This window comes from Streptopelia decaocto (genome assembly GCF_964273445.1).
Source record: "Streptopelia decaocto genome assembly, chromosome: 2".
In the NCBI taxonomy this organism is placed as follows: domain Eukaryota; kingdom Metazoa; phylum Chordata; class Aves; order Columbiformes; family Columbidae; genus Streptopelia; species Streptopelia decaocto.
In genome coordinates, this window is record NC_138655.1 from 33,429,926 (window position 1) to 33,574,104 (window position 144,179).

The 144,179-nt window shown below is 38.8% G+C and overlaps 2 protein-coding genes across 6 annotated transcripts; one reads left to right on the forward strand and one right to left on the reverse strand.

Moving 5' to 3' along the window:
* Positions 1-790: 790 nt before the first annotated feature.
* GDAP1 (ganglioside induced differentiation associated protein 1) lies at positions 791-28,936 on the reverse strand. Of its 2 annotated transcripts, none has more exons than XM_082044518.1 (6): positions 28,850-28,936; positions 11,019-11,211; positions 9,638-9,811; positions 7,081-7,175; positions 6,525-6,639; positions 791-4,581 (listed from the first exon to the last, which is right to left on the reverse strand). In XM_082044518.1, the coding sequence occupies exons 2-6, from the start codon at positions 11,122-11,124 to the stop codon at positions 4,199-4,201; spliced, it is 873 nt and encodes a 290-aa protein (XP_081900644.1). In that variant the 5' UTR covers positions 11,125-11,211; positions 28,850-28,936; the 3' UTR covers positions 791-4,198. The 2 variants fall into 2 exon arrangements, with proteins under 2 accessions (XP_081900644.1, XP_081900645.1); XM_082044519.1 differs by lacking the exon at positions 28,850-28,936 and adding an exon at positions 11,423-11,627.
* Positions 28,937-30,388: 1,452 nt separating this feature from the next.
* Positions 30,389-114,598, forward strand: JPH1 (junctophilin 1). Of its 4 annotated transcripts, none has more exons than XM_082045356.1 (6): positions 30,389-30,909; positions 37,522-38,278; positions 83,446-83,564; positions 103,136-103,797; positions 111,951-112,046; positions 112,153-114,598. In XM_082045356.1, the coding sequence occupies exons 1-5, from the start codon at positions 30,531-30,533 to the stop codon at positions 112,029-112,031; spliced, it is 1,998 nt and encodes a 665-aa protein (XP_081901482.1). In that variant the 5' UTR covers positions 30,389-30,530; the 3' UTR covers positions 112,032-112,046; positions 112,153-114,598. The 4 variants fall into 4 exon arrangements, with proteins under 4 accessions (XP_081901482.1, XP_081901483.1, XP_081901481.1 ...); XM_082045357.1 differs by having other exon boundaries at positions 112,601-114,598; XM_082045355.1 differs by having other exon boundaries at positions 30,390-30,909; positions 112,212-114,598.
* Positions 114,599-144,179: the final 29,581 nt, after the last annotated feature.

Genomic DNA, 144,179 nt, shown 5'->3' on the forward strand with positions numbered 1-144,179 from the left:
TTTCTTTTTAAAGAAAGGAGAGGGGGGGGGAAAGCATATTTTGTTTGGGATTTTTCTACATGCTTTTGACTTCCTTAGCACATCTTATAAATTGCCTAAGCACAACCTTATGCCTCTTTAACATCAACTAAGCAGAGAGATAAACTTATTAAGAAGGCCTCAGTAAAGAATAATCTATCATAGGCCTCACTACAGAGCACAGTGTGCTCCAGTTAGCTAGAGCCACTACTTTTCACCTACTTTCCGCCTACTGCTATCTCTAATCCTCAACAATTAGACCATGCCAATCTGCTCTCTAAACTTTAGTAGCTCCTTGCTTTCATAAAACTAAGACTTAAGTAAAAAATGCCTTTAAAAATGTGATCAATGCTAACATCGAGGCCACCTCAAAGTTGGTTCATAGACCACAGTTGTCATAGTCTCATAGAATCATAGAACAGTTTGGGCTGGGAGGAACTTTAAAGATCATCTAGGTCCAGCCCCCCCGCCATGGGCAGGGACAGCTTCCAGTAGACCAGGTTGCTCAAAGCCTCAAGTACTGTTGCCTGTTCCTCTGCTTAACAAGCTCCACTGATGGCTGCTACCACGCAAGATTTAAAAAAACAACAAAAAAAAAGCTTATGGCCAGACTAACACGTGTCGGGGCACACTGTCAGGTCTCATTAAGGACAATGTCAGTGGGGACACAACTCACATTTATCGTGCACCTTACAGAAAGGAGTCCCAGCTTCTGCAGCTCAACAACCTAAGCCAAGAATCAGTCACACTCAGAAGGGAAGTGGGGATATTTTTGGTATGGACGAATTGTAAACAAAAACTGCTTGCCCTTCTTTAAATGGGCTTTTTACATTATTAAATGGCTTCTGTTAAGCCTCGTGCATACACAGTTCAGACAGACAACAAAAGAAAGCTATCACTCTAAGTGTTGTTTCCAGATACATGCAACACAATCCGCTGAACACTTTTTAAACTGAAGTATCAGAAGCGTCTCTTCTTGAATAGCATCCAACTCCTTAAAGCAATGCTGTGTGATCCTCAAACATGCTTTCTTTTACTTATGCAGAAGACATAAACCAGTCTAGAAAGTGGTCTTAGAATCAATGTTTATTGTGCAGGTCCCACATACAAAGATATGATATGGAATATATCTGATGTGTGATATGAGAACAAACAGTAACTGAGAACCAGAAAATTGCTTGTGTATGCAATCTAAATAGTGTACAGAGATACCCCAGTAAAGAAAATAAACGAGGCTGAAAAGAAACTTTACAAGCACCACACAAAAGCTGTCCCACATAAGGAGCCATACACAGCATATGTGCTTCTAAATCTCATCCTATTTTGAGGAATTTAATCATGGATAAGCCTTTTGCTGCCACATGTACAGAAATGCACAGAGAACTTCAAGGCAGTGAAACTATCCAATATTTGAACTAACAGACATTCATTAAACTAGACATCCAAACTTTTCCACAGTAAAAGTTTTATCCATGTTCATTCCTGCAGATAACTTTAAATGCTGTTCAGTAACATTCATTCTAGTGTGAAATATTATTTCAGCTTTGCCTCCTTATTTATCTAGTGTAGAAATGACACAAAAACACTAACAATATGTGCCAGAGAACCACTTGGTAGTAGACCAAGTAGTTGTTTCAAGAGCTCTTGAGAGATTGCTAGTCTGACGAGGATGCTCACATCCATCTTATGCCGAGATCACTTTGTGAAAACCAGGGTTTTTCCTGCACATTTCAGCAGCATGCCAAGGCAGAGCCCTGGAGGGCCACTGACATCTGGTGGTCATTTCAGTCCTTCCCAACCCTACCTGCAGCTCTGGGCAGGCAAGGAGCGGTGCAGAGATCATTGTGGTTTAGGGGGGAAGGAAAACTGCTCCATCACTAATTTGCCTAGATCACAGCACACAGAGCTGTTGGTGTGAACTAGACTGGCATGCCTCTGGAAATGTAAGTGTTCTTATCTAGACCTAACACATCACAAGCAAACGAGAAAGGAAAAAGTAAAATATAAATTAATCCTAAAGAAAGCTGAGTCATATATATTGAAATTTGCCATGACTTGGATGAGATTATATTTTACAGATGGCCAGTCAGAAATACGTGCCAGGGAAGTAGTGACAGGCCTTAGTCTGTTTTTATTAACTTAGTGGAATTTGTTGGTTACAAGTAAATGCAGATGAAACAAAATATACAAACAACAAACTCTGTTAAAGCTGCCAGCACATTCATAGTATCATTGGATTAAACTTACTCTAGAGATAATTAAGCTTTTCTAAACTGAGCACATTTAATTCAACAAATTTGTGAGAATAACTGGGTCATGAAATAGAATTATATGAAACTGTCTTTTTGACAAATAAAAAAAGCATTGTTTCCTAGGTAAGATGTTGCTTATTACTGAAAAGGAGCAATGAAATTTAGGTCTTCTTTTGCTAGACAACTAGCACAATATTAAATTATAAGCAGAAGTATTCAACAGTTTCATTTATTTTGACATCTGCTACACAGTGAGACTAGACTGCCAAGACAAAAACTGTCTCAGCTCTCTCCACCAAACTTGAGAGCGGATCTTCTTGCTGCTCAAAGCACTTGTGCAGAGATCACAGCCACCAGCACCGGACCCAAGACGTACTTAGGCATAATCACACTAATTGTTGATAGGCAAACATTTAAAGCTACATTTTTTTGTTGTTGCAGTTATCTACAGCTTGTAAACAAAATTCTGAGGCTTTCAGACATTCATCAAAAATACAAAAATTTTCAGCCCTTCCTAATTGCTTTCTCACTGCAAAATGATTCAAAGTCTACCTCCAGGTAAATGTGCATTTCTCATTGAAACAGAAGCTCAGTTCGAACCTAATAAAAAGCTCAGCATCTGCTTAGTAGGAAGTAATCAAAGTGTTTTTCTGTATCCTTCCTACAAGCTACATGAGTGCAGCTTTGCAAAAGATCTGCAGTACAAATGACCCAACTCCAAACTGACCGGTATTTTTCCACTTACCACCAATATGACACCTCTCCATAAGTAAACAGATTGCTAAATTACCGTTTCACCTTCAACCTAGGCTACCTAACCAGATTGAAAGCCAGTGAAGTATTTTAAATTACTTTTACAAAATGCATTGTTGTGCACTCATTTTCTCGTTGGCTGTGACGCATTGCGGGCAAACACTTCATAGAGGCACAGGCAATTGCTAAATTAGCCAAGCAGAGTGCAAAAAAATAACCAGTGCTCAGAGTGGAAACAAGAAAGGGTGCAGGGAACACTCGTATGGAGACAACTGGATCAAGCTACCCCAAGAGCAAAAGACAGAAGGAGTTGATAGAATGACAGCAGGAAATGTGCACCAAGATAGGTTTGGTTTGACTCAGCCAGGGCTTGCAGCTGAGCTGGGTACCTGGCTGGGCCAAAGGCCATCCAAAAGGCAAGTGGCAGGTTTTTCACTCCCATTTATATTATTTCAGAAGTCTAGCATCTGCTGACTGCTAACGCCTCTGGAGAATTTCACTCATGTGGCCCACAAATCACTGACGTTCATATCTGTTTCAGGACTCTTCCTGTACTACAACATGAACATATAGTGACAAAAGTGGATCCACAAGATCAGTTTTTAACACATTTCTAAAGGTCCAGCTGCAAATCAATAGACATTAATCAGTACAAAGACACTCACTCCTGTACATACCAGGCACAGAGCCTATGCTCCACTTAAATTCTGCTCTGAGCCTTTAAAGTAAGTGCTATTTTCAGTATCTCAACAATGCTGGTTTCTGCACAGTAACGCATTTCACCCACAGTGAAGAGCTGTCATATTGCCGCATATCTTTAAAACAAAACAAACAACAACAACAAAAAAGAAAAAACAAACAAACAAACAAACATACATTATAATTAGGTCAGCTACTAGGTAAAGGAGACAAAAACCACTTTAACAAAGCATCATCACAGCCCTTGTAGGTGCTCATCTGAAAAGAAAGTCTCTCCTTTGTTGTCCCCCTAACATACATTTTCCACAAATATCTCGGCATTGCCAATCCAGTTATGTAACAGCAGAAGAGGATTACTGTGTGACAATGTTCTAATTTACAGACATAACCTTTCTTCTACTTCTATGTTTTACTGGGGATGTTTCCTGGGGGGGTGGGTAGAGATGCCCTCCACTCACCATGAGGGACAGACAGGTCTAAAGATAATTTTGCCTGGTTCTAATCAATAACATCATGTTGGGAAACCTCTTCCGAAGACATACGAAAGCAAGGTAACCCAATCCCGCCAGCACGCTGACCAGCAGGGTCGTGCCAAGAACCCTGGGCGCCCTCTTCTTGGCCACGCGGAATGCCGTCGGCAGAACGGCTGAGATTAATATATTGTTGACGTGTCCTAAAACTTGGTAAAATGCTTTTCTCTTCAGGACACGCTCATAATAGGCTTCCAAGTTGGGTCGCTTTCCATTTCCCCAGTTTCTTCTTGCTAATCCCAGAAACTTCAGACGATGTAATGTGACAGCAAGTGATACATCTGCAAGACTGAAGAAATCACCACAGAGCCAAGGCTGATTTTCACCTTCTAAGCAGAGACAAAACAAAGAATTAGGAGCTAATGGTACAGAAGCACATGAAGAAGCCTCCATGGGCTAACATTTAGTTTAGTGCTATTTCAAAATGCTGTCTAATAAACACCACCAACACTTCAGCTATGACACGACTTTAATCAATGAACATTTTGTTAATCCCTGTCCATTCTTCACACTATATTTTAAAGTCTTAGGCTTAGCAGCCTGGCCTACATTTCTTAAGGAAAAAAGAGCCATGTAAACACTTACTTTCCTCAACTGCATTTCTCAGATCTGGAATAATTAAACAGAAGTGGAAAGGAGGAAGGCAGATTAACTTTTACTGAAAAGCTACTGAATTTATCATCTTGCCTGTGCCACTCAGCTCTACAGCATTCACTCAAGAACTACTAATCTGCTGAAGACTTTCAAGTCAAAAACAGATCAGATGACTGACCTGCACCAAACACACCAGCTCAGTGAGAAGACGGAGCTTGTCCACCTGTCCTTCTTTTGTGTCTGCTAGAACCCAAACCATGGTTTTTTTTACAATGGGAAGTTTGAGAAGTAATGGATATTCACACTGCCCACCACTAGTCAGGAGCACATGCAACTTGTTTGCCACCAGAGCGAAACAACTGCTTGGCACACTACTGGTGCCACCCCATTTTAACTACTTATTCAGATGTGGAAGAAAGGCCTCTGCGGAGAACAAGAGTATCCTGTGATGCTGAAAAGACGTGTGGGGATTCACCCAGTGCATGAAGTAAGATAGATGATGGAAAGGAAGACCAAGAAAGCTAACCTGTGTGAAAGAAAGATGCATGCAGTGGCAGCAGCAGTAAGTGAATGAGAAATATGAGCAGCAGAAACAAAAGCAGCTCAGAGGTTGACCAGGACCTGGAAAAGCGTTATATATAAACCTCAAATATGTGAATACCTCAGATAAAATTCCAAGAGACAGGTAACAGCCATTATGTTTTAGGAAATCCTGTGATCCTGGAGGTTTTCATAGGATCACCCATATTGTATCAGTTGACTCCTTGGAAAGGCTATTGAGCAGAGAAAGCAAGGGGGCTGCTAGAAATGGTGACAGACTTGTTCACTGAACAAAATCCTACCATCCTTTGTGAGTTAAAACATTTTCTGTGACTCTTTTGCTGTTCAGTCAGTAGAAAATTCAACCTAGATTTTCAATCACTGGTTCAAATCTCCTGTCTTGACAGTAACTGATAATTATTAGAACAGCTATTTATAGAGCGAAATGCAAAGAGTTATCGATCTGAGCAGATGCAGTTGATATTGACTGATGCTTCACACAGCTCCCAGTGAAGTCAGAGGAGGGATTCCTATTAGCACCACTGGGAGTTGCACCAGACTCCGAATAAACAGAACAGTAATTCCATTTAAACCAAAATTGACTTTCATTCGGGTGGACGGCAGGTAAACACCACTGCTTTCCAAGAGTGTGGGGGAGGAGGGGTGGGGAGGGGTGCTCTTTAGTAATTAGAGCACTTATCCAAATGGCTAATTCTGCATATACTGCAAATATCAGCACAGTATTCAAACAAGATTGTAATAAACCTGGGTTAAACATTAAGGTCATGATCATTATAGTGAGATGAGGCCTACAACCACAACATCAAGAATAACACTCTCTAGTTAAGGTTTTTCTTATTTTGTTGATAAAATACTGAAAAATTGTGCAGCTAATTATACTCACTATGCTGAAAATGTGATCAACACTCTCATAAAGTAGTGGGAACTCACTGACAGCAGCAGTAAACTAAACTAGTATTTAAAACAGTACTGATCCCTTCTGTGATGTTAGTTCTGTATATGTTGAAAACTGGATACTGGATACCTTAAAACCAGTCCTATAATGGTGCTGTCAACAAGTTTACTCAGTCTCCCCAAATATAAGAATCAACAGGATTTAGCAAGAAAAATTCCTTACCTGGCGTTTCCTCATTTCGCCGCTGCAATTCAGTCTCAACCTGATCCAAAACTTTTTCCAGTTCATCCAGTATTTTCTTTAGGTATTTTATATTATCATGATCCAGCAGTTTAGACTAAAGATATACATGGGTTAGTGTTTTAATCATTGTACGGAGTTCACACTTGTATCAGAGAAACCTTTACTTAGATACTACAGTGCTTATTCATAAAACGTGACTATTTTCTCCACATAATCAGCTTGATACCATTTGGATACTGGTGACAATTCAGATAACAGAAGAAAACCTTAGAGATACTAGAGATTGAGGTTCGCCTAACCCTGCAGGATGCTCAACATCCCAACACCAGCACTGATATATACTTACTAATAGTTCAGTGCACACTGGAAGTATGTAACTGATTTGGCGGACAGATCTGCTTCATGCCTTGTGGGGTTAAACCACTGCATGACATTACTGGCAATGACAGGTGAAATAAATGTATACATTGTGACAGAAAAAAATCTGACTCTAACAAGCTCATCGTAAAGGGGGGAATACAAGGAGTTTTCTTACTTTAAGGCGCTTCTGTTTTGCTATATAGGCATCTTGAAGGTCTGGATTCTCTTCCGCTAGTTTCTTCAACTCTGATTCTGTGTTACTTATTTGGCCTGGTTAAAAAAAAAATAAATAAAAGACATAAGATATCCAAATGTGCCCATAATGCAATCCACAGGAACTGATCAACAGCTTGTATACAAATATCACACCGAAAAAAAGTGATACTTCAATGAAACATCACCACCAAGTTGGGATTCAAAAACATCATGTTTTGGAAAACTTAACTGTTGCAGAAATTGACCCCACCATAAATTGACCTCACCACACCTTTCGCTCATCAGTTTGCAATGAATTCCATACAGTGGTGATCTGCCAGGCAAGAATGAAGAATTCTTGTTAATATTTTTCTCCTATTCAGATAAAACCATTTTGCTGCCAAAAAAAGCTACTAAATCCATTAAATTCTACTACAAATACCTTAGGTCTCAGGTGGTTTTTTACTCAGTTCCTGGGTTCCTAACACAGTTTTCATGCTGAGAAAGTGCAGATAAGCCCATACCGAGATTTTTCTGAAGGTCACATGCATAATTCCACAGCAAAAGCCTAAATACCACTGAATACGGAACCAAGGTGTTTTCGGTCAGCTAAAAAGTTCATTATGGAGTATACAGATATTCTAGAAAAACATTAATTATCTGACTTAAAGAAGGAATGATGTGTAAAATTTAAGATAATTTTACTAATTTTTACAATGTGTATAGCCTTTTTTCTCCTTAAAATAAGGCTTTGCTTGAAAATGCCATATTTACAGACCTAGAACACCAAATGATAGTGAATATGTTATCTTCTAAAAATAAATATTTCTAGTAATAAACTGAGAACAAAAGAATAATTATAGGGACTGAATCACCTCTCACTTGTACCTGATAATTAAGATTAGTTCCAATTAAGTCTTATAAATTAAACTGATGAAAAATGTTTGCTAGAGAATAATGAACTCGCTGGTTTATATATTCTTTCAACATGACATGACTGTGAAAGCCGTCTTTCAACATAGTATATGAAGAAACTGAAGGATGTAATCACACAACTAAAATCTTATATATGCAATTAATTACTTAATTAGATTTGGTATGCATAAACATAATACATAACTGGCTGGTGGCTTATCATATCTAGCACTTCGAAAAAGATCAGTTTTTCAAAGCTGAAAACTAAACCATCCTGGAGAAGTTTGAACAAGTAAAGGAATTATTTAGGAACACCCACAAGCTATTAAAAAAAAAAGCCTCAAATCAAGACAGCAGGCTATGCTTTATATATAGAAAGAAAATAGCCCAATTTAGACAATCAGTAATTTTAGCTCTATCAATATGAACATGTGTGTATAAACTGACAACAATTAATACCAACTAGAAGCTAGAGGGGAAGAGTATCTATGGTCAGCAGAACACAAGACGAGGTTGTAAAGTGAACCATAATGAAAGCACTTATGATTACCATGTGAAAACACAAAAACTATCAATAATGCCTACGAGTAAAGTACAATTGTTCAATAAACAGTTAGCATCCACATTTGGGAAAAAAAAAAAAAAAAAGAGAGCTATGAGAACTGAAAGATTATTTGCCAAGGATTTTTCTCAATATCACTGAATGTTTTTTAAACTAAGTATTTCTGCAAACTGGATTTGAAACAGGAGTTAATTTCAGGAGGTTCTGTGTTACAAAGGGCAACATAATCTACAGTTGTTTCCTCTGTCCTTAACGTACTTTTTCATAGGAAACTGGTATGTATATAAAAGTCCATCATGCACAATACCGATTCCGAGGAAGTCAAAAAACGTTTTACCATTGATTCTACCAGAACACTGTTTCATCTTTTATTGTAATTCTATATTGTTGTGTTATTTGCACCCAGGATTTTGGTTTAAATTGTGTTTTAACAATTTCCATTGGTCAGATGAGCCCAAGCTACTTACTTCTCCACACCTTTTTTTCTCCCTACCCGCAGCACCAAGTTGACACTAGCTCATTCTTCAGAGAAAAAGAGCCTGATGATTCTCTTATAATATATTAGACAAACAGACTCTGTTTCCTTGAGGCTAATCTGCATTTGCACTACTTTGAGAGGAAAGTAATTGCTTTAATTTAATAGGTAAACTTATTACAAGTTTACAATCACAAAAAATGGGTTTCCTTCAGTGTCATGGTTTGATGTGAGCAGTAATAGAGCTATTCCCTAGATATTGTTTTATAAGCATAAACAGCAAGGTCAGAAAATAAAATACTCTCAGCTGTCACAGCTGCCATTTTCTGTTATGCACAAGAAGCACATTTCCAATCACTGGGAAAAATAATTCCACAGACACCAAAAATGACACTTCTTTCCTATTTTCAAATCATAACAGACTACAAAATCAATAAAAAGCATATGCACAAATTATCAAGGACTGCAACTAAAACTAGAAATGTATGCTCAATATTTTCTGCTTGAGGTGACCTGAAGACACCAGATGAATGTAACGCAAGATCCAATTAACAGACAGGAATTCCGAGCTATACCAGTACATACTACGAATTCTGCTGGTAGCGTAGGCTGGAATCATGGAGTCCACTGTTAACTCGGGGTGCAGGATGCAGCCGTGCGTGTAGGCATCCATAGGCAAGGAGTCTAAAAGCTCTCTATAGTGTTGCACCCTTGGGTAATACATGCTCCCTTCTTCTGGCATTAATCTTGGTACTTCCTCTGCAATACAAAGTTAAAAATAAAGTTAAAAAAAAAAAGAACCATCTAATTGACTCAAAGCAGTTATTTCCAAAGTTACTTCAGTTACATCCAACCAGCACAGATGACACAGCCACAGCTAAGAAAGCTTCACTGGTTTCCACCGTAACTGAACAGTGTTATCACAGCTCATAGAAACATACATACATGTACTTAATTTTAAATGTTGCAATAATTCCAATTCCTACAAAGTAACCCACATAAAGACATATTTAAGGGGTCTTCAAGTCAGAAAACAGGACTCAGCATCTATTTTATACTTCTAGGAATATGTGACCATGGCACACAACCCTTTAGCCCTCTCACATTAGGGCACAACTGAGATTCCATTAAGGTGTTACTGCTGAAACATTACTACAGCTACAGTGCTGTAAAAATTACAGTACAGGAATCCGACTAAAAGCATGGTTAGAAGCATTCCAGCACACCTCTGAGTTTTACCCTGCCCTAGGTCTACCTAGGCCCCAACTCCCCATTTGATGAAAACACCAGCATTAAATACATATTATGTTCACCCAACAACAAAGTTTTCTTCATGCCTTAGAAATCGCAGTGCTAAACTCCTGAAACACAAAATGCATCTTCACACCTAAAAAAACCAACCCTGCATTTCTTCAAAAATTGAGGTAAAATTCAAGAGCCTGCATGTGACCCCGTCCAAGTTTTTTCTTCTTACTTTTTTACTTCTTCACTCCATTTTGGCTACAAAAGTAATTTGCTCATTCTACTTCCTTCTTCCGCCCAAGATTATTCTGGAATTAAGAATCTTTTTTGTTTGTTTCTTGTCTCACAGAGAAGCAGGACCTGGCCGATAACTGCAGCTGTGCAGTGTTCTGTTCCACACATTCTGTTTCATCTTGGAAGAGCGTCAGCACAGCGCCATGCTGTCATCACTGACTTGCCACCTACCTGAAGGGGTAAGGAGGGCAGCGGTGGGTTTGTGCTTAGGGGGGCTTGCAAAGGTGCAGGAAGGCCTTCTGTTCATTTTAAAGGAACGTGTTTTAAGCCCATACCATCAACTATTAGGAAAGCCCGTGTACTTGTGAGACTGTAAATGCTATTTGGTCATGAACGAACCAACACGTAGGGATGAAGAGCTGACTCCAACACTGCTGCAAGCTACTGGCACGTGGGGAAGGATTTCACAGTGAAAAACCTATGGGATTACCATCCACAAACGTTGCTTCAAGGTAATCGATGATCTGCGTCGCCTCACAAATGATGTTTTCCCCATGGATCAGGACAGGTACTTCTCCGGAGGAATTTAAGCGCATGAACCACGGTTCGTTGTGCTCACTCAGCGGCAGGTTTACATCGTGCTCTTCGCACTTCAGGGCTTTTTCGGCTATTGCCAACCGCACCTGCAACGATGTGATCGGGGTTACGCCGGTGAGCAGCACGCCCTGGACAGCTGTCCCCGCCCTGCGGAGCCAACCCGGCCCCGGCCCGGGTGCCGGCCCCGGCGCTCCGCTCCCGCCTGCCCAGCACCCACCGCCGGCATCGCCCCACCCTGCACCGCCGGCAGCCCGGGGGAGGCCATGGGGCCTGCAGGCTGCCCCGCGCCCCCCTCACCTTCTGCGAGGAGAAGGACTGAGTCCAGTGGTACAGCACCAGCGGCGCCATGCCCGCGGCACCGGGGGCCGGCCGGCGGCACGGAACGAACGGCGCGGAACGGCGCGGCGCTGCGGCGGGCGGGGCGGGAGGCCTGCGCGGGCACGCAGCGGCGGCCGTGCCCACCCCGCCCGTGGAAATTGAAAGAAGGGGGTGCCCGGGGGTGCAGAGGGCAGCTCCGTTTCCCCCGCGCTGTTCAGAGGACAGTACTTCCTAAGGGGAAACCGCCTGCAAAACCGCCTGCAGCATCCCTTTGGGAAGCGCAGGAAGATGGATGCGTAGGTAAAAAGGTCACATGGCAGGACTTCCCTTTTTTTTTTTTTCTTTATTTCCTTGAACAAATACCTCCACTATGAACGTCGATTACACCGGCATCGTGCTCTTAGGGGTTAAAAAAAAAAAAAAAAAAGCAGCTATAAATGTTATCAATCAAAAGACATCCTTAATTTGACCCAGTATAAATGGGGTATAAATACTCCATTGCCAAATGCACTTAACTTATATAAAGAATAAATAAAGATAAAGCTCTAAAATAATCTAAATTTCTTTTGCCTCCGGATGTGTTCTTTCAATCTCAAGAGACAAGGCTTCTCAATTATTTTTTTTCTAGACAAAATTAGAAAAAATGAACAATTTTGCAGAAGGTTTTTTTTTTTTTCCCCTATGTGAAGTAGGGCCCTGAAAAGCATCTGATAACAAACACTAGCTTCTATCATCAGAAAATACTTCCTTTGTTCTCACACTGGAGATAGTTTAGAAGATGCAATTGCTGATAGTACATGCCTTATTTATTAGACACTACCTGCTGCATCAGGGAGATGAGCAAACTAAAAACCATGGTGAGATTAGAGAGTCCAGAATATTGTTTTCTTCATCCTGACTGCGTGATCTGCAATAAAGGAGACTGCTCTGGATGAAACTGAATAACCCACTCCCACATGCATTTCTATATGCCAGATGAATCTCAGCATTAGTATCCTGAAAACCTGGACCCAGTATGTCCAAAGCTACATAACAATGCATTTGATTTTAAGGGAAATTTTGACTAATATTAAGCAAGGTACTGGATTTAAGTCCCCAAAAGAGACAAGGTGATGGACAAATCTTATAAATCAAAAAGGAATAAACAAAGAGCCAGCTTCCAGTCCTGCACTTTTCACACGAGTGGGCACACGGGCAGCCCTGTTCCTACCCAGAGACTACTCCCAGCTACAGTCACAAACAGAAATAATCTCTTCAGAAGGGCAGACACAATGTGAGGTTTCTCACAAATCCCAGCTGATAGTAGACAGTGTGTTACAGATAGTAAATCCTACATTTTGGGGAATTTAATTATTCAAAAAGTTAGAGAATGTGCTTAGAATTTATAATAAGAATACAGTCAATGGAATGAGATAAATACATTGTGACTAGACTTATTTCTCTCCAAGATACACATCTAAGGTAAGAGAGGTGGAATACTCTGTCATGCACTAGGGCTTTAACTCACTGATACACAGTTATTCTCACAGGTCTCTACCTGGGTTGCCGTACAGTTCCTCACAGCTAGATCTAAAAATGTCTCAAGGCAAAGAACTGAGAATTGGATACCTCAGGAATTATTCTTTTTAAATTTACACGCTCTAGAAACTCAGGTTTTGGAAGTTTTTTTTTCTTAATTTTACCTTTGAGGCAAAATGTTTGCATTTTGGCAGTTACCAAACAGACCACTGCTCCATTTTAACTCCTTTGTTCAACTAATTAATGTCAAACATGGACTTCTGAGTTTGAGTTATGTTTTGTTATCTGTTTCAAATGCCTAGAAAAGCAACAAAAGTTATCTCTCTTCTAATACATCAAAGGATCAGTGAGAACAGTGTTTCCTCGTTCAGACCTGTTCAATAACAGAGCAGCTGCCATCATACTCGGGTGTTTCTCCTCCCTTTAATCTCATTAACAGCACTGCTATGAGGTACCAGCAGTAAGTCCATGTTTACCGCCCAGCAGCAGCCCAGCTGTGGGAGGGAGCGCTTGTGGCTGCGCTCCCCCAGCCCGGCTGTTCTCCCGACTGACCACACGAGGCCTCCCTTATCCAAAAATACGATGCAAAGTACCTTCTCCCTCCAGAGATGCTGGAGAATAAACGATGCTGATTGCCTTTTTCTTCAGGACAAGCACCTACCGATCTGCCTGTGTTTGCTTCCAAGCCTCTCTACCTTCTCATACATGGAGAAAAGCAAGCAAAAGGGCCAGGTCATTAAAAAGCTCGCAGCATCCTGGTAAATCTTGTTCCACGTTTACACAAAGCTTTACACAACTGAAGGTCTCCATAAAGGTATCTTTTAATGTGTAAATGTCATGAATACAAAAGCAGCACAAGACACAAAGTCACACCACTGCAAATCTGACAGGCACCTTGGCACGATGTCATTGCAAGCAGACTGCTGGCACTATGTGATAAATCACTTTTCTTATCATACTGATATTCTTGCCCTGCTTCTCTGCATGGCCCCTCTTGGGCCTTTTTTAGCTCATTGTGTACATGTTTACAAAAATACACCTACATCTTTCTGCAAATTTTTTTAATGCACATATTTTTACATCATGGAAAGAAAATAACATTTACAGGTAATACTAATTGACTACCAGGAACAAAATAATCTTAATAAGCAGATGTATGAATTAGGTCAAAGATCTGGAAATCAGTGTTCTGGTAACCAGTTTTCTTCCTTACTTCACCACTCCATGATATTCTCAGGAAACCTTTAGGCCAGATATGTCATTAAAGTGACTGATGCAAGTAAAAATTACAATCTCTTATCATAGAAATTCTTTGTGCATATTGAAAACCCAGTTTGATTAGATTACAGTAGGAAAAAAATATAATCTTTTGCTTTTTTCTATGCAGCCAGAGCCATTATAGCTGAAAATCAGCTGGATTCTCTGTCTGCCTAATTAACAGATGCATTGGTTCATTCCAAGTGCAGAACTGGCCTGTCAGTGGTGCAAGAGTTAATACTGGCTGGGAAAGTAAGACGGGTTCTATTCTGGACCTTCTGTCACCAATAGTTATTGGCTAAATTCCAGATGCAGACGCTGCACTACTGGCAATGACATGGGTCAAAAAAACCACAGCATTGAATTCAGATACACAGGTGAGATTTAACATTGACACAAGAACTGTCTTTAATATGACTGATGAATTAGATATGCAGCCCTTCAGAAACAGTGACAGCAAAGTTACATCTTGACACTCACAGTTGTGCCCTAATATAACTGTGTATAAAACCATGGAAGGATGCCAGCCTAAGTAATTCTAAATAGCTGATGCATATTCTCTAGAAATATAGTTACTGAGTTACCATTTTACATGCAACAAAATCCACCTAAAAGAGTTACTATTGATTGCATACATTTCTAGTTCTTGAGATATAACAAAAATATGCATTGTTCTAATGCTATAAAAACTTCAACTGTTTGAATGATTGGAATAAACTTTCCTGAAATATCAGGCTTTTTAATCAAGCACAGAAATATATTTAAGATGTTTACATAATATATTTACATAAGGTGCAGAAAGGGCAATTTCCTAGCTATAAACCTTAAAATCTAGGTATTATCATTACAGCTTTATTCAGTCTATCCCTCCTCAAACTTTTACACAAACAGCATCTTCAAATTATAAAATCTAACGTATCAGCCAAATTCAAAAAAACTAAAACATGTTTTTATGTACTTGCTTTGTGTTTGTGTGTTATGTGTAATATGCTGGGTAAGGAACTTGATCATTACTGAGCTGTTAGGAACAATTCTGTATCATCACTTCACATGTTCATCTTCCCTCACATTAACTTAGATGCGTAACTCACAGGAGTAAAAATCCTATTAAAAAATTCTCCTGTGTTCTGTACCTCTGTGCTCAATATCCAGGTGTTGATTTTTCTATTGGTTTTAATCTAACAGTAATGACATTTTGTTGAGCAAAGACTGCCATCATGTTGCATGTTTGCAGGGCACTGTCTAGTGCATTGGGTTTTGCCTGCCCATTAAAATTCACATATTACCACAGCAGAAACAATAAACATAAAAACCAGTATCTTCCAGCTATTGCCTGTGGTCAAAAACAGAGCATGCGATTTTGAGCTAGTAAACCAGATTATTTAGATGCTGAAACAAAGTCCACCAAAGCTAGTGCGGTGATTTGTACTGACTTGTATATCAAATTGTACCACAACCACACCACAAAAAATAAATATTCAGGAACTGGGATGACAAGCAAGAACAGAAACCCTTGAGGAAAACCAAGGGGTTAATTACAGTTTTGTAAAACATTCTTTGAAGTCTCATGCAATATTTTCTTTGACTGAAAAATAATTTTAAAAGATCTTTCCTGAAAAATTAGAGAAATCAGATTCTTTTCATCCCTGAAACAAGCCCAAAGTTCAACCCTTTTCAAATATTTCTAAAAATCTTAGTTACGCTTTCTATTGAAAATGTTGTGAAAACTTGTATAAGTTAATCTGTAAATGAGTTTAAACTAAGCATTTGATCTTTTTTTCAGCCAACTGCTCACAAAAATAGTTTTAAAATACTTTAAAGTATATCATGTATTTCCAAACATTTTCATTGACAAGTAAAAAAAAATAGCTGCCACTAAGGAAGCGCCATTACTTTTAACAACAGTAATCATTAAGAGAACACAGAAACATAGTTCTCACTTAAATAAGCAGATTTTTATTTCTTCAGCCTTGATGTTTGTCATTTGCCGTTTGTGCAAGCTGAACTAAAAACCAGTAACAGGCAAAATGTTTCAATTAGCCTCCTTGCAATCCCCTTTCATGAGATAGTCAGACACCCATGTTAGATGGAAATATGAAGAAGTGCTTTCAAAAGCTTGGGTCACCCTCTGTTCCAGAGTAGTCTGTGCCAGCACCACAAGAGGGATGAGACTGTTCTGCCCTGTGCCATCCGTGAGCTACGCAGCACCACAGAAAATCACCAGGGCAGGCTGGGTAACCCAACTCGTGGTTGCTTGTGGAAGGGCAGGTGCCATAAGCACAGGTAGAATATTTTGTCTTACCAACATTTTTTTATTCCCAGTCTAAATCACAAATCACGCACCAGTACTGCAGTGTCTTTTCGTATTATCATGCAGCAGAAACAAAAAGTAAGCTAGTGGGCGATTATTATATGACATTTTACTGTATTTACTGAATTTTGAAAGCCAGAGAAATTTTCATTAAGTTTCATGTCTCACTACATCTGTATTAGCAAAGTGGAATTTTTATTCCTGATATTTCCCAGTGGAGGGCCCTCCATGTGCATGACTTCCAGTGCCAGCTCCCATTTCTGTGCTTGATGAAGGACATCTCAGAGCTGTCATTACACAACTTTCATCCTCTGCAGCCAGACGTCAGGATACTATTTTGTTAGGCCTTCAGACAGGTCTAAATTTTTTCACCTGTTTTTCTTCAAACTAACAAAACTGCTACCCCATATTTGATTGATAATTGTTCCTGGAGTTTTTGAGTCCCTTGGTAAGTGTTGATGAAAAAGCGTAAAAGAACTGGACTGTTAGTTGAGACCAATTAGTAAACCTCGAACTTGAGTCCTAATCCAAACTGATTACCCTTTAGTTTAAATTATTCCTTTAGTCTGTGGATGAATCTTATTTCTAAAACATCTCAGATTTTAGCAATTGGAATTTGTGTTTTAGGTGTACTGAATGGTCAACTCTCTTGCTTTGTAGACAAAGGTATTTTGTGGCACACAGGTATTTCCAGTGAAGTAAACTCAAACTCGTGTAGCAATAATTTAAGAAACTGGGATTTTCTGATAGTTAAAAATTATCTATGTCATGTAAAACCCTAAATTTTCAATGCTTGAAATCAAAGAACAGCAGAAGGTAAAAAAGCTGGACAAATTCATTATCAAATAGGACATGAACACAACATTCACCTTGCTTCTCTTGTAAGCAAGACCCTCATTTGTGAAAGTATAAATAGGACAAGATATGGTTTTGGGCAGCAACGGATCTGGGCACAGAATCATTGCCTGTGTTCTTTTGGCACTAACAGAAACTGGCATGATTTTTTCTCAACTGCATAACGTCACTCTTAAATCGGGAACAAATACCAGAGCTACTGCTCTGAAAACACACTTCCCTCATCACATTTAGCTGAATGAGATTTTCTTAAGAAAAATAGATGTAGTATATTAGTAGTGTCCACTGAAGGCAGTAATACTCAACATTTAGCATTTACTGAGTTATCTGACCAAAAAACAGGGGGAAAAAAAAAAAAAAAAACACCAAACCAAATAAGCTACACAGAGTAAGGGATGAATTTAAATCCTGCATGTGTAACTGATACAAATGAAAGTATGAAGTTGCCTCCGTTCCCTGTGCAAGTTCAGGGGAGAAGCAAGGGCAGCAGGCGATGGTATGTGTCTGAAATAACAAACCCTTTCCACTAACACCCCAGCTAATGCACCCACTGGGGACGCAAATCCAGAGGAGAGAAGCTGCAGAAGCTGAAGCGAGCTTTTCAAATTTCACACAGACACATAAACTCGGAGTGGGGGTGGAGGAAGACGCAATGTCTTCGCTTAATTCCTATAGCATCCTATCAAGTCCAGTGGCCAGAAGACAAAGGCAGAATTTGATTGTGTGTCACAGTCCTCAGAGCAAAACACAAACATTAAAAAAAATATAGAAGCTATATTAATAGAAGAGTCAATATGAATAGAGCTTAGGGACAAGGAAGTGAGAACATTCTTTTGGCCTGGAGGGGATAATCTATCTTTTCAAGATGAGGATATTAGCAGGGTTTTTTCCTGACCTTGAATAATTAAAATTCTCTCTCTAACATACTCAATAGGTCACTGCCACAGACTTCCAAGGCTATCTCACTTTATTTCAATATATTGCACGAAGTGAGAAATTACTGGAAAGAACTTTTTAATCTTAGTCTCTTTCTGACTTCACTTTATAATACATTTTAATTCCAGATTTGACAATGTGTATGACCTAAGACTGTTGAACAAAGAGCTATTTTCCAGTCCACCTTTCCTGCTTTATAAAAGCTTCATGCTTTAATGGTTCCAAGTCACTGGAAAACGTAATCAAGTTAACATGAAAACGGAGCCTAACAAGAACATGGCTCATATCTTGGAGCAGTGTTTTAATACTGTGATTAAGTTGTATTCCCCCTAAACTGCATCCTCTTTGAACTCCCTGGCCTGTGATCCCGTTTCCTCCCATTTTCTTGATCTTAGCTTCTTCACTGCTGGCAGAAGATCCCTCTGAACTGCAGATGCATTTGTAAATGTTTTATCAATGTCTGGTAACCAGCAGACCTAGTGGGTGCTACAAAAGTGATCTGGGTCTATCTCGGGGAAGAACTGCATGACCATATTTACTGCCGATGCTATTCTGGTGGCTGTATGACGTGCTTCTCCCCTCTGGCTGAGCAACACTTGCCTGTTCATCTTTCAACACTCACTTCAAGCATGACAGGATCGAATAAAACAGAATTTACTAGTAGCGAGCTTACTTGTGTATTGAAGACTTCCATTTTAATAACTGCATCATACGCAGACATATGCTTATTTCAATAATTGTATTAAACATTTTGCAGTCTAGGCAGATTAGAGACTTTGGTTATATTAAAAAAAAAAAAAATCAAACCATAAGAAGATACAGTACTACTATATAAAATAGTTCAAATTAGCATGGATGCACAAGCCTGTTTGTTCCCATTAATTAAATCTTAGGTTGGCAACAACACAGTAGCTCCAGCTCTGCACACCTCCAAACGTGGACAGCAGCTGTTTCTCCCCAAAACACGGAAAATAGGGGTGAAAAATACTGCATTTCTTGAAGCAATCACGCACACAGGATCACCTCTTCCAAAATCAGGCAAGTAGCTTAGGTACACAAACTGAAACTCACTCAATAGCCACCAGAATGAGCCAGGCATTTCCAGTGATCAGTTAAACTCAATCTAGCTGGTTTTAGCTGGGATACAGTTAATTTTCTTCACAGTAGCTACTATGGGGCTATGTTTTGGATTTGTGCTGGAAACAGTGTTGATATCACAGGGATGTTTTAGTTGCTGCTGAGCAGCGCTCACACAGAGCCAAGGCCTTTTCTGTTTCTCACACCACCCCACAAGTGAGTGGGCTGGGGGGGCATGAGAAGTTGGGAAGGGACACAGTTGGGACAGCTGACCCCCAGTGACCAAAGAGATATCCCATACCACGTGACATCATCTTCAGCAATAAAAGCTGGGGGAAAGAGAATGAAGGGGGCAATGTTTGGAGTGATGGCGTTTGTCTTCCCAAGTCACCCTTATGTGTGATGGAGTTCCGCTTTCCTGGAGATGGCTGAACACCTGCCCACCCATGGGAAGCAGTAAATTAATTCCTTGGTTTGGTTTGGTTGTGTGCACAGCTTTTGCTTTACCTATTATCTTTATCTCAACCCAGGAGTTTTCTCACTTCTACTTTTCTGAGTCTCTGGGGGGAAATGAGTGAGCAGCTGTATGGTGCTTAGTTGCTGGCTGGGGTTAAACCTTGACACTTGCACAAGATCTGTACTACACTTTGTAATAGAGATGAAAACGACACACAATTTTCACACTTCAATTAAAAAAAAATAGAAATATGCCACTGACACCACATGGCAGAGAAAAGATCACATTTTTTTTCTTCTCTTAAGCCTATACAAATAAATTTCCAGCACTAAAACCACAGATTCACACAGTTGCATAGTGCCCAGTTCATTCACTTTCTGGATACTGAAATTTCGTGTAGGAAAATCCTGATATAATGAATTTTCAAAAATGGCTGACATTTTAAAAGCATTTCACTGGCTGCTATTTTCCACATATGCTGAGCAATCAGCTGTCAAAAATCTAATCTCATTAAAAGTTTTGCTAATTAGACAAAAACTGCAGTCTCCAGCTTACACAAAACCAAAACCATACTCCTTTATACATTAAAACAAAACTGCAATGCTCTACTTCTAACTTTAGCATGCTGTATTACAGAACTGCAGACCTCTAGCTCCATTATGTTTTTTGTTTTCACGGCAGAACTTTATATAAGCAAAAATACCACATACTTAACCATGGGTGAATTAACAAAAATTTTGCTATGTTGTCATAGGAAACAAGTGAACTTCAAAATGAATTTTTAGTTCTCAAATCAACTGAAATAAACTTTGTACCTATCATATCCAAGTATCATGCAGATTAATGATAGTTCACAATTTTAAAATTAATGAACTAAGGTGATATCTCACATGAACTTCATAGCACAGCTCGTTGTAGGCATCCCTGCAAGATTTAATGATAAATACATGCCTGGCTAAATACAGTTGATTATTCTACAAGTCAATTACATTTATTATGCATTCAGACAAAATAGAACATTATATAATTGTTTTTTAAACACACTGTATTATTGGGAAGATAAACATTCTGTGATTAGAGCAGAGGTCATCATAGAAGGGGTATTTTTGTATTCTGTATGAAACTTAGATTACATTTCACAGTTACATGCTGAATACACATTATAGCTGGGTTATAAGAACTGAAATAATAGCTACTTTTTAACAGAAGACCTACTGCAACAAGATCATAAACTTCTACATAGAAGTATTTTGTTTACCATGAGAATTGCAGTTACTAAAGGATGATTCTTTGATAAAGAACATTAGGAAATCTGTTTTAGACTCCACACCTAGCATCATGTGTTTTCTACTAAAAAGAAAAAACTGTTACTTTTAACCAAAACTAAGGCTCAAAACCCTCCTGATCATAGCATTTGTCTCTAGGGAAAAAAAACAACAAACAAACAAAACCAAAACAAACAAAACAAAACAAAAAAACTATTGCAAATACTAATTTGCCCAATGTCCATCTCATACTTGCCAGAAGCACAGACATATATAACATGTTCACATGCAGAGCTACAACAACAAATTCATGGGACTTCACCAAAAGAAGAGCACAAAAACTGTACTGCACCTGCAGAATACACAGAGAACCATCCAAAATTCTGCTTGGGTGGTTATTTCTTCCAAAGAGCAGAATCTAATCTTTAAGCTGAAATGTCAGTAGACAAATAGAAACCTATTTTGCAACAATGCAATGTTACATTAAGCGTATTTGCTAAGAAAGCCAGTTTTCAAGATGCAAAATGAGATAATGCTGTAATCCATATGGTGAACAGGTTTCTTCATCATACAAAAATATCAGGACACTATGTTACCAGCATTTAAAAAAGCCAACAGGACAAAAGCAAACCAAGTGTAAATGAGGTCTCATAGCAGCTGGGAGTTTTAATTCATTGGTTAGGCTGATTATGATGCACTAACCCATGCTATATTTTTTTTCATGTAAAATTAAACATCAAAATATGTTTAGGTGTTCAACTTGCATGTTTGCTGTGGTGAGACAATTTTTTCCCATGGGAAAAATATTCCTGGATAAGCACAAGATTTTTCAATAGGGTGAATTTATCATCTCAGGCATAACAAGTATCTGTTTGTCTTATACTATTTTATCAAAAATCAGTTGGAGTAAGCCCTGTTACTCTCACCGAAATTTAAGCAGATTGAGGGAGTGGCTTTCTATTAAAGGTCTTTGCAGTGCAGCCTGCATAGCTCCATGGTTGTGTCCTCTAAAGCTCAATTCCTTTACTGAGGACTTTGTTAACAGAAACAAATCTCAAAAGAGACTACACTGTATCTAAAAATATCCATATTAGATTCATCTTCAAAGAGCAAAAATCTCAGCTTTTGCATCTCTAGTAGCATTTGCCTTCTTTTCTCCATCGTCATCTGAACAAAAGAAAAAAAAAAACACAAACAAAACCCACTAATGTTGTACCTATAACTCATATTTTAAATGACAATTATTTTCAATCCTTTTTCACAAATGGATTCACTCAGATAAACAGATTTTTACATGAAGCTAATTAACTATCCGAGGTATAAGAAGAACCAATGCCAGTTCATTGGTGAAATGCAACAGCTGTTATGTTCTGCTCCAGGACAGCATAACCAGAGTGCTAAGAGCCATCTTTTAAAATTTGAAATATTGTATCTAATTGCTATTTTAACATTAAGTTATCACCTTCAAAGCAAAAGAGGCATTTCAATTTTTATCAGAAAAAAACAAATTCACAAGACAGACCTCATGTTAAGAGAGAATTAGGTATGAATGCAGACAGCCATGCAGTCTCATCCCTATGTCTGATAGAATCAAGGCAGATCATAAGGAACTGCAATGTCCAGGGAGTAACTGGAGAGGTGCAACCCCTATGGAATTGGACATGGGTGCCTTCTCATGACCTGCACAGCTCTGGTGCTGCAGGTGATGAAAACCACAGAGCTGGGACTGTCTGTTTGATGAAGAAATTATCTTTAACAAAACCTTTGTGAAAGTCTGTAATCACTGGTGATGAAATAGCTAACTAATGAAGGAGGATTTCCAATTAACAGGTGGCCCAATGCATGGCAAAAGGCGTAGATCTCTGAGAAGATGTAAGTGGCTCTCAACAGAGGTATTGGGGAAAACAGCAGTATTGTGAGCAGTGAGTGAAGCTGCTGAACTTTTTTTCCTATGATATTAAAGCAACATGTATGAAAATTAACTCGTTAGCTAATTTACATGAAAATTACCAGAGGAATCAAGATATCAAAGGTATGACATTCTTACAATTTAAAACAAAGCAAATACACAAAATACACATCCAGGCAGGAGAGAGGCTTTACACATCACTAAGAAAACATGAAACGATCTCAGTTCTTATCTGACATGAGAGCTAATGCAAACTCTCCAAACAACAGGAAATGCCTCAGTCAGGCCACAAACCTCCTCAAGCACCTGGAAAATCTGTAGGACATGATGGTGCAGGACTCAAGAGCTTTGAGTACCGCTGCATGTTCTTCAAAGTGCAGAACGGGGTGAAGACAGGGGACTTCAACATCCAAGGGACCTGCTGGGCAGGTGCTACAGGGCAATTACAGTACCATGTCACAGGGAAAACTTTTTTACCCAGCATATGAGTGACTACATCAAATCTGGAATATTTTTTTCCTTTTAACCAATGGGAGTAAATTGACAGAGAATGCAAGACTGCAGGCAACTTGGGTGAGGGATTATAGGAAGACATTATTGGTAATTCCTAGGAAAAAGAGAATGGAATTAAAAATGAAAGATGTGAACTGTAAAGCTGCCAGCTTTTCTGGATGCTTTCAATTGCATTAGGGCAATCGTTTGTATAGATGCTCTACAAACAGAGCAAACGATTCAGCTTTAAGAGCAAAATAAAAATAAATCTTTCTGCTGGATTATTTTTAAGCTGGATTGGTTCCCTGATCCAAATCACAGCTCAGTGAAGAAACAGTTGTGCTGGCAGCACAGAGTGCTGGGGGCATGAGAGTATCTCAAGCCAGGGTCAGCCAAGACTGCCTTGTAAAAACCACAAACTGAGATTTGCTCTCTACTAGGTTTTGTTTTATTATGAACTGCAAAAAGAGCAATCCGTTTTCTTAAAGAAATAATGTGAAGGGCATAAAGACAAACTACCTTGATGCGAAGGGAAAATAAGATGAGTATCACAAGACGAACTTGACTAAATCGAGAGTTGTTCAATGAAACACTAGAAGGAAGTATACGCAAGTAGAAAGTAGGTCAAATTACTAAAGGAAGAATATTAGGGAAGAGTGCAAGCATGTAGGGGCAAAATCAGAAAGGCCAAATCACATAATGAGACCTGGTTAGGAAGGAACAGAAAAGGAAATGCGACAGCCCCATGGGAGGAAAACAGCAAAGGGAAGGGCTGTGCCAGTGCTCGGCAGCGAGGGAAAGCTTTCAGGTGCACCAAGATAAACCAAAACGTTAAATGCTTTCCCTGCTTCAGCCTTCACTAAAAGAGATACTATGTATTTTGACTTTAGCAAAGCTGCTTAGATTCGTTAAAAGTGATCCAGGCAAAGGTGTGGTAAGAGGGTGCACGTTGTTTACAGTTACTAAGTAATGGTACTAATGATTAAGTCCCAGCCTGAAGGATGTATCAAATACTAAGTCTGTATCAAATCCTTTAACATTCAATACATGCATTAAAAACTTTGATCTTGGAAGAGCTCAGCTATTGCATATGCAAATGTGTAAACCATTAGAGATCAGGGAGGAACTGCAACATGGGATTAAAATTCAAAATTAACTTGGGAAAGTAATCTTAAAGGGAAAAAAAAAGTGTGCAAGTGAATACCTGCTGAGTGAAAACTTCAGTAATGCGAAGTGGGAAGCAACTAGTTAAACACTGCTCTGTGAGAAAGGATTAGAACAACAGCAAATCACACACTGAAGACAGTTGTTACACATCATCTTGTTGTTACTGGAGTGGGAGGGCAGGAATCATCACACCATTGGTGCCTGGCACCAGTGTAAAAGAACAGTGTCATTTGGGAGTCACATGGAATTACACTACTTTAATATGGTACAATATTAGCTAAATAATGTGTTTCGGTTTTGAAATCAGACTTTAACAAATACCTAACATAAATGGAGAAAGTCCAGACAACAGCAACAGGGACAGTCATGAGGTCTAGGAGGAAATAATGAAAGATCCAGCCTGCACGGGCTAAAGGAAAGGGCTGAAGGAAGACATCACAAGCTGTCTTCGAACACTGATGAATTTGCTGGAAAGAGGAAAGCAATAAATCATTTCCGTCTTCCCTGAAGAAGCAAGACTTGAACTGCAGCAGTTGCAGGATTAAGATTAGCATTTAGGAAAAACTTGCTAGGGATAAATCTGATTTTGTGGATCTTTTCAACCTATATCATTTGGGAGGTCATTTAGTGTAATGATTATGATGTTACACTTTTCTGCACAGCAAGCATTAAAATGTTACACTTCACAGCAAGCATTAGAAAATTGAACACATCTGGAGTTAATTTTTTTAAAGTGGATTAAAGTATAGTGATGCACGAAGTTTTGTTCTGCAGACTTATTAAAAAAAAAAATCAAATCCACATCAAAACCACTACACATTAACTTGGCCCAGAAACAATATTTTATATTTCTTCCATAATTTCTGAGGTACTTATAATCATAACACTATTACTTACCATCATTATAAGATAACCTAATATCTTTATACATTTGAAAAAATATATAGCATTCTAATACATTGCACCTTACTTGTATGGAGAGTTTTTTTGTTGTTAAAATAACTTTAGAAACAAATAAGATCAAGATAAATGTTGTAATTTTTTTTTTTTAAAAAAAGGGAGGCATTTTTATTTAAAAGTCTCATTCAATTGCTTAGAACAAGGCTGAAAATAGAAGTCCGAGTACAGAACACACTCATCTTGTTTTCAAGTTAGAAAAGGATCTGTATTTTTGTTTTTATAAGCTTTATCAGCACTTTTGCAAATAAAATAATAACTGTATTCACTGTGTAAGCAAAATATCTCCGGAATTAAAAATACTATCCTACTGGCTAGGTCCCAGATTCAAGTGCAAGGTAAAACTCATACCTACCAATGCAGCTAAGAGAGTAGTTTCATAACACAACGTTTCTCAAATACCACAGCAATTCTTTTGCAAAAAATCCTTTAGAATAACTGTTCCAGTATTCCCAGTAAGTTATGTGAATTTACAGTACAGTAAGAAAAATTCATGTGCCTGTCCTGGAAGTCAGACAACATAATTTGCATTGAAGTTCTACAGAACTATGTTTATAAACATTAATTTAGAATCTAGACATAAAAATTGGCATAATTGTTGTGGCCATTCATATGGAGCCAGGAAAGACCTAGTTGGCTTTGAAATTTCTACACTGTGACTTTTGTACCACCTTTACTCCTCTGTTCCTGCCTCCCACGCAGCAGTCCTGTGTGGGAACTCATCCCATACAATGTGCTCAGCTCATGGACTTCATCAGTTAAGCATCCTGCTTCTGTTCTGCAAAGCACTTGAGAACATTCTTCAGAGCTTCGCTTTATTTGAGCACAGATATCTTGCAGATGTTTAATTTAAAGCTCATGTGTAGTCCCACTGAAGTAAATGGGATTACTAAAGTACTTAAAGTAATTCCCTGCTGAATCGGGCTTTTAAGGGTAAGAATAAATGTGCCTAATTTTTATTCATGTATCAGATATCTATAGACTAATGGTTTAAACTCAATAGTTTTGTATCTAGTTAATATTAAATCTCTGGAGTTTAACGCCTTCACCTGCTGCATTTACCATCCCTGCACCAAGGATCTTTTTAAATACAACCCTGCAGCACAGTTTCTGCATACACAGTGTCATCAGACCTGGTGCTGTGATGACTTACACAGAAACGGAGCTACTCAAGGTAAACTTACTCTCTTTGGCCAATATACAATAAAAATCACATTTTTTTGTAAATTATAAAAAAACTGCACCTGGACCTTGTATTTTCTGAGCATTACACATGTCAAAAACTACAGAAAATAACTTTTGTAGGGCAGATAAGAAAATTAGTGGAAGCAATTACATTTATCTTGGACAAAACAAGTAAACTAATTCATCTACCTATAAATGCATACTTTGCATCTATGGAGTCTTAAAACAATTTTTAACTTGATACTGAAAGGAAGTGTCCAATGAAACAAAATAACGTGGATCTAAAGTATTTAAACACATACATGCTACACATTTCATAGGATTATTACCTACAGTCTGGCCAGAAGCAAACACAAAGTCACATGAACTAAAGCTGAGGCTTGTCAATGCAAAATTTGTTTGAAAAAAAAAGAAAAATCTACAACCTCATCAGCAAGGAGGTACTTGTGACTTCTTGCATCATCAAGACTCTGGCTGAGTGATGCTAAGAGTTCTCTGCAAAGCACTTCTATCCTCATATCTATCAAAATTTATCCCCTGCTGAAAATATAATAAGAGAAGTCTGACAGTGATAAAGTTATCATCAAGTGCCAGCTTCGTTTAAACTGATTACTTCATTTAAATGAATACACCTGTAAATATAAACCACATGCAAGATTACCATTCATTGTAGTGTCACTCGCAGATCACTAAAAAAAAGACCCACTGACACACTTGTGATAAGAGAAAATGTACATCATTTCATTGTTCACTTCTGGCCCATCCAATCATGTTGGTTCACCTGATCTAATATTAAGCCTACAAAATTTAAGTCAAGCAGGTAAAACAAAGGACTAACAGGCAGATACTTATTTCATTAATGCAATGGTCCAATGTCTTCTAATGTACAGATATAAGAACTTAGGGCAGCCTCAACAAGTTACAGGTTCAGGATACGATAACAGAGCAGACCAACAGCTTCAGGGATAAACAATTTATCTCTAAGTAGCATTACAGTAACACACATACATCAGTAGTGCAATTACCCAAGCCATTACAACAGCAAATCCAGTTATTCAATCATACAACTATTCAGGTGGAAACGACAGCAAATCCAGTAATTCATCAATACTGAGCCAAATGTGATACCTGGGCACGCAGGGACTTGCACAATCACAGTTACTGGCAGGAACCTGGGCATTTCTGCTTCTTCAGAGGAGCAGCTCAGACCTGTGGAGGGGCTGGAGGAATCCCACACTCCCTCATCAGACCCACCTCTTCCATTGCTGAGTTGCAGAAGCACTGCCTGGACTTGCTAACCAGTCATCCCATCCCACCTCTGCTCCCATCCCTGCTGGTTCTGCCCCTGGTGTGCACAGGGCACAAAGTATTGTGTGAGGCAATGCTGGCCTTACACCTCCACTGTGCCCACAGCACCCAGAAACACTGTGTGAGGCAACACTTGCCCCACAACAGATAAAACTGTTGCTCAGCAACTCCAGTTCCACCATGACAATGCATGTACTACATAAAAATCTGCTTGTAGAAAAATGCACAATTATAAACAAGGGATTTGTATACCGGTATCAGCTATAAGCATGCTGACTTCCAACAAGTAGTTCCCCATGCCTACATAAACCATTTAGCTCTTCTGAAATTCTGTTAACACGTGACAGGGCTTTATCTTGCATAAGAGGATAGAAAGGAGAGATTGATAGAGTGAAATCACTAAAATCCTCAAAGCACACATATGATCACTGCTATTGTTTCCAATCCTTTTCTTGAATAAGAAATGCAAAGTATGTAGGGCGTAAAAGCTGATGAGCTTAAGAAATACTCATAAGATACTAAACTGAACCTTCTTCTTCAATCCTACCTACTGCAACCTTTCCAGATTTCTCCTCCAGTCTTTGTAACAGCTTTGTACAAAACCTCATGTAGCAATGAAGGTCTCATTCCCTAACTTGAGCACAATATATAGCCTTGTCTAAGATGCATGGAAGTCTTCATGATGTCTATGCTACAGCAACAACATTCTTACCTGGTTTTCCACGCTCCAAAATGATGGAACAAAATCCCCAGGGCACAAAGGGGCACTGAAAGCTTCCCTATCTTCTCATGCACAAAGTGTTTGATCTTGTCTTTCACTCTTTGCATGTGTGTCTCCAAGGATGCGCATAGAGTCTTTTACCCATGCATTTTCAAGCAGAACAAGAAACCTCAAAGCCCCTTGTTGGAACAGAAACAAGTTTCTAGCACGCCTGGATGAGAGGAGACAACAGGGGCATGTTTCAGTTATAGTGCTCAACTCAATTTGGGAAAGAGCAGAGATACTTCAGCACTGAATTGTGCAAGCATGGCATAAAAATGTCCACAGAACAGCATCCTGTGAAGCACAAAGCTTGGAAATTTACCCAAGTTAAATGGTTATGTTTAATAAGTGCAGTAATTTCATTTACGTTTAAGTCAAAACTACTTATAACTGGGCTGAATTCAGCATAAATTTCTGAAGCTTGACTGTTTCAACTTCTGATGGTTGTGTTCAAATCTTTCATTTGCAATTAAGCTTCTGCTTTTCCTCACTGCTACTAACATAACCATTGCTATTTCCCTACTTTTCAAAATCATCTGTGTCAACATAGTACCACTCCCCATGATTAGTAAGTATGATTCAAGTTTTTAACAAAAACCCAATTGAAGAGCAACATTTCCTTTCAGATTTTCTTCCAGTCCTGGTCTATAACTGCAAAAGAACAAAAAGTCAAAGGGTTCGGAAAAGATGCCCTGTGACAACAGCTTTCAGTCCCTTCTCCCCTATTTTGTCTGCTATTTCTGAGCTTCCACGTTTCTCCTGTCATTTGCCCTTATATTTTTATCTGATTATCAAATATCTGGCAAAGGAGTACTTGGCAGGATTTAGCGCTACAACAAGAGCTTCCTTAAGAAGTTCAAAGAAGCAGCGCTGTCTTTGAAAGGCCTTGATACAACGCTCTTTGTGCACCCTTTTTCTCAGCCCATGGAACTGCTGATCTGCCCCTTCGGGCAGGTGGGCTCCATATGTGGTTTGAAACAGGGGCAAAGCACAACTCGGATGTGTTGTACAGCACGGTCCTAGAGCTTAGAGAAAGTAAAACTAAAAAATAAAAGTCACAGGGACCACTTGGAAGCCTTTCTCCTTTTGCCTACTTGTTGCAGGCGCTGGCAGGTGCAGCAGCAACCCGCCCGGGAGCCCAAGGGACAGGCAGCGCTGAGGGAGCTCAGGGCAAGGCGGTGCAGCCGCCGCACGCCGCGGGTGCCCCGGCCTTCCCTGCCCTGGGACACGCGCGTCCCGAGCACGGGGGGGCTCCTTTCCCCGGGAGGGGAGGGCACACGGAGACCCCGCCGCGAAGGGCACCCGCTCGTTCCCAGGGGCCAAGCCCACCCGTGCACGGGAGCGGCGGCAGCGGGCACGGCCCCCAGCCGGCCCGCGGGGCGCGCACCTGCTCCGCGGCGGCGGCTCCGGCCGGGGGCGGTCCCGGTCGGGGGGCGGGCAGGGAGGAGCGGGGGGCGGGCGCCGCTTGCCGCCGCCGCGGGGCTGCGGCTGGGCTGGGCGCGGGCGGGCGGCGGAGCGCTCGCAGTCGCGGGGAGCGCCGGGGCGGTCGGGCGGCGGGAAGGCAGGACAGGCAGGAAAGGGAAGGCGGGCGGGAGGCGGCGGCGGCGCCGCGCTCGCCCCGCTGCCCTGGATGACGGGCGGCCGGTTCGACTTCGACGATGGCGGCACTTACTGCGGCGGCTGGGAGGACGGGAAAGCCCACGGGCACGGCATCTGCACCGGGCCCAAGGGGCAGGGCGAGTACGCGGGCTCCTGGTCCCACGGCTTCGAGGTGGCGGGCGGCTACACCTGGCCCAGCGGCAACACCTACCTGGGCTACTGGGCGCAGGGCAAGCGCCACGGGCTGGGCGTGGAGACGAAGGGCAGGTGGATGTACCGCGGCGAGTGGTCCCACGGCTTCAAGGGGCGCTACGGCGTGCGGCAGAGCCTCAGCACGCCGGCCCGCTACGAGGGCACCTGGAGCAACGGGCTGCAGGACGGATACGGCGTCGAGACCTACGGGGACGGAGGTGGGCGCCGGCGGGGGGCGCCCCGCGCGCGGCGGCGCCGGGGGGGGCGGGAGGGGAGGGGGCGCGCCTGCGTGGGCGCGCGCGCCGCGGGGAGGGCCCCTCCCCCCATCCCCGTGCCCAACCGCTGCCCTCACACCGGGCCCGCGGCCCCTTTCCTCGCCCGTGTCTGTGCTCTGGTCCCGGCCGGGAGCGAGCTCCTCAGCGCTCGGCCTCGCTGCCCCGCAGGCCCCGCGGGCGGCTGGGGAAGCGCCACAGGTGCCCCGCGCCCGCCCCGCCCTGCTCCGTGAGGAGCCGCCCGGCCCAGCTGAGCGGCCGCGGCGGGACGCGGGCTGGGCTCCGGAGCGGGCTGCGCTGCCGGGCTCGTCGTTTTCTCCCGGGCAGCTGGTGGAAATCCGCATTACGACTGCCTGCGGACAGCTTTCCTTTCTCCCTCCTGAGGCGGCTGCCGGGCTCCCTGCCCGCGATAACGATAACCGGGGCCGGCAGCGCCTGTCTCGGAGAGGCAGTAGGCGGGCGAGCCGCCACCTCGCTCCCTCCGCACTGCTCCGTGGCAAGAACTCAATAAGCGATCCCTTGTAAAGTAACAAGACTACCAGGGACCGCTTAACACACTCAGTACGCTCGGCTTGTAAACAGGACGCTGAAGGTAATGAAGTGGGCACACAGCTTCCGTAAAATCAATGAAACTTGGGTCCGCCCTCATGTCATAGCTCATATTTTATTAAAATCTGGGAGAGTTTTAAACACACTGCTCAAAGTACAAGCCGTGTTGTGAAATTACACAGGCCGCCTTTCACGTCCTTTGCTGCTAAAAACTAGTGTTTCTAGGGTTCAGCTCCTGGTAAGGGTGTGGAGAAGACTGAGCTGTCTGCACTCCTGTTTAAGTTAGGAGCAGTCAAGAAGCCAAGGTTCAAAAAGGTCTCTTAGGACTGAAGCTTATTTGAATGGGCAGTTACGATTATTGTACCTCTATCATTTCATTCTCTGCACGGCAAGTAACTCTGATATTTCTTTAATTCATCCTTTGCTGCTGTAATGTCATCAGCATCAGCGGAAGTGCCACCTGTGACTTCTGCGGAGTTGCTCTTCAGCTTGGTTTGCTCCATTGTAATGGGAAAAACTGGTCGCAGTTTTAGGACTAGAGAGTTGTTGGTTTTCTTTTTTGATGTTTTTTTTTACAGAAATGTTGCTCGCTTCAGCATTGAGCAACATGCCTAAGTAACGTGCAGGAAACAGAATAAACCAAAATCAGGGGCAATGTTCACATGATGCAACTAAGAATCATGCTTTTATGGGTTTCTTCAAGCAATTTTGGTAAGAAATTTGTGGTCATGTGGTCAAACTTTAAGAATCATGTCAGAGAATAGATATTTTTGAATTAAGTAGAAAAAGAGACCTTTACAAGTTGGGGTCCTTTTTTTTTTTTTCCCCATTTCTGAAATACAAAATGTAAGGAGTGAGGTGAGATTAATTTCCTTCAGAAAATGAAATATACTGTGTGGGTTTTTTTTTTTTACCTTGAACTCTTTTAATCCCCTTGTTTATACATATTTGTAGCTGACTGAAAATTGTTTCCTGGTATGGAAAGTTCTGATGGTGAAAGTCGAAATATACCTTTGGGAATTTAAAAAACCAAGAAGACGAAACATGAAAGAGATCAGAACTTTAGTTTCCTTTTCATCACACAATAGACTTTTCAGTTTTTATTATATTTGTTTTGGCTAGTAAATTAGAAGCTAAAGAATAGCTGAATTTGCAGTGGCCGTTTTTTTTTTTCTTTACAGAAAAATGAATTACCATTCCAGTACATCTTCTAGGAGTGATTTTCTTAAACTAAAGTTCCTTTTTTTCTTTAGGCTTCTTGCAGAATTTTGAATTCTCAATATAATATTGAGAGCTGGAGGTAAATTCTCTAAGTTTTTAGACTTAGACTCCACAGAAAATCCTTTGTCTGAAACTGAATGTGAAGTGCGCAGTTTACACTGTAATATTTTTTAGTCTTATTAATGGAAATCTGTTACCATGGCCCCAGTATTTTACATGTTTCAGTTCATACAAACAGTGGGTGTGAAGTCCCCTAGATTTTAATGGAAGTGCTCATGAATGAAGAAAAGTAGTACGTCATAGATGTTTGCAGATGTGTTTTTGTGCTCTGGGAACAATAACCCTATTTGTACACCAGCAGAATGTCTGAAATGTTCTTACTAGGAAACCAGATTTACATATGTGTTTAACATACTGTGAAATATTTGCAAGAAAGCTCTTCCTTTTTTATGACCTGAGAGTACTGGCATAGGGAAATAACTGTTTAGACCAGGGGTGTCAAACTTATTTTCACCGGGGGCTGTGTCAGCCTCGCATTTGCCTTCAAAGGGCCAAATGTAATTTTAGGACTGTATAAATGTTGGAGTAGTTACGTTTTATAGATTTATACATCTATATATATATATATTATTTATACAGGTATAGTTTATAAATTTATACAATTTATATTTTAAATTACATTTAGGCCATGCCAACTGCCACTTTGTTTTCAAACTTACTACAGTCCAGGCCTCCTTGCTGCTATTTTTTTCCTCTTTATGTTGTTTTAAAATGCATTGGTGATATTAGGAGATGTAGTTGAGGGAGGGAAAGGGAACATAAGCATTGACAGTGTTCCTCAGTGTTTCTGTACACAACACTTTGCCTGACATGAGTAATACATGTCATGCTGTGTTTAAATGCTTAAAATTGTCACTCAGTCAAATCTCTGAGGAAAACACTGAATTATAAACCATGATCCTCCATTCATTGCATCTGCTTATGCTGGGCCTTCAAGTGGCCTGTCAGGTTGTTTCCTCTTGCAATCTGTACTTCTGTGCCTCCTTTGAACTCCCTAGATTTTGTTCTGCGAGGCTACCTGAGCATTTTTTATGACAGGATTAAGGCCTATTTTGAAATTTCAGTCTGTGTAAATTCGTTAGCAGTTTGTGGTCCTGCCAACAACAGGAATAACAAGCGTCTTGCTGTAAGATTATGCATTGTCGTTCCACAGAGGTCGGTCAGCAGCAAATGCATCCTTAAGCAAAAGTCACCAGTAGCATGTATGGTTCTTGATTTCTGAGTAGTCTTCTTTCTGGGTGTATGCTTATCTAATGTTTGAGTCTAAAAGCAAGCAAAAATCTTCATATAACATCAAATTTGTTAAACCACAGAAGACATAAGTAAAGGATAAGAGCAAGTGGAGTAGTTACTGGGTCCTTGGCCTCTCAGCTTTCTCACACAGTGCAGTTTTAATTTTTAGCCACAAGTAGTCAATGACATTTACAGCTGTAAAATATATTGAGGGTTTTCTGGTGAGGGATGGTACAATGTAACTCTAAGGTGACAGGTTAGGAAATTATAACTTACAGCAACTTGCCAGTGGAAACAAAATTTAAAATATACTTTCTAATAGTTCTCAGGCTCAAAATACAAACATCTTTTCAGGGGAACCAGTTAAACACCAAATGGATGGTCAGTAGAGGTCAAGGCTGAATGTTTCTTCAGTTACAAAGGATACTAAGCCTAGCTTTTGAACAATGCTATTGTTTCGTGGTCAAATACAGTTTTAAACTAGTTTGGTAATTACCGCATTAATCAAAATTTTAACAGTTGACCCTTACTGGAACTGCTTTCAACTGTCAATTACAGTATAAGGTGAAAATGGGAAAAGGTGTGCCTGTTGATGTATTCATATTTATATATAGAAGATAGGTATATATTGCATATGTTTGTATCTTCATATACGGGAAAAAGTTTTTTATCATGTCATAAATGCTGTAGTATTTAATTATATTGCACTATTAACATACTTTATCATGCTCACTAAGGTTTTCTAAAATTTCTTCTGTTGAAGGAGATGATACAGTTGAAGTCTGGTAATGTCAATCAAATTGCTCTACAAGTCTCTTGTATCTGCATTTTGGAAACTGCCCTCTGTATGTCATTAAAATATTTTTCCTTTAAAATGTAAGTTGAAAAAAATCAAGGAAAATTAATCAGCTTTCTAGCACTAGTATTAGAAGCCTTTCCCTTAATGGATTTGTAATGACAGAAAAGATAGTCGTTACCTGCAAGACTGCACTAAATATCTTTGATACTTTCTAAGGACCAATTTGGTATGAATCTTCCATTTTCTCATTGGCTGTTTTCTCTTTAGAAGAAGCTGGCATTGATTTTATTTCCCCAGTAGAAAGAAAAATTGGACAAGTAAATAGCACATCAGTTGTCCTTGTTTTAATGCCCTTATGGGCAACAGTGACCACTTTCACCTCCCTCTACAAAGTAGTGAAAAATACATGTCCTAAATTAATTATTTTTGAGCTTTCCATGTTTATTAATTAAAACAATGTATTAGTATGAGAAAAGGCTGACCTTTTGTATTTTTATAAAATTCCACACTGAAATAACTTGATTCTACTTCAAATGTGACACTCAAATAGCAACATGGAGAGCCATAATTATGAGTTGCTGCTCTAATGTAATATTGTGGTATAATCAAAATAAGAATTAGATTTATTACTTTAAAATGAAATTAACTGGTGCAAAATATTAGATAGATTGTTGTATGTAGCAGTAAGTATATATAGCCAGATTCTTAGCTCCAGCATATCATTACAATACTAGGGGGATCCCATATATAATTATGGACAAAATGTAGTCATTTATGCTCATAAAATATTAATATATTTCTGGAAAATGTCTGTTTAATAAAGAAAAAAAATTACAGCATGGCTGTATTTTTACAGTATTTACAGAATGCGTCATACCAGTGCTTTGTGCTCATGTTTCTATTTGTTCTTCTCCATATGCTGAGTTTTTTAAAATAATCATGTTTCTAGCTTCAGCACCCTTACAACCAGTGCAGCAGTAGGTATCCAGGATACAGAGAATGAGAAAAGAAACCAAGAAAGTTGTTTGTTTGTGTCAGCAGCCATCTGTTAAAACAAGAACTTTCCACTTGGGAGAATTTTATACCAACACAAAACAGTTGTGTTGTGGAACTTATCTACTATTCTATAATGAAGAAAGCACACTTGGCAAATTTAGTTGCATGTTAACACTGAAATATAACTTAGCAGAAGAGGTTATACAGTTAAGCAGTAATTGATAGATAATTGACATGTACACGACCAAAATAGTATGCTTTTACAAAGGAGATCAAATCTCAAAGCAAATTAAGCTTTGAACTACCTCTAAAACTGCAGGTATTTCACAAATATTTTCACAAAAATTTAGTCAGTCATTGAATTTGACATTTGGTATTTAGTTCTCTGAAGAATGGATTTTTAATAGGTGCTCCAATTAAAGCAGATCACAATCAAAGGAAGATATTTTAAGAGATTGCTTATTCATCCTTCTGTAAGAATATTCAGACTCAGAACAGTCTTTAAAAAAAATAATAAAGCAGCAGCACTAGGTGGGTGAGAGACTTCATTTTGAGGAGCTTAAAGCAGTTTAATGGAAATTAAAGTGAAGCGATCTTAGAAAGCAAATTATCTTGTATTTGCCAGTTGTGGGGTTCCTGGCACCTTCCTTTGGAACATCTGGTACAAATGACTTTTGGAGGCCAGACTTTGGAGTATGTATCTCATCAAAATGAAAATGCCTTTTAAGAATACAAGAAAAAAGATTGCCTGCAGTAGTAATCTGATAATGCTGGTTTTTGTCTCAAACATGGCTTTACGTGGACTCTGTTACATGGATATCCATGATTTCTCATAGCAAATACCACATAGTTCTTCCTTATATTGCTGTTTAAAAAAATTTACAAAAATAGTTATGATTGCAAAAATGAAATGTATTTATGACAGAATGGTGTGCAAAAATCTGTTTATTACTGCCTGGTCTTTCTTACATACTGCAGAACAAATGAAGGGCAAAAAAAGTGCTACAGGTTTTAAGTTTCTGATCTTTCTGTCACAACATAATACAGAATGCAGTGCCATGTTTTCAATGGTGGGGAAACCAAAAGTGCTGATATCAAGAATTCATAAAGAGTAAGATATACTAAGGTTTTGTTCTTTCATTCAAGCACATGCAAAAATTTCAAAATATTTAATTTTACAATAGAGGTTTATAACAGTGGATCCAAAGGCCCACCTGAAGACAAGACAATTTAGTGGATTGTCAAATATGTCCTGACAAGGAGAAGTCTGTAGTCACCTTAAACCCAGGATAACAGGACGTTTACTACTTACTCCTACTTGTTTTTTTTCTGTGAGCAGCTGGAGGAAAGAGCCATGAGTGTCCTGCTCCCTCCTCTTCCTCCATGCCTATGTCTCTCCCCAGCTGACTGCATATAACAGAGCTTTGCTTCTGCTGACCACCTTAAAAAAAAAATCTTGAGGGAGTCCTGCTTTAGAAATTTCTCTTGAAATTTTTTCCACAGACAGACCCATTCATAAAATGCTTATGATTATAACTACTGTGTCTTAGTTGCTAAAATAAGTTATGCTGTGATTTTTCTGCATTTCTTTTTACAAAAAAACAGAGCTGACAACATAGTATTGCCTGTAGCACACTGGATGTAGAGTACTATGTCTGCTACAGCTTCCTGAATTTAATTTCTCCCTGTTACTTTAAAAGGTACATACCAAGGGCAATGGACAGGAGGGATGCGACATGGATATGGCGTGCGTCAGAGTGTACCCTATGGCATGGCAACTGTGATCCGTTCACCACTCCGAACGTCTCTAGCTTCCCTTCGAAGTGAGCAGAGCAACGGCACTGTTCTGCATGACGTCACTTCAGACAGTCCGGCTGGAACAAGAGGAGGTTTTGTGCTCAATTTTCACAGTGATCCAGAAGCTATGGGCATTAAGAAAAAAGGAGGCTTATTCAGAAGAGGATCTCTTCTTGGTAGTATAAAACTTAGAAAATCTGAATCTAGGTCATCGATATCTAGCAAACGGAGCTCCGTCAGGAGTGATGCTACTATGAGCAGAATTAGTTCTAGTGATGCCAACTCTACAATTAGTTTTGGAGATGGTGACTGTGATTATTGCCCTATGGAAGACCATGTTGATGCCACCACTACAGAAGCCTATATGGGTGAATGGAAGAATGACAAGCGCAGTGGGTTTGGTATTAGTGAGCGTTCAAATGGTATGAAATATGAAGGAGAATGGCTAAATAACAGGAGGCACGGGTATGGATGTACCATGTTTCCAGATGGCACCAAAGAAGAGGGAAAATATAAAAATAATGTTTTGGTCCGTGGAATAAGAAAGCAACTTATACCAATACGAAACACAAAAACTAGAGAAAAGGTGGACAGAGCAATAGAGGGTGCACAGCGAGCAGCTGCCATGGCAAGAACCAAAGTGGAAATTGCAACTTCAAGGTATGTTATCACAAAATGTATTTGTTCGTCACTGCGTTTTCAGAAACAAAATTGTGTTACAATGTGCTTTTGCCCAAGAGCTGGTGCGTTATGCTCTAAAACTGTTGGGAAAATAAAACTAGAAAGGAAACAGAGAATGGTTTGAGGATGTGAGGTGGTGAAGACTGTCTTCCCCTAAGTATGGTCCAGTTATGCTTATTGTGTTGGTGAGGTTTTGGGTAGCATCTGAGCCTCACTGAAGTTGCCCATTTGACATTGAGCATGTCAAGATGCATCTGTTGTCTCAGAGATTGTGATATGAACAATGTGAGAACAATGGTCAAGGCTCTTGTGCTTAGACGCTGTTGATTCCGTTGCCAGGATGGTATCTGCCAAACCAGTTCTGTATGAAGATTCTTTTGTTCTGGAGCATGCTTTCCTGCAGTCTGAATTTGTCTAGATCTTCTGACCACCACTTCAAATAGTGGTGGTCATCTTGTCCCCATCCCCCTGCTAAGTGTTTGAGATGGGAAAAGCGTTACAGGTATTAGTAGTGGGGAAAGAATGTCATTTTCACCTGAAAACCAAGCGAAGTTGTATGAAATCAAGTTGTTACAAATTAAATCAGTATAGACAATTTTAATAGATTTTACTATTAAGTCTAAGTCTGAGAGCTCTTTAAAAATCTGTTTAATTTTTAATGCTTTCCAATAAGTTTCTGTGGCAGTTTTTCTGTTGTTGGGTTTAGTTTCCTCAGGCAGGCTTTTCTTAAAATATGTTGTGGACCGAAAAAAGAGCCCAGAAATGTGCATGAAATAAAATCTTCATGCTATTTTAGAAAGAGGATGTCACATTACACTTAGAGCTGAACAACTGATTCCTGATTTAGTGTGGTCAGTAGTGTGTGCACTCAGTGACTGTCCCTTTTCTGAGAGTCAAAGTATATAGAGAAGACTGAAAGCCATGGAAAAGCTAGAACACTTTATTAGCTCATAGCAAAAACTAGTTGAAACATAAACGTGAAGAAGTTAGCATACTGTTAAATAACCTTTCTGAGCAGTGGTCACCTAAGTAACTAGAGGGTAGCATATACTCAATTACATCTATAAATATATGTAAGGCATTATATGACAGCATACCACAATAGCAATGCAGAGCAGTAATAGCTAACTTTAAGAAATTACTGGATCCCATTCATGTTCTATCAGTACATAATAAGCCTAGTTCTGAAAAAAATGAGGTGATGGGGTGTGTGGATTGGGGAGTCACCACTTGGAGTTCATATAAAGCTATTAAAAAGCTGTTAGTCTGAGGCCATTAGTTTACAAGGCACAGTGTATACACTTCCTCTTTAAGAAGAGATTTGTTTCTGAAGTGTTCTGTTTGCTGTTCCTTCCCTTCAATTTTAGGTGGAGGACAGAGTTCAAATTACTTCTTTTGGAGCATTCCATGAAAACAATGTTTACTTCTTGAAAAGATGTTTTTGAAAGTGCAACAGCAGAAGGCATCAGTTGTAGTGCAGCTGTGACCATAGGCTATTCCTTTGGCTTTTCAGCTGAGAATCTCTCTGAAACAGCCCCATGAGTATCAGTGTGGGTAGGAAGATTGCAGATTCAGGTTTCCTCTCTTTTCATAGCCTTTGCGCTAGCTGTACTGGCACTGAGTCAAAGGCAAAGAGACCTGACACTTAGGCAACATCAGGCATAAAGATTATATTAACTTCACCTGTGAGTGTATATTGGACTCACCTAGTACAGATGACACAACCCTTCCCATCTCTCTAGTTTTCAGAATTGTCTTTAGTATGAAGCAGTGGGAGCAAGACCACGTAATTCTGTGAACTCGGGGACTGTCACGTATTGGCAGAGTCAGGACTGCTGACTGTCTAAGAGCCAGATCATCCAGAAGAGATTCTAATAGGGCATTGAGGAAAAAACCTCCACTTGGAACGGTTGCTAAATTCTAGGCTGACTGGGTTGGTACAGTTTCAGGATGAAAGAACTTGCTTCTACCCTACTGAAACTTGAGGACCAGTATTGGTTTGTGACTACTTTTTTAGCAAACTGTTATATTAATAATATATTAATCCTTCAGACAGTAGCAGTCCTGCAATGTTTTAGATTAATATGAGGGTGGTAGTTTTGTCTGTTTCCTAATGATCACTACTACACAAAAAAATCCAGGAGTGCTTTTTTTTTTTTCATTTCTCTAATGTGTAATACAAAGGTGGTTCTGCCCGTGTGGCATAACCTCACTACGCACTCGCCTGAAAAACCGTCTGTGTTTAAGACCTGGCAGATGACACCAGCAATGCATACTTACTGTAGATTTACATTCCAGCAGAGGAAGAACTCTCTAAATAGACCCTTTCTCACCCCCAAAACCATTTAATATTCATGTTTCTATTCCAAAGAGCTAGAAACCCTGACTCTCAGCCAGATACCTTCCTTTTCAACACAACCTTGAGCTGTATGCTGGCTTTCCTATATTATTTATGCTCAAAATGTTTGCCCAGCCAAATGAAACTAGACCATACTTCTCTTCATAGCTGCCTGCTGGTCATGGCAGATTTGGCTGGTAGTTTGACCTGTGACAGATGCCTACACAGTCATCGACAAGACCAACCACTGTTCTGCTTTATATCCCTGATGTCTTTGTATGTCTAAAAGTCCTCCTTAATAATCTGTGTAGTCTTGCTTTATCTATCACAGCAGCTTAGAGTACAAAGAAAAATCTAAAAGTTGTGTTAAACGTTGCTTCTCTGAGACTGAATTTACATTGGCTCTCCTGACTCAGCCTTTGGGATTTGAGGCATTTGTACTGAGGTGTTTTTGGTATAACAGCAGCATTTCTCAAGAGATATCAGGTCGCAAAATCGTGTGATGTAAAGAAAACTGCTGTATCGGGGAAACAGTTACCAGACTCTGCTACAAAGATCTATCCAAAAGAGATTATAAATTAACAGTGAATAAAAATGCTTTTAAAATTATGCTGCCACTTAAGAGTCTTGTATTTTAGTTTTACCAGCTATAATTAAGAGAAAATATTGCAGTGTAAGTGTTAAAATCCCAGAATTTGAGGAATTTCAGAAGTATGTTCAATATTTTTCCATTTTAAAATATTAAGAGGCTTTTAAAAATCATTATTATAGGCAGTAATTAGGTCAAATTCATCTTTAACTCATTTGTGCTAAAAGCAGTCAGGTTTTGTCTATATGCCTTTTTGGGGCTTGGTGTCTAAAAGGAAAACCTGCCTTCCATAAATTTTTAATAATTTATTTTTTATGCTATTTCAAGCACATGTGAAATGCTTCAAATGTTGGAAGATGTACATTTGGAAGAGCCCTTTGAAAGATGTTAAAAAGCCCTAAGTATCCATTCAACCAAGAGCCAAATAAAAACTTGTTCTGCGGATATCAAATAATATAATTGAGGATATCAAATCAAATAATAACAACTTTAGGGATTTTGAACTTCCTTTTCATGGTTGTCACGTGTCTTAGTGAAAGGAGATATCCCTCTACAGTTCAACACCAACTGGAATTATATTAGAGCACTTCTTTCCTAGTATGAAAATCACTTAAATTCTCATTAGAGGAGCTATTTAGTGTGTTATAATAACTTTGCCTTCATCAACACTTATGACAGTATAAACTGTAATGTTTTTGCAATTACCTTTCAGAGTTTGGACATGAACTTGCCTTCTATTACTCTGTATCACTGGGTGTTTTTAAATGTATCGGTCCTGCAAGTAAATATGTAGTACTGGAAGCAGAAGACATGAGGTTTGTTTACATACGACCCTTCATATACCTGATTGTTTCTAGAAAAGTTACTGTTATGGGTTCAGAATTCAGCTCTCAGAGCCAGGTGGCTTTTTTTGTTTTCCCCCCCTTTAGATTTTTTCTAGCTAATATTCAACTACAAATTCTTTGAATGTTGACTCTCTGAGGAAAAAAAAAAAAACAACTCTGCAGTGACAGAGAGGAACAAGATAACAGTGCAGTGAGAGTAAGAAATATGAGTCAGAAAGTAGTGTGTGGAGGAAAAAAGAGAAAGAAGTGAAAAGGAACATTTTTCCTTGTTGATATTTTCTTTACACTCCATTGATCTTTCTGGTCACAAGATAAGCAGGTTAAAGAATCATATCTTCTTTTTTATTCCCTTTTCCACAGAAGCTAAATACTTTTAATTACTCTGAAGTTGTGAGTGAGTTTTAAGTAAGGTGTACTGTTATAATATGCTGTGAGAACTTTTGACCACCTTGAAAGCAGTATTGTAATGGGTTTTCATTACATGAGCACCTGAGGTTTGGAGGATAATGGTGCCTTTGTGTCAGGTACTGCACAAACAAATTAGCCTGCCTAGAGACCTTGCAGTCTGGGAAAATGGCAGTACCCAACAGACGGAAACAATATGGCAAAAGACTGTGAAAGGACCTGAGATCAAGATAACAGTAAAACTAATATCTTGCAACTAATAACAGAGCAGTTCCTCCTTGTTAATTAGCTGTCCATGCTCAGATAGCAGTGACTAGAAAGCCTCTACTCTGGGGGACCTTTCAAGGGGAGCACGGAAGGAGGATTAACTTGTGTCTTTTCTGCAGCAATTTCTTTTTCAGAGTAGCTCTTTTAGACAGCTCAGTTTTATTTTTAACATGTTTGTGTCCAAGCATACAGATGCTATGGCTTTGTTTCAGCCTTTATTTTTTAACAGAAACTATTGAAACTCTGGTTATGATCCTGTGTGATGAGCAGCCTGCTTTGTTCTGTGCAGCTGCAAAAGAGCCTCAAGTTGGAGGAAGGCGCGGGAGGATTGACTTGGTAGCAAAGACCCAGTAGAATGATTTTGTTTGGGAGTGAGCCTGCTCCCCCAGCCTGGACTTTCTTGGGTCCCTGCTCTCCCTGGCTGTCATAGTGGCCTCCTGGAGCCAGTAGCTGTGTGATATTCGACGCTGAGGATGATTTAGGGAGTCTGATGTACCCAGAGGCCTGGCCTGGCACTGCCGCCTCATCATGTTGGCTTCAGGTCACTGGGCAGTGCCTGCTGCAGAATGGTGCAGCTCAGTTGTCCACCCCAGAGCTCCAGTGTTCACAGTACAGCAGTTACAGAAGAAGCCAGTGCTTATATTTTTCATAACCTGAATTCAGAGTAAGTTTCAGTATGCTGTGCTGCATGTGGTGGATTTTGTGAAGTGCGTGGAACTGTCAGGAAGGAGTGCTAAATGGTTTAGATCCTTGGTTACATTTATCACCTTGTGTGACCAGTGCTCTCAACTTGACCTGAACAAACTGTGATTTCTAGGGATAGCTGGAATTACATGTATGTAGTAGTATAGTTTGTGTCCACACTAGATGGCAGCTGCCAATCATTCCAAATGGCACTGAATTATGTGCACCACACACAGCTTTCCATGATGGATTTAGCTGACTCTACCACGCTCATTTTACTCAAGAAACTAATCTGGACACTTGCAAGACTAGTGCCTCACATGTCTTTGAGATGCTTTACTTATTATAGCTGAAATATGAACATTGTGTTTAGGAACAGGATCCAGCAAATACCAAAGGTATTTATATAAGACTGCTTGCTTTAGTACAAAGAGCTGCCTAAAGCTCAAAACAAAATCGGTTTTCATCATTTTACTCCATACTGCATTTGAAGATAACAACTGAAATGCTTTGGTAAAACTTATTTTAAGTCTTGAGCTACTATATATAGGGTTTTTAATGTGAATTCTGCATTCTTTAGGGGAAACCATATGTTCCTTGAATTCTGTGGGAGTTATACCACTAACTTAAATGGGGCACATTTTCACTAAGGTTTCACAAACAACTTATTGGTAAAAGAATATAGTCTTGGACTGTTCCTCTGTTATTTGCTAGGGAATGAATAATACATCTGTTTGAAATATACAAATTGTATAAACATTGCTACACAGATTTGATTTCTTCATATTTAATGCAATAAGATTATGCAGCCAAAAATATGCAAACTTACTCCTGTACTATCCCTCAGCTGGAAATTTAAGAAAGCCTCAAGTATTTAACTTTTTGATCAAAATACCTATATCCAAATACACCTACCTACAGCCATAAGTCTGAATAGGGATATGATTTTTTTAAAAAGGCAGTTCTGGAGTATAGCAAATCTTACTTTGCATTTGTATTAGACATAGAATTGCTACCACAGAGCAGAGTTAACTTGGTTAAAATTAGGAGATTACTGATTCAAGTTTGAAAATATTCTCTGCTTTCAAAACATAAATGATGCAACATTGCACCACTGCTTTTAAAATAACCATTTAAGAAAGCCTTTTTTAATATACAAACCCTTTTGAAATGTTTATTTGTTCAGATGGGTAAGGATTTTTTTTCCCCAGTTTCCAGAATATTTAATTTAGGAGCTGAAAGGATTTTTACAGTGGCAGTCCAGCAGATGTATGTGAAAACTAATGCTTTTTTTAATGATACTGAGATACACTAGTAAAAGCCTTTTTTTTTCTTTTTGTAGCCAAAGAAGATGAGCTGTTATGCAGATTCTTGCCTTATTTTTTACGCAGCATCTTATTTTTGATCTGTATTACAACAATTGTTCAAAAGCTAAGCCACAAACAGCATCTGTCTCTACTGACTTTCAGGAGAGTTTCTGTGATGGAAATAAATCTCCATTTAAAAAACAAAATCTGGATCATTTGTATTGGTTAGTCACATGAACCATAGAATAAAGCCATTAGACTTACCTTATTGATCACTATAAAAATATTATCAAACCCAAGATATTTTATATTTATACTGTATTTAATATGACTACATACGTATGGCTACTAGTACTAGTCAGAGCTTAAGTGATTTACTTGATGTTTTCTTCAAAGACTAAACCAATTAGTAGAGAACCTTCCCAGGTTCTTTCTTCAACAAAATAAGAAAACTTGCTGTCATCCAACTGTAACATTGTTGATCACTACTCTACAGAGTAGGATGTTTTTCAGTTAACAACTACAGCAGAAAAATAGTCATTTAAATGATTTATTTAATGTACCCTACGTTGATCTAATTGTATGTTTCCCAAATGATATTTGATTAATTTTCTGAATACTGCTGTAGTTCAATGAGTAATGTTGTTAGTTCGAATACTAATTGATCAATGATCCATATTGTGACTTCTGTTCATTTTTCTGGCAACAAATACTTTTTTCTATTTAATACATCTAATAGACATATTTTCATACGTATTTTCATACACTGACTTGCTTTCTTTTGCTTGCCTCACTGTGATTTTCCTCCTTTCTTACTGTTCTGTTTGTAGTTGTTATGTTCTCTGCTCTTGTTGTCTGGGGAGGCAGAGATGCAGTCTCTGTGGTTGGTGACCACGAGTGAATGTCTCCTTGTGAACTTTGTCTCCCCTCAAGCCCATGTAATTGTTTAACATTTGAAATAACCTGTTGGTTATTCTTGTTGCCCTCTTTAGATGTTTTCCCAGTTCTGCTATATGGATTTAGTATCCCAAGAGCTCATTCCAGAGGTCCCTGAGGTCACCTCACTATATTTATGAAGTTAGGCTTGTTCTGCCTTGCATATCACTCTTACACTTAAATTGAACTTCATTTGCCATTTAAGAGTGAACAGTGAGTTTTGTGCAGCCCTTCTTTGCAGTTGTCCCTCAAACTTCTCTTCTGTAATGCTGACATTCATAAGTTCCGCCACTTGGCAGTTCACACCTTTTACCCAAAATTTATGAACATCATGAGTTCCCAGCCCTGAGCGCTGCAGATAGCCAGTGGCTGGGAAAAACAGTCATTTAATCTATCCCATTATATTCTGTTTCTGAACTAATTTTTTACTCACTTAAGCATTTATTCTCTTTTTAAATCATAATTTCCCCCAGTTAGTTTCAAAAGAAGTTCTGGTGAAGAATGCTACGCTTTGGTCCTAATACATGAAAAGCAGGGATTGATGGGAAAATATAGTATTACTGTTTTGTATTGATGGCCAGAAATTTTGTTATTAGCATCTGACTAATATGAAATCAGTTAATGTTCTCAGCTCTAGTGTTCTAGTAGTTTAAGAAGAAAGGCACGTATTTCTTCTTTTTTTTTTTTTTTTTACCACTCTGAATCTGGTAGGCTGTTCTTACAGCTTGTTTAGTTACTTTACTGCTATAATACAGTACCTCCACTTTGTGCTTGCCTCAATTTACTGGTGTACATGAGGGAGAGGTCATTTTGCTGCTGCTTTACTTTGCTTTCTGGTTTGGGGGTAACTTATTTCAAAGATCATTCTTTGAATTTTTAGACCACTTCATAGATAAATGTTTTGGATTATGACAGTCTTACACCTCCACAAAAGGCCTTAAAATCTAAATGCAGAAGTAAGCAGGACTCAAAGAGGTTGTTGAGGTGGTTGGCTGGCAGATTCAGACATGCATCACAGCCCTGATTTGCTCTTGTTTGGAGCTAAGGTTTCATACCTGTTCCTGGTTAGAAACTTGACTTCCATAGGGGAAAGAACACCAAGAAATCTTAGTTACGGCTAAGCTGATGTGACTTCATAGGAACTGGCTCCGTGTATGTATTCAGCCCAAGTTCATTTTTTAAGCTCTGCCACTTAAAGGAATTTATGGTGTCAACTGTATAAGCATTTTAGGAACATCTTGAAGACAAAGAACATATTGCCAAGCAGTAAGATACAAAATGTATTTCAGGAATAATAAGGAAACCAAAAGGTAAGAATATGAGCCAACAGATGTCAGTTGTCAGGATGCTTTGTGCAGATGCAGTGATGAAACACCTTAAGCCAAGCGTTTAACTTTACTTTTACTAAAAATCCATAATTATGTGCATTCTGGATTAAACTTTATAAAAAATATAATTTGTTGTACTTGTTATGAAGAAAAGACACTGAGCATTTTCATGTTGAAGTCTGTATCCACGATATGCACAGATGCGATGCATTTCTGATGGAAAAACTGCTTAGTGGAACTCCTGGGAGGAACATTTGCTAGCAAAAGGATTAGAAAAGTGGATGTAGATAGCATTTAGCTTTTAGCTTTGCTGGGTCAGTGGACAATGAATGCAGAGAATGATTAGTCAAAATTATTGTTCCAAATAGGTTCATCAAGGAGTTTGTGCTAAATTTGACTTGATGTTTTCTTCAAATTTTAGTTCATCAGAACGTGCTCTGACTTTTAAGAGTTCACTCAGAAGTTCTGACTTTGAGATATAATGGATATTTGATTTGAATTCATCTGCCCCTTGCACTTGTGATTATTAAAAATCTATAAAAGTGGTCTTGAGGTCTGTGTAGTAGTTAAGTTGCGAGTTAACTGCCGAGAGATACACTCCTTACATAACACGATGAGCTTTGGCTGTGTGGCCTCAGTAGCAAGTGGACAGTATGAGAGAGCTGGTGTCTCTTTCAAAAATTTCAGAACACAGTACAGAGAGTTAAGCTATCAGAAATCTATGACACTTTTTTGTACACTGAGATTTTTGCCAGGCTGGAATCATTTCAGTATAGAACACTTTAAATTTTTGACCAGTATAAAAAGTCCTCAGAAACGTTGAATTTTTTCCTGGTGTTTGAGTAGGGGTCGTTCAAGCACTGATCTGGTGAAACCTGCAAGCTGGCATCCTAACAGCAAAAGTCCTATGTATTTACTATATAGCAAAATATTTAATCAGTTGTTTGTAATAATGCAGGCATTTTTGTCTGACAGTTCAGAGAACATCCTGACTGAGTCTGTTAAAATCCCCAAAAGCAAGCATTGTAAACTCAGTTTTTCTTAGTTTTCATAGTCATATTTTTCTGTGATTTTAAAATTTATTAATATAATAAGCATTTAACATCAATCAGCAAAAGTGTAGTAAAAAGGAGCTGAGAGAAAAAATTGAAGACTTGAATTTTAGACCTATAATAAAAATACATTAGTATCTTTATGGCTGCTTTACTGTCTGTTCTCCAAAAGTACTGTTTTTTCCAGAAAAGGTAGAAGTTGCTTCAGGATTCCCATATAGCATAAACATCATATGCCCCTCAGAAATTGCCTACACACTTAATTTTCTATTTTCTTGGTTATCATGAGGTGTCATCAGCTTGTTTTGCATTATGAGATTGCTGTTTGAAGCATTTTTGTGAAGGATTTCCTTCTTTGTTTTAGCTTTTCTGTTCAGTTATTTATGTATAAGTTTCACCCACTCCTAATCATTGATAAGCCTTGTTTAGGAATGGATACCATTAAGAATAATTTCAGATATTTTTTCTTTTCTAGAAAAGATAAATGCCTTGTCAATATCCCCATGTTTTGACCCCATTATTGCTATCAGCTTAATGCATTTTCTTCTCTTGGAAAGAAATGCATTAGATGGATTAGCAAAGCACTAAAAATATCTTTGCTTAACCACCAAATTATATAACCACCCGATTTCTGTTGGCTGCTGGTCTCATACTGTGGTGCATTTTAGAAATCCACGTTTCGCAGCACATTGAGTGAAAAAAGTTTTTGTCTTACATCACATCTTCTTTCAGAGTTTCAAATATATTTTTTTAAATATATCTTCATTCAAAAGGTTAAAAGTATAATTTACTGAAAGCTGCTGAGAACTATTGTCAATTCAAAATTTGAAAATGCTTCCACTTTTATGCAATATATTCCTTCTTTTTTGTCACTCTGGGATGGCATGCCTGTTTTCTTTTAGTTTGTGGTTTGTTTTGGCAGAGGAGTATTTTTTAATGAATACTAATTTAGATCAGATTCACTGCTGACGGCCATGGTACTCTGAAATGAGTCATTTTCTAGAAAGCTCTTTACATATGCAAGAGAAGATTTAGTCACAATGACCAGCTGTAGAGCTAAATGTTGTCTTTTTTCTGCACTTTCTGTATCATTTGAAATAGAGGATTTTCTAGAGTTAATTTCTTCCAGAGACCTCTGTAAGGAGAGAACAAGAGGAAAATAGTTAATCTTCTTTTAGATTAATTAAATCTTTGTCATTTTAAGATTTTTCTCTAAATTTATCTTAAAGATCTGAAGTAATATCTTTCTCAGTATGCTATTCCAGTACTTGACTATATAAGTAGGACTAATAGTAAGTTGATGCTATACGTCAAATTCTCCTTGCACTCGTGAATGAAGAAAAAAGAGGCCCAATTTCAACATCTAGATCGGGGTGTCACACTCATTTTCAGCCAGGGCCACATCAGCCTCGCAGTTGCCTTCAAAGGGCCGAATGTAATTTTAGGACTGTATAAATGTAACTACTCCTACATTTATACAATCCTAAAGTTACATTCGGCCCTTTGAAAGCAACTGCGAGGCTGATGTGGCCCTGGTGAAAATGAGTTGGACACCCCTAGTGTAGATAATTGACTGAAATGCTCATTAAAAATGTTTGTGGTAACTTTGTAGACTGCTGGCTTTTTTTAACTTCTTTATGGCAAAAAGCTCATGTTGTATTGCAGTGGAACTGTTGCCTGTGGTTGGGTTGCCTATGATAGGGCTGCAAGATTTTGTTCTTTGTGAATGTGACACTTGTATCCTAAGGTCAACCAAGTGTCACCTTAGTCTGCAGTTACATCCTTTCCTGCTGTTTGTTTTTCTATTGTGTAGCTGTAATGAAAAAGAAAAAAACGAATGCATGAAAAAAGGAAATGATGCCATCAGAGCAATCCCTTTGCATGTAAGGGAAAAGACTCTACATACAATCAGCTGGCTAAAGGGCATGAGAACATCCTGAAAAGTAATTGGGCACCTTTTGTTGAAATACTCTGATAGATCCCATTAACAGTGTTGCTCAGAAACAATGCCTATAGACAGAGGAACAATACTAGATCTTTTTCCTTTTATTCAGTGCCAACAAATGCAGTTATAGTATACAGCATCATCTTAAAGCTAGTATTGTTTATATACTGCTTCTGGAGGAGTATGTGCACTAACTTTCAGTGGCAAGCTTTTTTGTGCTTTCACCCTTGATGTTCGTCACAAATGAGTGGGAGAAGCCTATGGCTTTTTCAGGCCCTTCTCAGAGTTCATCTCTGCAGTCATATGTCTTGTAGAGTATAAGAGCTGCCGTTGCTACCTTTTGTTTCTGATTGAACTTCTATGTGTTCTCACTCCATTCTGTCTGCAATACTTGTCTCCACATGTTCCATGTCATCTTTTAAATTGTACAGACTCTGGGACCTCTTCACTAAATATGCTTTAAATGGCTGAAATGCTGAAATCTAGTATACTTGTCATTGTGCAAATATTAGCAAAATATATGCACTAATAATAACAGGAGCAATGAGAAGATGATTTCCTGTAGGTTTGTTGGGGTGAAACTGTGCTTGTAAGAATAAACAAGTTCATTTTTTTTTCTCTTTTCCCTGTGACTTAGCATGAAGGAAATCACAGACTTCTGGTCTTCAAGGCTCTTGTTTCTTCTCAAAAGGAAATAACTAGTGTCTGCCTGTGGCTATTGAGCTGTATGCAATTGCTGCTAGCCACTAGAGAGAATGGTATCAAGGCATTACAGCTGTTTCTTTTGCCTTTCTGCTGCTGAAATATGGCTTGAAATTTATGTCAAAGAAAATAATCACAGATTTTTATAATTAAAAAAAAACCACCTTAGGTAAAAGCATTATGTTGAACCTAGTGAGTAAAGCAGTTCAAGCACAAGCATTTTAAATTGAAAGACCTACATTCTTCAATAGCAAAAATAAGGAAAGATTGGTATGACTCAGATTCTGGTAGTTCGAAGTGAAAGCAGGAAAGTTACTATAGGGAGGATCCTTGGCATGCATGTGTGAATATTATTATTATCAGAAATTTATTTTCTTATTAAGTTAATCTAAAAATTACAATCAGAATGGAGATATTTTTGTGAAATTTTAATATGAAAAGACTCAAATGCCTCCATAATATAATTTTAAATAACCTGCCCTTTTGTGACCCTAAAAGACACCTTAAAGTGTACTTTACAAATCCTAGAAGTCAATTATGCAAAAAATTATAATGACACTATAGTAGTAATGTGTTCATTTCACTGCTTTTATTGTACTTCACAGAATCATAGAATGTTAGGGATTGGAAGGGACCTCAAAAGATCATCTAGTCCAATCCCCCTGCCGGAGCAGGAACACCCAGATGAGGTTACACAGGAAGGCGTCCAGGCGGGTTTGGAATGTCTCCAGAGAAGGAGACTCCACAACCCCCTTGGGCAGCCTATTCCAGTGTTCTGTTACCCTTACTGAGAAGAAGTTTCTTCTCATATTTAAGTGGAACCTCTTGTGTTCCAGTTTGAACCCATTACCCCTTGTCCTACTGTTGGTTGTCACTGAGAAGAGCCTGGCTCCATCGTTGTGACCCTCACCCTTTATATATTTGTAAACATTAATAAGGTCACCCCTCAGTCTCCTCCAAGCTGAAGAGACACAGCGCCCTCAGCCTTTCCTCATAAGGGAGATGCTCCACTCCCTTGATCATCTTTGTGGCTCTGCACTGGACTCTCTCCAGCAGTTCCCTGTCCTTCTTGAACTGAGGGGCCCAGAACTGGACTTGGCTTTACATGCTCTGATCAGCAACTCATCATTGCTGTTACTTGGCTAATTCTGAGGTGAAGAGAAGCTGGAAAGGAACATACAGCTTGCTGCTCAGCAGATGAAGGGGAAAAAAAATTAGTCAAGAGTTTTCAAAAAATTTGACTTACTATTAAAATACTTGCTGTGATGTTGCTCTCTTCAGAAGAGTTTTAATCAAAGAACAGGTAAATGGCTTATAGTCCATTTACCGTGTAGCTTTAGAGGATCAAAGTGTGAGCTGGAGCTGGCAGGTTTTTAATTTATTCTTCACATAATCCATTGGTGAAATATTAAATGTTGGCCATACTGATATCAACAGCAAAACTCCCACTGTTTCTGGTGATAGCAGGATACCACTGATGGAACTGTGTTCTTTGTGAGTTGCATGTTTTGTGGGAGTCACAGGCAGTTAAAAGGCCAAAGCCAAGATACCAGAAGTTCCCAGCTGGATGATCAGGCATAATCAAATACAGAAGAGTCCAGTTACTCCTGAACGAAACCTTCAGGTCCTCAGTATGCTGTCTTAGGTGTCCACTCTTCACAATTCCCAGAAAAACTAAAATTCTGGGCTTATTTTATGAATTTCAAAGGAACTAACAGAACTTCCTGCATTTTAGTCCTTTTTCTTTGCAAACAATGAAGCTTCTGTAGTGAATCTGTGTGTCACATTCTGTCTGCTGTTACCCATGCTGAATGCTGTACCATTCTACACACTGACCCTAAAAGCTCTGAGATTTGAGTATGGTGCAGGCTCAATATGAGTCAGGGTGACAGAATTTGTTCTAGAAGGACAGGTCAGCTCAGTTGCTGAGTTTATCCATATTTTTGGACATCAGGGTTGGGTTGTTGCTTTGAAAAGCTTAACTGAGGATACAGTTTTGTGGTTTGTTCCTCTACTAAAGAGTCTGGTTTCTGGATTTAAATATATGTGAGAAAAATTATTAACAAATTACATGAGTTTGCAATGGAAATAGCTGATTATGCGGGTTGCTGCTTCTTACTACTTTTTGCAGTGCAGCTGCTTTTGTATTGCAAGGATCCTCGGTGTACTAGTTAACCAGATAAGAGCGTCTTATAAAGTATGATTATTTTTTTTCCTCAGCTTTGCTTGTTCGGCCCATGTTTCTGGAAAGTCATCTAGATTGTGGTGCCAAATTTCACTGGCTAAGTGCGTGTACCTCTTACCTAGAGGCAGGGAGTGCTGGGTAGCTTATTGCATGTGTGATATGACAGAGGCTTCCAAGGAAAAGAGGGTACTGGAGCCATTCAGACAGCTGGCTCCCAGCTGAGCTTTTTCCCAAAGGATCTCTAGGAGCGGATATGGAATGTGCTATGAAATTCTGGTAGTGGCAGCCAGACAGCCTTGTGATAGAAGCAGCAGCTCTGAGAAAGACGATGATCAGGAGTGGGCTGCTATTACTTCCAGAATAATTCAGTCAGCAATCTGCCCATGTGCTGCTCTTCCCCGCATATTCATCCAGCCAAGAGCCAGCCCTGGGTTAGGTGAATTGGCCTAGTGATCTGTGTATGCTCTCAGGACAGGGGCCAGACATTAGTCCAATGGATCTGGTGCACAGCAGACTTGATTTATGCGAATTTACTTTCCAAGCGTGCCACGAACTTCAGTGTGACCTTCAGCAAATTAGTTATGGTGAGGCGCCATGTTAGAGATATGTGACCTGGCTACAAGTTCTCTGTTAGGTTTGTGTGACAGCCAGGGGTATGTGGTGAGAGTACAAGCTCAGGTTTTGTCTGAGGCTGTGACCCTGTCGCACATTCACTGTATTGTGGAGAACCAGCCCTGTTTCTCATGGTTCTTACCATGTGAGCTAACTAGCTCAGGCCCAGGGCTGTGCTGATACAACTGCACGGATTGCAGTTCTGGAGCAGACTTGTTCTGTGTTCCGTTATATGTTATATATATTGTTCAGTCAAGCCTTTGCACAGACTCTCCATGTGTAGAAAGGAAAGTACTGCCTAATCTATGTGGTCTGCTCTATGGATAAAATCTGGCGAGTACTGGTGTACATCTGCAGCAATGAAAGCCATATAGCCACTACTAAAAAAAAAAAAAAAAAAGTGGGCTATGAACTGAGTACTTTAATAATATGATTAATGCCATTATGCAAGACAGAATGAGTTTTAATAGAATATATTATCATAGTTCCAAAGGAAGCTAAATATGTGACATTCAGGGGATCCCCTATTCAAGAGCTGACCTTTTGGCAGTAACTGTGAAATAATACACAGCAGAATCTTGTTAATTCATGATAATTACTTAGACCCATCACGGATTACTTGATTTTACAACTTAGCGAGTAGGTGAAACATGATGACAGAACTTCAGAGATGCACACTTTAACAGTATGTTCTCTGCTAACTTATCTTGATAGTAGCAGTTTAGTTATAAATATATTTGCAGTGTAGAAGCTAATGGACACTGGTATGATTAATGAAAGCAAGATGATTTCCTGAAATGACTTCAGTACAGCAGCCTACTATTGAATATCTTCAAAGAAACAGGATGAATCTACTAGTTATGAGAGTGTAAGACTAGTGAAGTGTTTCTGAAGGTAATAGATATTGGGTTTTATCATTAGTAAAAATGTTCTCTTCTCGCATATATCGTGTCATAGAATAAATGTAGCCAAAGATACTTGGGAAGAGAGTTATCCTGACTAGCATAGTAGTATCTAGCAGGTTTATATGTAGGTTAAAAGTGCATGAAAACTTTTATCTTCAGGTTGAATTACATCTAGAGAGCTAAACTGCTAACATGCTCATTCTTCAAACAGTAGTTCCCAGACCACAGGGTCATTGAACATCTTCCCTTATGTTCCAGTAAATTCCTTAGTCTTCAAAATAGAGACTAAATATCTCCATTATAAAAAGTCTGCAATTTTGTGAGGACCAGGTTTTCTTTCATCTTCATAGTGTTTCCACGTTAAGTACTATTAAGTATGCAGTTTCATTTCTGACAGTGTGTTATTAAATGAGCAAATAAGACTTTTTCGGTACACTTTAGAAAATTACACTGAGCCATGTAATATTTGTTATGCTTTTAGTAAAAGAAGGAGCTGAAGCCTCTCTGCATTGGAAGCATCATACACACTTGTTACCGTGCATTTGTGTGTCAGCAGAGAAGTCTGACTAAATAAGGCAATGCATGAGTAGAGCTTATCAGTGTTTGACAGGAATATAGTCCACTAACAGCTGATAGAGTAGCCCATCTTTTCTGTGCTATCACCAACTCTCTACGCTGCACATACATCTATGTTTACTGTCTGCTCAGTTGCTGATTGTGCTCAAAACTTAGCCCTTCACCTTTTCAGTTAGTTTATGCCAGAAGTCATACTAGTGAGGTGAATCCCTTAAAAAGCCAAATATATTTACATTTGTATTTATGTAAAACTGTATGGGGAATCATAAGTTTTCAAAGTTTAGGGAAGAAGTGTGCTGTCCCTTCTGTTTCTTCTCACACCAAATAGTCTAGAGCGAGTGAATACTGTTTGATAATATAAATAAAAAATAGGAAACTTCATGCATTTAGGTGCCCTTATGGTACCACTGTGCACTAAAACATGCTTGTAAAAAGTATCTGTAACATTACGAAAGCAAGTCCTGACTGATTTTGCTGTCCTCACTCTGAGGAACTGATATTGTTCCAATGAGTGGCTAAGCTTCCAGTGACCTTTCTGGGAATAGTATTACACCTTGCATATTCGTAAGTGCTTTTTAAAAAATACAGAGTAAAACACCCTTAACATAGTCTCAGTATCAGTTTTCCTGTTAAACTGAGTCTGACAGGTTTTGTCCCTGTGTTGTTCAAGAGTTTGGGATTTGCAGATTTTGTGAATAAAGTTATTAGGCCAGTAAATAATATTGAAAACCTGATGGCACCTGGCCTGTTACAGAATGTCCTAAAACAGTCCAAATAGTGACCTGCAAATACTTTTTGATACTGGGAACAAATGTAAATATTTGTGCATGCATGGCCTTTTTTAAGGAATTTATGAAAAATATCAGGCATTATGTTAATATTCCTTCCCAGAGCTGGTTGTTTTCAAAGCGCCTTTTCATCATACCCAATGCAGTGCTTAAAGAAACAAACCCTACAAATTTAGTTAAAGAGATCCATCTTCTTCAATTCAGTAGCCTTTCCTAGTGTGCATTCACAATTCAGTAGCTTTGTTGTATGCAGTATATTTAACAGAGATGTCTTTCTGTCCTCTGAATCCAACTCTGATCGTGGTTCTGAAAGAATAAGCAGTTGATTGGGAGGCTTGTCGTTGGAGCACGTGTGAAGGGTTCACAGTACATGCACAGTGTAATGGGCTGTTTACCATGTGTATAATAGCTCTTACACGTGGCTTTATATCTAACTCCCCTCCAAAATAAGAACACTTTTACAGAGCAAATAAGGACACTTTCAGGCTGCCTTTTCGACACGCTTCTGCTGTGCTTAAAATACTCTGTTAGTTTTCTGGAATGTGTCTGCAAACCCCCAGTATTGAGCTGGATGCAATATCATACACCTGTGTGCTCTGCATGGAAAGCAATGCGATGTGTCGATAGATACAGGAGCTGTATAGCCCTGAATTTAAATGTGGTGACTATGCAGGAAACCATAGTAAAACCATTAAAATAATTTGCTCAATCAGGGATGCTTTATTTCAGGGAATTTTATTAATGATTTTTTTCTTTTCAATTTCTGAAAATACATTTTGAAAATGTGTTAGTTGTAACCATATTAATTATACAGACTTAAATTTCACATTTTCTGTTTATTTTAAAGATATGGTATTTTTTATAAATATTTTGTCATGTTTTCACCCTGCACAAATTTACTGGCTCTGTCTCACCTAAAAAAAAAAAAAACAAAACCAAATGAAAACAAACAAAAAAAAAACCTCGAAGCAGTTCAGGCCTTTGCAAAACATGCCTTGTGGCACCTGAATATCTGTTTGTATATAATAGCAAGAGTTTGGCAAGCTATATTATTATATGTTATAAATTATGTATTATAATGAAAACTAAATCTTAATCAATAGTAATGAACTTTAAAGAATAACCCATTCAACAGCTGTCTGTTTAATTGCTAAATGAGACAACATGATTAGCTTTTGTAGAAGTTTGGTTAAGCATGTCTACACTGAAATTTAAGAAAAGCAGTATCTTGGGTTAGAGGCTGTACCTACTTACAATTTTTTATCCTGTGTCAACTTTCAGTGCATTTTGTGAGAGATGTGTTTGGCATACATCAAGCACTGACATAGGAGCTTAACTTTAGTGTATTTTAGAAAAGTATTCACTCTAGTTTTATATCGAACAGTAACTAAAAAAAATGCTTCTGAGAAAGAAGTGTAATCATCAGAGATGATCTACCCGACCCCATCTACACCAGCATATTTTCTTTTTAATAATCACTTCAGAATTAAAGATAAATATTTTGACTAAAAAGCCAAACAAGTATATTTGGAAATACCGAGAATGATTTAATCTTCAAACCCCAAATTTCAGTCCATCTGCCAGGAAGATTAGAATTTAGTTATTGGCAGAGTATCATGCCCATAATAATAAGAAAAAATGTCAGTTGTTAATCATGCAGAGACATTTTTATGCTGAGATGAAACAGCTAACTTTGCTATGATGAAGCTATATTTTCAGCATCTCATTAAAGTTTATTCTGTACTTTTATACAGTTTGTGCTTCTAATGACTTCTAAGTTCAAACTTTTCCTAGGTGATTTTAACATTACTGTTCATTAGCTATGATTTATCTTTCGGATCATATTATATGTTTATAAAGTGAAGTCCCATATGTGTGGTAGTTCATACATTCAGAATTTGCTTCATCAGGTTCCAATGTTTACTGCCCATCCTGAAGCTCCATAAGCAGAGCATCTGTGATGTGCCAGTGTGACTCCATGTTCTTAAAATGAAGCAATTTCAAAGCTTCTATAGTGAAATCTATTAAAAAACAGATTTTTACTTCCAAAACTGTAGTTCATATTCCTTTATCTTTTTTGCATAGAACAAATGAAAGAATTTGAAAGGAAAAAAAATCTCAATCAATGAATTTTACCACCTGCTCAGGCACATTATTGTCTCTGATGAAACTTTTAAGCTTTTGGTGGATGCAGTTTTCTAGTTGTAAACACAAATTCTGCTTTGGGGGGCACCAAAGCATTTCTTGAAGGTGCCCAAGTGCTAAGTCTAACTAAACCTGCGACCTAGAAGTGGAATGTTATGCTGCTTATATTGCAAACTGTGTCTTCTTGTAAATGGGAAGGACGGGTCCTGAGTGTATAGCCTGTGTAATAAAGAGGCCAAGGACTGTTTTCTTTGTGCAAATCCATACCTTTCTGAAGAAGAAATTACTCCAGATGTATGGTGACTTGTCCTCGTTTTCTTATACAAAATGGCTGAATTTGAAATATTTCCTCTGTTTAGTAATGCTGAATTTACCAGAAGAAATCCTATAGTTCTTGTGATTAAAAAAAGAGCATAAATTTATATGAATAATTGGCTTCCTTAGAATAGTTTATATTGTGTGGTAAACCTTCTGGTATTTTCTGTAAGGGCTGTGAGGGAAAATTAAGAAACAGGTCATTCTTTTCCTCCTAAGAGAAAGAGCGATATTCTTCTTTCCTTTGTTATGAAAAGTATGTGAGGGTTGTCTATAGTGTGCTAATACAGAGGGATACTTTTTCTCTCCTATGCTCAAGTTACAAAATACTAAGCAAATATTTATTAACAGACCTATCAGAGGCAGTGCAATGTCAGCAACTGCACTCCACACATCCTGGGTAACTAGGAAGCTTAGTTGCTTCCTGCCCCTCTTGCAAATACCACCTTCGTTGCTTAATTGTATGCGAACACAGTACATTCCTGCTTTCCTTCCATCGCCAACAAATAACCCACAATTAAAGGTACTATGTTTCTGCCGAGTAGGAGCATTAGGTCCATAATCTGCTCCTCGGCTCTGATTCTTTCCCGGTGTCTCTGAGCAATTTTTTTATCACTTAAACCAAGCAGCTGCGGCACCATCTAGTACTTATGCTTGTGGCTGTATTAGTTGCTGCTGGGCTTTGCTAAGTGCATGACAAATTATTGTAGGGGTTTTTTGTGGCTCTGTCCTGGCATTTCACACAAATGCAACAGTTTCTTATTATTTCTTCCCAGTGTTTAATCCAGTGCCTTTCTATAAAATAACATTTCTGAGGGTGACATTTGCTTCATGGAGCCTTATTTCCTCACCTTTCCATTGCAGTTCCTTCCAGCCTTGGTGGGTTGGAGCTGGCCATTTTGCAAGCTCTCTGTTGTAGAGGTTTTAAATAACCAAGGGAGCTGGGGAGACACTTACGCTGTCCTAAATCTGTTCATTTTGAAAGATTCGTTGCATTGTCATTCTGTGTTTCTGTCCCTATTTCTGTTAGCTTGTTTGTAGACCCTGGTAAGGTTGGTACTGAGATGTGCACCTGTTCCTCTAAATCTTTTTCCTCTTTTGCATCTTGTCCTTTCATGAAAATGCAGGGTGAGAAGGGGTGAGGGAAAGAAGATCTGCCATAGGAATTTCTCTTTCAGGGTTGTATTTCACTTTCAAGTTTTTACCTTTGTCGCTGTAAGATCATGTGCCGAAGTCTTGGCAATGCAAAAGCTAGATGTTGTTAAGAATATATTCGGGAGTGGGGGTGACCATTCAGCCTGTCTGCAGCTGGCTCCTCAGTGTCCTTGAACAAGAGGGCTTGGGAGTATGCTGGATGGATTGTCTTGCTGACAGCAGCCCACTCCTGACTCCCAGGGCTTCTCAGACACAGCTGAGAGAGGGGCGTAGGGATTTACTGGATGGAAATAATCCAGATGGGAAACGTCAAACTGGGTGAGCCTGTGCATCGTGCACCCACTGCCTCTGTGTATCCAGCAGAGTAGCGGAGCAAGGGGCCACTGCTGTCAAGCGCTTGGTGACATGGTCCCTGCCCTGCCACAGCGGGGCATTTAGACACCATTACTCTTTGGCAGAGATAGTCACTTAGCCACAGTAGGAAAGCAGGAAAAGCGTTTTTCTGCACCTTTCCATTCTCCGTCTTCCCAAGATGGGCAGCATGGTGTTGGCTGGCAGGAAGGAGCCGTGTCTGCATACACCGATGAGGTCCCGCTGTGCCCTGCAGCCAGGTGCGGAGCCAGGCCGCTCCTGTGCCTGTGCTGATCTGCCTGCAAATAAAAACCAGCTTCAAGCGTAGCTAAAATGGCTGTGTGTATTGTCGAAGATCTCAACTGTTACGCTGCAGCCATATCTATATCTTTCTGGATATCTGAGTGTTGTGACAGATAATGACTTATTTGCATGCACTTTCCGTGTGACAGTGTGAACACTGTTGATCCCTTTCCCCTGGGGTGCTTCCATGCAGCCGTGCTACTGACACTCATGAGTGCTCTATGCAATCTCTTCTGTAGCATTTTGTTTAGCTTTTGAAGGTGATTAAACCCTTTGTACGTGAAAATCCTCTTTACATTTCTGTCATAGTATAGCTAGCTAGCTATTTTTTTCCTCTGCTTTTTCTTAAGGCACTTTGATCAGCAGGACTAGCCTGGCACCTCCTTCTTGTAGAGAGATTGCTTTAAGAACTCCTTTACCATTTTTGCTGTGCTTGGGCGCATCGTTTCTGACTTTATTGAGCTGTCTGCGGAGTAATTAACCAGTTCTGCACAGATTTGTGTTCTCTTGTAACTGAATTTCAATTTGTGCTCCCTATGTATCATAGGTTAATAAGCCTCGTTTGCCGGTTTTGGATTATACTTTTAGGTACAACTATCATGGATAACCTTCTGCCCAAAGCTCTGCTGTTCTGCACACTTCCTCTGAAATCTTTCTTATGCTGATGACTTACCTAAAGCCATTCATTTTATTGCAGCACTATATTTTAAGCACAGTCTTGAGAATGTTTCTTTCACTGCTCTTAGTTAATTCGCATGTCCTAGATATAGTATGTGCAGTAAAAATTTGCTGGGAAAAAAAAGCTTAAATGATCTCATATAGTTGTTAGTGCGCCAAAATGTTGCATTATGTACATCCTACATAGTTCTGTTGCAGTGCTGTGGTTTTTTTTTACTTGTTCTGTTTGTTTTTCCACCAAATTATGTACATTACTATAAGGTCAAGTCACATTCCCCTCTTTTTTCTGTTTTTTTGGACCAACTGTTTTTGTAATCCTGGCAGCAGAGTGGCCCACCTTTAACTAAAAATGTGGTATATGGTCTCCACCAAAGAATTCATTGATTTGATTGCTTAAGTCATTCTCCTGGCACATAGGTAGTACAGGTTCAAATTGGGAGCAGGCACCCCACAATTCAGGTTTTACACTTTCCATTTCAGCATCCTAATTACCTGCAGAGACACAAAGGATGGCATGATACTGCAAATTTTGCATTTGGCAATGGTTTCTGAACACTGACCTTAAGCCACTCATCTCTATTTAAATGTATTAATTTAGAGCTTAAATTCTTGAAAATTTTTAGGACCTGAAACACATTATCACGAGTCACTTAAGTCCAGATGAGAGAATGTGTTTTGAATATGTCTCTGAGCATCTTCTTAGGCAAGGTTAAGCTTCCTGGTGTTTAACATGCTGCCCAGTATCTAATCTGTACATCAGATTCTCTCCCATTCGCTATGAGAGGATCTAAACATCATTTCTTAGGATTAGGATTTTTACTCCTCATATCTAAACACAGCATTGCTGAGCTTCATAATGCTTTGCTTCTGATCCCTGTGTAGTAGAAAATGTGAGCAGTTTAAATTTCCCTGTTTTACCAAGGCACTTTGAAAATAAAGTATACATACTGCAGAGATGGGGTAGAAGTACCCAGGTAAAATGACAAGTGGGTGGATGGGCTTAGTGTCTGCCTCAAAGGCTGAATACCTAAAACAGCTAAGGAAGACTTCAGTGTCATTCAGTTTACTTCAGTGGCTGCTGAACAGTTAGTTCCTCACTGTGCTCTTTTCATGTTAGTGTATCTGAACAGTATGAACAGTATTGCAGATGCTTGAAGTAAACTTCCAAGGTGATGCAAGTTACAGATGTTACTTGGGGGGGGGGGGAGTGAGCAAACACAGGAAAACAGTTAAAGTGTATTTTAGTTATATACATCCTTTCTATGACACAGAACAAATAACATCAAAGAAAATTAGGAAAGTACACTAAAGTCAGATTTTTAAATTAGCCAGAGCAGTTATAGATAATGTTGTATTGGTACATGTGTAAGATTTGATTTCTTTTAACCAAAATATTTATTTTAAAATAAGTTAATAATATCATTTAGGTTTTCTTTTAACACATGAATTAGGTTGCCGAAAATAAGCAATTTGTATTTTTGATTCATTACCACTTCACTGGTTTATTTTATTCCTCAGCAAGACACGCTTTGCCATGATAGCTTACACTACTAAGGAGGATTTTTAATTAAAATCATCATTATTTTCTTTTAATGGAACTAGATTTATTGTTATTGCCAACAGGACTAACGTATGATACTGAATGTAGTGCTGTAGTACTAACTAATACAATTTTTTCGCTGCATATATTGCTCAAAGAACAAAATATGTAGCTGAACTTGAGAATTTTGAACTAATACTGTTTACATGTGCAAGTAGAAAAAGATGATGCACCCTTCCCCCTTCATTGTTAAGTGGTAAATTGTTGCTATGGTGATCGTTCTTTCCATCTCATCAGCTATAACCTGGTTTTCCACATCAACTGAATAGCTGCAAGCAAAGCATGATCTTTATTTTTTTTTTAATATCAGTTAATATTGTTTTGCTACACAGTTAGTGTCCTGGGACTTCACGTCAGCATCAAGATGCAGGGAATATAAGCAAGATAGTTCTAATTTTGTAGTACCTAAATCTGTGCACTCATTAAAACAATCTTCAGGTAGTTGCCAAGAACTTTAAGTGGATTTTTTCAAGGAAGCTTATTTTTGGTGTGTACAGTTGTGGGTTGTTTTGTTTTTTTTTCTGTAGTAAATGAGTGAAAAACTTGGTAAACCTGTGAATAAGATCTTGGTTAAGGGATTTGTTGTTTTTGAGTGAAGGTGATGAAAATGGGATAGATGAAGTAAAATTTCATATTACAGCTTTGTTTTCTTGGGGTGTAAATCAGTACGCATATTTCAATGCAGAGAGATGCCTGTGCTGTAGTGAGAGTAAGGCAGGTGACCTGTTGTAGTCGCCAAAGGGCAAAACAGATGAATGTGGCCTGGATGTGGTCCTATACATGTATACAACAAATTTGTTTCAGGACAAAGGGCAGAATGAGCGTGTGGGCCATCAAAATACTGCCCTGAAGCCAGAGATACCCTCCCTCAGCACCACCACGAGGCTTTCAAAGAAATGGGCCAGATGTTGTGGCAGCCTTGGAGCATAGGTGGGACACTGGGGTATAGCATGAGAAACATGAAGTTTTAAATAACCTCTTTGAACTTAAATTCATGCTTTTAAAATAGAGTATTTGTCTAAACTCACTTATGTATTGTTCATTACAGTCAGTCTTTCCTTTTATGTAAGATTCAAAACATTTAACAGTGTACCCATATTGTGTCCTGCATTGCCAGACAGCATATGAGTAACACTGTGTTTCTGATTTTACTCATGTTCTGGTTTGGTTTGGGTTTTTGGGGTGTTGTTGTTGTTGTGGTTTAGTTTGGTTTCATGGGGTTTTTGGGTTTTTTTGGTTTGGGGTTTTTTTTTGGTAGAGAGCGTTTTCTTCTACATTTCATCTGCATTGCTCATGCCTGTTTTAAATTGTGTATCATAATAAATAAAGGAGCAAGATCATATCTGTCTCAAATGAAATAAATTCTATTTATTATCTGTTTTATGGTCCACAAGAAGACCTGCACTATAGAGAAGTGTTTTCAAAGATTGTACTTGAGTCTATCATTTAACTTAAAAGCTTCCTAATTAACATATAGGAAAGTATTAATAAGAATCTTGTTTTCTTTGTTAGTAGTCTTTTTGGGTTCTGTATATGAAATGGTATTTTTCATGTCTCAAAACATTGTGCTGCCATAGGCAGACTTCCCATTAGATGTTCCTGACCTATATTTGCAGTGAGGGATGTTTTGCTAAATAATGTCAAAGATCATCTCCCAGTACAGCAGTCTCTTAAAGTATATGGTGAGAATTACAGTACAAAAGTAAGTACGTTACCTGAGGAGGCAAACTAGGAATTGAATTGATATTTCAAGTAAGAAGGATGTCATTGCAAAATTTAAGTCTAGAGGAAGGTATCTTAAATTACTGAATTTCTTAGATCTTTTGGAAGTGCTTATTGCATTACTATCAAAACATTAATCCTTTTGGCCAAAACACAGTTTAGTAAGTAGCCTGACAGAAAGTACTCCATGAAAGTGTGTCATATTTCCTTCTAGCTGCAGAGGATGAGAAATTACTGAGAAAGCATATTGTAAGGTTGCCGGAGCCAAAACAACCATTATGGGGTGTTACTGTAGTATCTGTTTGCTTTGCCTAACTTTATCGGGTATGGTATTTTAGTTTGTGAATCTGCTTGTCTTAGTTTCATGATCTGTCTTGTTTAATTTCCCATCACCAAATCTGTACAACAGTACAAACTGAGCACCTGTAAAAGAATATACGGAACCTCACTGAGGCATGAAGTCCTTGCACATATTTCACAATCGTGCAAATAGACCACGAAAAATCTTTGTTGTCATGTGCTGATCCTTTTTTGCTGGGGGAGGGATACAAGGATGCATCCAGCATCCTTGTATCCAGCATTTGGAGCAAAAACTGTTTGTGAAAGAGAAGCAGCTCCTCCATGTTTTGCTGTTGCATTTTCCCAAGTCTCGCATTTCCTACATAGCCAGAAATACTTCCTCACTGAACAGGAGCAGAGTGACCCAAGGCTCAGTAGCTCCCAGTGCCAAAAAAATAGCTGAAGAGTCTTTATACCAATCTCTTTACTTACTCAACCTTCTCACTTCCTTACTTCTTTCCTCAAGCCTCTAGTTTCAAATACATTTTTTAGCCTACAGAACCAGTGAACCAGTACCAGGCATCAGCTGCAAACGTGAGACAAGGATGGACCCGAGTGCAGGAATGACTGGCTGAGAGTGGGGAAAGAGAAGGTGGTTCCTTTGGGTTGTGCTCTTCCTCAAATTTAAACACACATGAAAGTATAGCCTTGCTTTGCCTGGATTTTTTTGTCGTAACAGTCACTTAAAAGGATCTAGTGTGTTCCACTGTTGTATGAATGTAATCGGGAATTTGATGACCTGGAAAAAATGTATTCGGGCAAAATGCCAGCCAGAGAATCCTCTGAACAGTAGGACCGTGCACATGGGATCTAGTATTTCTTTCTGTATTATTTCTCTTTATGGTAATTGGAGGTTTTTTTTAATGCTTCAATTGCTATTGTTTCTGAAACCATGAACACATTTATATAGTACAAAAATCATTCAATGAAAGACAAACATAAAATCAAAACAAAACCACATTTACCACATGAAAGACTATAAGATAATTGTTCTTTATGCTACTTGAATGTGTGAAAGTCTGTACCAGTTGCTCTCTTTAATCTTGCTAAATTCTGCTTGTTTTCTATAGCCAGTATTCTGTTTATTTTATCAGGCATTAATTCAAATACCTAGTTCTAAATTCTCCTGCATGTAGTGGCAAATAGACTTTGTGGCTATGATATGTAAAAAATAAAACTTCTAACCTATTTCTTAGTAGTGTTGAAACAAATTAGAAAATACAGCTACAATGATAAATAAGTTCCATATTTGAGTTTATTCATTGTAAATATGAATGTGCTGGTAAGGAGACAGCATTCTGTCATTGCCACTCTTATAAAGAAGGACAAAGAAGCTGTTGGTGTCTGCCAGAGAGTATCTGTTGCGATAGATTGAAACAGAGAGCAGCAAAACCAGTTAAAGCTAGAAATGATAAATAATGCTTTAAAAAAAGAGAACACCCAAACCTCTTTCCTTCTGGATTCCTCTGGACCTGGTAAAGATTTGCAATTTTGTGTTCTACCCTGAGTATCAAGGATGTAGCATTTTGTCTCAGTGAATGTAGTTCGATCCCTGAGTTCAGGAACTATTCTTAATGCTTTTCTTGCATTCATAATTCACAAGGAAAAAGACAAAAATAGCCCGTATCAAAGATCATACAGGTACCAAAGAACTTTCTAAGCTGTATTGATTATTTTTTAGATTTATTGGTAAAATTTATCTGAAGATATATTTTTTCTAATTATTTTTTCTTAACCTTGACTCAGTTTCTCTACCGATACTCTGAGATATTATAAAGTCCCCTGTCTTTCCACTGTGCAGCAGCCAGCTGCTTTCACAGTTTAATTGCTGCTGAGCATGTTCTATTTCCTTACTAACCTGTTTGGCTTCTTGGTTTATATAATTTCTGGTCTCTGACACAAGCTTGCTGCTGCTAAGAGACAATATCATTGTTCAGGGAACTTGCTTAAACAAAATGTGCTTTGTTCCTCTTAAGCATTCTGAAAAAATGTCATCTGAAGGATAACAGAGAGAAAAACTGTCAGACCTTTCATAAATATTTTCATGTGAGATTAGTGACACTGTTTCTGTGTCCCACAGCCTTTCATCCCAGCAAATTATAAGAGAGAAACATGATTTGCTCCATCCAAAAAACACTATAATAAGGGAAAGAAAAATAAGTGGTTTGATTAAAAACAAACAAAAAAACACACAAAAACCAAACCAACAACAACAACAAAACCCCACCTGATTTGTAGTAAGTAGATCAAAAGACAACACCGATGTAGGAATTGTTCTCCTTAGCTAATTTCTATACATAAAATATCCTGGATGAACTATTCAAAATGCTCTCATGTACTTTCAGGATAACAGTGTCTTTTCCCAGCATGGCTTGAAAGTGGATTGAATTTTGCTAAATGGGGAAAGGTACTTGATACAGAAGGCAGTTGGCTTAATGGGTTTACTCCAAACTAACTGCTCTATTTTTCATGTAAAACAAATCTCATTCTGGAATCATTTTCAGGTGTAAGAAAAGAGGCCACTGAAGAGAATAGATGGAGAGCATTAGTACTGTAGTCACCACAAAAAGCTGTAAAAGGTTTTAGAGAAATGTTGATTTATGTGAAAGGACATTCACAGAAAGTAGATATAGCCTGCAAAGAAATCTTTTGAGTAATTTTAATTGTAACATTTCCAGTATGAAGAGAAATGTAATGCAGTATGCGTTGGTTTTTAGACAGTATGCCATATGAATTGCCCCAAATAAGAGACCTTTTGTCCTTAGTTTATTTCAAGGACAGATGGATACCAAACATCACTTAAAAAAAAAAAAAAGCTAAGGGTATTTAAGTTTCTGACAATATGAAGTTTGGAATTCAATGTTCTTAAAGCTTGTGTTAGGTGTAATTCATATGCTTTAATGCAGAGATATTATAGGAGGAAAAGTAATTAGCTGGAGATGGACTCCTCTTTGATTAATTATCCCATCTCCAACAGGGCTTAATTCAGCTCTGAGATACATTGGTAAAAACCTCATTCACACAGATGTGACATTGAATTGCAGCACTGCAGTATGTCGTTCTCCAGTCTCACCAGGTGGCCTTTCTTCTTCAGGTGTGTGTCACTCTAGGTGTGTATACGCTTCAGGCAGATTAGACTAGGGGGCTGTCTTGTTTGGTTTTAAAGCAGCATACCTGCTGGGTCTACACCTAGCTTAGCCTTTTCACACTTTCAAGTAGTACCATAAGGATAGCATAGGAGGGGCTTCCTTATTGCCCTCTTGCTGTCCATAAGAGAATGTCGTGGGTATTGAAAATACTTGTTCTCAGCTCAGACATTTCCAAAACCTTCAAGAATATCCCAAATTCCATCTGTGTCCTGATCTAATATTCCCTAGTTCAGATGCCCCTGCCCAGAGATTCCTAAACTGAGCAGAGAAGAATCTACATGCTTTAAATTTAGTCCACCTTGCAATTAACATACTCTTCCCTGCACAAGATAAAAAAAAGTCAATTATTCTGAAACTACCTGTTCAGATGTTTCATATGTCTGCCCTTACCTGCTGGAATACACAATATGTGAGATTCATGGTTGAAACTGCACCTTCTGCAGCAACTCATGGTGTTGTCAAACCTTGAAGTAAGCTTGAGCATTTCTATCGTAACTAATTACTGCCCATTAAGTACACCACTGAGCAGACTAATGCCCAACTGCCCTAGCAAAATGTCAAAGAATAATAAAGAGTTAGCAACATACTGATGCTGTTACACCGTGCTGAGATAAAAAATTCAGAATGACAGCACCACTAATGCTCCAAATTTGGACATCAGTAGCAATAGTTACTCCAGTATGGGTCTCAATATTGATCCAAGTTAGAGATAATGAGATACAGCCACTTAATCTGGCACATCACTGGCTTTGAGATAGCAATTAGCCCAAATACACATTGGAGTTCTAGGTAGTCTTTATATCTCCACAGCATTCCTGGAAGAGGTTTGGTCTCTGCCTTCCTCACTGAACAGGGAGCCCTTGCCCTGTGCTCAGTGTTCTACCCAACACAGGATTATTTGGCATCTTATGGGAGTGTCTTGTGACTGATACTTAGGATTGACTGAGACCTGGCAGTTCAATTGTCCTCCAGTCAGCTGCTATCTCACTTTTTTCAGGAACTGTCTTTAGATATTGATCTGCACCAATGAGAGGCTTCTTCTGTCATGATCTGAGTCTTTACCATTGATGATTGCACACGTGGAAGAATTGGGTAGCATGGCACATCATCGATGTGTCTGGAGACTCAAAAGACTGAGGCATATGTGGATGGTTAACATCTGGGAACTTATGGCATGTCAGCTTCTTATTAATGCAGGGTCATCTTCCACATTAATGAGTGATTGCTTGATTCAATGAAAACACTGAAGTGGACATCAGCCGAAGAAAGATGTGACTGATTTATAGAGAGAGGCAAGAAAAAGAGCTTGAATATTTTTACAGTGACTCCAGTTGAGCCTCCTAAGTGGTATTATTTGTACAGATTCAGTCAAGCAAAAGCACACCTAAGGACAAAGACCCCAAATGACTTGACCTTTCTGTGAGGAAACTATACCTCAGCTTTGCTACAGTCAGCTGTTTGGCTGACTGCCAGGTCTTGCTGGCAAGGAATCATCTTTTCATATAAGGTGAGGTGACATCTTGTTGTCATGAAGACAAAGAGCTCCATTTTAGTCAAACAAAAGGGTCTGATGTTAGCCAAATAACTTTGCAGGAAGAAGTAGACACATTGGATATCCTGACAATTGATGGCCTAGAGTGTGTAGCTGTGTAGATTCAGGTGCTCTGGAGGAAGTCGGACCTTTTTAGAGCTTATGGTTCTTTAGCATGTAGATGTGGTGCCGTATTCTTGCCAAAAGAAATGGAACCTCTTACTCTGGGCAGTGGGGGACTGACACATTTGCTTTTTAACAGAGACCTTGCAATTTCTAAAAGAGTTGTCCCAACATTGCAGACAGACTCTTAGTCCAAATGCTTTTGAGATGCTGCTGTGGCAGACAGCCTTCCGTTTTCTTTGACAATATTCCTGCCTCTGAGACAACCCAATAAATTTAACAAGAAGGAGAGATCTCTTTTTAACCAGAGTAGGAAATGTGATGCTTCAGACTCTGTCTTGTCTTATTGCCCCAAGACTAATTGTTAGGACCTCAGATGGCTGGGTCCTTAAATATAATTTTTCCTGACCGATTTTCAGTCTTGCGTGCCAGAGACAGCTTTCCTTTCCTCCCCTCTCCCCTTGATATTTTTCTTTGTGGAGACTTTTTTAAACAAAATTGGTCTTCCTGCTTCATATAAGAACTATAGATGAGGTTCTTGCTTTCTTGACACAATCAACTCCATGTATTTTTCCAAGGTAGACAATAAAAACCTTTCCTGTCCTAAAAACATTCAAAATTGCCAGCATGCTGTCTCTCTTATAGGCTAGTAATACTTGATTTTTTCATATTGTGTTTAAAGAGTAAGGCTGATTCATTGTTTCTGGCATTTCTACAGAGATAATGTGTGATGTGCCTGAAATTATCAATAAAGGATGCTGCATTTTCAACTTGTCCGTGATGCTGTCACTCTTTATAAGGTGTATGAAGTGGTTAAGATAAGGAACTCCACTTCTGTTTTTACCTAGACAGCTATGTGATGAGAGAGAACTATAGTGCAGTGATTCATGTTGTGACCTCTATGCTTTCTGTCCAGATATTATGGAATTGAACAGCCCTGCAGCTTCAGTTGCTACTCAAACCCATTAAACATGAGAAAAGGGTGTCATTCTTCTCCCTAATGACGGCTCTTTTAACAAACTTACAGAGGTTGAATTTCTGCACATATGAACTCTGACTAAAGTACGTGAAAATCTTAAGAACTCCTAAAAGCTTCCTTTGTGGTTCTGCATGTTCTGTGGAATTCCACCTTGACAGTCTGCTGGAAATCTATTTTCCATGTTGACCCTTCAAAAAGAGGTGATTTTGTATTCTTGGCAACAATTTGAATACTCAAAACAATACTTTGCTATTTGACAGGTTAGCCATTTAAGAAAAACAGTGAAGTGCAGGACTTTACAGCTGGACTCAATTGCACCAGAGTTAGATAAAGAAACTACCAAAAGTACTTTCAAGTTATGTTGAAGGAGCTCCACAGAATTCCTTACAAACTAGCCTATTACAATACTTTAGCAAGTCTTCCCAGCATTGTATTTTCATAGCAAAAGTTTTATCTCAGAAGGCCTTTCACTGCACATCTGTCTCAGAGAGAGTGAAAATGTTATTCTTTTAATAGGATTGCAGAGTAAGTCTCTACTTGTTATCAAGTGTCTTCTCTTTTCAAATGAGAAATCATGTTCCATATTTGTCCACTTCCTGGCAGAGCATGTGTATGCCACAGCAGCAAGACTCCTATATGGAACAGACCCTCACATTTTTTTAAACATTGTCAGCTAAGCATAACATGAGACCAAATTCCATGTTCAGTAGACATACATCTCATCCACAGATATAGCTGAAATTCCAACTATTGTTTGTTGGGGGAGAGTTTTTCATTATTGTTATTATTTTGCTAATTATCTAAAATTAGGTAACCTTTGAATTACCTTGCACTGATCATCTTGAATTATCAAATTCTTCAAGGAAGAATGTGTTTATTTTCCCTGCTCTTCCAGTGGCTCTTGAAGAATGTCCTCCATTCCTCCTTTAAGCACCCAGCAACGTAGGCTTTAGCAGAGCTGAGGCAAGACTGACACCTTCCCTGTTGCTGACCTTCATGAGACTCATAAAATAAGGTACATATTCAGGTAGAGGTCGATCTGTACAGACTCTAGGAAGGATCATCTGATTTTGGTACACAACTTGACAAGATTTTGGTACATCTGATTTTGGTACACAACTTGTTGCTGGGTCTTTTTAGCCCAGAGAAGAGAAGGCTCCAGGGAGACTTTATAGCAGCTTTCTAGTACTTAAAGGGGACCTACAGAAAAGATGAGGAGGGACACTTTATCAGGGGGTGTAGTGATAGGACACAGGATAATGGTTTTCAATTGAGAGAGGGCAGATTTAGATTAGATATAAAGAAGAAATTATTTACTATGATGGTGGTGAGACACTGAAACAGGTTACCCAAAGAAGTTGTGGATGCCCCATCCCTGGGAGTGTTCAAGACCAAGTTGGATAGGTCTTTGATAAACTTCGTCTAGCTGAAGATGTCCCTGCCCATGGCAGGGAGGTTGGAACTGGATGATCTTTAAGATCCCTTCCAACCCAAACCATTCTATGATTCTAAGATAATTCATCCAGCCCACAGGCTTGTTCCAGGACACTGCCCGTCCCAGGATTTATCAACCCTTTCCCTGCCATGACGTATGCCCTCGACATGGTGAGTCTCTGTTAATGTCCTCAAGAAAAATAGCTGGGAAAAATATTTTCCTGTCACTCACTAGTGTTTCAGACCTGTGCAGTTATGATGGGCTGCCAGCCACATGAATTGCTGTAGTAGCAGCAGTTATACCTGTAGTATTATTTACTGAAGGCGTGAACTTAGTTGGTAATGTATATTAATGCCCAGCACTTCTGGAAAACGCTTCCATGTGTGTGCAGCACCGTCATTCTGTGCGGGCAGAGCAGATCTGGTGCTTCTGGCAAGCTATGGTAGTCCTGCTTTGCAAAAGGGAGAGGACCCAGCTTGTGGCCCTTCTCCGATACTTGGAAATGCCCGGAGATCTGCAATTTAGGCAGGCAGCTTATTTAAGATAATTCACTGGGAGGCCAATATTTGAGGCTCAGGAATTGCCTAACAGGACACCAGATCTCAAGATTGACCCTTAGTTGGAACAGCTTTGTGGTGGGAAGGTGAGGACATGGTATTGCCTAATTGGAAATTCTTGTCTTACCAGCTGCTCCAGTGTCACTAGTCATGAGGGTCAATAAAACCCATCAACCTTTAGATAGATCTGGAAAGTCTATTAAATCTGTGTTAGTGTGAACAGAGGGCAAGACATTAGGATTGATTAATTTGGGATTTCCTTCCTCCTTTGTGGCACACAGAATTGTTTATGTTAAAATTCTGGTACTAGTGACTGAGAAAAGAAATTACTTGCTTTCTGGAAGAGGCTGGGGGAGAATGTCAGGGCTCCAGACAACAACTGTAGTAAAGAAAAAAAAGGAGCAAATAGACCATGACTAGCTCTGTTCAGAGGGTCTCAAAACAGTACCCTTCATGAGTCTGCAATAAGATGTTACTCTCACAAGTGGTTACTGCTAAACAACAATGAATCCTCAACGTTACTGTGCAGATCTGCATGACTTCAGCTGAACAAAGCAGTCAAGGGATGCTCTAAGCAGGAACAAATAGGCTGCTGTGAGCTCTCTTTCAGCAGTCTCTGGGTGCCATAAAAACCTTTTGAGCATCTAGGCAAGATCATCAGCCCTATGGGAACCAGCAGAGAGCAATGTTCCTGGTTTTGCAGATTTTCTGGTAGCTGACAGGATAGGCCAGTTGTTTATTCAAATTGTGTGTTATTGGCAACATTGTAGGTAACTACAGAGGGTAAATATATACATACAAGTTTATTGAGGGGAGCTAAAGTATGTGAGAGAAGATTATTTTAAAGCTGCTAACTGCATTGGTCATTAACCCAGGTTTCACATTCCCTTCATGCTAGAGACAACAAAACCTATGAAATAGCTGTCACCTGCTCTATGTCTAAAATAATCTGACATTATTTTCAATCTGCAGTGCTCTTCAATTAAGAGGAATTCCATGTTTACAGATGGAAGGGTAATTAAAGTCCTTGCTTGTTTATACTGTTCAGTCTCTTGACGTTTAATGTGTAATACGGGCAGCTTGATTCATATCTGCCAGCCTGGAGACAAGTCAAATCACATACAGCCATCACTATTCTTGAGCACTTGTCTTTCGTGGAGAGTTTAGGCCTTTTGCTAATTAAGCTGTTCAGATATAACATATCAGGGGTTTTTTGTTATTCAGGTATTTCTGTGAATTTTTTAACAGTTATCTTTAAACATGTCAGAAAATTTGTAACAACTGAAAATGGAAGAACTAATCCCAGAATGGCTCGCTAGACATTTTTCTATCAGTACTATTTTTCTAGACATCTGGCACCTGATTGGGGAACAGAAATGAACCATGCAAAGAAAGATAAGCCCAATTCCGTTTTGGCTGTCAGACTGCTACGGACACAAAGATTAAATTTAAACACATGCAGTTAATGCCTTTAAAAGGATGAAAATGCTGCATTTTTGTTTCCTCACTAGATTTTAATGCTCAAAGATATTAAAAAGAGTGTTAAAAAAACCTAACATTGCCACAGATTATTTGAATTCATATAAATGTGTTTGTTATTTAAAGAGCTTAATTACACCAATTTTTTGTTATAAATACAGAAAGTGTAATATTATATCTCATAAAGATTTCTTTTGTTTGCAATTATGTTCTAGTTATTTTTCAGGCACCCCCAAAACTATTTTAGATTGAAACTTTATTCCATGGTCAGTGTATTCTTTCTGTTTTCATTTGTTATGGAGATTTCAATTCCATACTATGATTATTATTATGAGAAAATGGCAGAAATCAATGTGTGTGTGTGTTACAGCTTTTAGAAGAGACAAATAAGCGCCAAGCCACTTCGTCTGCAGTTGTGGCTTTTTTCTTAGTGTATTTGAGTCCATGAAGTACAGTAATAAAGTCTTTGGATTCAGATACTAGAACTATAATAAGTTACAGACTGCCAAAGTCACTTAGGAAAAACAATAATCATAGTCCTATAAGTTTTTATGATTGGGGAGTTTATCTTACATTTTTTTAAGCCAGCAAAACTCACAGAGTTTTAAATAAATTTTCACATTTTTCCTGTAATTAACAGTAATGTAAATTTCATGCAGCCAGTGTGTTGCAAGTGATATATATTATGATGTGAAGAGAGATCAGATACTGGTTTTGTATTATATATTTTGCCCTACAAATACCATTTTATTATTTGCTAAAAGATCTGTAACACTGTGGACTTTTTTGCCCTAAAATTTAAAAAAAATATTATCCCTAAGACACCACATCAACTCTGTATAGAGACATTAAGAAATACAGACTTTGTCAACCATGATGTTTTACATAGTTTTCCTGAATAAGTTTACTGATTAATAGAGCTTCCAAGTTTTCTAACTAGAATTATTCTAACAAAAACATAATTTAAAATGTACTGTTTTCTAAAAACTGGCATTTGATTTAATATTTTCTAGGGGGTTTTTTTTTATTTTTACAAGTAATTAAAAGTGGTTAAAATCAGCAGAACACTGAAAAATGTTAAGATAATATTTAAAATCAGAAAAAAAAATCCATTTTGATACCAAAATAATTCCTAGTCTCTTCCTGTAAGCTGTTCTTATTTTTCATCTAGCTGTATTCCTGCGTGATGATTTTTGTTGCTTCCTTAGATGTGGAGTCTAGAATAGCTGCCAGATACTGGGGTTGATGATAGCAGTTGTCATACATACTGTTTTATTTCATTTGTCCCCTATACAGAATGATTTTTAAAAGTGTGGCAGAGAGGAAGTGCAATGCACTAAACATCCCTTAGAAATTCTCTAGGCAAATTATCACAGGAGTCCACATGTTCCCATTCCTTGAGCAGGCTTGCCTTCTCTGTGCCGAATCCTTTTTACATGGCATTCTCTTTCCTTGAAGTTTATGTTTTGTGATGAAGGGATCTGCTTTTTCTTTTTTTTTTTTTCACTTAACTATGTCATCAAGCACAGCTGAAGCTCAGGCGTGCATCTAATTTTTTATGCCTCCAGCTAGATTCAGAAGCACTCTCCAGTCAACCAATATAATTGGCTTTGGTGATTGGAAACAACATTGTTTGCAGTTATTTCTTCACCCCTTTCCGAAAAACCTCCTGTCTGCAGGAATTAACATTATGGGGCCAAGAAGCTGCAAAAAAAATTAGTCACTACAGAGACTCGGTAAGAAAATAGGATAAGATATAGTCTATTCTATAAAGTAGGATAGGATATAGTCTATCCTATCAAGTAGGCTAGACAAATGCACATGAAGATTTATCCTTTTCTCTAAAAGTACATGGCACTTAGTGACATGAAAAGATACTGGCAGCGAATCATTGGCAAAAATGGGGGAAAAACTCTATGAGCATAGTATACAGAAGTGTATTTTGCCCAGTGTAAGTTTCCTCACAGGAAAACTTGTTTTCTGCTAGAAATGGTGCTGCTTAACTTGCTGAAATTGAAGACTGTGCCGTCTTCAATATTTCTGTGCCAGTGCTACGTTCGAGTACAATCAATAGGAAAGCAAATCTTCATTCATTCAAACTCCTGACAGAATTATGGATAAAATTGATTAATCACATGAACAGCCAGCTCTGTTATCCAGGGGCAGATTATCTGGCATGCACATAAATAATGCCAGGCTAGTGGGACATGAGGTTAGGGAGAATACCATCTAGAAGGAACTTTCTCTAGTGATGCTTAATAGCAATTTAAAACCATTTTTAAAATTCAAATATCTGCATTTGAGTCTTTTTCCAGACAGGTGAGCAAGACTGAGGACCTGAAAGACAGACTAGGGAAATTGAACAAATTTATCTCAATTGCTAAAAGTGAATTTTCAGGAATACCTCCTTTTTTGGCATGCTATCCTTCAGTCACCTAAAACCTTTCTGAACTGCTGAGTACACATGTGACTAGTATGTTACAGCAACATGTACCTTGGCACCCCTGAGTTCCTGAGCAGTTCTGGTTTTATTGATGTGGACCATAGAGGCCTAAAGGAGAATGCAAGCAGGTTCTGAATCTTGGCGTAACAAGGCAGCTAATTCCTCAGCAAACGTATAGATTGGTGTTTGCCATAGGACTATATGTATATTTGTAGGACAGCAGGGCACGTTAATGCTGACCACTGCAGGAGTCGAACAGAGGACCAAACTGCACGTAGTACAAGTTTCTTATTTTTAATGGAGTAGAAGAGGTGCCTTCAGTGAGATGATCAGAGCACTAAGGTCAGATGTCTGAAATATCTCATGTAAACAGTCCCTAAATCATCTAATCTCACTTCCTGTAAACAAAAGACCATGTCATTTTTTTTCCCAGAAAATGGATTAAAGAGGACTTTTAGTACACTGCCTAATACAATTTTAAAGACTTAGAAAGATCCATCTTTTTCTCTGTAAACTATACCCTAAATGTTTCAAGATTGACTCTGCCCAAATTCAGCTTCTAATCATTGAACTGGTTACGTCTTTATCTGAAACACTTGTCTTCCCCAGTTTGTCTTCCCCATTTTCCACTGTCAGATATCTGTGTGTACACCATGATGTGGCTTCTCAGTGTTACTTCAATAATGGGTGGATATGAGACTCAAGACCTTTAAGTTAAAAAACTTGTCTTTTTAGAACCTCAGTTATTCTGTGGTTCTGACATTTCTTTTTCCTTCTTGAGATGTAGATGAGCTGGGCATTGTTCCATTAGTGGTTTTATGGATTCTGGATTGTGTAGTACAGCAAGAACAAATTCCTGTTTATGCTCAATTTTCATCTCTTTGTGTATAAAGACATTAACCCTCTCTTTTGCCACAGTGTGTGGGCCTAGCCCATACTCCTTCTGTGCTTCTGTGCTCCTTCCATGACAGTCTCCCATTCTGGCTAGATTTTTTGCTTCCAGTGTTCCATTTCAGTGCAGTTAAATGCAACAGGGTTTGGAATGGTTAGCATTGAACATTAGGTTACAGTAAAGTGTCCTTTTTGCATTTGTTTTTAGGGATGTTGTTTGTTTGTTTGTTTAATCAGGAAATTGCATAATCTTGCCAACTCAACCATAGTATGTTTTAGCTTGTATTGAGACATTATAAAAGTAAAATATTAAGCAACTCTGGAGCAAAAAACAGTTCCTTAGGTAAAAGGGATATCAGTCCTTTTCTTTGATGTCTTTGCATTAAGCTTCAAGATGTGTCTAGCTTTTAATCCATTTTGATGTGTCTTATTAATTCTAAGTAATTTATGCTGCTGTTTAATTATGTTGCCATAGCATACAAAATCAGAAACCTTGAAAGCAATCCAAGTAGGTTAAATCAGTGCAATCTAGATAAGGTATAGGACCCATCATCCTTACATGTGTATGAAATATTTGGCAAAATCTACTCTCTGTTAAATCATCATGTCTGGCATTATATGCTATTAGCCTGTAAATCTTTATGGATGCAGACATAGCTTATTTATGTTGTTGTTTATGCCCAGGACTGACATCTGGCTAACCAATCATCACCCCCAGGTTATTTTTTCAAGTGCTGAAATCAGGTTGGCCATTTGCCAATTGTAAGGAATTACCTCAGATTTTCCAGAGTTGTTAACTGAAGGTTAGTATTTTTTCAGTTCTTGGAATATGAGTTAAGACTGAAAAAAACTGAGGAATGGATTTAAGCTGGGAAGGAGGAGGAGTTTTCAGAACAAAAAACATTAGGCAAGGTGATACAGATCAATGTGCCAGCAGCATGTACATAATAGATCAGTTTTTGGTTCACTAAATAAGGCTTTACTGGTAGTGCCAAGGTAGTCCAGGTCCTTAGTGAAGTCAGTTCACGAAAAGAGAGTGACTGGTGGGAACCGATGGAAATCTAGCAAAGCACAAAGCACAAAGGAGATTGCTCAAGTAAAGCACTTTGAAGATTTTTTTTTTTTTTTTTTAAGTTCAGACTTCTTGATTAAGGTCATATATCTCAATTGGTCAATTCAATCTGTAGTTTAGGAGCACTTTAAATTCCTCACTGACATGAAGCTCTCATATTGCAATACCTGTACATCAGCCTTTTTCCTCTCCCTGTTTCTCTCTGACACTCCCATTTCTCACTGGTATTCGATGACCTACCCTCACTTCTGAGGAATATTACAGCAATGAGTTACTCTAAGTGTTGAAGCCAAGACTTCTGGGGTAGCTCTACATAGTTGTGCACATCTGTATTTTTAATCCTACAGTAGCAGAATATTGGTTTTCACCTGGTGTTATCACTGAAAGAATCTGAGGAAGATGACTAGCATACTTGATAAATGCCCATCTCTCACAGTGTCAAAAAATGCATAGATGCTAGATTGTTATCTTACATTCATTATTGATATATCAGAAGAATATGGAAATAAAATGAGGACAAGGAGAAAATGAAACTACCAAAGAATGATTCCTTAAAATGTTCTTCTTCCTTCCTAGCTCTTCTTTTCCTGGAAATGCGACTGATCTCTGTGGCAATTTTATCAGAATTTGGCTGTGCAGAATTGAGCCTCTGAAAGATAGAAGGAAATGTAAAAATGTTTGAAAGTTTCATAGATTGGGGGGGGGGGGGGGGGGGGGGTGAAGAATATTCTTTGCTTTCTAGAAAAGTCACCAAATTTTAGAATTTTGGAAGATGGGATTGTTTTTTAGAGAATTCCAGTGTCAAAAAGGATGATACAGATAGAAACCCACATTATGTAGTGTTACTTAAGCAAACCTGATAGTTGTCATTAATTAAGTATATCTCTGAGAACTACTTGTAGGTTTAGCCTTTACTGATCTTTTTTTGATAATATGAAAATCTGTTAATAATAACATTGTTAAGATTATTAATTTAGGATAATTTGTTAGGAACATAATTGTGTTTCACACATTTGGCAAATAGAAAGCAGAGAAAATAATTTCTATCATTTTAAGAAATAGAAAGCAAGCTCTTGGAAAGCTTTATGCTGGAATCACTGTGTTTAATAAAAGCTGAAAAATGAAACAAAGTAAACATATGTTGCTTACATTTTTAGTTGACTCTGAATGAGGCAGCATTACAAGTGCATTGAAGGATACCATGGAAATACAAAATAATCTGGAGAGTAATAGACAGTTCTAAATTAGGTTTAAATTTAGATGAACATTATATAATGCTTTACAGACACATGGCTTTACATATAAGCATTGTTGCTGCAGAATGCTAGATAATGTTGTTTAAGCTATTCAGCCCTCAATACTCCTCATTCAAGTCACTTTTCAGACATAAGTAGATAGCAATCTGATTGTAGTATTGCTGGAAGGGGAGGCTGCTTGTAAAAATCCTGACTCTGTGCTTATAATCTTTGGAGTGTAGCTAAGATGATATATATGTTTACCTATGCAACCTAACACAGAAAAGAAAGTTATCAGTAGTGGTATCAGTTGCCCCACAGTCTAGAAAGCTTGGGCTTCTTTCAAAATCAGACCCTGATGTGAGTCCAAATAGAATTTCTAACAATAGCAAAGTTTTTCAGTTAACCATTGGTCTTCCAGCCCTCGCTCACTGGCAACAGAGACGGGTAGATAGAGGGACTCCACACACTGTCACTTGGCATCAACACTCTGCATGAGCTGTAGCTGTGGGTTCCTTTTTCATGGAAGTGCGGTTTGATTCCTGCCACAGATAGAGCTTAATGTTGTCTTTGTCTTGATTGGATTTACCACCACTGTGGACTCATTAGTTAAGTGGTAGATTGTTCCTCTAAATATGGATAGGTTTTGTTTTAAACACTTTAATTTTATGTTTGTTTGAAAGCTTCCAAGCACGTTTGAGACATCACATTGAACAGTAATGGTGGGATGATATTTTCAAGTAGATACACAGGTAAAAACACATGGCAGTTCAACAGGAAGTGTTATGTGTTACAGTTACTGAGAATTATTTTTTACAAAGAACTGCCTGTGCACATAAAAGAAAAATCATTAAAGGCCTTTTGCTGTTGGTTGGAACCTGAATGCAGCATTGCAAAGCAGGTCGCTGGTTTTCCCATACTCTTTTGCAGTCTGTGGATTGCTGCCTCCTTCCGTGCATAGTTTCTGTTTTGCCTTACTGGAGAACTGTGTGGAACAGCACACAAAGCCTATGGCAGTCTTTTTCTTGGCTGAGGGACAGGAAAGGAAATATTTTTTTGAAGTTTTCTCTTTCAGAAGTTCTCATGAAGATTTCTTGTTCCGGCAAAAGATGTAGAGCTCTGGGGTAAAAAAAAAGCAGTTCTCAAATAGATGGTGGACATTCAAATGTGGGTCATTTTGACTTGATATATTGTAAGCTTAAATTTCCATTAACAATTACTGATAATAAAGAAAACTTTGAGACTTTACTGTGATGAAATTACTTCAGGAACAAAAGGTAAAGAATGCTTTTCCAAACTGTGTAAAGCATAAATGGAGCAAATGGATTATATTTCAGTGGGGCTACCCTGCTTTGATAGCTCTCCCTTATAAAGATTGTTATTCCAAACGAACATATTCCTCCATAGTCTCTGATAATAATGCTGTGATAAGGTGGGGATCAGTGCAAGGCAGAATAAAATAAGTACAAACAAAATGTAGTGCCAAGCAGCAGTAACTGTAAGCAGGTATTTTGAAAAAAATACAGTTAAATCAAGTGTGGAAGTCAGAGTAAAAAAAAATTAAATAGCAATAGAAAAATTTAATCTGGCAATTACAACTAAGTATGCAGAAAGTGAAAGATATGTCTGAATATGCAGTTGCAAATTGAGATAATGAAGTACACATTGCTGAAGTTGGCCGGTAAAGCATCCAAATGCCAAGGTGATAAAGAGCAAATAATGAAGAGCCTGTGTTCATGGGTGAAGCACGGTGCTTCTGCTCTGTGCAGGTGCTTCTGTTCTGTGCAGGTGCATCAGCTCTGCCGCTTTCTCACATTCTTTTCACATTCACCAGACATCGTGGATGCTGCTGAGGAGGCCATCAGGGGGGGTGTCTCAGCACAGCCACGTGCACACAGTTCTGCTGGGTTGGCCGAGGGCCTGCGCAGGAGGAGAAACGCTCTTCTTGTGCCTGTTCGGTTCCCCTTGCTGCACCATCTCACAGTGACAGTGCAGCACTGAGGCTCTGCTCAAGTGTGTCACTGAGACAGGCCTTGGCAGCATTCGCCTCGGAACAGTCGCTCCTGTTCTGGTCTGCTGAAACTCCCGAGTGTGAGTACAAAAGGGGCAGAATAGCAGGAAGTGCGAGTTTAAAAAAAAAAAAGGTGAGAAGGCAGCCAGGGAAAGCAGTGCTCATTTACCTTCTGTTCCACTGACTTCTTCCTGCTGTGACTTGCTTCTGCCCAGCTTCATGTGACAAATTTTCACTATCTTATTACTCATGGCATCAATTCCTTAACTAATTGATACTGGATGTTTGGGCAGGATGTATGATTTGCTTCTTGGATATAATAATATAGAAGATTCACAGGCATTCAATAAATAACTGTACTATCCTAGCAGTATGTTTTCCTGTTGCTGGTCATTTAGTATATTAGCTTTTAAAGCATCTATTGTAGTAGTGGCAATAGTATTAGACTATTTTTATATGGGAATAGTCTGGTTGTTCTATCATCACAAAAGGATGATCAGTGTCTAGTTTATCTATGTGCAGACTACATTGTCTCACAAAGCAATGTCCCAGTGCTAGGATTGCTTCATTAAGTTTATGCTACATAGACATAATTATGCAGAAGCTAAGAATAGCTCATCTAATCAAAAATATTGATTATAAAGAAAGAACGGGTTTGATTACTGTTACTAAGCAAGCACATACTGTACAACCATTCATGAACAGCGCAGAACACATATGGGATTATACGGTGTATTTGTTTTGATTAACAGTTTCTTACCCCATCATGAGGACAACTCAAAGGTGTTACTGCTTGTTTGCTTTTTTTTTCTCAAAGACATGGAGGGACTTGTGAGAAGTTAGAATGAGCTGATATTTTCCCAGTAAATTATGACAAGCTAAGCTTTGAAATAACATTCGATATTTACCACACACGCATTTTAGGAAGGATGTAACTTAAATAAATCTTCTTCAGGCACCACAGATGAAACTGTCTATGTGGTTTTTTTTATGTCTGTGTTTATACTAGTACCCTACGGGATTAAACATCCTCTCAGAAATGCAAAGTCTGCTGTACTGTTAATCTCTTGGTGCTCATTCTGGTTAATGCTAACATTTAATTCTTGCTTTGTCTAAAACACAGAACTCTTCTTCATTCCTCAAAAATAAAACTGAATTTTTACAGCTAAACTGTTGAAAGTTTTCATTTATTTGATTGCTGTAGATTAGTATCACCAGGCATATGAGATAAAATTTGCTGTTGCTGTTGTCCTCTTAGCTAACTTTTTCTTACTTCAGTGTCAGTTTTCTACTAGAACATTATGAGAAATTTCCTGAGATCGTGAAATTTAATACATCTGGATTAGAAATGTTATTAATATCTCTACAGGCTCAAAAAATTCTGCCAGTTTGCCATGTTTACCTTCCCCTCCTTTCTAATGAACCATTTCATAGCTCTAGGCTATGTGTTAATGCTATAGAGGCAGAGAGGGATCACTGCCATCAGGAATTTCTAAACAGATGACTGTTTAAAAAACGAAGTGGGGAGGGAAGATGGGACAAGCAGTGATGCAATCCTGCAGTAACACAAGTATCAATTTACACAGGCTAGAATCAGAGGCACTTGCACAAGCTGTTCTCAAGTCTTTTTAGGAAGTAGCAGGAGGAAAAAAGTGAAAGTGGAGGGCAGATGACTTTGCGGAAATATTCCAAACTGTTGTCTTGACTTCAGAAAAGTTGCCTTTTCAGATTGCTTTGGATTTGAAATTCAGTGACTTACAAGAATTTAAAACTGTTAAGTCTTCCTTTATACAAATGCATATTGAAGCATCAAACACATTTTCCATCCCATTTCTTTCCAGCATGGAAATTTAGAAATTTTAGTTAAAAGCTTGGGCTGTGAACTGTGTACCTACAAGTAAATGTGATAAAAGGATAAGCAGGACTGAAGAACTGAGAAGAATAATGTGTTCATTCTGAAATAGTTTCACTGATTTGCAGTTACAGAACTGAGAAAAAGAATGTGTTGATTCTGAAGTACTTTGACTGATTTGCAGTTACTCACAGCAAGTGGGCATAAGAGTGCAGTATGGTGTGTGGTAGCTGAGGACAGTAGTCCTTTGCTCTCACATTATTGATGCATCTCATAAAAGACTCCTCTGCATATAAACTATTTTCTACTCCGTACAGAACTGCACATGCAAGAGCTAAAGCTGATGCTGCGGATCAGGCTGCTCAGGCTGCTCGCCAGGAATGTGATATTGCAAGAGCAGTTGCCAGAGAACTTTCACCAAATTTCTACCAACCAGGTAATTCGAGATTTTCTTTTTCTTTTTTTTTTTTTTTTTTTTTTCTGGTGTGTGTGTGGCTAGTTTGTTTTTTTTTTTCTTGCAGTGAAAGGATTCTTTGTCAAGTTAAAAAGTTGATTTTGTTTTGAATGTTGTCATTCCTACAGGAACAGTAGACGTGTAGGTAACAAAGAGTGTACATCGCTGAAGGAGATTTTGTTTTCATTTTGTAATCATTAGGTGACTATTGCTTTCTATAAAACCTGTTAAGTATCAAAAAGTCAGTATCAAGCATGCAATTTTGCCTCAAATTAATAGCTTCTTCAGGATGGTGTCAAAGATAGACTTCAGAGGACATAAATGAGCAAAAAAATGGAGTTATTTCTGTAATGTGCTTATTAGGAGGCAGATCCTTAGATTTTTTACTGATCAAGGGAATTCTTGACAGTCTTGGTCAGCCAAGGCCTGAATTCTGGAGAATGCATTACCATTACACATACATAACTTGTGAGGGAATCTTGCTCTGTTATGCCTGTGGTGCTCTGTGAAACAATAGTCCCATACTCAAGATATCATAGAATTAAGTCTGTGCCACCTACATCAACATTGCAACCCGTTTTCACCTCTCACATGGTTTGGAAAGCTGCTGAAGAAATAAGCAAAGTGGGTTTTACTTTGTTTTTCATGTGTCTTTCCATGAGGTTAATATTTTTGTGTGCTGCTCTTTAGGTCAAGATTGGATAGATAAAATGGAACTCCATTTGCCAAGTTAATGTCTTTTCATAAGTTTGTCCTTTCTTTCACCTGTCAAATGAGTTGAGTCAAATCTTGTTATTACTTTTCAAGGACTTGTCTGCACTTGTGTGCTAATATAGATTATAGCTCTGAGATTCATTTTCACCTACCATCATCTTCTGCACATCCTTGTTTCAGACACAAACCCATTTATTCTCAAATGTACCCATATGGTGGCTGCAGGCTAATATCATGACCCACAAAATCAAAGAACAACAACATTCTTCAACACTTTCTAACAACCCACCTGTTTCCTTCAATTTTTAGTATAGATGGCCACTATATATAATTTGATACTAAATTGTTAATGTCAGCTTAAAGAATACTCACTTCTTTCTTTATTCCTACATATTTAGTTGTAGAGAGCAATCTGTGTGCTCAGCAGAACTATTTCCAGTAGTAAGATTTTACTAGTTTTAAAATGGTATTAATAGGTACCCTTTCAGTGTTGAGAGTGACCTCAGTACAGCCTCTCCTGTGGACTTATATTACTGGCCTATACTTATCCTATGATACCCAAGTCTTTTTCTTTTATCATTATTTCATTCTTCCATCAACTAATGAACTCTCAATTTATAGTAGTAGTTCATCTTACCAATCCTAAGTTAAGAAGTCATAAGGTTAGCCATGCGAAGAACTAATAACAGAGACCCTGTCACAGGAAAGCTTGATAGAGAGTAGAAGAGGGAATTAAAGCATTTGGAATAAGAGTATTTCGAAGCTGCCAAACCCTTGAAATAAAGAAATGGCAAGAGTACTCAAGAGAAAATGCAAACATCTGATGGTGTGAAATTTGACACCAAGAAATCCCCCAGCTCAAGAATTTGTTAGGTGTCTTTTTCCTTCCTGCTGCAGGATGTGAAGTAGCATTGCTGGCAAATTTGCCTGAGATTTGGGGAGAGAAGGTCCAGGATTCTTATTTTCCTGTCATTTAGAACCTTTATTCCAGTTATGGAAGAGTAGAGTTTGTATCTCTTCCCCAAATGCAGCAGTGATGTAACAAAACATTTCTTAAAGTCTCGTTACTCTGTTCTGTGTGTGGAAATGTCTATCGGTTAGCTAGCTACCTATCAAAAGATTAATAGCTCTTTTGGAGTCTAGATTTTAAATTTCCTCATTATTTTCAAGATGGCCAAATACAGCATATTTATACATGTTTGAAAAAAGATCTATTCCCATTGCTTAATTAACTTTAAGATGACAAGATGTTAACTAAATTTCAATGATCCCAAATAAGCTGCAGCAAACACCAGATTCATACATCCTGGTGATCCTTTCAAATAATATTATTATGTCATAGATACTTTTCTGTCCTCAGTGTTCATGTTGCCTTTTTCAGATACATTCTTTTCTGAGCAGTACCAGTTAACCCTGAGACTCACTTGTACACATACTTGCTTATTTAAATATTTTCCGAGCATCATACTATGAGTCACTGGACAATGTTAGCACTAGCTTTTGTCATTTATGGTAATCAAATAGATAAATGTTTTAGATATTTACACTCACACAAAAAGCAGTAAATATCTGCTTTTCAAATAGCATTTTTTGTATGATTGAATGAAAACAAGGTAACCATTATTGCTTCTTAATAACAACTTCTTGGTTTTCTTCTGTTGCTCGAGCTTTGTTTTTACAGTACCTTTATAAGTTTCTGTTAGTGCTACTGAAAGGTAATGATAAGTTTGTATCTCAGTTTCTGAAATTATAGTTAAGAGAACGCTTTCCATTGTGCTAAATTGTCTTGAAAATAAGTTATTGTGGAAAAGTATAACTTTTCTCTATTTGCTTGAACTGCTTAGTATGGCAGGCAAGCATGCTATCAGCAACGAATACATGTATGTAGTATATAAACAAGTCTCTTCAAAGAAACAGGGAAAAAAAGTGAAATACAAATACCTCACTGTAAACAGCATTTAAGCATTTTTTTTCTGTCTTAATGAGTGATCTCTGCATTACCTGCGGCCTAAGTCCTTTTAAATATTTGAAAATTTTTTGATAAAGCTCTTAAATTTCAGATTCTTATAAAGCAACCTTCTGGGCCATATAGCCTAGTATTACACACAATTTATAACTACAGTGAATATTCATCACTCATTGTACCATGACAGTTCTTACTTCCCAATGACTTTTTCTCACATTTCAATTGTGTGTTCATTAAGACATCCATTAGAAGCTGCCAAGAGGTTCTAGCTTTGTAATGTAGTTTAAAAGGAGATTGAAAGCAGAAGAAAGTGGTGGGAAGCAAAGTAATGTTCAACAGAAGAGAAAAATAATGTCAGTCTGAATCATGAATATTGAGGTATGGTAGAAATCTTGAAATTTAGCTTTCCCAGTAGCAGATTACCTTAATATTTGCATATAAGGAAATCAAGTGTGATTAGAAAGGCCAGTGCCATGGTGTAAGGACTTAAAAGATTATAGGGAGCTGTTTCTTCTAAGCTTGCTCACACTAGTCTCGGGCAAGGCTCTGCTTTTACTTCTGCTGTAACAGAGATTTGGCTAATAATTAGTATCTATGAGGACGGTGTATCTTTGCAGAGCCCTACCCACCATGCTATACATTTTGTAGATTTAACAAATATTTCAGTCTCTATGGAGGCCATACTTTATAGGCCTTTTTATCAGAAAGTAAAACAAATTTAGAGAAATCCCAGCTCTAACCTCTTTGGTGCCTCCAGGCATCACTGAACTTGTAGACGTGTCAGAAGAGAGCATACCAGGACAGGAAACAAATGGAACCTGAGTCATATCTTCATTCAAAGGAGTCATCCAGGGACAGTTTAAGGTTGTCTTTGCTTAGAGAAAAACAATAAATACTGTTTTGTGTCTCTTGCTAAAACCTAGAGAAGAGCAAATGACTAATGGAGTGCTGTATCAAAGGTGTAACAGAAAAGAAAAGCTTTTGCCTCCCAGTAAAAAGGAAGAATATTGTTCTATGCTTGCAAAAGATTAAAGGATTCTTTGACATTCTAAATTCTACACACCAGGATATAGTATTGTGAGGAGGTAAGCTGAAGTACGAACTTTCACAGACTGGACAGCCATGCCATAATTGTCTGTGTGCATATGTATCCTGCAGCAAACGCATACTGCTCTTTCATTCAGTTTGAATAAGTAACATTTGATTAACTGAAAGAGGGGTAAAACTACTTTGCTGCAGGGTAAGAGCAGTTTGAGCACTTTACTATGGAGCAATTGAGGTCTAGAAATTCAGATCTGAATTGGTTTACAGAGATCATTTGTCAGGCCAACCGGCTGCCAGACAAACATACATGGCTCACCAGAACAATTCAGCCAGCCTTTGACCTCCTAAACAAGGCAAGAGAGAAATCAAGGAGCAGTTTATCAACTGACACTCTTTAGAGAGATTGGCAGAATTTGTTTAGGTGAAATATGTGAGCAGAGAACAAAGATTTTCTAATGAAAAAATAAGAATTTGTCATTTTCTTTACCAGCATTTCTTTTATGTTTAGTTACTGTTACAGCACCAGTATTCAGATACTGAACATCACTTATTTCAGAAATAAACATTTTAAACTTACAATAAGGCAATCTGTAATGGCATCTAAAGCCTTAAAGGGCATTCCTGTTTTCCATTATCTTTTGACAAGTGGTAGATGTCTGTAGCCACGGAAGAAAACACATCCTTCCCATCTTCCTCCTCTCTGCCATCTCCACCTACTCCAGTTCACAAAATGCAAATTCCATATGGACAGGAATGTGAGTTTTCTGCCTGATGCTAATTAACTGGAATGTACTGGCTAAATGCATGTGGACCACACCAGATATTTTTATTTAAAAAGCCAATTATGATGAACATTTTGCCTGATTAGAGTTACCAGCCATGCCATCAGTTTGTGCCTTAAAGCATACGGAAGCTCACTAGTTATTCTTAGTCATACAAGAGCCTGTTCATTTTCTGAAACCATTCAGCATACGGCTTGATCATCCTCACACAACTGTTGTCTAGATTCTTTCTATGGCATCTTTTCTCTACAATTTATTGCTTCCATCCTATTTCTATGCAACTTTGGAGAAGCCAGGGCATATAGAATTATCCCAAGGCACTTCTGTTGTATCTAATAATTGAAGAAAGAAGGTGCATTAAAGGAAAGATAATTTTAAGTCACATAATCAAATTATTTGCTTTAGGGGGAAGAAAAAAAAAAAAGGCAAGTAATTAGTTCTGAGTAAATTAACTTTTTAAAACTAACAACAGAGAACAGTTTCCTGGAGAGAGAGAAACCTGCTGCAGTCACTGTATATTTCACAAGCCTTCATTAAGTACTGAGCTAGTTAATTTGCATCTAGATACAATTTCTGGTTGCCTAGTAAAGGCTACAGGATCTGACTGTGAAGCTAGCCAGATAGTCAGGCAACTAGCCTGGACTAGCTTTGGTGTTGTCTTGGCTACATTGCTGCCTTGAAGCTGCTTCTTGAATTCTTGCTTAGGTATCTGAGTGCCACCACGGCAGTGTTAATTACAAGAATAATCTGGAGAAAGAGATCAGTGCTACCTTAGAGTTTTAGTTGCCTCCTCTCTCCTGTTCACAATTATTCATTTGCTGCCAAAAAGAACCATTCCTTCCAGGACACAGAACCTGACCACTGTTGGCCTGCACCAATAAATTTCTATATTGGTCTGTTGTGGTGTCCATCAGCCAAGGACAAGATGGAGTAGACTATCACATGGGAGTATTATCACAGTGTCAACATTTCCATTATAAATCCTATTTATAACTGCATCATAAATATTTGTTACATGTTGGAATTCAGCTAACAAGGTCTGTACTGTGAGAACGTTCCTTACAGTGCTAATTTTCACTAGAGTGTGGTGATTTATTTTGAAAGGATTTTATTATACTAGTGAAGGTTCAAGGTATGTTGAAAAAGGTTAGGTTTCTCATGCTATTTTTTTAACATGCTATGTGGGTTACATTAGCACATTTCTACAGTTGTGCTAGTTGGAGTGCCTTGCACTACTTGACCACGAGCAGTTGACATCTGTTGCGGGCTTTTTTGCTGTTGTTTATATAGGTAATGGGGATGAGAGATGAATTTCAGAGGGAAGGGTAGAACATTAGAGAAAAATAATCTCTGCTGCCGCATTCTACGTTTGTCAAGGCCAGGGAAATAGATGGCTAATATACACATCACTTTATTCAAATAAAGTCTGAATAATATTCAAATAAAGACTTAAGACTTACTTAGAAGTAGAGAGAATGTAGAGAGAGAACTGAAAAAAGAAAGATGTTTTGCAGATTATACACCTAAGTAATGTAAAGTAATGTAGTATTGTTCAGCATGAGGTAGATCATGCTGGGAATTTGGAAGAGGTGAAAATTTGTACCTATTAGTCTTGTAACAGTTTTTTACTCAGATCATAATCTGAGCAGGAATCAAATCTGGAACTGAAATGAAGCCAGCACAGAATTGGTAGTTGAATTTTTTTGTATGGTGAGGTTAAATAGAATGAAGATTGTAAAAAGAGAAAGTGAAGGGATCAAGAACAGAGTAATCTGATATGATCTTCCTTTAAAGGATAGTTTAAAAGTGAAAGAAAAATAAGGGGGAAATAAAAGGATAAATCACAGAAGTTAACAGAGGAGGAGAGTTCCAGAAGAGGAGAGTGGCTAATGGTGTCTGATACTGAGATATGACTAAGAAATCAGCAGAGGCTCCTCAAAAAGTATCAGAGGAAGGACAGAAGGTATCTTTGACAAAGACAGTTGCCAGACTATGAAAAATATGGATTTGAATAAGAGGAACCATAAATGCATATTGCAAACTTAGAATTTAGAAATGAAAACTTGAGCGCAGAGGTGAAGGTGGAGAAATGACACCATGTGAGGTCAGAATGGTAAATGGCATGATGAGAGGTTTCTCTTAAAATACAAAAGGTCAAGAATATTTTGAGAGAGAAGCCAGAATAGGATGGAAGACTAAGCAGAATTAAATGAATTGTTGTGGGATTTTAGTTCTGGCATTTCCAGTGCAGCAGTAGGTTCTTTTAGCCCACTTCAGACTCTTAAGTTTCTTAACTGATTCCATTGCTAGATATAAGGAATTAATTTTGCTAGAAGTGTGATGCAGCTTGATGAATTCTGCCATGTTTTCATGAATACTGTTACTCAATATTGAAAAATTCGGGATTAACCTTCTACCCTCCAAGAAAATTCATAAAACCATGTGTTTCAAAAGCAGTAAATTTTACTCCTGCTTTTGCATCTTTTCAGGTTCATAATTTCAAGTGTTTTTTCTACAAACACAAGGGGATAAAGGCAATTAGTAGAAAAAATGAAGTCTATCACTGTCACATAATGATGAATCCCTTTAAAATACCCAGAGTTTAAGTAAAGCAGTAATGTGTAATAAATCTGTGTCTAGAATCAGTGGAGTCTAAAACTGTCTAGTTATTTCCATGTTACTTTGCCCATCTAAATAATTCAGATGTAATTTCAGTTATATGGTGACATATATATATTTCATGTCTTCCCAGTGTTGAACCTTATTGGCACATATTCCACAGGCATAAGAAGTGCTGACATCTAGAACCCAAGCCCTCAGTACAGATCTTAGGGTCTGCTTTTTCTTTTTACTTGGAAGAGTGGAAAGGCATTCAAAGAAGAACAGTGAAGACATTGTTTCTTTGACAAATAAGGATTTTAAAAGACCCAAAAGTTAGAGATCTTTGGTAAAAAATTTCACTGTTATTAAATTTACAAAAGAGCAATACCCTTGTATTGAAAATGATGAATGATGTTTTTCTCCTTCTCCTGAAATCTCTAAATCATATGATTTTGTGGTTGCTTTAAGTTTTTTGTGGAAGTGGATGCAGTTTTAATCTGAAGCTGTTTGATCCATATCAGCGGAACAACTACTCTAATTTCAGTACTTTCTAATATCTATGAAACCTGCATATGTGGACAGATGGACCAGGAGCTTGAGGGTTGGTTTGTATAAGAAATTTTGTTTAAAATTGTTCTCAGTGTGGGATATCAAATTGTGCAAAGATCATCAAATGCAAGGAAGAAAAACCTACTGCTTCCTCCGTAGTCGTGTGTGGCCCAAGAGACAACGTATCTGCTACAGCTTTGACATCCTATTACCAGTCTCTTACTGGGAACTGTGATGCTTATGTTAAAAGTTATGGTGTGAGATATAACTTGTATGCAAGAGGTGAGAATATACTAAGAGAACAATGAACAATGTATATTAAGAGCTGTAAGTATTCTGGTTTTAATGTAAAACATGACTGCCAAGCTAGTTTCAGTTTTGATCATGAACTTCATCAAATATAGTGTATTTTCCTGTTTAGCTAAAAGAAAAGTCATGACAGTTACTGATCTATAATGCTTTGAAAACATGTGTTTAGATAGCTTTCCTGCCTGATTCCAATTGGAATCCCGGAGGTTGTTGATGAGAAGGGAAAAAAAAAAAAAAAAAAGGGAAGCGAAAAATAGCAGGAACAGAAAAGCTAGTAAAATTATGAGGAATTTGGTAGTCATCTTATTTGAGTCTTCACTAATGACTAGCCAAATACCACAGATGTTATGTTGCATATTTTTATAATATGGTGAACAGTGTGTTTAAATCAGCTGGTAATAGTGAAGTGGTATGTTGCGAACACAATCCGGAACAGAGGAAAACAAAGTTCTCAGTAACATTCCGCATATAGCTGTGAATGCTGCCATTTACAGCAGTGATTGCTCACCAAATACAAGCTAGTTCTCAGAATTATCAGACCTAGTATTTAAAATGAAGACAGAGACTTGTTCCTCAGAAGTGCTCCGAGAAGTCATTAAGGGCTGACAGACTCAGCCAGTTGGAGATGAGATGTGAACCTGCTTTTGCTGAGGTCAGTTGCCAAATTCCCATGGAGCAGGATGATAGCCATGCACGTGAAATGGGATACGGCAGGAGAAGCAGCTGATACTGTTCCAGGCTACATATACAGAAGAAGCACGTCATGGAGAAGACTGGTAATGGTCCTTTCTCTGCATGAGCCCAGTGATGCTGAATTTGAAATATTGTTTGTAACTTCAGGCATTATCATACAAGAAAGATGGGGACTTGCTCGGATAAATGTAAAGCAGTGTGATTCTTCTGGGTAAAGACAGCTATTATGCCACCTGAACAGTCTCTTTTTATATATATATATATATATATATGTCTACAATTCATGTCTTCAGAGAATACGCAGTTGTGATGAGAACAGTATCACAGCTTTTCACTTGTGCCCATCTTTTATGATAAATATAAAGGAGCTTAAAGAGCACTACTGCTGCAGTTAACATTTGCTAAATTTTCCAGTGGATTTTTTTCCCAGTTTCCAGAAAAAGGTTCCCATGATCAGAGGTTCATGTACCATTCTTAATAATAGCAGTAAAACATACATTGATGCTAGGCTTCAGCCTCTCTCATGCTCCAGTCCAGCTTAGCTGAGGTAAAGTAAGCTCTACATTTTCTGTGAAAAAGCTAAAAACTTACCTTCTCAGTTATCTCACACTAAACAGCCTGCAGACTCAGAAGTATTCATGTAGATTATAGTATGTGAAGCTGGGAGCCTTCACATTAAATACAATGTGTGTGTATTATTATATGTAGCCTGGGAAAATGAATCCTGTCCTATATACAGGAGTCGTATGCCAACACCACATAATCTTATAAATTATTTTGAAGTCCTGTTAGAATTTATCACCAGAGTTCGATAAGTAAAGAAAGCCTTAATTAAGACAACTGGTCCTGAGCAACTTCTGTGTCTGTAAGCTGATATCCCAGTGAGGTGGTAGAGCTGCATAGCACTCATAGAGCAGTTTGTCAGGAAGGATAAATCTGTTAATTTTTTCTGGTGGTAATGAATCCAAAAGTATAAGGGCCTACATACTGCAATCTACTATGCAGATATAATTGTGAATTTTGTACCCTGTTTTATAAATGTCACAGCTGCTTTAGTCACCTACTAAAGCAGTCACAGAAATGGAGCAAAGATTGGATTTACAGTCAGAATAAATACATTGTTCTTATTTAGTGCAGACTGCAGGCAGTTTTTGAGATTCATTAGTCTATTCTTTCCTGCCTTCAGATCCTTCAGTGTGTAAATGTCTGCTCAATAATGATGCATTTAGAAACCTTTTGAAGAAGAAAATCCTACTTTTAGGGATCATTTTATCCTTAACTATTTATCAGGGAACAGAAAAATACTGTTTAAGTATTCAGGTGTGATAATAATAGAAAAACGCTTATTTCAGGTTTGGAGGGACTGATAGGAAGGGAGAGAAGAGGCAGTCTGGGTTTCATACAGATAGGAACTGCATTAATAATATCTGTGTTTTATCATCCTACTGCTAGACTGACGAGTTTGTGATGTTGCGTGAGATTTGGATTGTTTGGTGGAAGTCTGTTTACTTTTATGTTATAATTTCTGTCCATGAGCTTGAGTAGATATTTTAGTATTTTCAAGAAGTTTCTACAACATTGTGAGATAACATAATGCCATATACTTTTCAGCTAATACCTGTGAAATGTAGAGACTAGCAGTAAAGTAGGCCATTCACAAGCCACCCCAATAACTCTCTTGTGCTGTGTAAAAAGCAGAGCAGGGTAAACATAGAGGCATAAGAACTAGCCTTGGATTTGGCCAAAGTGTGTGCGTGTCCCTGTATGTGTGGCTGGTAAATAAATAACTCAGCACTCTTGATCTTTGTCTAGTCCCTTACAGGAAGTGTTTGATGTGGGTTTTGAGAAGGCCCTGTCATTTTCATTGATGTCAAAACCAGGAAAATAAAGCACTGGCAGATATTTTAGAGATGGTAGGTGGGTATTGTAGCAAAACTACTTGGAAATTGTTTGTGATCCTGCACAAAACTGCTTTCTGAGCAAAGATAAAGAAAGCAGCTGAAACACAAAGATTTGTCTGGGGTTCTTCTACACAAGACACTTAGTAAGCAATTTCCACCAGTGATTGCCTGTTATAGGTGTTTATCTCTACTTAGCAAGAATAGAAGGTTGCATTTAAGACTGCATGAAAACCTTCTTGCATTCACTGATTCTACCTTTAAAGTTATTTCTAGGTGAAAGATTTGCATATTCTGACTTCTGCATCGCTGAATGAATATGTGACTTTGTCAGATTATGGCAATAACATAAAGATAGCACAAAATATGATATTGTATTATATTTTTAGGTCATGTTGGTAGGACATGGTTTGAAGAACAGCAGGCTGCCAGGTCAAATCACAACAACTCCATAAAATAAATACATGTAGGCATCATTCTCCATGATGTTCATGGATCTAATGGGTGAGAAACTGTTGGCACATGGTAGTTTCAGTGTTGCCTCCAGTGCAGTAGGAGAGGAAAGGCTACCAGGAGTAGTACTTGCATAAACAGCAATGTTAACAACAGCTTGAGAGCCCCAGAAGTCTAAGCTGGAGAAACTTCAGCAAAGTAAATGTATTTCCAAGGGGGGAGGAGGAGAAAATGCAGAGTTGGTAGTGAAAGTGAATCAAGAAAGATGAAAGAAAGATCAAGAAAGAAATAATTCCAAATAGTAAACATTATAGAGGGTGTTTCAAAAAGATGGACCCAATTTGAAATCACTGTAACTAGTGACATTGGGTCCATCTTTTTGAAACACCGTGTATTTCAGGATGTTTTTTTGATTATGCAAAGCATGCAGTCTTATCCCTCACTTTTACACAGAATCACAGAATGGCTGAGGTTGGAAGTGACCTCTGGAGATCATCTAGTCCAACCCACCTTATAGTTTGCTTTCCTATGCAGCCATGGTACTTCCATGTTACTGGTAGTAAGTCCAAGCAAAAATAAGTATTGTAAGGCAGCCAAATGGAACTTAAAAATTAATCCAGGCAAGATTTTTGATTTGTTCCTTGCTAGGGAAGCTGCTTACTAGCATTTAAAATGTTGATCAGACATCACCAAAATGCAGTTGCCATCAGAGGCTGAAAGTTAAAGCAGGCATCTTGTAAGTCTCAACAGGCAGTGTCAACAATCCCATCCATTTCAATTCTTCTCTCTCTTCTGTGACAAGCTTTATTTTAAACTTTAGCAAATGCGCTATTTTTTTCCGTAAAGCATTCTCAAGTGCAGTTAAGGAGAGCCATTATTCCAGCTGGCATAACCAACTTTAGATGCAGCCAAAAACAGGGCAACAGGGCCTACATATGTCATTTTGAATTAAGGAATTATTTAGAAACATATATGTGCATCACTAGGAGTAAGGCATTTCTTTCTTGGGAAATCCAACTTGGCAAATCAAGTCAGGTGCCCACTGACTGTCTGGAAGCCAGAAATCTTACACACCTTGCTGCACGTTGGCCCAACCATGAGGCAGCTGCACTGTTCCATGTGCTATTGCTGGGGCACTGTATCTATCAGAAGGATGCTGCAGACACCTGGGGTGATAACCTCTTAAACTACCATGTATAAGTCAGGCAGAAATGATCTCTCAGAACCCTGTGCCTCTTTAAGCACCCTGTGTTATATCCCATCCATTTTTTTATGGCTATAATCCTAAACCTTTGATTTCTAGTTCCATTTAGTCCCAGTTCAGTCTGCCAAGATGGCAGACAGGGCTGCCAAACATTACTAAAACCACAACCATAGCTCTGCTCTGCTAAATTCATCAACGTTTTACACGTGACATTGCCCAGCCCTCCCTCCATTCATTTGGGCTGAATTCAAGCCAGCCGCCTAGCAGGTAAGAGCTTTTTTTTCTCCTGTTACCAATACAACCTTCAGAAAAATAAGAATAAAACAGAGGAAGTACTAATGACATTAATTATAGTTCTTTCCCCCTACACACATCTCCACAATGAAGCAATAATAAAAAACCCTGTCTTTCTAAAATTTACTGAATATAGTTGTTTACAGTTTCGTAATGACTCATGAATCATTTCTTTTAGCAGACTGATAAATGATTATTTCTATTTCCTTCACCTGCAGTTACCATCCCAAATGCTGAGGAGTTATTATAGATGTCCTATCCTGCAAAATCCAACCTGCAGGAAAGATCCTATATGAATTGATCCTTTAATGGATCACCAGGCTTTCCAAGTTGTATTAATGATCATCAGAGCAGCAAATAAATCTTATTATGAGAGCACAGATATTGTTGCAACAGTGATACTATAGAAAACCGGCTAATTTCTCAAACAGTGAATAGCAACCTCTAGTACCAACACCAAACTACATATTTCCCTTTTTTAGTACAGGGCATTTAAACACAAAAGACTTTTGCTTCACCAGTATGGTGCCCTGGATTTGTACTAGGATATAACACGCAGTAAGAAATGTCCTTGTCATATACTATTTCCTTCTCTGGATCTTTGAATCCTGATTCGAACAGTTCTCAGCTTCTCCAGGAAGATGACCTTGAAGAAGATACGTGACAAACTTACGGCCAAAGTGCTATGTTGGCTTTTGATTACTCAGAAGACTAGCACTCCGTTCCTAGATTTGACAAAGGCTTCCTGTGCAACTTGAGGCTATCACTTTACCAAAGCCTTAGCAAAGCTTTAAGCATGACAGTGCTTTATTGACAACTGACCACTGGATTCAGAAAGATTATTCAGAGGAAGCATTTGTTTTGGGTCATGATTTCCCTTCAGTTTAACTCCCGCATCTGTAAAGCAGGCTACTGGTATAATCTTTTTGCTGTCTTTTTTATTGTATTTATAGATTGTCAACTCTTCAGAATACTAATTCTCTCTTTTTTATAGAAATGTTCAGTATTTTAGTAAAAAGGGGCTTCCAATCTTGCAAGGTTTGCATTTAGACTGCAGTGTCCTGATGGAGCAAATAGCTTTGATTGTGTCCTCATTACTCCCCAGACAATGGGTAAACCTGGCAGTAAAGACTGAGTCTTTCGACTCACAATGCATATGTGTAAACAAAATTAGGGAGTGAAGTGTCTGCTTCATGGGTGGAATATATCTAAGTGAAACACAGATTTTCCTGTAATCACAAAATTATAATGTAATTTGTTACCTGGGTTACTCTTTATATAGCACTGTATATTTGTTAACTCCTTATGTAGCACTAAATATAGTTAGGTTACATCACATAATGTCTACTCTAGTTTAAAAAGCAGAAATAAGCACATGCTTACCTAATAATCACTTCTAATATACCTTGACATTTAATAACATCATTTCAGCATCAGCAGTACTTTAAATGTTATGTTCTGTAAATATTATATTCTAGAGCCTGTATTACTGTCATTGCAATCTTTTTTTCTTTCAAAAGACTAATAAAATTGTAATATTAAATGCTTGCTTTTCCTGAAGTGTAAAAATGATAAGGCTGTGGGGACAAAAGAATAGAAGAAGAATATGAAAAAATTATAAGATGTTTATAAAACTATTGCTGAAGTTGGGGATTTTTTTCTTAAGGAGAAGCCGTCTCATTATTATTACTATTATTATTATATTTTAATGGAAAAATTGCATAGATTAAGAACCTAAATGCTATTTCAATATATTAAATAGGTGGTTTTGCCATGTTTTTAATTTTCCTCTGAAAAACAGAGAGGACATGTCTGAAGAACAAAACCAGCCTCTACAGTAAAGAACACATCAACCTCTAGGTTTTAAATATAGTTTTGCAAGTTATGATGACCTAATTAAGCATGGTCTCATTGGTAATGCCATGTAATTCCCAAATTAGCGTTTTTGCACAAGCCATATAATTACAGTGCCTTCCATCCAAATCACTTTTGACTGATTTAAAGGTTGTGGCTGGGCCCTCACAAACTGGAGGGGGAGGAGGGGAAGGAGGATCCTCACCTCTTGTGCAGCAGCCAACCAGTTTACAACTGGGAGTACCGATTCACCACAGGGGCTGGAAACATCCAGGTGACAAGGCTGCTAGAGTCGTATAGGTTGTGCTTACCTATAGGGTCCTATAGGAACCTACTTCAGTCACATAGAGTCAACGGCGGCAGGACTAGGCATCCTCTGTCATATTACATTGAGAAGCTGTCACCTGCATTGCCTCATGTCTCAGAGTTAGCTCAGAGAAACCTCCTCTCCCAAAACTTTTTTGCTGCTCCCAGAGGGCAGATTTTCTAGTGGAGTCCTAGTGGAGTTTCCCACAGCATTCCCTATAATTAGGAACGCATCTGACAATGTGAAGATGTTTCCTGTGGAAACTGGTTGTTGATATCAACAGAATTCCCTGTCTTAAATAATTTTGGTTCAGAGAAAAGCTTTTAAACCTGAGTGTCATGCATGTTTCGTTTATTATACGTGGACCAAGACATTTGAATGTGACCAAGGTCGTACAGGAGTACATGGGAAGTTGCAAATGATTGGGATACAGTGGATTAACTCATAAATAAAACAGTGCTACACAGAACTAGAATGTTCTAGAATACACTGTATTTCAGTTTACACAGTACTATTTTTAATTCAACATTATTTTAATTCATTTAATTCTTGAAATTACTAACTACTCTATAGTATTAGAAAACTACAGAAGTGTTCTTGGATTGCTTGAAAATACGTTGTCCTGCAGTCCTGCCACAAAACATCAAGATTTATTTGTTTCATTGATACGTTACTAGAAGTCCTTTTTACCAGTTACAAGATGTATTAAGGATTTTGAGAATATAAAAATCCTTTTACTAATATGAGGCAAAAGCTCATTAAACTGTGGAAATGAGATTTATGGAAGGTTTCTCAGTTATGCATACTGACTATGGAATTCAGAATTGCTCCTTGAAGGATCACCAGCTCTACTGTAAGGAATCCTAGGGCCTTTGGGACCTCCTGAACTCATCCTCTTTCAGCTCCACGTCTTTCCCATATCCTGTTTTTTTCTCTTTTGCAAAGAGGCCTAAATCAGTGAAAGTGGTTAGGTGGAATAGGCCGGAGTATGACCTGAATCTTGTCTATATTCTTGTATATTATAAATACATATCCAAACCTTTTTCCTCACTACCCTAGGTGCATTCTGCAATCCCTCTCAAGCTTCAGATTTCATCCCGAGCTGATAAGGCACAAAGTCTCTTATTAGCCTTCTTGAGAAACACTGGCTGCTTTTACCCTGTCCTGCAAGATGGCCTTTTCTGACACTGCTTGAGCCACAATCCTGAGACAGCCCCATGGCGCCAATACATACACGTCCCTAGGCCATAGGGGAAACATGTGGCTGTCACCGCTCTAAAAATGCTGTGGCAGAACCAGGGCACCCTTCTTTTTTCATTTACAGGGCTGGCCATGCTGTCACGTCGCTTACTGGAGCCCTTCCAGGAGGAAGGACACATTACACAAGAACTCCACAAGAAATTCTAGATTTAGAAAAACTATGAGTCTGCCAGCAAACCAAAGCTTCGCCCACCCCACAGCCATCAATGAAATGCTGTTCAAGCAGACAGCAGGTGATATGAGACTCTTCATGTGTACATCCCACACATCCACTCAGTCCTTGGACTTTCAGAGGCTATTCCCCCCAAATACTGGCTAACTCACACTTTAATGGTGCCATCCAGCCGCTGGCATCACAATGGCTGTGGGAGCCAAAACCACCCCATGATGACCTTCATCCAGCACAGGTGCATCAATTTTTAACAGGCAGCAGCATGGCCAGCATGTCACCATAAGGAAACACCCAGGTTCATCCACCAAGAAAGCTTATCTTTGCTTAGAAAACACTTCTTGGTTCTGCTTTCCAGACCAGATTCTCCTTATCACTCAGACATATCATTTTTAGGAATATATCCACTGGTTGTTTGAACTGCAAACCGATGAACATAATTCTATCTTTATTTCCTAGACAGATAATCCCACCGTACCTTCTTCCCACCCTCACAGCATATTCTTTTCCTCATTAAGATTAGGCAGCTGAGAAATCTTGTAGGACCAGATGTTAGTGACTCCCATTCCAAATTCCCTTGGCCCTGATTCCTTTAAACTCATGCTGTAGAGTGCACTTGGCTGAAATGTCTGAAGAAAAAGGACTCCATTGCCTATGTTTGTAGTGTAAGATAATGCCTTTAATGAAGGGGGCAAGGTAAGTCCTGACAACTATTCTTTGTCCTTGGAAGAGAGCAGGAACTGTGTTCCTGCTGTTTGGAGACAGTGGTTCAGACAGGTGCATAAGCTGATTGTACTGAATACAGTGAACAGACATGAAAAAAAGTTCTTGGACAATCTCCAAAGCTAACTCCAGTACGAAGCCAAGAATTTGAGTGTTGGAAAGATTTGCCTGGCAAGGCTGGAGGCAAGGGATGTATCTCTAATAGCCATATGCGAGGTACTGAGGGGTGAGAGGGAGGGCTGCTGTGTTATGTAAAGCCAATTGTTGAGTGGCTGGTCAGACATCCTCAGACTTGGATGCAGATGGCTACAGCCTTCTCTGGTGGGGCTCCGTGTCACCTGGCATGAAACATTGCCACATACCCAGTAAAAATACAAAATTGTTAGCGTGTAGACAGTTAACATCTTTGGAGGCCTTCAGTTAAAGATGGCATTTTTGTTTTGGTTTAAGTTTTTTTGGTTTTAACTGTACCAATCTCTTGTGGAGACATGGGCAGCCAAGACCTGACTCCCTTCTTATCTCAGAAATTCCAACACAGTTTGGAGTTCTTGGGAAGAGTGAGAATCCCTCTGGTCGGCCTTGGGAGGCTTTTCATGGATCAAAGAAGACAGTGGACAGGGATGACATCTGAGGCACAGATGTGTTCCTTATGAAAGTGCCTGCAGTCCATCAAGTGCTGTCGGGTATTAGGAAAAGTCATATCTTTATGTATGGTGGGCAGTGAAGAGTTGTCACAGGACATGAATTTTCTAGATAGGTCACGAGCAGAACAGGTGCCATTTGAGCACCATTGTAAGGCTGAAGAGAGGGTATTCCAATTGGGATGCTCTCACCACAGCAGTCATAAGGAGCAAGCTAATGTGAATGTAGATGTGTCCATAATAAATAATCATTGCAATTTGACAGCTCTGTGGCTTGGGCTTAAGCATTAGGCAGAGCTCCTTTAGCCATCCTCTTCCCTTTATGTTTCTAATTATATTCCACGTCAAAAGAGAAGAAAACCAAAGCTTATGCATTTTAAAAACCTTAGCATTACCTTATGCATCTCAGCAAAGAAGGAAGGAAATCCCCTACATGACAGATAATTTCATGAATGGTCATTGTAACTGTAACTTTATAGATGGCAACTTTTAGTTTGTGTTGTGCTAACTTTCCCTTTTACCAGGAAGATTATAAAAAGCCATAAGAACCAAGTCTCTAGTCTTCTCCCTCTGTGCATGCTTAACTTCTCAAAGCTTCCTCCTCAAATGTCATTGAGAACAAATCCTGACTTGTCTAATGTCCAGCCTTCTTTCTCAAGAACTCCCTGTTTCCACCTCTGGTTTTCAGAGATACCAAAAACATTGTCATTCTACTGCTCAAAGGAGATTTCATGCCAAGAAATTCTCCTCAGCAATGCTTACTTACCAGATGACTCAGTAACTTCCAAAAACTTCATGCTGTTCTTCCTTCCTTCCTTCCTTCCTCTCATCTCAGCACTGTGTAGTGATGCATATTCTTCTGGCATCTGTAAAAAGACTGTATCTGCTTAACATAGCTAGCGCCTGTTATAAACTCGAAAGCAGAAAAATGTTTGCAGACCTTCTCTGTGCACAGAATTTCTCTATGACATAGAACACAGATAAGCCTCACAGAAGAAAAAAAAAATCAAAGGAAAGCAGCAGTTCTAGCAAAGATAGAAGTGGAGAAACAGTTGCAATTTATTTGGCAGAAGCCATTGCTGAACATACAGAAAGATCATTGTAGTTTTTTGTTAACAGAGCTCCCCAGCTTCTGACTTCTTACAGGACCTGATCCTGGAATCTGGGATGTGGCCTCCAGGAAGAAAAATAGAAAACTCTGCCCACAATACAGACAGATTTACAGCAATTTTGTTTCTTCAACAGAGGGTTTGCTCAAGTCTTAGTATTAACTGTTAAATCAGACAACCAAAACCTGGAGCAAAGCATCTCAGCCAGCTTGTCTTTATATAACACAGCTGCATAGAAATTCACCTTGATAAGTGAGTCCTAGTGGTTAATGTGATCAGGTGTGTTTACCTGGGATTTGAGAGAAGGGTATTCTTCTTGTTGGCTGTTCTGTAAGTGTTTCCCTAGGGACTTGTCTTCCTAACTTCTAAGCAGAAGTGTGTTACCAACTAAATTGGTTAACCTGTGTTTTCATATGGCAAGACAAAATCAGCGTGTGAGAGTTCAAGGCACGTATATATTTGTATAAGACAAGCTAACATGTGCACAAAGGGAAAAAACATTATTCAGGCCCTATTTCCCATAGGTTAGAAGGGCAGAAGAGATGTCTCATTCTGACTGTTATATACTTCTGTGATAAAAAAGATACTATGGTCATGAGGATATAAGTTAAATAGATTAGGGTAATTAAGCAAAACATGCCTCTTAGAAAAAGAAAGAATGATAAATATGTAAGGTAAGCCAGTCTTTAGTCCCTCAGACTTCACTCAGAGATATTCTGTGTCCTATGACCCTTTACAAAGCTGAAGTTGTAAAGTGACTTAAACAAATCAGCAAGTAGTCCCAACAATTACCAAAAAATACAGTAACTTCAACCACTGAGTGATTTAGAGTAAATCGTTATGGATGTCAGTGAATTTTTGGTAACACCTATCCCTGCCAGCATTTTAGCAAGGCGCTCTGGTCAGACATCCCAATGCAATAGTTTTACTGTGAAGTCTTGGTTTTGTTTTAATCATAATATTTCTATTACACTATTTTTCAGGCCCTGATTATATCAAACAAAAATTTCAAGAAGGAATGGAGGTGAAAGAAAAATCTGAAGAAAAAGTTCAGGAAAAACCACCTACCCCAAAAGAGTCACCTCACTTTTATCGAAAAGGTACTACACCCCCTAGGACACCAGAGACAAGTCCAAGGCATAGTCCTCCTCTTTCTTCTGAGTCTTCTCCTTCAAAACAACTGAAAAGGCAAACCTACACTTCTGGGGCAAGACTCAATCAAGAAAAAAAGCTTTCAGCCACTGAGAATATAACACCCACAATCAACAAGCCTTTGTTTTCAAAAGCACCAATGAAGGAGGATGTAGCTGTGAAACACCAGCCAAAGTCTTCGGCCCATCACAATCCCATCAGCAGAGAGAATGGGGAGCTGCATGATCACTACCATGGTTATTATGTAAAAGTGAATCCACCAGTGCTTCCACAGGAGCTCAGGGAAGAAGATGAATATGTCAACCCATCACCATCAACACTTGCACAGATACCACCCTCACAGAAGCCAAGTCCTGCTAGATCTGGGGGTAAGCCAGATGCCAAAGAAAACAAACCTGACACAAAAATTAAGAAAGCGGAATTTACTGCACCAAAGAACCCAGCTAATAACGAGTCACATTCAGCAGTGGAAAAAGAAGTAGGAAACAGCTCGGTGAGTACCGCAAGAAACCTTTTCACTTTCACTGCCCATATGCTCCTAGTGCTGAGCTTTGCAACCTAAGAACAGGCAAAGCTTGCTTCTGTCAAATCTTCATCTGGATACAGTCTGCTAGCCAGAACCCACTACACCAGACTGGAGTGAGGAACAAATACTCCAGTCTTTTGTGTTATCCTTTTTGAAAACTAGGAGGGGGTACTTGATAGACAGATACTGACAGAAGTTTGAAACATGAAGCCCTATTGCATCCATAAATACAGAAGTTACAATGAGTATGTATATATGTGTTTTGTGTGAATATAGATACATATTTGCAGATGTACATGTATCTTTTTCCACACACACAAAACAGTCTTCCTGGTACTTCCGTGCATAATTGGGCAGTACCGGGAGTTCTTCTCTTTCCCAAACATCTACTTTTGACAACTGTTGGAGACAGGATGCTGGCCTGTGGTCTGACCCAGTCCAGACCATCTCCATTTTCATTGTCTTCTCTGTCTTGATTGTAGGCTCTAAAACCAGGGAATTTTGCATCAAAATATAGACTGTTTTAAAATGCAAACTTCTAACAATGCTTGCATTTCAGAGCAACATGAAAAGTTGAATTTCTTCTTCGTCAGGAAATGGAGGAGTTTTAAAACTATACATTCAGATCACTGTGAATCTGAATCTCATTATTATTTAGAAATAATAGAACTATCAATAGTTATGCAGTAAAGAAGAGATGACTAATAGCATTTCTATTCCATGTTAGAAGAAAAAGCCAGGTTATGGAATTCAGAATCTCTGAGTATGATAAAATTATTTCTGGGCCAAGAGAAATTCAGGAAGATGTTAGCTGTAGATCCTAAAGTTAACCTTTAGTGAATGAAGAGCTCTAAATAATTGTCATACTATTTCTTTTGGGTTTTTTATAAGCATTGTTTCTGTGAAACATTTTTGGTACCCTAGTAGGAACAGGAAAAAAAAAAAAAGAAAAAAAAAACTCACAAAAAACACACAAAACACACACACAAATACAAAACCAAAAAAAACCCACTGTGTCATTATTCAGATGGGATAAACAGAATGACCTATTTAATGAGATCCAGATAGCCTAGCACTGATCTCAGGCAAAACAGTTGAATAACACACCAGACTTCATTAATGAAGAATTTAAAAATAAAGAGGTGTAAGAATTTCCACTCAACATGAATTGTAGAAGATGTTGTCAAACAGGCTTAACATCTTGAGGTGTGACAGAGCAATCATATTCTCAATCAAGAAGGTCACTTGGTTTGCTTTTACATAGTTATTTATTCTGACAAGGAAGCCAGAGTAAAGGCATTAAAATATTTTTTTAAAAAGCTGACTGTTTTTTCTCAAAAAATAATTTGGAAAACATTACTAATTTGGTATTATTCTGGTGAGATCATTCTTGGATTAATTCTACTGCTCTAGTTCATGACCATTCTTATTAATCATATGAGAGAGGACCCATAAATCATTACCCATAAAGTTTACAGAAGACACACAGATCAGTGAACTGATAAATAATGAAGACGATGGATCACTGATACAAGCTGATGCAAATCACCTGCTAAGAAAGATGCAAGTGTAATTATCCTCGTGCAGCACAGCAAAATGTAAGTTCATGTATTGAGAGACAGTTTACAGAGCCTGGCCATGCAGGATCAGAACTGGAAAAGGTTGGTGGATCAGGAACAAGAGAGACAACTGAGCATGAGCTCACAGTCTGCTGCTGTTGTTCAGAGATGTTAATATAATCCTTAGATTTATCAACAGGAAAGATTAAGCAAGAGTACATGGGAGTCTGTTTTATCTGGTTTTGGCACTGGTGCAACCACTTCTGGAATAAAACACAGAGTCCCTAAATCAGGGATTTAAAATGAAAAAAACCTTAAGGGAAAGTCCCATGAAGAGCTGCAGGAATGATTAAAACATGTCTTACAATGAAAGATTCAAGGCAAAAAAATCTGACACATCAAATCACTTTCCGTAAGTACACTTTATAAAGTATTTTCCCAGGCTAACACACAAATGTGTAAGAAGATCAAACAGCTGGACAGATTTTGATGAAAGTCTTGTTTGAAGTTGCTTTTGATGATATTAATTAAATGTTACGTCAGTTTTCAGGTGCTGAGTTTTTGGAGCCATCACTGAATAGTTTGATAATGAGCATTTTGCCCAGATGATATCCTCTAGTTCAGCAGAAAGCTTATATTCTATTTTGTGCGGATCAAAGTAGATGTTCGTAGTGTTTTGTAATCTGCAAAGCTGTATTACAGCTGATATCAGCCCTTTAACCTTTCAAGTCTCACAGATATGACTCCTATGTAGGGTAACACCAAGCTGTCAGCCTTGTAAATGTTGAGTGAGCTTGCACAGAATTTTAGCTTGAATTGATTTTTTTTTGTTCAGCTCTAGTGAAAATAAGTGGCTAGAAATACTCCTTATTTTTCCTACGTTCTATCCAAATCAAATAATGTTTTGGAGCTGAGGGAGTCTTCATTTTAAGAAACTAAGTAGGGCAACTAAACAGCAGTTTATTGACCTTCTAGAATAATCAGTATAAGGATTGTGAACATATAGCCTGTTACCAGGAGAGGTGGAAGAGTGACAAGATATTGTACATTAGCTACTCTTTGTTCATTGATATTACAGATCAACCGGGGACTATCCCTCTGCTTCATTTGGAGCACACTGATTGCATTATTCTTATTATCAGCATTTCAGGAAAGAAGGAGATCAGAGTTTAGGAACCCATTTTTAATATAATGGTGGTTTAAGATATATGTAGATGTATGTATTTTTTACAAAGATGTCTTCCATATGTGTCTCTGTATTTGGCCTTATAAATTTCTGATGTGCTCACTTCTTTAAAATGTTGAAATGAGTTAAAATCCTAAGGCAATTAAAGCAGAAAGGAGTAGCCTACTGGCCTAGCAAACTGAAGGAAAGACATAGTACAGAATGACTGTTAATGCTGCCTGGAAGCCTTTCTTTTTAATTTTCAGTATCACCTGTCAGCTTCAGAAAAACAGTAGCTGGTTTTGCAGTGTTTCTGGACCAGTGTGCTGGTGTTACACAGTGACTAACCTAAAAGTGCACAGTTACTGAGAAGTCAGATTAGTGTACTCCTCTTTATCCCGAACACTTATGAATGTTGAGAGACTTCAGAATTCTAGGGCTGCAATGGGTTGTGGTTTGTTTTGTTTGTTTGTTTTTTTTTTTTTTTTAATCAGTCATTGCAGTTGTCATCCTGACAAATGATTTTGTTGTGGTTTCAAAGTAAGTCTGCTTTAGATCCTCCAAAAAGTTTAAAAATATATTTGTTAAGAAATATAAAGAGAAAAGAAACTCCCACTCTCATTAAAAGATAATGAGGAAACATGGTTTGGGGATACAAAATGAGTCTATAACATTTATGGAGCACTTTTCATTAGTTTATCCGAAAGTGCTGCATAGATCTGTGCTATGCTTTTTCCAGGTTTTCAGTGAGAAAGCATTAAGAACACAGAGGATGTAAGATTTTTCAGTTCTTCCTTTCCTGTATCTAAATCAAAGCCACTTCCCACATCTGAATGAAACATAAACTTTAATTTGGATTAAGAACTTTAAACAACCTTATTTACAGAGAAGTCTGCAGTAGCTGTTTTAATAATAAAATTACTATTTCATATTTGCTTTGAATCTGTTACATCCTTAAGAACGTCGCTGATTATCATCTCTTCAATAAGTTAGTTACAGGAACAGTATTGATTCTCTAGGTATCCCTGTTTCTGGCATTAGACTTGAAAAATATCAGCACACTGCACATCAAGTATAAATGTGTTTCTGTGTATACATATTTTCTGATGTTCAAAAATGGAAGTTTAGAATAATTTCAGAACCATAGGACTCTGTCATAGTTTTATCAAGGCAAAAGCATGCCTAAAACACTATGGCAAAGTCACTGTTCATCAGCTGCTCCAAAATAGCTGCCTGTTTGCAGACATTTACTCTAGTGAGAGGTCAATCCTGTTTTTTTCACTGAGCATTCGGCACCTTCAAATTATCTTGTGTTTATCACAGTGTGAAGTGTGCACAGAGACACTTGACCACAAACCAGTACTGTTGTTTCTAATTGCTCGTTAGCAGCCTCCAGCCCCAGTATGAGCCTGCGTACTCCGAGCCCACCTTGAATGTGAGCTGATTTGAGATTGCCTTGGATTCGGGTAAAAAGTAGAATTAAATTGCAAAAAGTACCATTACACCCTAGTTCATGAATACACATTTGATTTGCTTGACATGTGTTTTCCTAGGTCAGGTACAAGCCCAGGCACAAATGTTCTACTCTATCATCATTTTTTGGTTTTCTTGATAAGGATTTTTAAGCCACACAGAGTGTTTCGCCTGGTTTTTGCCTGTATCTGAAATGATTGCATTTTGGTGAATGTTACCCAGTGTGTTTTACTCTCATCCCTTTGTTCCCGTAATATCCAGTCAGTAAGGGATATAACTACCATGATGTTAGAAAAAATAGATCACTATTTTGCCTGATCTTAAAAAAAACTCTGAGCAAGAACTTTTTGCTATATTTAATAGACATTCCTAATGCAATGGGACTACAAGACTAGTCTTAATACTTCCTGGCACTACCCTTTAGGAAAACGACTTTCTTCTCTCCCCAAATGAAAACTAATCATATAGTTATATTTTTAACTACATAAGTGTCTGACTTACTAGAAGCTGAAAGGGCAGTTTTCAAGCAGGACTGGAGCTTTTCTGCTGCAGCTTCTTTAGTGCACCTGTTCTAATCACTCTTGAACTGTTCAGACTAATTTTGGCTTTTGCTATTTTAAGCCCTTGCAGGACACTAAAGTCTTATTTATGGTATTCGTCTTAAAGCATTAAATAAGCATTTCATAGGTGCCTACAAAACTGGTAGTAGTTTATTGCATAATAACCACGTGCTCCACAAATATTGTTTGATCATTTTTTAGTGTATCAGGAAATTCTGCTTTGGGCTGAAAGTTGCAGTTATCAGAAGAGGAAACAAAATGCACATAGCAGGCCAAAGGAAATGGTATTTACTTTGTTGTATAAAACACAGGCTTATTATCATAAACAAATAACATTTTTCTTTGATCTTCATATAAAATCAGCAACCCAGTTCTTAAGGTGTCACTTTTTTCTGTCTTTGTAGACGAGATCTCTTGATTCAGACCATAGCCCCTAGGGTTTTTAGCCTAATTTCTCTAATGTTGTGGTGACATTGTTATACCTAATCTGACTGACCAACATGTCAGTAGAGAATCCCCTCCCCTCCACCAAGCCTAATTCTTTAAGAGTCTGGCTGATGATACCAAGTTGCTGTTTGAGCTGCAGTCCCAACTTGCCATTCAGCCAAAAGCTGTCCTGCAGCTACCAGGATGCTGTTTCAGAATATATTTCAGGTAATGAATGAGTTCCTGGCTCCTGTGAAGTCCTCGTAAGTCCAAATTTTTCAACTTGTTTTCCTAGGATCTTATTTTCAAATATCGAAGTATTAGACAGCCAAATCCCAAATGATATTAGGCAATGAACTCCTTCATAGTTCTTTGCAATTTCTGGTGCAGCGTAACTGTAAAATCTTGTGGTGGGATCCCAAACTATAAAGGAACTATTGACCTGATTTTGGTCACACCAGGAGTCCCAGTTAGACTCATAGAACCATAGAATGGTTTGGGTGGGAAGGGACATTTAAGATCATCTAGTCCATCCCCCCTGCCATGGGCAGGGACACCTTCCACTAGATCAGCTTGCTCAACCTGACTTTGAACACTTCCAGGGATGGGGCATCCACAACTTCTCTGGGCAACCTCTTCCAGTGCCTCAGCACCAGAGAGAAAGATGCTGAATCCAAATCTTAGTGGAGATTAATATTGTAATTGCACTTTCTGTAGAGAACTATATAACATTAGCACGTATGTACTATTCTTGTTTGTCATGAGATTCAAGGGATTATTTTGCAAAAGAAGTCATCAAATGGAAGATTCACTCTAAGGGTGTTAACACTGACTTTCCAAGACAGCAAAACTGAGATATTCTCAAAGTAGCTGTTGTTTCAAATAAACCTGTTTTATTGCTCCAAGTCTTCCAATATGGCTTTCATGCATAAATCTCACAACTGCCAAATGCATTTGGTGGGAATCCTGATGGGAGCTTGGATTTCCTTGGCAGTAGAAAAGCACAGAACCCAAGCTAGCACAATTTTGTCCACGCCAGAAAGGGAAACAAAACATTAACCTTGAGTTATGCACCACTACAGGGAGGTTGTTTACAGTGCTCTGGTCAGAAACGTAACCATATCCGAAGTCATACTTTCCTTTTGTGCCGGTTCTCTGTCACCAAGTGTCTCATATTCTTTGGCACATAGTGGCTCATTTCCAGTAAGAAGGAAGGAACATGGTTCCACTTCTGTTCTGTGACCCGATGGTTAAAACATACCACTGGTAAGTGGGAACTTGTTAATCAAAATCCCTTTCACTAAGGTGACCTTAAATCTAGTCCTCTGTTTCCTAGTGAATATTTTAGACATTCTGCCATTAAGTAAAATGTGAAGGTGGCTGCCAATACCGTTACCGCTATGGTAACATGTAACCTAGCATCCTGATAGTCGCGATCATGGTTTGAACTTGAACGTCTAATTCCTCAGCCTGTGAACAAAGTACCTCTGAATAGGAGCAAAGGGAACTTTATGGCCCTTATGACTGAGGTGCTGACTGGGTTTAGACTTCCCAGAGATTTAAGGGGTACTTGGCATAACATATTTTGTGACTTACTCAAGAAGGTAGCAGTTCACATCTGGCCTGCCATCTGAACTACTGTGTAAAGGACTGTTCTGGTAGAAAGTGTTTAATGAGACTGTTTCAGGATGAGAGCATGTGATACAATAATGACACAAGCGCTATTCAATAGCTTCCCAGGTACACTGCTGCAGCAGATTAATAATAGCAAGTTCTTACACCTTAGCATTCTAGAAATTATACAGCTAATGTTAGCATTGTCATGAAGCGTAATTAACTTCTGCAAGGCGTGCCTCGTGGAAAGTGAAAAAAATTATGTCATTTCTAATGGAATATATACCTTATTATGCAAGCCAGTGACCCTTATGGAGCTTGAAAGATAGTTTTCTGCAGCGATTTTTTGGTGGGTTTTTTTTGTTATTTAGGGAAGTATTGTCTGATTGAAGGGTTTTTCTGTTTCTACTGACAGTAAACGTGCAACCTTATATTTTAAGCGTATGCAAATCTTTGTGAAAATATGTTGTAGTAAACCAAATATGCTACGAGGAGAAGAGAAAAATTGAGAATTTCCATCTGTTCAGGACATAATTTCAAGTTGCTCATTAGAAAGCACCTATGTTTAAAAAAAATATCCAGAATTGCTGAAAACAATTGAAATCTTTGTTCTCTGGCTTTGCAGAAAGACTAAGATTATGTAATGATTAAATTTTCTAACCAAATTTAGCTCTAACTAGGAAGGGAAAGAGTATTTTGACTTTTCAGTTCTTCAGTACACGGGTCTCTAAGATAAGTGTCAGAGTAAATCGAAACAAGTTTAATTTTGCAGATATAAAGTTGGTTTTTAATCAATAATGGAAGCATTGCTAGGTATGTTAGTGCAATGATAAGGAACTTTTTATCCAAAAAAAAGGGTATTCTTCTCGTAAAGCACATTGTCACATCTGTTTTCAAATGTCTTGGAATGAGAGTCGGAACCTTCTGTAGGGATAAAGAGCAGCACTCTAGCTTTCCTAAAGTAGTTCAAATTCTTTGTTTTGCTTTATTTTAGGCTGATATTGGGTTTGTGTTGATGGGTTTGTTTTCATTTGTTTACGCAGTCATATTTGTCAGGTGGTTTAATCTCAGTGTGATTAAGAACAGTGTAATAATATACTCTCTCCTGTATTTATCCAGCTCATTTTCAAACAGATGATATTTAGCCTACCTGAGTGCGACAGGTTGTGCCCGTGTTTCAGCAGCAGAGTCTGTATCTTTAATATTTAGGTAAACTTTCACAGCAAGGTCAAAATAGGTAGAAATTATAAAGTCAAGTCACGTGCATTGCTGTGCACTATGTGGAAGGTTGCATTAATTCTGATATCTTTATTTTATTTTCAGGGCCCTAACTCAGTCATGATCGCCCTGGTTATGCTGTTGAATATTGGTTTAGCCATTCTTTTTGTCCATTTTCTAACTTGATTGGAATTAGGAAAGGTAAGAAAGGTCTTGTTTTCATATAAAATCACCATATCCACCCCACCTCAAATGATAAAGTTTTAATTTCTTTGCATCCTTTTAATGTTCCTCACTTTAATTTTAGCTATGCCTGAATGTGATTCAACATAGTTATTTAATAATGTAACTGTTTTGACCCTTCAGTGAAGTCATGACAACTAGTGGTGTTAGCCCACAGTTCTCTGCAGTTGTGTCATCAGCCTTTTAAATGGCACCTGTCAGACTCAGACACAGGGAAGGAGGCTTGGAATTGGGATGGGACGCAAGAGAGATGAAACTTGGAAAATTCAGCCAGGGGCCGAGATCAGTTTCTCTGCCGATGGCTCGTGGCTTTGGGGTCTTCTGAAAGCTGAAGCGAGCAGCCATGTTGGAAAACAAACAAAATAATCTGCTGAAGCAGCCCCACCAGTGAAGTGCGTTGGCTTCTCCATCTGTTCCAGCAGAGTGTGACTAAACTGGAAATGTACGGAGCTGCACTTTTTGTTGATGGAAGCTAACAGCTGCCTTACTATTTTACCGTCTGATGTTTTTAGTGGGGAGATGGGAAAACGACTGCCAGAGGAATGTGGTCAGAGGATTCTGTTGCTGTGGAAGTGATTCCAGTGTTCACTCCTATCTCATTAGAAGAAATAGTTAGCAGCATCAGTCACCAGTCTTATTCCATTACCCGCTGCTTTTAACATCTCCTGCAGTGTTCAAGGAGATCGAATTTCATTTGCCTGTGCATGACTCTGTTCATTCGTTGTTTATGAAGTTTGATGTATAGCCATAACACACTGTCTAGTCCAACCTGGAGAAACCTACCGGTTCTGCCTCGCAGCAGAAGCAGAAAATGAAATCTCTTTCTCTAATGCAAAGATACAGTTCTTAAATTCATTTCCCTAAACCTGAAGAGTTGTTGCGATTTAAGGTTTAGTAAGTAATATACCATGACTGCAAAATTTAAAGATGTTGGTATCTTCCTAAAAGTGCTCAAATGCTTATGCCGATAGCAAGCAAAATTTGTCATAATAAAAGAACAAGAATCTTAAGATGATATCAGCACATTCGAAACAGGAGGTAGAATATCAGAATAAGCCAAGGGAGATAAGGTACAGGGTTTGCATGTTGAGTTTTCTCATTTTTTTTTCCTTTCTTTTTTTTTTTTTTCCGAACTCTGGTGCTGTGGTAATTGGTGAATTGAATTATAATGTTTTGACACTGAGGTATTTTGCCAGCGGTTAACATAAAATCCTGGCCAAGTGCACATTAATGCCAATAACAGTTCAACTACTGCTCGTAATAAATTATCGTAATTTTAAAATACTAGATTTGTGTTGAATACATTCAGGTAGAGCATTTAGAAATGTTAAGTGGTTGTTTATCGATTCGATGCCTTCAGTGTCTTTAAAGTCCATTTATAATTTTACCTCAGCATTAAAAAAGCCTCAAAATTTTTCATTTTGAAAGTTTGTCTTAAGTAGTTTCACAGCCCTTTGTTGAAATGATGTGATCATGTTTCTTTTTATGTGCCACTATACTGTAATTATTGTACCCTATATTAATCAAAAGCATGCTTATTTTACTGAAAATATGTGGTGTGATCATTTGGAAAGTAAACGTTTTAAGTTAAAGCTGCAAAAAGCAAAGGGCTTGTATTATGGTTTATTTTATCTCTATTAGAAAATCTTTCATACAATTTAGGTTTTGAACCTGTTTGTAAACTTTCTAAGTGTTTGCATGGTTTAATGGGCGACATTCTTACAAAGTACATTAGCTATCTTTTGATGCAGCATATTAAAGTAACGTAGGTATGGACTGAACGTTGTGCAGCGAAGCAGCTCCAAGCAGGGCAGTAACACCGTGGTGTTTTTTACAGAAGTATGTTGAGAATCCTGTGTTTTGACCAGTGTGGATAAAGAAGAAAGCAGAAAGAGAGCAAATGAAAATAAAACTTGTATATTTATTTTTAACAAAAAGAAATTGTGTTTTAAATTTAGGAAAATAATTTTTAAGTAAGAGCAAAATTTTAAAAGTTACTGTGTAAGCCTTGACATAATGGACAAAATGTTCCATCCAACAGTGAAATCACCCCGTCTCCTTACCTGGAGAGGTAATTTTGTAACTGACATATTCCTATTAAATGTTTATTTAAAATACTTTATGCTCTGGAAATAATGGGTAACGAAGCTTATGAAAATGTTTATAAATTTAAGTAAGCATGTTAGTACCATTTATAAATATGTATGATTTATAAGCTTTTTTAAAACAAAGCTCAAACAAATTGTTGGTATTTTTCTAAAATGTGCACAGCTGTATTTTACATGAAAGGCTATTTATAATTGGTTGTTATACTGTACACTACATTTTGGACAGCACAATGAAGCCTGCCAATGTACTTAATAATGTCATTTTGTCTATTTAAAGTTTCTTGCTGTCAAAGAATGAACTCTTTATCTCTGAGTTTCTCTATTTATAGTTCTTGACCCAAAATGTACAATGTACAGTTTTCACAACTGTATTTGCTCTAATAAAAATAAGTTGGTTATTAACAGAGTTTCAGACTAGTTTTTCCTGTTTATGGGTTACTTCATTCACTCTCTGAAAACAGTTTTTCTAACAAATTCAATCAATGAGGAGCAAAGCAGGAAAATGGGTGAAGTCCTAGTCCTGCCCCCTTTGAAATCATTGTGTGTTACTGTTTTCAACAAAACAATTTGGGGAAACAATTTAAAGTAAAAAAAAAAAAAAAAGAATCCTGATGTCTCTTCTTTTATCTTCTGAAACAGGATTTTGTATCTTTCTAAATTTAGTATCTTAAATTATACTTTCACTACAGGGATGGTTTAATCAATCTTGTTTTAATCAGGGAGTGTCTGGTCCATTAACAGTTCTTGTAATTGAATCAACAACTTTTTTAGACTTCCCTCCTTCTCACAGTCTTCATACGTTCAAAATTAACAGGACTTTTGTCAGCCAATATCCTACACAGAGAAAATTCATTACAACTGTCTTCAAGCCACCACATTTGCTGAACTAGTAAATCAGCTGAGAATTTTCTTTTCTGTGATTCCAGTTCAGATTACTGGCCAACTCTACTGAAATCCTAATGTTTAATAGAAAAGGAGAGCAAGTGTTCTTTGTAGTTCCAATTTAATGCAAAGATTTTTTAGGAAATAATTGTTGCTGTCTTATTCTTTAAAATAATTCTACCAGCATGAAACTTAACTTTAAGAATTTGTATTTTCTATGCAATAACCCACTCCCTAAAGAATTTTTTTGGCTCTTCAAGTAGACAAAAATACATTCTCAGGAAAAAATAAACAAAAAACTATAATGCCAGAAAATTTTTAAGTCAAGTGCAGTAAGGCAGCTCTTCTCTGACATTTTGTGACCCATGTTATATAACGTGTTCAATAATAAAAATAAAGTTGACATGAAATATTTCTTAAGTTCTGTGAATGTGATAAAAGGCATATCTAAATCTTAACAGCAACAAGTAAAGCATTTGCCTAGAAATAGAAGGAAAAAAAGTTGTCAGAATCGGCTGAGTGAGAAGGCAGCTTTCCCTGCCCATCAGTGTTCGTAATTGTCAAAAATCAGCATATACATAGAAATACAACATGCAATGAAACTTAACGCTCTAGATTTGCTCTAGCACGGCAAATTTTACCCCACAAGACAATTTTTTCCTGAGCGAAGTAATTTCTCCTGGCACAGTTGTGTGTTTGCCCACAGATGCCAGTAGGCAGGGAGCTCCCACCTCTGAATTTGAGGTCTGGTTTCTTGGACAACTCCATTGATCTGATTAAACAATATATATAGTATACACAGGAAAAAAGCAAATTAATGATGTTGAGGTGCCAAAGGCTGAAGAAAAAAATATGTGTTATCGTTGCTTTTTAGTGTATCTGGTACTTCCTTTACTTACTTATATATATTTATATGCTTTTATATATATATATGTAGTCCTAATTTTACCTTCTCATCAGAAAAGCAGTAAGGAACACAAAGAATGTGGAAGCTTTCTGTTTGCGTTGCAAAAGGAGAGATTTGATTTGAAAGCAGCAATTTCATTAAGTACAACTACAACCTGCCTTTCAGATATAGACATAGGTTAAAAAAATCCTTAATATAACTGCGTGCTGACTTTAAAAGGAGAAAACGTAATTTTACAGGCATTTGATTTAAGTTATTGAAATAGTTATTTATGTAACTTTTAATGCCTCATTATGTGTCTATTAAAAGCTCTATTAATATACGGTTACACAATATTAGAAGATTCTGATAATAACCTGGATGCAACTATAAAAGCCTGCAGAAATTCACTACATATCAAGCTACAATAACGTTCTTAGTTGGTAACTAAATAACTTGTATGTTATTAATAAAACAGGGTTGTGAATGATATCTAAATGGTTTTACTCATAGCTCATTTGAACCGTTTAGTCAGGGGGAGACAGTTCTCCGTACCGCTCCCCTATGGAAATGTAATTCAGTAAACAAAGCCAATGAAGAGCAGGGAAATTAAATGAGCCTTTAAATGAAGTAGTCTTCTCATTCTCTGATTTAATATTTAAAGAAACAGGAAAAAATATAAATTATGTTAAGTCAGAGCAAGAAGCTGTGTACGGCAACATCCCGGAGCTGAGTCATCTACAGTATCCATCTCATTTTTTTTTTCCTACTGGACTCTGAAACTGCAAAAGAGGAGACATTACACCTCCTACCATTGTAGGAGGTAAATATAATTTCCATAACACACCATATTTAAGAAAAATTGTCTATAATGTCAACGGCTTTCAGACTAGGAGGAAAAAGTTAAAACTTCATCTATCTAAACAGTTTATGTTGTGACTGTCACTGTAAAAGCTGAACAAATCCATCACCCTCATAAAACCAATAGCCAAAATGAAGCTGGTAACAGAATTTGTTAACATCTCTCTTGTTTCTTACTTTTTCCTTGCTAGGAAGAGACAGCTATTTTTTAAGTCAATAATCTAAACTTCATCATGTCCATACGTGTTTGTTTCAGCTGATGTTGTTCACTCTCACTTGGGTCTGGTTATCTGGTTTTTAGGTGCAAACCAGCAGTATCCTGAGTGCCATTTCTCCAAGAGAAAGGTTTTGATTATTTTTTCACTGATGGAAAAGAACAGGATTTTCCTTATCCCCTTGAAATGGTTTGGGTTGTAGATTTTTCTGTGCTTCCACTGTTTTTGAAATTATCTTCTGTCCTTCACTGCCCACCCACCCCCTAACTGTGGCAAATTCCTTTTCACCACACACAGCCATTTGGGTCCACACTTCAAGCACTTACTCTGGTAACTCCCGCTTTATCTGTTGGCCACACTTGTTTAAGCAGCGCCTTCAACTCGCTACGGCGGTGGAAACCAGCTCTCCTGCAGTTTGTCCTACAGCGAATTGCATGTGTCACGTCACAATTTTCATTTCATCCAGTTTGCCGCATAATATTGTTGTTGCTTTATGCAACTATATTCTAATTTCAAATCAATACTCACCATCTGCAATATCAGGACGTTGATTTAAATGCAGTAAGTGAGAACTGAAGAGAAAAGAAAATTACCAAAAAGTCTATACACAGAGATTTCTAATGGCTCTTTGTAATTCATGAAAACCCGTGTAATGCTGTCATCGTTGAGGAAAAGATCTAGTATCAAGCAGATTGTGAACTCCACTGCAAATGTCCACGGTAAGACTGTGAAAAAGACTGGCCATACAGCTGAATCTGATTCTCAGCTCGAAAGGCCAGAGGGCCCTGTTGAGGGTTGTGATGGTGTGTGGGGTGGTATGATGATTTCTGGACTTCCTAGACAAACATGCGATTTGTTAGATGGAATAAATACATCCTGTGTTGGGAATTTGGTTTTGCTCACATGCCTGAGCTTTCCTATGTCTTCTTCCATGTCTTACACTGGTTAATCAGACAACTCTATGGAAATTGAGGCACATACATTTCAACAAGAACTAGGTTTTACTTTCATAAATGGCTTTAATGTCAGTTAAGGCAAGAGCAATACATGACAGAGAAGTGAATTATAGGCTTTAAGCTAGAAGTTTTGAAGTCTAATTTTTTTTTTTTTTTATGCTGATTTATCCAGACTAGGAGAAAATACAGAACAGAGTCAAAGCGTTGGATTCTGGGTGTTGGCTTTCACAATAACAGTTGGTATAGTAATCCATGGCAATACCTCAAGTCCTTTGAGATCAATACACGAATTCGGGAGAGGAGACATGTCTTCCTTGAATTTCCAAATTGTGGTTCACTGAATAGCAGCTTGGTAGAGACACCATATTAGACCACAAAGGACAGATCTTGACTGAGATTTTTGAGAATGGCTGCCTATATTTGAAGTTCTTAGTCTATACTTAATGACCTAAGTTTAAAATTTTTTCAACTCCTGAACATCTCAATTACCATTTGTGGGGACGAGAAGAGGGGAAGCGGGAGGAAATCAGTTATTACACTGAAAACTTCGGATTATGAAAATGTTGAGTCTGGCCTACAAATATGCCAACGCTTGAAAGGATTGTGATCTGGATTTTTGATCAGGCATTGGAGCTACAGGCTCTAATTGAGGGATTTCATCTGAATCCAGGTCTGATTCCAAGGGCACATAGCTGAAATGCTTGAACTGGGAGTGCTTTTAAGGAAGGAGGGGAAAAAAGTTAGTTAAAATCAGGCTGCAGTAACTGGGTTAATTAAACCATTACATTCTGTACTTCTGGAACAGTGTCATTAGCTGTATTTAACATTGCAATTTTACTATATTCGGGACATGTTCCACAGAATACCTCTGAAAGTATCATCATTTAAGATAATGGTGCTTAATTACTTACCCATTTTTAGCTGCAAAGTACTTTTATCATCTAATAACACTCAGTCTTCAAAAATATTGTAAACTGCCTTCCATTTTAATTATGACAGTTCTAGATTTTGTTTAGGCCACAGATTATAAAGTCACGGGAAAGGATGAGATCGGCTACCATGGAAACAGCGAAGGCAGAAGAGCACGAGCAGCGTTTCACAGGGGCTGGGACTAAAAAAGACATTCTGCAAAGAGAAGGTAATTGAAAGGCGTTTACATCCCAGCGGATGGCTTCCGTGCATTCCTGCCATACCAAGGCAACACATTCCTGGCATAGATTGTAACAAGCCTCCACATGCACCCGTGATGTACAGCAGAACAGGCTTTGTCAGAAGGATGGGAAACGAATATTTAGGAACAAGGAGGTATAGACATGTTGAAGGTGAGATGAAAGGGAAGACAGTGAGGGGAAAGGAGAAGCCGTGGGGCGACTAAATGTGTTAAATAGAGAGAAAAATACTGTTTATGGAAAGAAAAAATGCAAAGAAAATGGACGATACTGGACACAGAAGAAGCTGAAGTCTGCTAAATAGGAATATGAAGAGGGTAGAAGCCTGAGAAGTAACTGTCCTCCGTGCACAACAGCTGCTCTAGAAAGCTGCTTTCTGTGCCCACAGGGATTACGACAGAACCAGATGGATTTAAATTGCATGAAAATTGAGATCCAAGTTAGGCATGAAGAAAAATTTTATAATTGTTAGAATAATGTCTGAATTAGATTACTACGGAAACAATAGGATTTCATAGTTGTGCTCTGGAGAAGATTACAGATTGAAAGATTGCAGTGTGTCCCTTATGGCCTGTTTTCTCTGATTCTATGCTAATTAGTATGGAATCTGGGCATTAGGCAGAGGGGTGAGGGGAAGGAGCTGGGGACTGGGGAATGAGCCCTTCTTTACCAGAACACTTAGATTACACAGAGGGAAAAGAAACTTAAAGGAGGATGTGCTGCAAAAGTAAGGTAGGAGGATCTTAGGACAAGACAGATGGTAGGAAGAAAACATGAGCAGTAGAGAGTCAAGAAGAACATGAGGATTTTGCCTGAAGGCACACATGAGCAGACGGGATGACTGGCCAAAACCCACAAACGCTGAACTGAAGAAAGTGTGTGGTGCGGTAAGGAACACAAGGAAGAAGTGGGCTGGGAAGCTTCAGGCAGTCCTGCAAGGACACCGCACTGAAGCACAGCAAAGATGGTTTACAAGCCCAACAAGAAGCAACGCCAAGGAAACGTCAGGTCTTCAACAACAGCACAAGTGTCCATTTCCTTCCTTTTCTCAGCTGTAAATATTCAATGGACTTTCATACAATCTTTAAATTGTGGGAATAATTCAGCTTATTGGGAAGCCTCCTTTTATTAAATGATCAGGAAAACATCTGTGTCCAAAGCCTGCAGAAAACAACAGCTTGCTGTTACAGCAGGCTGGCTTGAGTTCCACTGAAAGAAGTCAATAATGCCGACACGGTAGCAGTACATTTTATTTACTCTCTGTGTAAAACTGCTCCAAGAAAAATACCTTATACACTGGTGTCTTTCTGCTATTATAATAATAAAGATATGATAAAACAAGAAAAAAGTTAAACCACCATATAATCATACAAGCTCCCCATTTGAAAGAACATTAATGTAAATTTGCAGGTTTACTTCTCTGTGAGCATCTCCTAAGACTACAGAAATGTTGTTGGTATTTACACAGATTCACTGCTGTACCAAATGTTGCAAATGCTCTATAGACTGTTGTGGTGTGAGTCACACAAGAAATTACGTAACATTTGGAAATACATTCAGTCATCTGCTTGCCACAGAAATATTGCTAACAGATTCTTCAGTCTCTTTTATCTCTACAGTCTTTCTCACTCTTGTTAAGCGTCATTTTCATGCAGCTTCCTCAGGGGGAGATGACTCAGCCAGGGAGTAAACCAGAATGCTCCATTGGCACCAGTGGCCATACCTGCTGGTCATCATCCATCCCCTCATCCTTGACAAAGCTGTCGTCTATTGCATGGGTTTGTAACTGCATCCAGAGCACCACTCCATACTACATGCTGGTGCAAATGTGAACATGAACAGAGGGACTGGCCACAAAATGTGTCTAGTAAAAGGCATGACCATATATATGGCCCTCCTTCCAAACAAAGTCACTTCTCCAAAGCATCAGCAGCATTCCCTCTTCAGCACGCGCCTTCCAGCCTGACTCCTGCGTGACCACGCTGAGAGGAAAGATGAGCTTTTCCCTGGAGGTGAGCAAATGCAGGATCGGGAACAACTTTTAGCCAAGGGCTCCTTCCAAGAAACCAGAACTCACTCAATCTCTTCTGATTTACCTGAGCACTAATCTGTTTATACCAGGTCCCCCAAAGTCTGTGTGGACACCTGCACACCTTTGAGGATTTAGGGCTTCATCCAAGCACCACTTCTTCATGGAAAGCAGTGGAGAGGGTGTTGGGGTTTGTTTGGTTGGTTTTTTTTAAACACACACACACACACACACTGTTGTCCAGTGTCCTTCTTTGCAGACAGATTTTACTACTTCCTGCTGGTAACTGGCCATTTCTCTCAGTCAAGCAGCCTGAAGGCAGCAAAGACAATTCAGAGAGTCAGTGTAGGCATGTGAGCTTCATCTTTTACCCAGGAGCCTGAGCACTTGTATAGCCCGTTGCTGCCAGATAGGCAAAACCACCAGATGCATAGAGCCTCTGTAAAGTCTATCATTAATGATTCTCACCACTTTTACAAACTTGTTTTTGTTTTTACACATCAGAGTGTTTTTAATAGTTGTTTAAATTGCAAGGATGGCTTCATATGTCAGAGGTACGGACTTCTAAGTGTTGAGATATGTAAGATGCTGTCTTATGAAGAAGAAAAAAAAAGGAAAAATATTTACAATTCATCTTATGACTACTAGCTAACTGTCTAACGTTTCAAAACCCTGTGCTCACCCATCTCACATTCTTCACAGAAGAAGATAGAGGAGAAGAGTGGAGAAGAGAGAGGAGGGGAGGGAAGAGGAGGGGAGGGGAGGGGAGGGGAGGGAAAGGGAGGGGAAGTGAGGAGAGGAGAGGAGAGGAGAGGAGAGGAGAGGAGAGGAGAGGAGAGGAGAGGAGAGGAGAGGAGAGGAGAGGAGAGGAGAGGAGAGGAGAGGAGAGGAGAGGAGAGGAGAGGAGAGGAGAGGAGAGGAGAGGAGAGGAGAGGAGAGGAGAGGAGAGGAGAGGAGAGGAGAGGAGAGGAGAGGAGAGGAGAGGAGGGAGAGAATATTATTTATGCTTAAAAATATCTTAAGATGGGGTGTCAAGAGGATGGGATCAGACCATTTTCAGTGGTCCCCAAAGACAGGATAAGTGACAATGGGCACAGACTGAAACGTAGAAGGTTCCATCTGAATATGAGGAGAAACTACTTTACTTTGAGGGCACCCAAGCACTGGAACAGGCTGCCCAGAGAAGTTGTGGAGTCTCCTTCTCTGGAGATATTTAAAAACCACCTGGACACATTCCTGTGCAACCTGCTGTAGGCAAACCTGCTTTAGCTGGTGGGTTGGACTAGATGATCTCTATATGTCCCTTCCAACCCCAAACATTCTGTGATTCTGTGACATTACAGCTTCCATCCGACTGTAGGTACAAGCTTTAGTATAGAGGACTTGTGATGTGCAGTCCAGCTGGAAAGCAGGAGATGGTGGAGCAGCTCCCTGGGCTCAGTGACTGGTGGGTAGAAGCCTCCTGACACTGATGCTCAGCCCACCTACACTGGGCCTGGAGCACTGTATCCTGGAGAGGGCAGCCATGAATAATGGCACGTACAGCAGATCTGCACACGTGCTCAGCTCTCACAGCTGCTCCGGGCCTGGACAGCTAGGTGCTTACAGCATGCCGTGAATATTTTGCATATTACAGCAGAAACCAGTTGTTGCGTCTGGGCACCTATGGAGTATTTTCAGTATTTCAAATATTCATCTGTCAAAGCCCCACTGAAATACCATGAGATACTGATGGTGGAGTAAAATAAACAGGATGAATAACAGAAAAAAGTTGCCACTTGCAAGACAAAAACAGAAACAAGAGGCGCTTCCGTCCTTACAGTCTGTGCACGTGGCTTGGGAACAAGGCTGGTGGCCAAAAGCCGCCCGATTGCGCCTATCGAGTGTCCCTGTGTTGGGAGGGAATGTCCTGAGGAGCTGGCTGGCCACTGACATTTGGAAAATGAATGAATTGTGCTTGCCAGGTGCTTGAGAACAACATTTGGCACGAAATAGCTGGCATGTCATGAGCTTGCAGGCTGTGTTATTATTTCCTATTCTTCCAGACCCTCTCATTGTATCAGGGGAATAAGCACAAGCCTGTTTCAGAGCACATCAAATATCCCAAGGGATATTTGTCTGTCCCAAGGGACAGACATATTTACAGTATATCAATTTTATTAACATATTTAACTAGAGTTGAATTACTTATGAGGTATTATCCCAAATAATGACCACAGTGGAGACCTGAAATGCATCTGGAGTACATGCTGTGGAGACACTGGGAAGAGCTGAGAAAAGTTAAGGTAAGAAAATGTGAAAAGTGGTATTCTGTTGTCCATAATGGCTGTATGGTTGCATCCTCCCACATTTCTCTGTCTCCTCAGAGCCTAGTAATGCTTTAATAGATTTTCACAACAAGAAATCTTGAACCTATTTGAGAGAACTCTATTATTTTCAGAATTTATGAAACAGATGCGTGAATTTTGCAGACCTGAACTGCCACTGGTGTTTAGAGACCTGCTGTAATGAGGAATGCCACAAGCCCCTCTCCTTCCGCACCCTTTTGTTTTCTAAAATGTCACTCTAATATTTCTATCCTTAATACTCACCACAGCAGAAATAATTGAAATAAAGCATAAGATCAGATCTAACACAGCAGTCTGGCACACAGTGCTCCAGAATGACCTTTAAATTCTTCACAATCCACATCTTTTAAAGAAGACACTGAGTCTTTCCTAACGAAGTGGCTTTATTCCTGGGAGCCACAGGTGCTGCTCATGGCACATCCACATCAGAGAGCCTGTTCTTACCTACCTTTGTGTCATTAATCAAGTCACATAAGATAGAGAACTAATATTCTAATTCTGTGGCAGTGGTGATTAACTAATGCCCTTTATAAACTGTAGAAAATGCAATTGCAGACAAAAAATTTACTCTATAGCTGGATAAGAGCTCTTACAAGCTGACTGGCTTTCTGCAAGAAAAAATTACTTGAAAGAAAAATTACTGAAAGAATGCTGACTAGTGACTTCAGATGAATGGTGCAAGTAGAAAAGCCACACCAGAAACAAGATCTACTCATTTCTTCCTGATGTGTTAAGGTCTACCTGTCTCACCTGAGTGTCCTGAATTTTTCCATATTCTTCAGAGATTCACACAATTTGGCCTTCCGGTCTTTAAAATAGAGGTGAATCAGCAATGCAAAATGTAACATTTTATTACTGAATATGCAAGAGCTTCCACTCTTCACTAATTTTCCTTTTAACTGCTGAGGGACAAACTTCACTTAGGACATGGGTGCAAAGTGTGCTGCACTGGCACAGCTCCACAGAAAAGCAACAGAAGGGGTGGACAGTAAACATTTACACCATTCAGCCCTGTGATTCAGCCCGGGAGACTTCAAAGGGCTAAATTTTAATCCTGCTCATCAGTGATTTGAAAGTTACAAATTACAGTCTTAACCTTAGCCTTTCCTTCATCTCCCTCTGGCTCACCAATAAATCTCTGATATTTACTGAAATGTACATCTTGTTTAAGGACACTGAGATGCTAGATGTTATTTCTCCTTGACTTCACAGAGACTATTCTTGTCAGGAACATATGACTTCCAAATGAATACCCATCCACTTAAAATGTTCATGTAGACCAAAACATTAGGTGACTTACCTTCTCCCGCTGACAAATGGACAGGTTTCACCTCAAAAAGAATAAGAAATTTAAGCTTTTATACCATGTAAACAAAATCAGAGTATGATGAGGGTGTACACAATTACTTGGCATTTAATAAAAATACAGCTGATAATTTATTACATTAATTTGATTGCATTAAGGATGTAAATAACATCTGCTTAATCATAGTGTTACTGCAATTAATGAATAAACTTTCATTCAAATGCAGGAGCATTCTCTTTTGGGGAGGAAGGGACATACACAAGACATTTTCAGCTTGTTTGCTTGAAGACTAGATCTCAATCAAGATTGAACAAAGAAATTAAAAAAAAATCTCTCAAACGTTGGTATTTCACTACCTTTGGAAAATAAATCCTTAATGAATCTTCAGAATTCAAGTTGGGCTTTACAGAATCCGCAACTCTGGGCAGATGCTGTAGTAAACATTAGGATGCTCATCCTTGAAGTAGAAACTGAAGCCTTTCTCTTAGCAAATTTGGGATAGTATTTGCAAAGGGACCTGTATTTCACTGAAAGAAGAGGGACATGAGCTGTTACATGTTTCTGTCATTTTAAAATATGTGATACTTATGAAATTTCAATATTTGAGTAGGCACTTTTACAGCTTCTACACCTTTTCATAGTAACGGGATCTATGCCAATGTCACTGTAGTCAAATATGAAACTTCAAAGTAGTATCCCAATTTTCTAACACTTATGGTGGCTGCTGCTTCTGCCTGGGATCTTTCATCAACCTGCATTTTAACAAAGTACATAAAGAAATAGTTCTGCCCAGCAGGACTCCATGTACCACTTTAATTCAAAGCTTAGCCCCTCGCAACACACTATTCAAAGAGCGAGCAATACAACAAAATGGGCTTACCATTTAAACCTTAAATGAAATAGCTACAAAGGCAAGCAGGAAAGGTTATTATGGGGACCCATACCAGAGACATCAAAAAAAACCCCAAAGCAAGAAAGTAAAACTTTCTTCCTAATTCTTGTAATCAATTATGTATGTTCAGTGGCAGGAGAGTTTGGGTCTGCTCAGTAACCCCATGAATATTCTCTTAATCACAGCCTTACTCTAGTAGGAGTTTGGGTGACCCTAAGTCCCATATGTCTCTCACCCATCTTTCTGTGGGCCAGTGAGCTCAGGCTAATTCTGTCAGCAAGAGCCAGTCCTCTCTCCCCACAGTCCATAATGGGATGAGCACTCCAGGTATTCTGCTGCCCAAAGCTAACCACTGGCTTCCCACATATACCCAAAGGAGTGGAGTTGCCTAAGATCTCACATAATTTAAGTGTCAGAGATTTCCCTGGTTCGTGAGCAGAACATGAAGTTGATAGATCTTAATCCTCAAATCACTGTCTTACAATCACTTTTCACCTGCACAACCACTACCAATGGACAAAAGTGCTCAAGAGTAGCAACTAATCAAGGAGAATAGGATAACAAACCCAAGTATCAAACCAGAATCTACCTGCAGATATGCCTATCAATCAGGCTTGAATCCATTGGTGGACCTGGGTCTAATTTATAAACTATTGTATAAATTCAGATGCTCTGTAACTGCTAATTTTGCTTGAAACTGCCAGTATCTTGGACTTCAGAACTGTATGCTTGCTCTTATATTAAGTGAAAGGGTAAATTAGAGGAATAGCTCACTGTCTTTAGTCTTTTGAATAGGTGTGTTACATTTCTGTCTCACCCTTCGTCTTGTTATGCCAAATTGTCTTATTTCTTACAGTTTGATATTCAGATGTTCTTCCATGCTTTCAAGTCTTTTCATCCATCTTCAGCTCCCTTGCTCCAACAGCATCCTTTTTTACCTAGTGCCATCACTGCTGACCAGGTTGTACTAAGCACCACTGTGTTCAAGATTATTCTCTGCGCCTTTCCTGTTTTATAGAGCATTCTCCTTTGCAGTTTGTGTTACATCTCCCAGGGATCAAACTTATTCTAATGTCACCCTGTACCCTGGTTTTCATTTCTCAGCAGAAGCATGCTGCTCGCTCTACAGCCTGCTTAGCCCCTTGTGCCCCCGAAGCCTCTTCTGGTTACATCATGCTGAATCAACTGCATCATCTGACTCCTGACTTTCCCCTTTTTAGCTGTGAACTGGCAGTGTTCTGGGTCAATTAAATGATCCTGAATTCACGATACTCCACCTTCAAACCTCTGTGGAACCGGAGTCCAACTACATGTCCTGGTGTTGGTCTTTCAGCTGGAATCACAGGCAATGGTCATCAAAAGTCTGTAGAGAAAAAAAATGCTCTCTCTCACCTATCTTTACATCTGTACAGATGCAACACTAACATATGAATAATTAACAACTGTAAGAAAATAATATATGCAATGCAGCTTACAAAATTGCCCATTTTTTGTGAGGGAAAGGATGACAAGTTGAGATCAGGCCAAGGTGGATCCCCTGTTGCAAACCTTTAGCCATGTCCATGTGCTGCTCAGGAACTCATTTATTCAAGGCAAGCCTTGGATATGCCCAGTCCTCATCTTCTGTCAGATGGTGGCAGCTGGAGAGCGAGACAACACGTAGTGTCTTTACGCATCTGGATGAGGTGAAAGAGCAACCAGGTGGGTTTCTTGTGACATGCAGGAAATGGTGCTTGTCCTTTTGTGCTCGTCCTCAGGGCTCCAGACAGTTGGGACTCACATGCTGGTGCTTTGGAAGTGTGAGCCACACAAGTCAGGAGCCACATCGGCATGGGCTGGTCAGACCTACTCAGGGCCTGCAGGAATTCATGGTTAGGGCACAGTACTACTACAGCACCCCAAAACACTGGAGTTTGCATCCACCCATGGTCAAGAACACTCTCTGCTTCCAACTTTGTTTCTTAGCACTTTAAATCCCTTTGCAAGTCCTGCCACCTCTACAGCTGAAGAAAGAAGCTGCTGCCTGCCCTGGGCCATGCTCCTTCCTGCCTGCCCAGAAAGCTGCAGGGAGTATCCTGCCCTCACCTACCACCACTAAAACAATGTCTGCTAACTTAGCTAGTGGCCAAGTAATGTATGTGTGTATTTATATATAGTGTATATATTGTGTGTTTATTGTGTATATGTACATATATATGTTGCATCTACAAAGATGCATTAACTCGAACATTTAAAAGACAAGGAATTAGCACCCAGGGCACAATGACAGAACAAGACCATCCAGGCAGTGAAAACAGCCAAACAAAGGGGTTCATAACCTCCACTGAGAGAAGGTAGCATGATGGGCAGCTTTGGTCAGTAACCTCACAGGCCAGATAAGCTCAGCAGGTGTAAAAAGGACCAAAATTGCACAACTTCCCTGCCTAAAAGGTCCCATGCTACCCCAGTTACTCATCTCTGTCTCCATCCTACAAGCTGTCCACACTATATTGAGCAGTGGGGGGAGGCTCCATTCCACACACACTGTGCTTCAGCCTTTAAATGGAGACTTAATGCTGAAACTCTCCCCAAGTGAGACAGGATAAAGCTGTTAAAAACAAACTTCAGGCACTTCACTTTAGTCACACATAGGATATACGACCAATGTCCCCCACAGACATCACAGAGGGTGCTGAGCAGGTCTGCTTGATGGTTGCTCTCACAGATAGCTGAGCTCTTCTCATGCTTATGTTGCTGAGACCTACAGATTCATTCCACATAGCCAGAACTCTACTACTTTCCGTAGTATTTTGAAACTGCCTGGCATCAAAATTCTTACTATTTATAGTTTTACATGCAACTTAATATTTATTTCAAACTCCAATAGGGATGCTTATTGTAAATGTCAGCAGATTATTTACTATGGTAAATTAATTAGTTATGTAATGATTCTCTTTTTAGGGAGGAGAGACTGCTAATACTTGTTGGATGACTTGAGCATTATGATCCTTTGAAGGTCTTCAACATTTTTGGATATTTAGTTCAGGAGCGGGCAAGCAGTACAAATAATATCCCAGCGCTCAGGCATAAAGCAAATGATTTTAACTCAGGTAATAACAGTACTTTGGCTCAAATGAACATGTCAGTTATGCTAAATTACAATGAAATTCCAGTTAAAGCATATAAGATGGGAATATGATGACTATCTGCTGTATTAACAATGATAGGACAACTAAAATAAAGTATCACCAGCTGTTAATAACCAGCTGAACAACAGTAAATTTCTCCCCTTGTGCCCTAAACTAAATTTTATAAAGAGAACTATGAATACTGAAAGACATAAATTCATGTTGTTTTGTACTTTATCTCTCTTTGATGTTTTTGGAGTGTAGTCATTTAAATTTTATGTGCACAAGATGAACGCATATGCAAACAAATGATTGCACAGAAAATGCATAACGATATAAAAGGGTGCAGTTCCCTGTGAAATATGACAAGTTACATGTTCACTGATAGCACCAAAACCCAGCTTCTTGCTAAGCTGGCAAAGTGCACACACACCACGTATTTTCAGGCACCAAAGTGCTAGGTTTTTTCTATATATATGACAATGGGGAGACTATACTGACAAATTTAGCATTAATGGAGGCCCTGCTAAGGAACCAGATATGCAGAGCGGTAGTAGAGGCAAGTTTTCTGTGATGGGACTGATTTAGTAAGTTCATTTTGTACAGCGTATACGTCTCTTGTAGAGCTTACAAGTAAATAACATTTACTTCTTTGTTATCATCATTTAGAGTCTATCTGGAGAAGCAATTTCTTCTTTCCAGTGTAATTTTACTTTATTCATTTCCAGTTGAGAAATAAAGGATGAATGTTTTTGTTAGCAAATGTTGCCAGTCCACCCTACCATCAGAAACCCCTCCCTCAAGAGCAAGAAGAATGGGAAGCTGGCAGGAAACAGCTCCAAAATCTGCACTACTGGAAGGCAAAGCCAGTGAGAGCAAACATATCTGAAGGAGCTCTTGCAGTGGGGATGGCTGGGGAAGGTCTAATGCTCAGCCCAGAAGAGCACAGGAGCAGGAAATTGGGGAAACAGATGGAGCCGTGAGACAGTGCAAGGGGAGAGCATAAAGCTGGTGAGCTAAGCAAATGGGCACCATTGTTTCCAAACCCAAGAAGCTCTTCTACCGGAAAGATTACAGATTGCAATTAGCATCTGAATTCTTTGGTGTCCTGAAATCTCTGCACTCGAGGGTCCCATTGTGGGACCTGGAAGCTCAGCTTCCCATCTTAGGAACATTGGGGTTGGTAGGAGATATTTGCCTTCAGATTTATCTGTCTGAAAAAAAACGTACTTAGCATAACCAGAACACCCTGTAGGAGCTCCCACGGGGGAGCAGACATATGACCCTGACAGCTCCCCTGTTCACAGCTTCCCTGGTGCACCCATGAGGGTGCTGGGCAGTGAGTGTCCACTGCAGAAACAGACTCTGGTCCCATTTGAGGAACTGTCTGGACTGAATTCAGTTCTGGTGCAGGCATGCAAAGTGTCTTCCACCGAGGCCCTAGAGGATGACAGGGTATCTATATCAGAGCTGTATGTTCTGAGCATTGTTTCTGCTTGTTCAGAGTCATAATTGCTTGGAGTTACATTAGTGTCAACACAGCTACAGTAGGAAGAAAAAAAATCAGCGCTGTCTGTTTACATTCTGGTTCACATATATTCAGCAAAATAGTTATCTAGTGCTGGGAATAATTAGTGAATTTAAATGACTATTACGATTATCATTATTGATACTGCTTGTTAACTTCAAGCCATCCTGAGAGTCTGGCATAACATAACACTGTTCAGGAAAACAAACAAACCAGGGGAAGCTCTGTTAAGCAAATTTTTCATCTCAAGGCTATTAAGGACTTCAGAGAAGTTGCATCCTCATTAGTGAGATGAGAAACTGGATCATCACCTGATCAGGTTGATGCAACTGGACATAGTCTCTTCTTTTCATAGCAGGTCTCCATCTAGCTGTGAAAAGAGAATCCTGAGAGATCTGAAAAGGCCTATCTGCAAATTAACAATAAAAGCTTTCAAGTCCATAAAGATACTGTAATTACTTTGACTAAGTTTATCATGCAAAAAAGGGCCAAATTTATCATTCAAAGACCAAAATATATATTCTACATTCTGGATTTTTAAATGTATCTGAATATGTTTGAGTAGTCCTGTGAATGACTACAGAAATGTTTGAAGTACAGGCTATTTTCTGGTGTCTCTGTGTTGTGTGTTTCCAACATATCAGCATAATTTGAAATGAGATATGCATAAACCGTGTCACATATGCATTTAGCAGGAAAGAAACACATAACTCAGCTCACACCACTAGCAGAAGAGGGAATGGAGATCAGCCCATTTTAAAAATAATATTTAGCAAGTTATGCCATGAAAGCAAAAATTGCAAAGAGTCACTCTGCAACAGCTATATAATTTTTTGGTCCCTTCAAGACTTACCAAATCTTTCCCTGTGATTGACTGTATTGACAGTAATCTACATCCTAAGACTGGAGCAATGTAAAAAAATCTTATAATTTTGACAATAACCATTTAATCAAACACATATTTACATTTAAGTTAATATCTATTTGATGTCCTCCTAAACAACAGTCAGCTAATGAACCTGACCATAATTTAGGAGATTCTTCAGTGTCAGCTCAAAAAACACAATCTCTGTATAAATTAATTATTTAAGGAGTCATATGTATTGGCCCGCAGTAAATAGAAGTACTGCTGTATGAATAAATTAGCAAATTTTAATTCTATCTACAGAAATCACCAGGCCCTAGGTAAACTCTTCTTGATAATACAGTTCATCCATAGCAGATGATATTGTCTCAAAGAATTATTAGATTTGTAGTTTCAGCTCTCCTGCACATCAGTCTAGGATGGAACACAATTAGACTTCCAGCCAGCACAGGTGCCTTTACACTCAGCTCCCATGTACAAACATGGAGATTTCTACCAGAAATCCAGGATAGGTTCAGCAGAAAGCTACTTTCTGCAAGGTAATCAAAGCCATGCAGCCGGGGTGCTTCACAGAAACCCTGTTTGCAAAGGATCTCAAGGGGTGAGCTCAAGGGATTTGTGCCCTTTTCTCACAGCTACAGCAACACTGCACGGGGAGTCTGCTCAGCCTGACCCCAAACCTCTTCAGGGACAAAAATTCCCCCAAATCATTAGGCATCCTGCTAGGAAATTCCTATGTGGGGAAAAAAATATATTTGTAACGTCTGAATGTGTGAATGTTCACACATTTCAGATTACATTACTTCAAATTCACTGGAGTGAGCACTCAAGCAGAGTCAGTTTCGGAAAATCCATGACTAGTCCAAGATAAAAGACAGTTTAGATATGTTCTCATAAGCAGGCCTGTGCTAAGGATGGGTAAAAAAAAGGCCTGTCTTAGGACACTGCTTTGCAACAGGCTGCATTGTGCAGTGAAAGGTCACATGGATGATCTCTTCTGTACTTTGCGACAGAGACCATGATGGAGAAATCTGGCAAAATGTTAATCCAGATTCTTTATGGCCTATGCTTTGAGAAATTGACTTTTACAATACAATACAATACAATATTTCAGATCTTCATATCTTATTTTAAATGTAAATACTGCCTAGGAAGAAAGGGGAACAGATGCTGAAGATACGAAGTCTCTGTCACTCCTAACTGAAGTCTGACAGTTGTCATCAATATAGATCTCATGACGTGGCTCCCAAAATGGAAGGTAAACATGTTAGTCGAAATTTTTCTGTACGTAACATGAGTGATATTGTCGCAGCAGTTTTGACTTAATATGATATTCATTACTTTCTGACAGAGACTGTTACGTAGGATGCTGTGAGCTTTCAATCTGTTGATGCATTTCTTTCTACAAGTGGGTGTATTTAAGTGATAGGTGTAAGGGATAGACTAATAAAGGCAGAAATTTGAATAAATCAGTCTCATGAACAGGCAACACTGCATGCCCAGGGTGAAGATTTTCCGTACATCCAAATTACAGGCACACTCTCCCCACAACGTGAGGCATGTTGTTACTCCCTTTGCAACTGACCTAGGTGAAAACGTGTAGTCCTCATTCAGCAGTGCACCTTGGGGCACATGCAGTTGATCACCAAACCAAGAGGAATCAAAATCTCAGTATTGCCAGAATGGTGCTTTCACGCTCAAAACAGCACCAAAGAAATTAATTCAATGTTGGTGTTCCTAACTGGCATCCGCAAACTAGCCTCTTAGGCAGACTTGTGTTCAGTATTTATATTGAACCTTTTCTAGGCCTGTCTTTGGTAGTACGGTATTTTATAGTAATCCTCAAAATAAAGCAGCTCCTCAAAAGTTATATATTTTTAGTCTCCTTCGCAATGCTATGTTTTGAAATATAAATTTACCTCTAGGTCTAGAATAGCAACCTCTACAAAAATCACACCTACTAGGCCTGCATCCTAGAGAAAAGCAGATGCACCCTGAGTGTGTGAGTGAGCACACAACCATTAAACAACCCGTTTTACTACAGCCCTTTCCATGGCCACTTTGAAAGTTGCATTGCTGAACCGAATCAGCATCTGAGTGGGACAGCACATAAGCATGCTCCTGCTTCATGGCACTGTGATCAGACCCACAGGTTGCCTCAATGCTCTGGGGGTGATCATGTGCTGATATGTGGGCTCTGGCAGTATCATATAATGAGATTTTCCTAACTTTCTTGAAATAACCCAAAAATAACACCCACCAGTCAAAAAAGAATAGAGACTGAATATCATTTGGCAAAGTAAATCGATGTCAGATTGATTTCTAGGTGCACATTGCCAACTTTCTACAAAAGCTTTTTATGCTACTGGCTTTCTGGAAACTAACAGAAACAATTCAACAGAAATGGAAGCTTTTTCTCAAGCTAATCCCAAGAGACAGAGTCTCCTGGTGATGGCATAATGTGTTAATCTTTGAATCACAAAAACTAGAGAAGAACAGGACCGGCTTTAGTTCTGACTCATGAAAAAGTCAAAAAAAAATTATGAGAGAAAGCAGTTCCTCCCTTCTGCGGGTCTGGGCAGCTGTCTACAGCACCACAACAGTGGCCAAGCGAGGTGTCAGTGGTCCTTCCATAGACACAAAGGTGAAGAGAGAAGACTCTCCATCAGGCAACTTATTTTAAGGAGTCAAACTGTTATAGGAAAATAGGAAATTAGGATTTTAGGCCTATATCAGTGTTATAAGAGATAATCCATGTGACCTTTCTCAGAATGGGTTGGATGTGTCTCTCCCATAAATTTGTGCTCAAATGCAGTTAATCTCTCTGGAAGTCTCCAACTACAGTGAAATGTAAACCAACAGAGGCTGAGAAAAACCCAACATTTAGGATACAAATCCTCATCCTTGATGAATATTGTAGGCACAATTTTCTGGAGTTAAATATGAACTTTTAGGAGAAGCTGATAGAAGAATGGTTACACAACGTGCTGAGGTCGTGGCCTCCAGTGGAGCCATCAGCACTGTGTCTTTGGGATCTTGGTAGCCTGCGTCTTGCCTGGAGATGACTGGAGAAGTCCAGCCATCAGACCCCACATCAATATCACAGGCTCAGCCCTGAGAGTAAGGCTTTGCACTCCAGCCTTCTCTTCATACTACCTATGTGTCAATCATCCAGCTGTCAACTCTCATGTTCCTATTGCAAGTCTTGGGATATTTCATATTCACAGCTATTTTGTTCATATCTGCTAGGACTAAACACTACAAAGTGGGACTTCGACTCCTGAAGCCACTCAATTGCATTAAAAAAAATGTTGTTTGTCTCTTGTGGTTACAAAGAAAAGACAGAAAACATGGCATTTTCAAGCTCAAGAAAATCCAGGAAATGTCATGATTTTAGTGTTCTGATTCATGCATTTTGAATGTCTAGGGATGGCAAATCCATAATGTAAATACAGACTTTTAGCTCGCAGGCTGTATGTCTGAAAGGAAACCAATTTAATCAGCTGAAAAGAACACTTAATATGTTTCTCTAAAAAATGTGGAAACAGTGTCTCAGTTCATATTTTGCTGTCAGACCAGTGCAACTCTGATATAAACAATGAGGGTTACATCCTGAATTCAGTTTTCACTTCTTAATGCATTATTTAATGTCTCATAACTTCCCACCAATAATTAAAATGCCAAATACTGTACTCATTTCTTAATCCCACTGGTTTATTGTTTTTAAGGCTGAAGTAGAAATCCCACAGATGTCAGTAAGAACAGCAAAATATGAAGTGGTTTCACAACTAGGTTCAAGTGTCTAAAAGCCCCTCTTTTTTTATTTTATTTTTTTTTTTTAACAGAGAGCTGCAGTCTTTCTTGAGGAAAATCATTATTCATTTCAAATACCAAAACCCCCTGCCTCTTTATGCCAAAAAGAGACTTTTTCCCCTGTATTACAGTTTCCCAAAACACTGAAATATATTAGCATTTAATCTGGAGATTTCAGAGTCAATATGCTAACAAAATCAGATTTCTAATAACATTTCAAAAGACAAAGACAAAAATGCTTTACTTTCGTCTTCTCATTTCAGAGCTCCTGAACTTCAGATTACACAAATGTCCTGCACTTTATTTGCACTCCCAGTGTTACAAAACAGAGTTTTGCAACTTTATAATAATAATAATAATACTAATACTAATGAAAACAAGCCTGCTGCTCAATAGTACTTCAACAACTCCTGATAATCCGTGTATCTTTTGCATCACCACTGAGCTCTGAGCTGACACTTAGCCAGGTCGCAGCAGCTTCCCAAACATCTTTGTTTCTGGTAAGTCATGCAAGTTTGACGCATGGATGTAGCTCAACTTCCTTTTACCCATGTGCATGTTTTGCCCTTTGCAGCACTGAATATGTCCTGCCATTTTTAGAATATTCTGAATAACTTTGTATCTTTTGCAACCATTACCACTGCTAGTCTCTCTACTTTCTCATAAATTTAAGAATATACTGATGTCCTAGTGATGTCCCACCACTGAGCTGCCTTCACCGTATGAACAGGTTGTCTGCACAGTCTCTGCATCCCAAATTTAAAATCTTGTTTCTTTGGTTGTTTTTGGTTTTGTTTTGGTTTTTTTTCCTACCAAGGGAAGGATTAGAATTTACTTACTAGTAAACTGACCAAGATGTGGTGCCATCTTTGTTCTTTCGGTCTGTTGCCAAAATCCAGAATAACTGGTGAAGTTTTGAAGCGGAGATGAATATAAGACCAGGAATCAGATGAGGGGGTTGCTGTGATTTTCAAGACTTTTCCTGTTCACAAAGCAATACTGTTCTGTACCATCTCATTTATGTTCACAAACTTGCAAATTTTTGTGTTTAGATATTATCACCAGGATACAGAATATATGGAGAGAGAAGAGACAGCTTTCCCTGTATTTATAGCAAGATTCATAGAGAAAAACACTGGAATTTCCTTTACCATAGGGCTTGTAGCATTAACAAGCTAGAGAGCTCAGTGAACATTCTTTTTTTAATTTGCTATCCACCAACACCTGGAAGTTCAACAAATCCTGCCGAGGCATCTGCAAGAATTATGCTCAGTAGAGTTCGCTCTATGCAGTCTGACCCAACACAAATTTTAAGGGGATCTAAAAATCAGAAAGATATATAATAGACATGTTTGCAAGCCCTTGTACAGCATAAATCAGGAGACAAGCAGAATAGAGGGCTAGGATTTCTACTCACCCTTAGAAATAGCTACTGGTAGCACCAAGGAGATAGAAAGTAGATAAATATAAGTAGATAAGGAGAAACCTGGAAGAAAAGTTCTTGACTTGACTCTCATGTTATGCTGCTTGATCTGTCAGAAGAAGCGCTAGGGACAAGTAAACACACAAGAGGGACAGAACTTTGTAGTAACTTGCAGAAGCTCAGAGTGTTGGTGGCAGAGCTGAGAGCAGAAGTCACACTTGGAGTCCCCTCTTCAGTATTTTCCCAAATCCTTCACTTCCTGGGTTCTTCTGTGAAGTCTGAGAGTCATGTTTTTCAAGGCAGCACACAGGACCCCAGGAGGCATCGGTCTTGTCACAACACCTGTTGCTGGGCTTCGGCTGCTGCCTGGTGGCTCTGCTGGGGACTTACCTGGTCTGTTCACCAGCAACTTGCCTACCAGCCACAGGCAAAAAATAAAAAATAAATTAAAAAAAAAAGGAAAAATAACCACAAGGAGGAAAGGGAGAATGGAGGGGAGGACTAAGGTATTTTTTTTTTTCTGTCTGGTATACGGCAGCTATTCTTTTGAAACTTTTTGAAACTGTTCATTATTACCTATGAAAAAAAATAAAGTGACACCTAAGATGCAAATGATTTCTAAAGCTACATCATGAGAAAGTGCAATTAATTCATGCTATGTCAATTGGAATTGGAATCTAGTCCTTCTCTTGGGCTGTGAAAGCAAGAAAACCCAGCTGCTAATTACTACATGCTGTTTCTGCTGCAAGAAATACTGTGTATTTTTTTTCAATAATTGATAGTTTTGTCATTCATGTAACTTAAGACTTCATCCAGTCAGTGAACCAATTGTTCAATTATGTTGTCTCTTGACTTCCCAAGCTTGTCAGATGAGCAAAAACATGCTTGGCTTCCTCCCACTTCACGATGGGGGCTTTTACACTTGTTTTTCTTTCAGTATCAGTCCATTTCCAATTCTTGAAGATACATGTTGGAGGAAGAAGGCTACGCTTTGCAGTTCACTTACTCCAGTGGAATTTTATTCCATCACATGAATCAGAGACCTGGAAATCATTGATGAACTGAGTGTATTAAATTAGCATTCTAACAAGCACATTTCTGTGTGCAAAATATAAGCCAGCGCTCTCTACTTAGGCTTAAAATACAGGAGAAAATGTCTTCCTGAAAATTTAAGGCTATGAATTTGAGAAAAACAAACTAGATTTAATCAAACGGTTGCACCCAGTATTCAGTCATTCCTGAACGTTACCACTGTTTTCCAAAGTAAACACTGTAATTTAGCAGTTTTTAGACAATGTGGCTCGTGCACCACTGATCACTACAGCCCAGCTGTCAGCCTGACCCATGCGACACAGATGACAAGCACAGAGCAGGGAAGAAAAGCTGAAACCTGGTAGTGAGGGGCCAGAGCTGGTTTGGGGCACCCCTGTGTGCACAAGTCCTACCCCTGCTCTCTGACCCTTGCAGGACCAATGCCCAGCACACATGTCCACCAGGCTATTGGTTTGACCTCCTCACAAGATCCGGGTGATCCGTGGGGATATTCATGGCACCAGTTGCAAAGTTTGATGCCCCTTGTTGACATTGGCTGACACCAGGATGAATGAGTGTGCAGGGGACACCTCAGGGGTCAGGAGCCCTCTCTCCTTCACCCCACACACAACTTCTGCTGAGTCTCCCACAGCAGAGTTGAGAATTAACTAACCATTTTTATTTATGATAGAATATTTCCAGAAGAAGATCTAACTGCTGAGGCCAAGAAATAAGAGCTCAGCTGGTGCCTATGTGCTGACTAATATCAGCCCAGGATCTGGCTTGGAGCATCTTGTTCAACATTTTCTATTGGTTAGGAAAGAAGGAGCTTTTTGTACTCATCACTGCATGGCACCAGGAGTAGAGACATTATTGAAACCAATGCTGGTGTTCTGCTAGGAGACAGAGATGCCAATCAGAGGACGTGAAAAGCACTCCTTGAATGGTACAGCTCAGAGAAAGTCCTGCTCGCACCATTGGAAGGGTGACAGAGATTCTTGATTATTTTGTGGAATTTCTTTTCCATCCTGTGTTGAAGGAGCAGTAGGTAGTCTGCAGGAGGGACTGTGACCTGGTGCTAAAATACAATCTCTATCACATCTGAAGGCAATGGTATAGGCAGTTTGCAATCAAATGAAATTTGGAGGGAGGTACTAAACAATTTCACAAGGGTAGAGCATAAGTCAGTGCCTTATATAGCACAAACAAAGGCACTGCCCAGTTTCTGTCCTCCCTCTGCACAGGTGGACCATACTCCATGCAAGTTAGGAATAAAAAGGGAGAACAAAGAATTCATTCAAATCCAGGTTTTTACATCAAAGTGACTCTATTCTAAGTTTTTCCCAAATATCAAAAGATGTCCATATGGCACAGAAACAACCTAAAAATGGTACAGAAAAATGAGAATGATATTCACTGCGGTAAAATAATGGTAACAGTTCAGAAACTAACAGATGTCTATGGCTCAGTATTTTAAATTTTGTTATTCTGTCAAAGTGACATTTACAGTGTGGTAACAATAATTCTATAATATGATCAGCTCAAATTACTTTTATTTTTAGCATTTGTCATGTATACTATCTTACCAAAACACTTGATAAATAACAATAGGCTAAGACAGTCCAACACTGATAAGTACTTCTTTACCAAAATACTAAACTATCTATGTATAAAAAATCATTATGTATGATTCAAAAATAAGTGGCAAAAGTTTTTGAAAGAAAATATAACAAACCAGTGATTCATGATGGAGATGATGGGTCCACCATGACAGTAATATCATGACAGCATTGTCAGCTCTTCTCTGTATCTGAAGCTCTAAATCACAGAATCACAGAATGTTAGGGATTGGAAGGGACCTCAAAAGATCATCTAGTCCAATCCCCCTGCTGGAGCAGGAACACCCAGATGAGGTTACACAGGAAGGTGTCCAGGTGGGATTTGAATGTCTCCAGAGTAGGAGACTCCACAACCTCCCTGGGCAGCCTGTTCCAGTGTTCTGTTACCCTTACTGAGATGAAGTTTCTTCTCAAATTTAAATGGAACCTCCTGAGTTCCAGTTTATACCCATTACCCCTTGTCTTATCTTTGGTTGTCACAGAGAAGAGCCTGGCTCCATCCTCGTGACACTCACTCTATTTATAAACATTAATGAGGTCACCCGTCAGTCTCCTCCAAACTAATGAGACCCAGCTCCCTCAGCCTTTCCTCATAAGGGACATGCTCCATTCCCTTGATCATCTTTGTGGCTCTGTACTGGACTCTCTCCAGCAGTTCCCTGTCCTTCTTGAACGGAGGGGCCCAGAACTGGACACAATATTCCAGGTGTGGTCTCACCAGGGCAGAGTAGAGGGGAAGGAGAACCTCTCTCGTCCTACTGACCACCCCCCTTCTAATACACCCCAGGATGCCATTGGCCTTCCTGGCCACAAGGGCACAGTGCTGGCTCATGGTCATCCTGCTGTCCACCAGAAAACCTCTAAATTTTAGGTTTTCTCTCTCTTCTTTCTTTTTTAATATTTTTTTTCTAAGAGGCTAACTTTTCTACTGACAATTTTAGGTACAATTCTGAAAAGCAGTGCTTCCCTCTGCAGTCATTTGCCAAAGCAATATTTTAAAGGCTTACATAAAATAGCTATTGCTATTCCTGTGTGTTAAACACTGAATTAATTGGTTACATACCTTTCTCTACCCCAAATCCTTTAATCTGCAGTCTTTTTCCAGACAATTATAAAGTTCTGCTTTCAAACAATGTGATCACTAGCTTAGTAAATTAATTTAAAACAAAGACAAGGATTAGCCAGCCCTGCCCAGTAACTGTAATTGATGAATTCTTTTTCTAAGATCTCTAAAGAATTAAGTTTTTTAGATATGCAAATCATTCTAACTTATGGTTATTCCACCTGTATATTTATCTTCTAGATTTCTTAGTTACCACCTAACTCCATGTTATTATTCCATTTTTCTATAATTTCAGGCTTTCCAAATCATCAACTCAACTTCTCTTGCAGAGATGAACGCCCATGGGGCTGGGGGTTGCTCACTTCAAGTAGAACAACAGATACTTCTGAACAGCAAAGACAGTCAGGAATATGACAAAGGATGTAAATCATCAACAGATGCTGAACTTATTTTTTGTTGTATCCATACAGATCTATTTCCAAAAGCACTGAGTACTATCTCTTCCACTGATTTTATCAACACTCAACAGAAAACTTTTCAGAAAATTAGAGTATATTTTGAAGGAATCGAGGATATGAAAAGATGCTTGTTTGGGGTTGGACTAGGGCCCTTCCAACCAAAACTATTCTCTGATTCCATGGTTTATTAGAGAGTTAGTTTATTGGTTTTACATAACATTTTCCAAACAGCTGCCATTTTTGCTGCAGATTTAATTTGTTTTGTCTTATTTACATTGAAATAAAAACATGATATGACTAAATTCCAAAGCTTCCTTTTAAGAACCTTTCAGCCATTTCAGCATGGCCTGAACTCCCAGATCACTTTGTTCACAAGTGCTTGTGTACCTGAACAGAAATAACAGGAGCAAGTGCAAAGCAGCAGTGACACAAGTCCCCTTGCAGAACAGTGGCAGTAGGGCAGAGGGTGTGTCTCTGACGCTCCTTTTCACCGGCTGCTCTCAAGTGTCACCAAGTCTTGAGCAGTGCCAGCTGCCCCAGCTGTGGCCAGGACACCCTAATTTTCCACCTGGCCATGGGGTCTGATCTGGCAATAGCCTGTCGCAGTCACTTACCTTGTCCAGCTGCTTTGCTAGAGGATGGGAAAAGTATTTGAGCCACATGATTCCCTTTTTGTGCAAAGACTTCCTGTCCATTATGCTGAGGTTTTAATTGAGGTAGGTTTCCTATTATGGCTCCATAAAGGTTTTTGTTCAGTAGCTGCATGTTTATTACTAATTTGTTATAGAAATACAGTAGAAATGTTTTGGTACCCCACTCTGCTGAAAACCCACACTGTGTACCATGTTTTTATTGTGGCTTTATTCCTAATTATTTCTGCAAAGCCTCATTAAAAAGAGCCTAAAATGTTCTCAGTAACTTCCTCCCCTCCCTCCTCAACCTCGCACATCCATCTTTTCTCTAAATTGTGATAGCAGGCTCATGAAGAGTTGGCTTCACGTTGCCATCAAAGCATCTCGCTGCAGAAGGGCACCTGAGGTCACCCCAGCCCTCAAGAAGCATCACCAATTTCCTGGCAGCAGGAGCAGCATCACCCACAGTGACATATTATTATTATTATCATCATCCTCTTACCATCATCATTTGCAGTTTAAATTGTGAGCCTGGCCAGGGCTCTGGGTGTGTAAAACCAGGCGAGATTATCGCTCGTGCCCAAGTCCAACTGATCCTGCTTTTCACCACCCCCAAGCAACCCCCAACTACATGGTTTCTGGTGGTGCCAGAGCAAGAATCTTTCTCCTTAGGAGAGCATAATCACAGCTGACGTTTGACAACCAGAGAAGGAGGAGCAGACTGGGGAGAAAGCAAAGGAAAAGCTCCGTCTTCTCTTCCCAGCTGGGAATCTCAGGATGGCATTCAAAACAAAGTGGGACAAAGGGCCTGAACACTGTAGGCAGCATCTCATGGAGAGGTTGTTAATTCAAAAGGCATTAATATATCTGGTAATGGTTTATTTGTCGCAATATGATTTATTTTTGAGAAACAGTTTAAAGAGGGAAAAAAGGACGTATTAGAAGGGTTAGTCACAGGAAAAGCTGGGGAAATGAGGGAGGTGGTGATAGATAAATAAATAGCCATTTAAAAAAAAACAACCCATGCACCAAAAGGGAAGTTTCCGTTATTTTAGCTCCTCCTAGAAAGCAGTGTCACTGAAAGCCCCCTGTATATCCTAATGCAAAAGCTATTATGTATGCATATTTCTTATTCTGCTGCCTTAAATTCAAAAACAAAAGAGAAAAAAAGAAAAAGCAAAGATTACTTTCAGCCCTGATCTATGCCTTTTGAAATACACAGGGACACTATCACAGAATTTTTCCACACTCATTAACACAAGCACACACTTGTTTTTCCAGAGAGGGAATATTATGAGCTCCTCCTGAGCCAGGCTGCTTTCCACAGGCTCCCTTGAAACAACAGGAGGCGAAGGGCCCCCGGGCACTGCCATCCCCTTGCAAGGACGATCAGTTTGCATTAGTCACAACAAACCTCCTCGCATCGCTCGGCTTTTGCAGGGTCCTTTGCTTGGGAACAGTTGCTGGGCTGAAGCTGCTTCGGTCTTATCTCTTTTGGTTGCCAACAAAAGAAATTGTAGGTGACTGACAGGCAGGACCACACTCAGTAGGTGTTTATTTTTGTAAAGGAGACTTTGTTTGTCTTCTGGAACTTCAGCCGTCAAGCTTTAGCTTGCAAATCCCAGACACATGGAGGGCCAGTTTCTAAATCTGAAAGGCAAGCATAAAAAGTGGAGATTTGTTTCATTAATTTCATGCTTTTTGAAGCTGTTTCTTAGGAGACTATAGGACGCAAAGCTTAAAACATCATGTCTGATACTTTAAAACTGACATTCTAAGAAGTTGTGTTCTTTCTTTCCTTCCTTCTTTCTCTTTCTTTCTCTTTATTCCTTCTTTCTCTCTTCTTTCTTTCTTTCTTTCTTTCTTTCTTTCTTTCTTTCTTTCTTTCTTTCTTTCTTTCTTTCTTTTCTCTTTTCTTTTCTTTTCTTTTCTTTTCTTTTCTTTTCTTTTCTTTTCTTTTCTTTTCTTTTCTTTTCTTTTCTTTTCTTTTCTTTTCTTTTCTTTCTTTTTTTCTTTCTTTCTTCTCCAAAAAACAAAAGGGGAGAAAGCAGTGAGGACAAGATCCATGCATATTTTCTAAGAAATGCCTTTTCCTAAAGTCCATTTTGCAGCTTGTGTGTTTAAAAACAGCTGGACCTTTTTGAGAGCTTCCCAGGGCACAAAGCTTCTAAAGCCGGCTCCTGAGCTCATTGCTCTCCCCACCTTGCCCTGCCTCGTTCTTCTCATTTAGTTTTCATTTCAAAGCCTGCTATTTCCAAGAGCACAACCTTTTCACTGGGGTGGACGTGGTCACACTGAGAAGGCTGGTCATGCTTTAACAGGTGTTACCTAACATCCATTACTGTAACTTCTAACTTAGACCAGGCACTAACATTTGTTCTTAATCATATTTAAATTTAAAATAAGGAAAATAGTGCTGTGGTATACTATAAATCAGGATTTATTATAGCACTAATCCTAAACAGTAAAATTAAAACGGATCACTCGCAGTGGTTTCAGAATAAGCACAGAGTGACAGAAAGGACAAAACATGAGGTTTGTTTCCAATGGGAGATTTTGGGGTTTAACCAATTAATGTTCCAGGAAGATGATGTCTCCTCTTCAAAGCCAGTAGCGCTGTTTCAGTCCATTCTATGAGAAGATCACCTTATCAACACCAAAGTATATATATTTGTCCTTATGTGTCAAAGGAAATACTTTAAAATCCATATAAAGAGTATTCTGAGATTAATTCAAAACACTTAAATTTTGACAGGTTTACATCCTGCCATGGATTTATAAGAAGTGTGGACAATAAAGTTAACGACAGCCAGAAAACCACAGGCAAGAGCAGCAGAGAGCCCACAAACAGTACTGGGCAAGGAGGAAGGAAAAAAGGAGGGGTAAATATCCCCAAGTT

Coding starts and splice junctions, on each gene's coding strand:
- GDAP1 (XM_082044519.1), bottom strand. CDS start 11,473: ATGGCGCCGCTGGTGCTGTACCACTGGACTCAGTCCTTCTCCTCGCAG. Junction 7,176..9,637: donor CGCTACCAGCAGAATTCGTA/GTATGTACTGGT, acceptor TTTTTTAACCAG/GCCAAATAAGTAACACAGAA. Junction 4,582..6,524: donor GCGAAATGAGGAAACGCCAG/GTAAGGAATTTT, acceptor GTCTCTGCTTAG/AAGGTGAAAATCAGCCTTGG.
- JPH1 (XM_082045356.1), top strand. CDS start 30,531: ATGACGGGCGGCCGGTTCGACTTCGACGATGGCGGCACTTACTGCGGC. Junction 38,279..83,445: donor GTGGAAATTGCAACTTCAAG/GTATGTTATCAC, acceptor TACTCCGTACAG/AACTGCACATGCAAGAGCTA. Junction 83,565..103,135: donor ACCAAATTTCTACCAACCAG/GTAATTCGAGAT, acceptor ACTATTTTTCAG/GCCCTGATTATATCAAACAA.